Source organism: Zingiber officinale, chromosome 5A, assembly GCF_018446385.1.
Source record: "Zingiber officinale cultivar Zhangliang chromosome 5A, Zo_v1.1, whole genome shotgun sequence".
Lineage (NCBI taxonomy): Eukaryota > Viridiplantae > Streptophyta > Magnoliopsida > Zingiberales > Zingiberaceae > Zingiber > Zingiber officinale.
Window position 1 is genome coordinate 50,995,945 of NC_055994.1, and position 144,179 is coordinate 51,140,123.

The 144,179-nt window shown below is 39.2% G+C and overlaps 2 protein-coding genes and 2 non-coding genes across 4 annotated transcripts; 2 read left to right on the forward strand and 2 right to left on the reverse strand.

Annotated features, from left to right (window-relative positions):
- The first annotated feature begins 8,487 nt into the window (after window positions 1–8,487).
- On the forward strand, window positions 8,488–8,595 carry LOC121983507. Its single transcript, XR_006112556.1, has one exon. It is a non-coding gene; the product is annotated as a small nucleolar RNA R71 (small nucleolar RNA).
- A 46,794-nt stretch (window positions 8,596–55,389) lies between these two features.
- LOC121983519 lies at window positions 55,390–55,496 on the forward strand. Its single transcript, XR_006112565.1, has one exon. It is a non-coding gene; the product is annotated as a small nucleolar RNA R71 (small nucleolar RNA).
- A 27,892-nt stretch (window positions 55,497–83,388) lies between these two features.
- Window positions 83,389–87,377, reverse strand: LOC121980478 (3-hydroxy-3-methylglutaryl-coenzyme A reductase 3-like). Its single transcript, XM_042532544.1, has 4 exons — window positions 86,382–87,377; window positions 85,721–85,902; window positions 84,644–84,990; window positions 83,389–83,901 (listed from the first exon to the last, which is right to left on the reverse strand). Exons 1-4 carry the CDS (start codon window positions 87,296–87,298, stop codon window positions 83,659–83,661), a joined length of 1,689 nt encoding a protein of 562 aa, XP_042388478.1. The 5' UTR covers window positions 87,299–87,377; the 3' UTR covers window positions 83,389–83,658.
- Window positions 87,378–98,918: 11,541 nt separating this feature from the next.
- On the reverse strand, window positions 98,919–105,962 carry LOC121980479. The gene is made up of 2 exons (XM_042532545.1): window positions 104,818–105,962; window positions 98,919–99,012 (listed from the first exon to the last, which is right to left on the reverse strand). The coding sequence occupies exon 1, from the start codon at window positions 105,899–105,901 to the stop codon at window positions 105,344–105,346; it is 558 nt and encodes a 185-aa protein (XP_042388479.1). The 5' UTR covers window positions 105,902–105,962; the 3' UTR covers window positions 98,919–99,012; window positions 104,818–105,343.
- Window positions 105,963–144,179: the final 38,217 nt, after the last annotated feature.

The window sequence follows — 144,179 nt, forward strand, 5'->3', positions numbered from 1 at the left end:
CTATTTAGGACAAAACCCTAAACCAAAAACACATAAACATATCAATATACACATGATCGTCTAACTAAATCCTCCAATTCAGAATAAGATCTACAACAGAACTCAAATACACCTAATCCTTACCCTAATTCACAATCCAAAAGATTACGGTGAAGGTTGCTTGCTGCTAAAACATTGAACAAGCAATTGTTTGTTGATCCACAGCACATAGAAACCCACAGTAATTCTTCCTTCAACTCACAACCCTCATTTCTGTGTACTAAGTCTACTGTTGCTATCAATTAACACCATAGCCCCACTTCCTCTCCAATTTCGTAACCTAAGTTAGTAGCAAAGAGAAAATCACGATCAAAATTGGAGATTCCTGCCAAGATTTAACCTAATTCCAACTAGCTTACCTCCTTTGATCAATTAGGGCACGTGAATTGAACACACGGTGCTGGCTCGATCAAACTGACAGAGAGATCAGTGAAGGAGGTGCTCTGCCGAGGTGCGTCCGTGCAGAGATGGCCGAAGAAGTGAGGAGACACGAGCGGTCAGCAATCGGGCGGCGCCGGCAGTGAAGTCGGCAGTGTACAACAGATGTGAGACTCGGCGGTGTGGCGGAGATGCTAGGGCTCGGCGGCGGGCCGGCGCTAGGGCAGAGAGACACCAAGTCTGTAGAGGAAGAGGACTATGGTGGCACCGGCTAGGGCTCAGGCGACTGGAGTTCCTGTGGCCGGCGGTGTCTCGGCGTCGGAACGACAGTGGCTCGCGTGAGGGAGGAGAGGCTAGGGCATGGGGTGGCGTCGGGAGGAAAGGCTCGGCTTCACCGAGAAGAGGAGAAGATAAAGGGAGGAACCGCTACAGCCGGTGGTTAGGGCAGATTCGCCGCGAGGGGGAGCAGGCGCGGGGGAAGGAGTCGGGAGGAGAAGCACAGGTTCGGCGTGAGGAGAAGAGAGGAAATAAAGAAAAAATATAAAGAAAAAGAAAAGGAAAAAAAAAAGAAAAGAAAATAAAACTTTTCCTTATTAAAACTGGGTAGCCTAAACAGGCTTTTCCGGGCCCCATCTTGATCCCCGTTAACTCGTCCATACGAGCTCCGAAAAATTCCCGAAAAATTTCCAAAAATTCCTAAAAATTCCCTTATTAAGATTCGCCTATTTTTCGATATTTTACAAACTAGGTCAACCTTGACCTGAGGGATGTTGCACCAACAGTATTATCCAAAGCTAACTCAAGGGTTAGTATGATGTGGATCTTGTCCCACAAGAATTATAGAATTCAGTGGGAGCATCATTTAATTAAAGGCCTAATTAGATGATTTAAAAGAATATGATATTTATTTCTGCAAATTTTCTGTTGTAGATACCCATGACGTCGAATACGAACTTTTTCTCTCTGCGTTCTGTCCTTAAGAAGGACAAGCTCAACGGAGCAAATTTCCTGGACTGGTACAGGAACTTGAGAATAGTTCTCACCCAAGAACGTAAACTGTACGTTCTAGAGCAGCCCATTCCAGAGGCTCCTCCTGCCACTGCCACACGAGCAGACCGAGATGCTTACAAGAAGCATCAAGATGACGCATTCGATGTGTCCTGTCTAATGCTCGCAACCATGAACTATGAGCTTCAGAAGCAACATGAGTTGATGGGTGCTTACGATATGGTTGCACATCTTCGTCAACTATATCAAGGACAAGCAGGGCACTGGAAGAGGAACTTCACAGGATACTTGGAAGATCTTAACAAGGAGAGAAATAAGATTTCTACTTCAGGTATAAATGTTATAGAAGTCAACCTCTCTATTTCTTCGTCGTGGGTATTAGATACCGGATGTGCATCGCACATTTGTACTAATGTACAAGCACTAAGAAATAGCAGAGCATTGACAAAGGGCGAGATAGACCTACGAGTAGGCAATGGAGCACGGGTTGTTGCTGTTGCTGTAGGGACTTATTTTCTATCTCTGCCCTCTGGGCTTATACTAGAGTTAGACGATTGTTGTTATGTGCCTGCATTGACTAAGAACATTATATCAGTTTCTTATTTGGACAAGAAAGGATTCTCGTTTATAATAAAGAACAAATGTTGTTCTGTCTATTTAAACGATGTGTTCTATTGTAGTGCACCTCTGATGAACGGACTCTATATTCTAGACCTTGAGAGCTCTATCTATAACGTTAGTACCAAGAGGTTCAAATCGAACGATATGAACCACACCTATCTCTGGCACTGTCGCTTAGGTCATATAAATGACAAGCGCTTATCCCAGCTCCATAAGGATGGTTTGCTGGACTCATTTGATTTTGAATCATATGAGATATGCGAGTCATGCCTACGAGGCAAGATGACCAAGACTCCCTTTAGTGGGCACAGCGAGAGAGCGACTGATTTGTTAGGACTCATACATAGTGATGTATGTGGCCCTTTCAATGTCGCTGCTAGAGGCGGTTATAGGTACTTCATCACATTTACTGATGACTTCAGTAGATACGGTTATGTGTACTTGATGACACATAAGTCCGAATCCTTTGAAAAGTTCAAATAATTCAAGAATGAAGTAAAGAACCAGCTTGGCAAGAGTATTAAGATACTTCGATCCGATCGAGGTGGTGAATACTTAAGCCATGAGTTTCGTGACTACTTAGCTGAGTATGGGATTTTATCTCAACTCACTCCTCCTGGAACACCACAGTGGAATGGTGTATCCGAAAGGAGGAATCGTACTTTATTAGATATGGTACGGTTTATGATGAGTCACACAGATCTTCTGACATACATCTGGGGTTATGCTCTAGACACGGCAGCTTTCATACTCAACCGAGTTTCATCAAAGGCCGTGATAAAGACACCATATAGGATATGGACTGGGAGAGATGCCCAGGTGTCTTTCATGAGAATTTGGGGTTGTGAGGCTTACGTACGACGTCAAGTCTCAGACAAATTAGGAACCAAATCCGATAAGTGCTATTTCATCGGATATCCCAAGGCAACTAAGGGATATTACTTCTACATTCCCAGTCAGTATAAGGTAGTTGTGGCAAAGACTGGGGTCTTTCTAGAAAGGGACTTTGTTTCTAGAAAGACTAGTGGGAGCGCGTTCGATCTTAAAGAAGTTCAAGATGCGAACAATAGCACTGATGCCTCGATGGAAGTTGAACTGGAACCACAAAGTGTTGTGGATGATGTTGTTCTACAAGAAGTTGAGGAACAACAACCAGTTCAAATAGACATACCTCTTCGCAGGTCTGATAGGGTACGTCGTCAGCCTGAGAGATACTCATTTCTCTTGTCTGACCATGATGACGTTATGCTCATAGAGGATGAGCCTACCACCTATCAAGAAGCTGTGATGAGACCAGATTCCGAGAAATGGCTAGAGGCCATGAGATCCGAAATGGAATCCATGTACACCAACCAAGTATGGACTTTGGTTGATCCACCTGAAGGGGTAAAACCCATTGGGTGCAAGTGGGTCTTTAAGAGAAAGACTGACATGGATGGACTTATCTATAAGGGTCGCTTGGTAGCTAAAGGTTTCAAGCAAATTCATGGTATTGACTATGATGAAACCTTTTCTCCAGTAGCGATGTTTAAGTCTATTCGGATCATGCTTGCTATTGCAGCCTACCATGACTATGAGATATGGCAGATGGATGTCAAAACCGCGTTTCTGAATGGAAACCTACTCGAGGATGTGTACATGACACAACCTGATGGTTTTGTAGATCCACAGCATACTAGCAGAGTATGCAAGCTGCATAGGTCCATTTATGGACTAAAGCAAGCTTCTCAGAGCTGGAATCTCCGATTCGATGATGTAATCAAATAGTTTGGTTTCATCAAGAACGAAGATGAACCTTGTGTCTACAAGAAGGTTATAGGAGACATAGTTGTCTTCCTCATATTGTATGTGGATGACATACTACTCATTGGGAAGGACATCCCTATGCTTCATTCTGTCAAGACTTGGCTAGGGAGTTGCTTCTCAATGAAGGACTTAGGTGAGGCATCCCGCATTCTAGGGATACAGATCTATAGAGATAGATCTAAGAGATTGCTTGGCCTAAGTCAAAGTACATACATTGACAAGGTACTCCTTCGGTTTGCCATGCAAAATTCCAAGAAGGGATTTCTGCCGATGTCACATGGAGTGAGTCTTTAGAAGACTCAAGGTCCTTCTTCTAGAGAGGAGAGAGACCGCATGGATCAGATCCCTTATGCCTCAGCCATAGGATCGATCATGTACGCTATGCTATGTACTCGACCTGATGTCTCGTATGCTTTGAGCATGATGAGTCAGATCCAGGTGAAAGTCACTGGATAGCTGTCAAGAATATTCTTAAGTACTTAAGAAGGACTAAAGAATATTTCTTGATATATGGAGGCAATGATGAGCTAGCTGTAAAGGGTTACAGTGATGCTAGCTTCCAGACCGATCAGGATGACTATAGATCGCAGTCGGGGTTCGTATTTTGCATAAATGGTGGTGCTGTCAGCTGGAAGAGTTCGAAGTAGGATACAGTAGCTGATTCTACAACAGAAGCCGAGTACATTGCTGCATCAGAGGCAGCAAAGGAGGCAGTTTGGATCCGCAAGTTCATCACTGAACTTGGGGTGGTTCCTAGCATTGCTGACCCCATTGAGCTCTATTGTGACAACAATGGAGCTATAGCACAGGCGAAGGAACCTCGCTCACACCAACGGACCAAGCATATACTACGGCGCTTCCATCTCATTCGAGAGATTATCGATAGAGGAGATGTGAAGATTTGCAGAGTACCTACAGAGGCTAACATCGCAGATCCCTTGACCAAGGCTTTGGCACAGAGGAAGCATGATGGTCACACTAGGTCTTTAGGCCTTAGAGCCTATACTGATTGGCACTAGTGCTAGTGGGAGATTGTTAGTTAGAGCCCTAGAGCCAATCATTTGATGATTGTATGGACTCATGTATATCATATTCTTATATATATATTAAGGCATTTGGTTTTTGGTTATTATGCTTATTTGTATTAGTGCCAGATAAAATAAGTATAGTAAGGTCCTTGAGTAGAAGGTTCATACCTATATCAATCGATTAATTGAATCGATAGTGAGATGATATAGGGAACACTACTCTAATTTATTCCTAGTCGAGTATTAACATTCAGGGACAATGTTAATACAATAAGACTAGCATGCAGGTCAGCTCGATGACTTGATCTCACAAGTCATGGATATAGAGATATCAAGCTGACACATGGGTATGCATTAGAGAATGTATACTGAATGACCCGCCATGAGAAAGTATCATGGATCATTATATGAGTGTCATATACTTTCTCATGTGGTTATAAGTATGACTATTAGTCCTTAGACCTGAAGTCACCATGGATCCCTACATAAGGAGTTATGTACTTTGGTTTCGTCAAACGTCACCCGTAACAGGGTGGACTATAAAGGCGATTACTGGGTATGTAACAAATTATGCAGAGGGATGTGAGTGATGTAGATGGGATCTATCCCTCCCATATGACGGGAGCGACATCAATATTCTTGATAGAGTTAGACCACGAAGTGCATGGCCATGCCCAAATGAGTCAACATTAGATGTTGAGCTCATTTGATCGAGTGAATCTACTTGGAGTTCAAGATTTAGATTGATTAGAGGATGACATGGTCTATGCCTCATATTGATCAATCTAGATGTCTAGGATAGAAGGACAATGTCACATATTGTGAGGAGTCACAATTAGTAGTCACAAGGTGATGTTGGATCTTGACATTTCTTGTAACTTGGGTAGCAATGATGTATTGCTAGATGCCGCTCATTGCTTATGTTTCTAAAGGAGTTTACAAACATTGCCAACGTTACAAGAACCTATTGGGTCACACACAAAGAACAAGTGGATGAAGATTAGGTTCATATGATGAACCAATTGGATTAGGTTCATATGATGCACCAAAGATTGGATTCAAATTAGACTTATTGAGTTAGACTCAATTAGATTCAATTGTTGAATGAGTCTAATTTAAATTTGATTCATTGAGTCAATTTATATTAATGAATTGAGATTCATTAAATTGAAATTGACTTGAATCAAAGGTTGGATTTAACTCAACAAGGAAGAAATTGGTCAATTTTGACTTGACCAAATGGAATTTGAAACATCAAGTTTGACTTGATGTATTGCCACATCATAAGGATGACTCATCCTTGCCACATCACCTCCACCTCATGAGGTATGCCACCTCATGGGGGTTACACTCTTCCCTTGGGTTTTAATGTGGCTGGCCACATTAATGAAGGGGGTTACATTGTGTGGCCGGCCACACAAATGTTGAGAGGAGTTTTGATTTTGGTATTGATGTGGGCATTCATTCTATTATCTTCTTCCTTGCTTCTTCCCTCTCTTGGCTAGTGGTTGTCGTGACTTCCTTGGTGAGGAGAAGGTGGTTGAGTGAATCCAAGAGCAAAGGTAGAGTGAAGGTCACAAAGGAAGGATACTACTAGTGAGTGTATAAGATTTCTTTTGTACCTTCTTCTTTTTCTTCCTTTCCAATCCCATTCGAAAGCTCTAGAAAGTGCTAGCACACTTGGGGCTTTCTTCTCCATCCTTTGAGTGTGAGAGACACTCCTTGTTCGTGTGGATATCACTAGAGAAGTATCTACCTTGATACTTTGGAGATCCGACAAGTACCTTGGACGAGCGGGATTTTGCAAGGGCACGCATCGAAGGTAAAATGGTTTTTCCTTTGTAGATCTACTGTAGATCGTAGTATAAAACTCATATTTGTGGTTTCGAAATTTTTCCTTGCACGGATCTACGGCTTTGGGTGATTCGGGGTTTCCGCGACGCGAAAAGCGGTTTTTGCGGCCCGAAAAACCCAACACTAACTCTATTGGTGATGCTACAAAAGGTTGTGATTCATGGGGCTTTGCCTTTTCTACAGAAGTCTCTACACTTTGGTCTTCAACAATTTTGATCATTGCAACTTGGGAAAATTAAGGTAAGTGATTCTTGGGGCATTGCTTCCTTAGCACAAGTTCCTACACTTTTCTCCACAATATCTTCACTAGTAGAAAAGAGTACATTGATATCAATATCATCCACAGGAGAGTTATCATCTTTATTTGTGGTCTTAAACTAATTGTCTTCATCACAATCATCATCTGAAATCTCTATCTCACCATTAACAAATACAATCCTTGGAGGGAAATCTAAAAATTTGCAAGATACCACATCTCCATCACCATCATCATCGCAAAATTTACCAAATTCTTCATTATTCTAGGTATCCACAAACTTTTGTTAAAAAGAAATTTGTGGTACATGAATCCTTAGTGGAGGCATTGGGATGAAGTCATTTTTATTAATAGCTTGAGGCTTTGTATCTATTAGTAATTAGCCCTAAGAGCCAATCATGAGATGATTAGGCCTTTTGGATTAATCATTGAGTTAGACTCGAATGAACCCACTCATTGGATTAAGTGTAATCCGAATTAGACTCATTGATTTAGACTCAAATAGATCTAATTGTTGGATTGAGTCGAATTGCATGGGAATCAATGGGTTAGACTCATTGGGTGAACTTGAGTTCACCAAGGAAGTTGAATGGTCAAAATTCAACCATTGGATTGAATGGTTGATTTTGAGCCATTGGATTAGAAGATGAAAGGGTGGAGACTCTTGGTATTCCATGGGATGACTATAAATATCATTTGGATGATATTTTTCATAAGATTTTCATCACTTGAGAAGGTGAAGAGTCTCTTTGCATCTTCTCCTTCCTCCTTCCCTTGCTTGGTCGAAACATACATTTGAGGTTGCTAGCACAACCTTATGTGTTTCCTTCTCCATCTTGTTGAGTTTGTGAGACAACTGAAGGTAAGGCTTGTTCGTGTGGATATCGTAGAGGCGCAAACGCTTGATCGTGCTGTGATCTGAGCTGTCGGGAGATCATGAGCATGCTTCAAAGGTATAACTCTATCATGTCTTTAGATCTAACTTAGTATAAGATTATGTTTCCCTTCGCATGGATCTTCTGGAGGAAATAGATTTTTCCACTGCGCGTTTACGTATTTAGCAACCTATTCCCTTACAGTATCATGTGTCGATGTTGTATACATTTTTATTGGAGTGGTGGGTGGGTCGAGTTTTCTTGAGGGTTGTATTGGAGATCCAATGCATTGTGAACTCACTCTATATGGCTTAGCTTCTAACTAGCTGAACCTCTCATTCTACTCGATGATAACTTCTATATGGTTTTCAAGACTCATGAGGGGTTGCCATAGTTCTTGTTCATCATTCACATTTGCATTCATGGCTTGCACTTCTAAGATTGTTGGGGAAGGTTTAAGCCAATTTTGATTTGACCACTATTGGAGGTTTTGTGTCACTTGATCAATTTACTCATATGCTTCATTTAAACTTTTGTTCATCAATGACCTCCTGAATCCAATAAAGTCATGTTTGAGAAAGAAATCTGCATATAGAATAGATGCATAGTGAGCCATTTCTCTAACCCATAATGAGGGCATTGCTTCAAAAAACTTTTGAATCTCTCCCATACTTTAAATAGTGATTCTTCCTCTATTTGAGAAAAGTTCATCATTTGGTTTCTCATGAATATTGTCCTACTTGGTGGGAAAAAGTAATTCAGAAGCGTTGCTCTAATTGTTCCCAGCTTGTTATATTTTGTGGGCAAAGGGAACTCAACCAAGTCTTTGCTCTACCCTTGAGACTAAATCGAAATGCTAGTAAATGAATAGCATTTTTTGAGAGTCCTTCACACTTCACCATACTACAATATTCTTGAAATACCTTAAGATGTAAGTATATATTTTCATAATTTTCTCCTCCAAATTTGTCAGCTTGAATCATGGAAATTAGTTATGGATTAAGTTAAATGTTGACAGCATCAATATGTAGTCTTAAAATGGGATCCAATCCTTTTGCAGATATTGGTGTGAAAAATTCTCTCAAAGGCCTGCTTGATATGTTAGTGCTCAAGGTATTCTAAAAAATTATAAGAGCAAACAAAAATGCAAAATTAAAGACAAGAAAGAAAATACATAAGGAAAAATAAGAAAGAAAAAAAGAAAAATGTCTAGAGTAACTCGTATGCTAATCAACTAATGTTAATCAAAAATAGTCCTCGACAATGACACTAAAAACTTAATATGTATCCATAAGTACACGAAAACGTCATCAAGTAATAAAAGATATTGAACCATAGGGATTGTTAATTAAGCACTAGTTAACTTTGTACAGTAAATTATCTTGACAATCAAAAGTTTGGAGAAGTCTTTAAGAACTAAGGTTGAGAGAGTAGAGAGAGAGGGAGAAAGAGTTGTTGGGGGAGTTTGATTTCATTATGATAATAGTTAATGTCCCTATACATTATTCATCTCCTTACCTCTATGCCTAAACTCTTGTAGGATTTCTAACTAAAGTCTAGCATGACCCCACAAATAGTGGACTGGAGAGTTTACCCAAGTTCTAATGTCATTAAGTAAAGAAACAACTCTAAAAAGCCTAGTTAAAGGATAACCCTAAGGCCCCCCGGTCATATAATCTCTAGAGTTATCTGATTTACTTCCTAACGGTAGATTAATGCAATTAAGTAGAAGAGATAACATAGAAAGTCAGGTTAAAGGGTTACCCTCTACACAGGCCACCCCCCCCCCAGGTTATACAATCTCTAGATTGTACAAGTCACTTCCTAACATTAATTAGGAAAAACTCCTTAAACTCTAATTAGCTTCCCTTGTAGGGAATTGCTCTCCATTTTAAAAAGTTGCCTTAGAAAATAAGGATACACTCTATCACAGAGTTCCCGGTTACATATTCCAAAGCACCTACTCTACATGGCGAACAAAACTCTACATCTAAATATATTGACTTCACACACATTTTTACAAACACATACAAGGTAGAACACACAAGAATAAGTAATAAAACATGTCATTGAACAAGAAAATGACATATGAATAGTTTATACTTTAATATCACATCGTAACTACTTTCTACATCATAAGAATTGAAGAGTCTACTCCATTACAAGAGAATACAACCAATGAATGAAGAAAGTAGCAAACTATAACACAATATATAGAAATAGAGAGAAGAAATTGCTGATCTTTGAAGTCTAATGTCTTTAAAGGTATTCCCTTGCTTCAGACGTGGACGGATGGTGCAAATTGGGGGAAAAAAAAAGAGGACCTAGGATTTCCCCTAGAAAGATAAGTGAAAAAAGGGAGAAAATCCACTTTTATAGCAGGGGCACGACCCCCTTCCCTCAGCCTGCATGGTTGTGCCATATGGCATGGCCAAGCTGTGTAGACAGTAAAAGGGGATGGCCCGGCAGTGCTTATGAGGCACGGCCTGGCCATGCCCCTTTCTGTGTGTAGGAGGTATGGTCATGCCTCTTGGTACGGCCCTACCATGCCACTCTCTAGAATAAGGGCATGACCATGTCTGATAAGCATGGCCTTGCCATGGTAGTCCTTGTAGGGGAGTACAGTCTGCTCATGCTGGATTTTAGAATAGATTGCACTTGTGTTCTTTGTCCCTCTCTGCTCTATTTCACATCCTGTCAATCAAAACAAAGAAAAAGCAAATCTCCAAACATGAAGAAGTAATTATGCTAATAAAATGAATGAATAGAGTGTGATAACATAAATCATAATCAATAAATAGTAGTAAATGTGCGTCAATCAAAGTCTAAAATCATATATAATATACAAGCATCACCCTTTTCCCCTTTGGGGGAGAACCCTAGAGCTCTTCTTCTTCACAATCTATCCTCCACAGAAATGAGGGAATGCCTCAAAAAATACTGGCTTCAAGGATAAACACTCTCTTCTTTCTATTTCCATATATTGAGTCATAGTTTGCTACTTTCTTCATCTATTGGTGGTATTCTCTTGTAATAGAGTATATCCTCCTCTTTTTAGGATGTAGAGAGTAGTTTGATGTTTTAATTGATGTATGAACTGTGAATATGTCATTTTCTCGTTCAATAAAGTGTTTATGTCATGTTCTATGTGTGTTGTGCCTTATAAGTATTTGATGAAATGTGTGAATGGTGTAAACATGTAGATGTGAGGGATTAGTCACCATGCACAGGAGGTACTTTAGATCATATGACCAAGGGGCTAGTGAGAGAGGATATTCCTTTAACCAGACTTTCCAGAGTATCACCTTGAATTGAGGGATAATCCTCCTCAAGGGATTGGCTAACTAAGAGCTTAATGGGTTTACACTAATTTAATGTTAGGAAGTGACTTATATAATATAACGATTGATGACCAAGGGGCCCTCGGGTATCCCTTTAATTGGACTTTCTATGTTACCTCTTCTACTTAGTAGCATTGAATGAGAATGGTATAAACACTCTCGTGTAGACTTTAATCCTTGTTTAGAAGTAATTAAGATAACTCTAGTGATTGTATAATAAGGGGCCCTTAGTGACAAAGGATATCCCTTTAACTAGATTTTCTAGAGTTACTCCTTTACTAAATGATGTTAGAATTATTGTATCTTATCGATAATTTGGTTAGAATCTTTACATGATGATAAACATAGAGAATAAGGAAGTGGACATGTACTAAGGGCATTAATTAGCATCATAATTAAACTGAAATTCTAGAAATCATCTCCCTAAGCTCATGCCCTCTTAAGATCATCTCTCCCTCTCTCTTGCTTGCTCTTTCTCAACTCTCTCTCTCTTCTCAATCTCCTGCTCACAAGCATTCAACCAACCTTCGATCATCTAAATAACTTACTTTACAAAATCGACTAGTAATCAACAGTCTCTATGGTTCAATATATTTTTATTACTAACAGTGTGGACATGCACTTTACAACTTCATAACAAAAAGCATGGTCATGTCACACAATACATAGTTAAAAAAACTTTCAAATCACACAACTGTGTGAATTGGTACTATCTGGCCATGGGACATACTATGAGTAGCTTTTGAAATGAGACGACTATGCCTCATTGGCACAACCATAGCATGGATATGGCCATGTCAAGGAGACACGATCGTGCCATGTAAGCTATTGCCCCTATTTTTCTTTAGCACAGCCTCTCTTTGTTTGTTCTTCTGAAAAGCCTCCATACTTGTAGAAAAGTCCACAGCCAGCTCGTGTAGGCCAAGAAACCTTAAAACTAAAATAAACTTGCATTAAACTCATGAAAAAGAAACTAACAACAAGAACAAAAATATTAAAATGAACCCTTGTGATGCCTCCCAAGAAGCACTTATTTAGGGTCATGAGCTCGACCCCTAATTTAGATAAACTTGAAGCCTTTACCTTGAAGGAGAGGTGTTCCCCTCCATCATGGTAACTTTTTCTCTGGCCCTTCTCTCATCCAGGCTCTTACTAGAATGATGTATTTTTCATGTTTAGTTCTAGGCCTCTTCTCCTTGCTTGCCAGACTTGGTGCTACATCTGACGGTCTCCCTTTGAGATGATGCTCCTTCTTCTCTAGTTGAAATTCATCCAACCTAAAATAAACATTTGTAAATGCAAAAAATTAATTAGTAGCCTTGGATAAATCAAATTCTAATTTTTTTCCTTGTCGATAACCAATTAAAGTTTATGATTTTTCACATCAATCACAACTCCAATTATGGCAAGGAATGACCTTCCAAAAATAATAGGAATCTTTGGGTCCTCTTCCATCTCTAAGACCACAAAGTCTATAGGGATGATAAAGCTCCCTACCTCCACCGGCACATCCTTAATGATACCCATTGGATATCTACAAGAGTGATTAATTAATTACAGTGCCATGGTGGTTAATTTCAAGTCATTAAGTCTCACCTTCTTACAAATAGAGTATGGAATAAAACTCACACTTGCTCCTAGATTACAGTATGCCTTACTAATTAAAGTAGTGCCAATTTTGCAGGGGATAGAGAAACTCCCCGAATCTTGGAGATTATAAGGTAGCATATTTAGCAACAAAGCGCAACACTCCATTAGTTAATGCCATAGTCTTATATCCATCTTACTTGCATTTGTTAGAAATAATTTCCTTCATGAATTTGGCTAATTTTGGTATTTGTTACAGAGCATCCATAAGAGGAATTTCAATGTATTCTTCAAGAATATGTAGAATTCATCATACTTCTTTACTTTGGAAATTCTTTGAGGGAAGAGAATCAGTAGAATAATTTTTCTTGTTGGAGACTCTTGAACCGGTATGGTGTTCTCCACCTTCTCTTGGGTGCCACTAATATGAGAAGAGGATGAAGAAGGCTCTGTTGGAATGTATACTATAAGCCTAGCTTTTGTATGAACATCTATTTTGAAATATTTTGAAATGAGAATCACTTTGGTCATATGTTTGTATTTTATATTTATATATATGTCGTTACAGTTATCCATTTAATTTATATTATAGATAACATAGTGAGTGGTGCCACACAGAAGATCATGTTATCGATTCCTTATAAATTATAAATAGTAGCTCGCAACCAAGATGGATTGGGACAAATCATTGGAACGGTTGTAGTGTAATTTGGTATTAGTTTATCTTGACTATAAAATTATACTAGTACACTATGTGTGTATTAAGCAGGACCATTTGAGGTTGTTCGATTTATACTGACTACATAAAAGAATAGAATCTTTGTTATTATGGATGTGCGTTCTCTTAATCCCTATATAATAACAAGCACATATACTTAGTATTTATTTCTTTAACTTCTCAATGGGTGAGATTTATTCGTTAAATCAATAGGCCCGATGAGTTGGGAGATAGTATTATTTATATGGTGAATTGTTGATTATAGAAGGAATCTGTGTCCTAATTATTTAGGCTGATAATGTCCCCTTGAAGAGCTCATAAGGATTATCATGTAAACCCTGCAGGTGGACTTAGTCCAGCATGATAATAAAATTGAGTGGTACTCTTGGAATCAGATGTTAATTAATTGAGTTGTCAGTAACTCATTTAATTAACGGGCATACGATATCTTAAACACATGGAGATTAACACACTCATGATAAGTAGGAGCCCATATTATAATATAGGATTGGTGCGATAGTCCAATAATAACCCTTTAGTGGTATGGGTTATTATTGATGGACATGGGTTGGGTGTTCGGGCCAAATACAGGAAGCTGAAGCCCATCAGGAGGCCTAAACCAATTCCTCCTCTAGGTCCCTGTTGTAGACTCTATATAAAGCCTCGCATCCACCCATCTACAACTTGATTTTGGTTTTTTTCTACCTTCCAAGGGTCGGCGGCAAGGCTATAGTAGGTGGTGGCCCCAAAAACCTAATTTTCTTTCCCACAATTCTCTTCTCTCCTCTTAAGGCTGGTGGCACACATCCTCCTCCTTGTGGTCGGCGCCCCTCATCTCCTCCCTTCTTATGGCCGGCGCCCCTCCCCTCCTCCTTGCTTAGGGCCGACATCCCCTTCCTCCTTGCTTAGGGCCAGTTCCCCCTTCTCCCTTGGTGGGCGGCGGCTTAAAGAAGAGGAAGAAGAGGAAGAAAAGGAAGAAGAGGAGAAGCGCCCCATCCTAGAGATTCCTTGGTGGTCGGCGGTTTGGATCCGAAGAGAAGAAGGGTAGTTTTGTCTTGGTAAATCGTCGCTCACACGACGTCCAAGAAGAGGAGAGGAATACGGTAGAAGATCAAGAGGTCTTTAACTATGAAGAAAGGTACAATTAGTTCTTTAATTTCGATGCATAATTAGTTTAGTTTTCTTCGTATCGATTTTCAATACCAACACAAGAGGCCAGTGATCTTGTACTTCAATCAAGGTGTGTTTTGATTTGTCAAGAACTTACTTGATTGATCAAACACATGTTTGATGGAACATGCGGGTTTCTAGGAAAAGTTCTGTACTTGTACAATTTTTGTACAGAGAAATTTAAACAGAACGAAATTCCAGTGCCTTCAAGTGGTATCAGAGCGAGTTTTCTGGTTTTGTGTGATTGGTTTTCAATTAAATTATGCACTGCTCATACATAAGCTTAGGTAGGATAATAGTAGGATGTGCTAGAAAGATTAACTCTGTGGTTGCAGGCATCCTAGATCCAACTATTATGGCTTTGTGTGTTTGTATATGATTTGAACCCTCAGGAATGTCAAGGTTGTTTTGTGTGCATGATTGTTGATCCTGTCCGAACCAGGAGTCAACGGACACTGGGCACGTGGCGCTCCCTGCTGGATCCTCGAGCGCTCCGGCGAACCTGCAGCAAAACTGAGCCGGGAGGGGTGTCCCGGCGACGGCCCTCCGACGCTCAAGTCAGGCGAGGAATAACGAATAGGTGGCCTCAAGATGAAGATTTGCATACCTCCTCAAGAAATGGAGACCTATAGACCACTCGAAGAAGCCTGGGAAGAAGCGTCCGGACGCTTCTGGATTCAACAATTGTAATAATTAAATGTAGTCGGCCGCTTCATTATTATTTTTTTTTACATTCTGTTTGATCTAGATTACATATAAATTCCTTTGTAGAATATAGGATTGATAAATGTAAAAAAAAATTTATTGCGGCTTGTATCCTTGCTATACGTGGTGTTATTTTGAGGACCGGAGGTGCGGCGAATAAGGAAGTAAGATAGACGCGATGGCTTGATCCATCGGCGGCATATTGGAGGACAGTGTTGGATAAGGCCATAATAGTTGGAAATTTTATTTTCATATGTATTGCCTTTATATGTTGTTTTATGTGCTATGATGCTGTGTTTATGTGTTGTGATGTGTGTCCATGTTAAAATTCCTCAATTTAAATAGCTAAGTAGGAGAGGGATTGTTTAAATAAATTCCACGTTCTCCATTATTGGTTTGTAAGTGATGCATTCAAACTTGCGCGTTGGCTTTAAGTGCCTTCCTCCATATCGGATGAGTTTGTTTGTGGATCACTAGATCAAACTTTCTCTATGGATGATTATAGGAAATTATTTAGGTTTGTGTGATCTTCTCCATTTGAAGGGGCACAATCCTAATTAATGGACTAAGTATCAAGTAATGGTATATACTTAGGTGCATTTACTAGTATCTTGCCCATTGAAGTCACTACTATTATTTGTGTGACCGAATATGAACCAACTATTAATTTTATTTGTCATAAAGTTAGGTTGACAAGATAATAAAATTAATGGGTAAAACCTCCTCTTACTAATGTTTAAATTAGTATATGTCCATACTATCGTGGCATACGAAATTCACAGTGTTTTGAGGTGTTGGTGAATTTAAATTATATTGTTTGAGGAATCAATATTATTTTAAATTCTAAAGTTTTGACCAAATATTTTATTTTGTGATTCTCAGGATTTCAAAATGGCTTTCAATTCTCTTGCTGTTATTTTAAAAGAAAATAAACTTACTAGTCCAAATTATATTGTTTGGAAACGAAACTTGAGCATTGTCTTAACTGCTGAAGAATACAAGTTCATACTTCTTGAGGTCTGTTCTAGCGTGCCTGATAAGGATTCTAGTGAAGAGGAGATAGAGAGACTTAGGAAATGGGTTAAGGAAGATGAGATGGCGCGGTGTTATATTTTGGCTTCTATGTCAAATGTGCTGCAACATCAACATCAGGCCATACCCACTGCCTATGACATGATGCTCAATCTTAAGGAACTCTTCGGACACCAGAATCATACTGCCATGCAGGAGACCATGAGAAACTTAATGACGACCACCATGACTGAGGGGACACCCGTGAGGGATCATATCCTCAAGATAATGGCTCATTTGAATGAGATGGAAATCCTTGGAGCTGAAATCGATAGGGAAACCCAGGTTGATATTATTCTCCAAATGCTACCCAAAATGTAAAATACCAGGGAATAGGCGAATATTAATAAGGGAATTTTACGGAATTTTTGGAAATTTTTCGGGAATTTTTCGGAGCTCGTATGGACAAGTTAACGGGGATAAAAACAGGGCCCGGGAAAGCCTGTTTAGGCTACCCCATTTAAGCGAGGAAAAGTTTGCTTTTCTTTTATTTCTTTTCTTTATTTGTTTTTATTTTCTTTTCCTCCAGGTCTATTTGTCGCCATTTCCCTCTTCTCTGCGAGCCCTCTTCCTTTCTTCTTCTGCCTAACACTTCTTCTCCTCCGCAACACTTGCCCGGCCTTCCTTCTGCCGACGCCGCCGTCTTTGACTCGCCGACCGCCCCTTTCACTGGAGAGCCGAGCCCTAGCTTCTCCGCCGTCCGCTGCTGTCGAACAGAGAGCGCCGACCACCCTTCCTCCTCCCTAGTCCGCCGCCCCTATGCCCTAGCGACGATCACAGTCGACGCTAAGCCCTAGTCCCGGCCAACCTCCGATTTTCTCCTTTCTCCTCTTCATTTTTTTTGTCAACGATTTTGGAGGTAAGTGCCATACCAAGTTGTAGTTGGGTTTGATCTCTGTGTTTGATCTTAATCCTCTTCTTGGTTTCTGATCTAGTCACGGTTGGGCGCTGTGAGGGAGAGGAAGGCTCTGTGGTGAAGTATTCCGACATCAACAATTGGTTTTTTTTGGCTTGAATTTCGGCCAGCAACACTGTTTCAGCGGGGAAATCAGAGATATACAAGGCCACTGGATCCAGCAGCAATTTTCTGGGTAAGTAGACTTAGGCGAGTTTTTGTGTTGAATCTATGATGAGATATGCTATAGTAAGGCCTAATTAGAAGGTGGAACGATTAGGGTTAATGAAGTGAACCCTAATTAATCACTGGATTAGGATTTAGTTTAGTTAATGGATGCATGATGTAGAGGATTGTTAGATTTGGTAAATACATTGAATTAGGTTGGAATTGGATTATTATGATGATGAATATGAAATAGGTTTATGGGTTGATACTGGAATTAAGGATGAACTTATTATTTAATTGGATTAGAATTTAATTTGGCTAATTTTGTGGTATGATAGAATTAGCTAAACTAGACCTTATGTTTAATATACAGGACCTTGACGCGAGACGAGTATCTCGGAGTCAGATTGGACCTTTCTATTTTCGGAGGCGGGTACTTTTGACTTTTTGTCTTTGATATGCTTAGTAATGATATTAACATATTGCATCAATTGTGTTTCTTATCTGTTTCGGTTAATCACTACCCAAATCTTGATATATGTTTGATTGATTGATTTGTTTTGCATCCCATGTATACTTTACCTGTCTATACATGCTTATACGAGTAGTGATATACCATGCTTCACCATGTTCAGGACCTAGGTTTTTTATACCTTCTATGTACCTTTGATTCGATATGATTCGTTGACCTAGGGTGCACTTTTCTATATATATGGATTAGGTCAGGATGTTTATATGGTTATTGCCATGCATCATTTGCATGATTGCATGCTGTGCGATAGTCCGCTCCATTATTGTTGAGCACATCGCCAGTTACATGGATCTGCACACACCACCACTCATGGGTTAGTGGTCGATTCAGGCAGAGTGTGTTGCAGCAGGGACTCTGTTAGGCACCGTTGGTCCGCTCATGGGTAGTGTGACACAACGTGTTATCCGGCAGGGATTCCTCCCCGTCATCGTGTACCGGGAGTTGAGAGCATTGCGCTCCCCCATTTATGATTTGGGGTAGGAGGATAGGTGTACTCCGACAGCATCCCGTCCACTCGGTCACTCATCAGGAGTAGTGACGACAGAGTGCACGGTTGTCACAGCCCTACCCACTCGGCCTCACTTTTGTATGAGATGATCGACTGGCGTCAGGGGTGACCAGGACGCATCATTGGCATCATATGCATGATGCATTTATTGCTTGTGTTTGTGGTTGCTGCATTTATATGCTGCATATTGTTTGGATACCTATGTTTGACATGCATACAGGATTCCTATACCACTCGGACTGTTTGACCTTATACCCAGGACCTGGTTAGTACAGCATTCTCCTGTTTACTTCAGATGCATTTTATTTTTCTTATAAGGAGACTGTACGCATGATTAGTGCTAGGTGTTGTTTCTTTACTTTGCATATCAATTGTACCTGCTGAGTGTTGGACTCACCCCGCCTCCATTGTTGTTATTTTCAGGTTGATGCTGTCAGGAGGGAGTTCCAGTCGCTAGTTCCCACAGCACGTAGTGCTACTCCTCTGCTGATTTTTGAGTTGTTGTTTCATTCTAGCTTTTCGCTATCAGACTTTGTTTTAGTTTTGTTTTGGACTTACATATGGATATTGTATGGAATCTTTCCATTGGATGGACTTTTAGTATGTTTTGGATTTACTCTACTACATGCCTGCCTGGACGGCAGAAGAGGTAAGAAAAAAATCGGATTTGGGCTTTACGAGTGTAGTTGAGTAGGGTTGATTTCGAGTCAGAGTATTACTATGTTGTTTATTTTTATTAACTGCGTGGTTGTGACAGCCAGAGGCTGAATACATATATAAACTGCGTGGTGATTGATTTTATTTACTATTATTATTCCAGCCGCCTGTGGCTGAGGTATTGAGGATGTAGAAAAGTTTCAGATTGTCCGCCGTACAGGGGAGATGCTGTCGAAATTTTCTCGGACAGGGACTCTTCTGGGGGCGTGACAATTTAGTGGTATCATAGCACAGTTATACGATCTTTTGTTTTCGTATTTTGGATGTTTGGGATAACCTGATACCAATTTATTTACTTGGTATCAGAGCGCCAAGTTTGGCGATACTTGTTGGATTTTTGTATTATGGATTTTCGAGATTTATCTGATACCAATTTATTGGTATCAGAGCGGGTTATGATACCTGCTTTTGGTGTTCTGGAGATTTATCAGATACCTGTTGTTGGTATTCTGGATATTTGGGTTAGTCAGGTTTGCGAGTCAAACTGGGCATTTTCGGATTTTCGATATGGTTATGTTTCGGATTTCCGTTTCAGATTTATATGGATTTCCAGTGTTTGTTTTTCTCGTACGGAATTCTGAGGTCATGTTGGGGACTGGACAGCGACGGAACATCTCCAGACGGCATATAGGTATGATGTTTATTTTATGATAGTTTGACTTGTATTAGCACTTTATCTTTAGTACTTGTCTGGTTGTTGTAGCCATATTTCATGTGATGAGTTAGCCATTGAGCATGGTTGACCCTAATAGAGATCAAGGATTATACTCTCTGGTAATTTTTCATATCATACCATCAGTAGTTTTAGCTTCTGTTACTACTACTAGGAGATGGAGGCACATATCAGCCTCTGCTATTGTTAGCTGGGTAATGGATGATACCTATATATTCTTGTGGACTTAGCTAGTAGAGTTTTTATACTCGTATCTTTTGGGTAATAGGGTATCCGATACGATGAAAATTGGTCATTGGAGAGTTATCATGTTTGATCATTGTTGAAAATGGTTTGAGGTTGTGGGATATTGTGAGATCAGATATTATGATATGTTGATTTCTAATGATTTATGAGAGTAAATGTTATGTGGTTGTCTGATGATCAATTACTAGATATTTGTTTTGATGATCTATTAGTGGATAACTATTTTGATGATTTATATTTGGGTTGTCATTGATGGTGACATAGTGAGTGTCATTTATGATATTCACAGGTTTGATGATTATGGTTGGTGATCAGATTATAAATTGGGGTGTTGGAGAGTTTTACGGTTGAATGTGCCTATGAGATTTTAATAAACCTGGTTGGTTATGGATAGTTAACAGGATGATATATAAAAAAAAAAAAATGATATATGCTTCCTCTGATATGGGACTATATGGATAAATAATGATTGATGTTTTGAATGTTAACTTGCCCTCATGGGGAGTAGAGATTTATTCATCTGATATAGTTTGGGCTGATGTTTTTGAGGATGAAGATGAGAGTGTCAAGATGTTCTTAAATTCTGACTTTTTCTTTTGGGTCGTACACATTTATACATATGATATTATGTGGTTGGATATACCTTAGTTGCTTGTGGAGGATTAAGGTATTCTTGATTAGTTAGTAGATGAATGATTTAGTTTTGTTGGTTGATCAGTAGAGGATTGCCATACTCTATTTTTAGAGGTTCGAACCTTTAGGTTATTCGTGCTTAGTTATGTATCTAGAGCACATTTGAGTACATGTTTTGTACTGACGTGGAAAGGACTGATTTAGCCATATATCATTGTCGGCTTGGATAGGTTATAAAGGATCGATGTATCCTATTCCATGAAGACTTTGACCGTGGACTGTATATACCTGGTGGGATAACTTAGAGGGTGCATTGGGATATGTGACCCTGCTGGTGTAAGGAAGTGTAGAGCTAATTGCTTAACACTTATGGGATACAATCGTTACTTGTGTAAACTGGAGAGTACATTTGGATTTATGATGATAAAATTTTTCCCATGGGATATAGTCTTGGTAGTGTATGACATTGACTGACAATGTTATACCACGGTGTGTATATTTTTCTTGTCCGATACCAGTTCCTTTGAACCTAGAGCAGGGTTGTTACTGGATGATTAGACTGCTTTATTTTGGGTTGCATTTGATTGATGTATTCATGCTTGATACATATGCATGAATTTTGTTTAGATATACCGGTAACCCATGATTGTTGGTAGCATAAGGTTGGTCTCTTTGATTGAGCTGGTGTGCTGATTTTGCATGTCTATGTTACATGTATATTATGATTGTTATGTGTTGTAGGAGTCATGTGGTAGACTGCCCATTTGCAAGTAGTATATGTATCCATGTTCTGATATGGTTTGAAGTTTCCTTATGGATCATAGCTATGTAGTTCGGTGTATGTATCTGGATGTATTATTGAAGATATTTTGTTGATTAAATCCGAGATGTAGTATAAGTACATCGGTGGTGTTTTGATGGAGGCATTTTGTCGATTTAATCTGAGTTGTGATATGTACATATGTGTTTGGTGTGGTATCTGAGGTATCTTTTTGATTATGTTTGATATGTGAGTGCACCTGGGTTTAGTATGCTTTATTGGAAGTATATGTTGGTTATACTCTTGGCATAGGTGTATATATGCCATGTGAGGTTGTTTGAGGTGTATTGTCGATTATACCTATGTTGATATATGCACACGGGTTCGGTATGCATTGTTGGAGGTAGCACGATGATTTATGCCTATGTGGTGAGTATGTTTGGTGTGTACTAATTGGAGAATTATGTCGATCATACATATGTTGTGTGTGCATGTGTGCCAGGTGTATGGTGGGTAGCATCATGATGATTCTACCTATGTTGAATGTAGAATGCTGAGTGTCTACATTATGTTATTGGTTGTATAACCCCATCAACTAATTTTCCTATCAGTGGATGACCCACTTGGATGCTGATAGAGTTGATGATGGATTTGATTAGTTACTAGGTCGTTATATCCTAGGCTAACCACAGCGAATTGTGGTAGAGAGATCTTGTACAGTCTCTAACTGGATAGTTAGGTGCCTTAGGGTACTTAGGTATTGTTTTGTGGTGGAGCGTTGCTCCCACATATTACGGATTGCTGGTAGCGGAGCATTGCTCATATATTTATGCAGATACATATTTCAGATTATTTATGGTGGAGTGTTGCTCCCACATATTGAGGATTTCTTGTGGTAGAGCGTTGCTCCCACATATGTGGTGTTTCTCTGTGATGGAGCGTTGCTCTCACTCTGGAGGATTTATTCTTTGGTGATTTATGTTATTGATGATCAGATTTTTTTTGATTTATTATTGAAGATCTTATGGATAGGAATGTCTGTGATACGGACATTATGTGTCTTGGTTTTTGCCATATAGGCTTACAGTGTCTTAGATGTTTTCAGGGACTCGATGATCTTGGTATGTCGAGGATGTTTGGATAGGTTTCCATTATCTTTGTGGACGATGTTGTGATCTATTACGGATCCGAGGTGAGTCACGTACACTACCTTTGCATAGATCTAGAGATGATTCGACGAGAACATCTATATGTGATTATCAGTAGTGCTGGTTTGGATTGTCTTTTGTTATGATGTTTGGGACACACGGTCACCAGTAGGAGTGTACCGTGGTTCCACTGGAGATAGAGGTTGTTACCGTTGGGAGCAGCCGAAATCAGTGTAGGAGATCCGCAGTCTTTTGTGACTCGCAGGATATTACAGACATTTCGTCGAGGGTTTCTTCCGCATAGCTATGCTACTTTCATGCGTGACCATGAAAGGCGTGAAGTTTACTTGGACTGAGGATTGCAAGACCAGCTTCTAGGAGCTGAAGCGGAGACTAGTGTCGGCTTTGATTTTTGGTTTTTACCTTCGGAAGAGGACGAATTTGTCCTCTACACCGACGCGTCTCTACAGGGTATGGGTGCTGTTCTGAGGTAGCACGGTAGAGCATTCTTATATGCTTCTCGATAGTTGAGTGAGCCTGAGAAGAAAATACTCAGTTCATGATCTGGAGTTGGGCGCTATTATTTTTGCCCTGAAGATTTAGCGGCAGTACTTGTATGATATTACATTGAGATTCTCACTGACCATCGGAGTCTCAAATATCTGTTCACTCAGAAGGAACTTAATCTTCGACCGAGGAGATAGATGGAGTTCCTGAAGGATTATGATTATACCATTAGCTATCACCTGGGAAAAGCTAATGTGGTTGCCGATGCACTTAGCTAGAGGTCCAGAGGGACTTTAGCTTACCACCGAGTTGTGGTCACAGATTTGATTCAGGATTTCTCTGAGTTAGACATTCAGGAGCAGGGACAGACAGAGAAGGGTATTCTTGTTACGATGGTTGCTCAGTCGTCGATCAGGAAGAGAAGTGTTATGTCAGAGGCATAAGACTGCCAGAAGTGTTATGCTGACCGGGGTCGGAGACCCTTAGAGTTCTCCATTTGCGACCAGGTATTTCTGCGAGTTTCATCCACGAAAGGGGTGAAGAGATTGGCCTCAGAGGTAAGCTAGCTCCGCGATACATTGGACCTTTCCAGATCTCGGAAAGGATTGGAACAGTAGCTTATCGGTTGGCACTATTGCCGTTCTTGGCAGGCGTTCACGCTGTATTCCACGTATCTACGCTGCGGAGATACGTGCCCGACCCGACGCATGTGTTGGCAGATATTCCAGTTTCAGCTCAACCTGACATTACATATGAGGAGATTCCGGTATGGATTTTGGATCGAAAGGAGCGTTAGTTGCGGAACAAGACTATCCGGCTAGTTAAAGTCGGATGACAGCATCATTCAGACGAGGAGGCTACTTGGGAGCTCGAGGATACCATCCGAGCTCGATACCCCCATCTTTTCACTTGAGGATGTGATTTAAATTACCGTTCAGCATTTATACTCTATATCTGTTGTTAGTACTTGCTGATGGTAGATAACTAAATTTGGGGACCAAATTTTTATAAGTGGGGGAGAATGTAAAATACCAGGGAATAGGAGAATATTAATAAGGGAATTTTACGGAATTTTTGGAAATTTTTCGGGAATTTTTCGGAGCTCGTATGGACAAGTTAACGGGGATAAAAACAGGGCCCGGGAAAGCCTGTTTAGGCTACCCCATTTAAGCGAGGAAAAGTTTGCTTTTCTTTTATTTCTTTTCTTTATTTGTTTTTATTTTCTTTTCCTCCAGGTCTATTTGTCGCCATTTCCCTCTTCTCTTGTTCGTGCCGAGCGCACCCGAGCCCTCTTCATTCTTTCTTCCCGACGCCGCTCGTTTTTCCCTCTTTGCCCTAACCGCCGGCCACGGCAGTTTCTTCCGCCGCCACATCTTCTTCTCTTCTCCCAAGCGTCGGCAACACTTGCGCCAGCCGTGCCCTAGAGACACCGCCGGCCTTCCTTCTGCCGACGCCGCCGTCTTTGACTCGCCGACCGCCCCTTTCACTGGAGAGCCGAGCCCTAGCTTCTCCGCCGTCCGCTGCTGTCGAACAGAGAGCGCCGACCACCCTTCCTCCTCCCTAGTCCGCCGCCCCTATGCCCTAGCGACGATCACAGTCGACGCTAAGCCCTAGTCCCGGCCAACCTCCGATTTTCTCCTTTCTCCTCTTCATTTTTTTGTCAACGATTTTGGAGGTAAGTGCCATACCAAGTTGTAGTTGGGTTTGATCTCTGTGTTTGATCTTAATCCTCTTCTTGGTTTCTGATCTAGTCACGGTTGGGCGCTGTGAGGGAGAGGAAGGCTCTGTGGTGAAGTATTCCGACATCAACAATTGGGTTTTTTTGGCTTGAATTTCGGCCAGCAACACTGTTTCAGCGGGGAAATCAGAGATATACAAGGCCACTGGATCCAGCAGCAATTTTCTGGGTAAGTAGACTTAGGCGAGTTTTTGTGTTGAATCTATGATGAGATATGCTATAGTAAGGCCTAATTAGAAGGTGGAACGATTAGGGTTAATGAAGTGAACCCTAATTAATCATGGATTAGGATTTAGTTTAGTTAATGGATGCATGATGTAGAGGATTGTTAGATTTGGTAAATACATTGAATTAGGTTGGAATTGGATTATTATGATGATGAATATGAAATAGGTTTATGGGTTGATACTGGAATTAAGGATGAACTTATTATTTAATTGGATTAGAATTTAATTTGGCTAATTTTGTGGTATGATAGAATTAGCTAAACTAGACCTTATGTTTAATATACAGGACCTTGACGCGAGACGAGTATCTCGGAGTCAGATTGGACCTTTCTATTTTCGGAGGCGGGTACTTTTGACTTTTTGTCTTTGATATGCTTAGTAATGATATTAACATATTGCATCAATTGTGTTTCTTATCTGTTTCGGTTAATCACTACCCAAATCTTGATATATGTTTGATTGATTGATTTGTTTTGCATCCCATGTATACTTTACCTGTCTATACATGCTTATACGGGTAGTGATATACCATGCTTCACCATGTTCAGGACCTAGGTTTTTTATACCTTCTGTGTACCTTTGATTCGATATGATTCGTTGACCTAGGGTGCACTTTTCTATATATATGGATTAGGTCAGGATGTTTATATGGTTATTGCCATGCATCATTTGCATGATTGCATGCTGTGCGATAGTCCGCTCCATTATTGTTGAGCACATCGCCAGTTACATGGATCTGCACACACCACCACTCATGGGTTAGTGGTCGATTCAGGCAGAGTGTGTTGCAGCAGGGACTCTGTTAGGCACCGTTGGTCCGCTCATGGGTAGTGTGACACAACGTGTTATCCGGCAGGGATTCCTCCCCGTCACTGTGTACCGGGAGTTGAGAGCATTGCGCTCCCCCATTTATGATTTGGGGTAGGAGGATAGGTGTACTCCGACAGCATCCCGTCCACTCGGTCACTCATCAGGAGTAGTGACGACAGAGTGCACGGTTGTCACAGCCCTACCCACTCCTCTGGAGGTCGGGTGACCAGGACGCATCATTGGCATCATATGCATGATGCATTTATTGCTTGTGTTTGTGGTTGCTGCATTTATATGCTGCATATTGTTTGGATACCTATGTTTGACATGGATACAGGATTCCTATACCACTCGGACTGTTTGACCTTATACCCAGGACCTGGTTAGTACAGCATTCTCCTGTTTACTTCAGATGCATTTTATTTTTCTTATAAGGAGACTGTACGCATGATTAGTGCTAGGTGTTGTTTCTTTACTTTGCATATCAATTGTACCTGCTGAGTGTTGGACTCACCCCGCCTCCATTGTTGTTATTTTCAGGTTGATGCTGTCAGGAGGGAGTTACAGTCGCTAGTTCCCACAGCACGTAGTGCTACTCCTCTGCTGATTTTTGAGTTGTTGTTTCATTCTAGCTTTTCGCTATCAGACTTTGTTTTAGTTTTGTTTTGGACTTACATATGGATATTGTATGGAATCTTTCCGTTGGATGGACTTTTAGTATGTTTTGGATTTACTCTACTACATGCCTGCCTGGACGGCAGAAGAGGTAAGAAAAAAATCGGATTTGGGCTTTACGAGTGTAGTTGAGTAGGGTTGATTTCGAGTCAGAGTATTACTATGTTGTTTATTTTTATTAACTGCGTGGTTGTGACAGCCAGAGGCTGAATACATATATAAACTGCGTGGTGATTGATTTTATTTACTGTTGTTATTCCAGCCGCCTGTGGCTGAGGTATTTGTGAGATGTAGAAAAGTTTCAGATTGTCCACCGTACAGGGGAGATGCTGCCGAAATTTTCTCGGACAGGGACTCCTCTGGGGCGTGACACAAAAGTTTTGAGCAGTTTCGCCTGAATTACAACATGAACAAAAGGGTTTATTCGTTGGTGGAACTTCTGACAGAACTCCAAGCGGCAGAAGGGCTATTTTGTCAAAGTTCTCAAGTTCACATTGCTGAAAATGTTTCTACCTCTAAGTCGAATGGCGGAAAGAAGAAGAAGAAATAAGTTGGTTCTGCAAAGAAAGTGATTCGACCTCAAGGGACTGGGTCGCAGGCAGGTGTGAAGAAGTCAAAGGGCAAGTGCTTCACATGCAAGCAGTCTGGACATTGGAAGGTGGATTGTCCTCATAGAAAGGAGAACAATAAAGGTATATCTTATTCATTAGTTGTTGAAACATGTTTAGCGGTGTTATCTACCGGTACCTAGTGTGTAGATACGGGAGCCATTGACCATGTCTGTAATTCATTGCAGGGTTCCAGGAAACCCGACAAATACATGAAGGGGAGATCACCGTCTACATGGGCAATGCTACGAGAGTGGCGACTGTTGCAATGGGAGATGTTTATTTATCTTTTGATAGGAATATAACTTTGATTTTGAAAAATTGTCTTTACGTACCATGTTTTAGAAAGAACTTGATTTCAGTTTCTAAATTATTTATAGATGGATATTCTATTTCTTTTAATGACAAAGTGGTTATCAAGAAAAATAGGGTGGTTATCTATTCTGGTGCGTTGGTTGGCAATTTGTCTACTCTTAATCCAATAACTTCCATGATGTAACAAATGAAAATTAATAACACATCTTCTAATTCTAATAAGAGAAAGCAACATTTGAAAATGAACCAAACATATCTTTGGCATCTAAGGTTGGGTCATATTAACTTGAGTAGGATTCAAATGTTAATAGCTGATGGACCTTTAAGTTCATTGGTAGTGGAAAACTTTCCGACCTGCGAGTCTTGCTTGGAAGGAAAAATGACCAAAAGACCTTTTAAGGCAAAGGGGTATAAAGGAATGAAGTGTTAGAATTGGTTCATTCTGATTTGTGTGTGCCTATGACTATCCAAGCAATAAGTGGTTTCAAATATTTTATCTCTTTTATAGACGACTATTAGGGATATGGTACATTTACTTGATGCGCCACAAGTCTGAGTATTTTGATAAGTTCAAAGAGTACAAGGCTGATGTGGAGAAACATCATGGTAAAAGTATCAAGACACTACGGTCTGATCATGGTGGAGAGTACAGGAGAGTTTAGAAGTTACTTATCAAAGGTCGAGATTCAATCCCAATTGTCTGCACCTGGTACACCCCAACAAAAAGGTGTGGCGGAACTGAGGAATAGAACTCTTTGCTGGTTAGTCCTAGGAAAACGTACCGGTTCCACTGTATAAAATTTTTTTGTACAAGTGTCAAACCTTTCCTTAAATAACCTATTGTGTTCTTTAGAAGTTAAATTAGGAATCGCAGAAAGAACATAACATCATTGATTCCAAATTTAACTTATCTGTTCTTAATGGTTTAGATTTGAATCGCAAGCGGAACTTAACACTATTGATTCAAATCCACCTATGTTATTAATTTCATTAAATATTAATTTACAAAATTGGTTTCCAGGACTGCATGGCGAGGCACATGGCCTTCTTGGATATCGGAGCAACCACCACTGCCTAGACAAAGCCTTTTAAGGAAAGCTAATATTTAATTTCCTTAAATAACTCTAGGTTAACCAAAAAGAACAATCGAATCATAAATTCGAAAACAAAGAAAACACAAACTCAAAAAATAAATTCAAAAAACTAAATCTAATGCCTCTTGTGTTTGGAATTCTTACAAAAAGAAATAACTAGCATGATGCGGAAAACAATTGCTAATTATACCTTCTCTTTGTAAACTAATGACCTCGAGATCTTCTGTCGTATTCCTTGCCTCGCCTCGCCTTGGACGTCGTGTGGGCGACGATCTTCCAAGATGAACACTACCCAAGAGCTTTCTTCCTCTTCTTCTAAAATCCGGCCACCACCACCGCCAAGGAGAAGAGAGCAAAGGGAAAGGGAGAAGAGAGAGGGCCGGCCACACCAAGAGAGACTCCTCCAAGAGAATAAGAATTGTGTCTCATGAAGCCTCCTCACCCCTTCTTTTATATTAGTTGCCCAAGGCAAACAAGGGAAAATATTTTACAAAAATTAAAATCTTCCTCTAATTTTCTTTTTCACTTTTAATTTTTCCTTTTCTTTCCTCTTGATTGAATCAATCACCAAAAATTAATTGATGATTTTATTTTTTTCAATTTGGCCGGCCACCTTGCTTAGGCACCAAGCAAGGTTGGTCGGCCCCCATAAGAGGAAGGAAATATATTTTTTTATAAAATTTTACAAGAAGAAAAACTCTTATAAAATTTTACAAGCTCTCTTTCCTAAAGTAAGAGTTAAAAAAGGAAAGTTCTAAAAATTAAAACCATGTTTTAAAATTTAAAACTTCTCTTATAAAATTTCTTTTTTTAACATAGTGATAGAAAATTTAAATTTTAAAACTTATCTTCCTTTTTCCTCAAACCATGAGGATGGTTAAAAAAGGAAAGTTTTAAAATCTTTTAAACTTTCTTTTAAAACATGTGGCCTAATTCAAATAAGGAAAGTTTTTTAAAATTAAAATCTCTCTTTTAAAACTTATAGTTTTCTACAAAGAGAAGATTTTAAAAATTCAAAACAACCCTCCTTGTTTGATTAATGTGGTCGGCCCCTACTAGTTTGTTCATCAAACAATAGGGTCAGCCCCCATGGAAGAGGATGTAGCCGGCCCTTGCTTGGTCACCAAGCATTGGACCGGCCCCCTTCTTGGACACCAAGATGGGCTTATATTTGGATGGACTTGAGACTTTAATGAGGCTATGACAGGGACCTAGAGAAGAAATTGGTTTTGGCCTTCCGATGAGCTTGAGTATCCCGTGTTCGCCCCGAACACACAACTCAAGTTTATCGATAATAACTCATTCCACAGAGAGTTATTATCGCACTACCGCACCAATCCCAAATTACATTATGGGCTCCTTCTTATCATGAGTGTGTTAGTCTCCCTGTGTTTAAGATAACAAATGTCCACTAATTAAGTAAGTTACTGATAACTCACTTAATTAATATCTAGCTTCAAGAGTAGTACCACTCAACTTCATTGTCATGTCGGACTAAGTCCACCTGCAGGGTTTAACATGGCAATCCTTATGAGCTACTTTTGGGGACATTCTCAACCTAGATAACTAGGACACAGATTCCTTTTATAATCAACAACACATACTATAAGTAATATCATTTCCCAACTTATCGGGCATATTGATATATCGAGCTAAACCTCACCCTTTGATAATTCAAAGAAATAAATATTAAATATATGTGCTTGTTATTATATTAGGATTAAGAGCACACACTTCCATAATAACTAAGGTCCAGTTCTTTTACTAAGTCAATACAAAAAGAACTTACCTAAATGGTCCTACTCAATACACTTAGAGTATACCAGTGTAATTTATTAATCAAGACAAACTAATACTTAATTACACAACGACTATTTCGATGGTTTGTTCCTTTCCATCTTAGTCATGAGCAACTATTTATAATTTATAAAGAACCATCAACATGATCTTCTGTGTGTGACACCGCACACCATGTTGTCTACTATATAAATTAATTAAATAATTTCATTTAACAAATTAATGTAGATATTGACCAATGTGATTCTTTTATTTCAAAAATAAATGTTTACAAAAGTTAGGTTTTTAGTATACACTCCAACAATCTCCCACTTATACTAAAAGACTAAGCTACCATATCTGTTGTCATACATCTAATTCCCATCCCCTCCACATGCCAATCAAAAGCTTTCACCGGAAGGGCCTTAGTGAAAGGATCTGCCAGGTTATCTGCTGATGCAATCTTGGCGACAACAACTTCTCCTCGCTTGACGATGTCTTATATCAGGTGGTACTTACGCTCTATATGTTTACTTGCCTTATGGGCTCATGGCTCCTTCGAGTTTGTAACTGCACCGCTATTATCATAATAAATTGTGATGATTTTGGGCAAACCAGGAATCACATCTAAGTCCATTAGAAAGTTCCTGAGCCATACAGCTTCTTTGGTTGCCTCAGAGGCTGCCACATACTCAGCTTCCATGGTTGAGTCTGAGACGCATTTCTGCTTAACACTCCTACATGCAATAGCTCCACCTCCTAGAGTAAACACATAGCCTGACGTAGACTTACTATTGTCCCTATCTGATTAGAAGTCTGAATCCATGTAACCCACAGAGAGTAAATCATCTGCTTGGTAAACTATTATATAATCTCAAGTCCTTCTCAGGTACTTTAATATATGCATTACAGCAGTCCAATGTCCTTGTCCAGGGTTACTCTGATATCTACTAACCATGCCCACGGTAAAACAGATATCAGGTCTCGTACACAGCATTGCATACATAAGGCTTCCTACAGCCGAAGCATAAGGAAGTGTCTTCATATCCTCCATCTCCTTTGATGTCTTCAGAGACATCTCTTTAGATAAGGCTACTCCATGTCTAAAAGGTAAAAACCTTTCTTAGAGTTCTGCATGCTAAAACGAGCAAGGATTGTATCTATATATAAAGCTTGGGATAGGCATAACATTCTTTTCTTGCGATCCCTTATAACTTTGATCCCAAGAATGTGTGCACATTCTCCTAAGTCCTTCATATCATATTGTTTGGACAACCATACCCTTACGTCCGATAATACCTTGACATTGTTGCCAATTAACAAAGTATCATCTACGTATAGTACAAGAAATACCACCACGTTTCCGTTACACTTCTTGTATACACAAGACTCATCCGGACACTAAATAAATCTATATGACTGGATTACTTCGTTAAACCGGATGTTCCAAGATCTTGAAGCTTGCTTCAATCCATAAATGGACTGATTGATCTTACACACTAGATGCTCTTCGCCTTTTTCAATGAATCCCTCTGGTTGCTTCATATGGATGTTTTCTCTAAGACTTTCATTAAGGAATGTTGTCTTGACATCCATTTGCCAAATCTCATAATCCATATGAGCGGCAATGGATAAGAGTATCCGGATAGACTTTAGCATACCTACCGGCGAAAAAGTCTCCTCATAATTGATTCCCTCTTTCTGAGTGTACCCTTTCGCAATAAGCCTTGCTTTGAAGGTTTCTACCTTCCCGTTTGTCCCTCTTTTCCTTTTATAGATCCACTTGCATCCAACGGCTTTTACACCATCAGGTGGTTCTACAAGCTCCTAGACCTTATTAGAATACATAGACTCTATTTCAGAATTCATTGCCTTTTGCCAAGATACTGCATCTATATCTTGGAGTGCTTCGTCATATGTCCGGGGATCAGGTTCATGTTTGTCCGGGATCAAGTCTGAAGACTCTCCCAAAAATATGAATCTCTCAGGTTGCCTCACAACCCTCCCACTACGACGAGGCACTGTCGGTGGTTGTATATCATGTGTGACACGTGTTGCAATCTCTTGTGGTATTTCATCTTGTACTTACTAAAGTAGACGTGTCCTCTCTAAGTTCTTCTAGAACAATTTTGCTACAGATCTTGTGGTCCATTATATAGTCTTCTTCTAAAAACTGGCCATTGGTGCTAACAATGACCTTCTGGTCTTTAGGACTATAAAATAAACCACCTTTCGTTCCTCTAGGATAACCCACAAACACATGTACTTCTGTACGAGATTCTAACTTATCAACATCCGGATTTAGCACATGTGCTGGACTACTCCAAATCTGAATATGTCTTAGACTGGGCTTTCGCCCATACCACAATTCTGTGGGAATAGAGGATACTGATTTAGAAGGTACCATACTCAGAATGTACACTGCTGTTTCCAGAGCATATCCCCAAAACGAATTGGGTAATTCTGAATAACTCATCATCGATCTAACTATTTCCATAAGAGTCCTATTCCTTCGTTCTACCACACCATTCTGTTGGGGTGTACCAGGTGCAGACAATTGGGATTGAATCCCGACTTTTGATAAGTAATTCCTAAATTCTCCAAAGAGGTATTCGCCACCACGGTCACACCGTAGTGTCTTGATACTTTTACCAAGACGTTTCTCCACATCAGCCCTATATTCTTTGAACTTGTTAAAGCATTCAGACTTGCGGCGCATCAGGTAAATATATCCATATCTTGAATAATCGTCTATAAAGGAGACGAAGTATTCATAACCACCTCTTGCCTGGATAGACATAGGACCGCACAAATCAGAATGAACCAGTTCTAACGCATCTTTGGCTCTATACCCCTTGGCCTTAAAAGGTCTCTTGGTCATTTTACCTTCCAAGCAGGATTCACATGTTGGAAAGTTTTCCAACTCTAATGAACCCAAGAGTCCATCGGCTACAAGCCTTTGAATCCTACTTAAATTAATATGACCAAGCCTAAGATGTCAAAGATACGTTTGGTTCATTTCCGAAGGTTCTTTTCTCTTATTAGAGTTAGAAGATGTGTTATTAATTTCCATATTTTGCTTTGTGGAAGAAATTGGATTTAAAGTATATAAATTGCCAACCAATGCACCAGAACAGATAATCACTTTATTTCTCTTTATAACGACATTGTTACTAAAGGAAACAGAATATCCATCCAAATACAGTTTAGAAACTGAAATTAAATTCTTTCTAAAATTAGGTACATAACGATAATTTCTTAAAATCAAACTTCTATTCCTATCAAAAGATAAGTAGACGTCTCCCACTGCAACAGCCGTCACCTTAGTAGCATTGCCTATGTAGACGGTTATCTCTCCATCAAATAGTCGTCGGGTTTCCTGGAACCCCTGCAAAGAAGTGAAGACATGATCAGTGGCTCCCGTATCAACACACCAGGTGTTGGTAGATAACACCGCTAAACATGTTTCAACTACTAGAGCATGAGATATACCTTTATTGTTCTGATTCCAACGAGGACAGCCCCCCTTCCAATGTCCTGACTACTTGCAGATGAAGCACTTGTCCTTCGGCTTCTTCATTCCAGCTTTTTGTCCCTGAGGTTTATTCACTCTCTTTGCTGAAAAGACATGTTTCTTCTTCTTCTTGCCTTTCGGCTTAGAAGTAGAACCATTTTCAGCATAGTGAATCTGAGAACTTTGATGAAATATACCTTCTGCTGTCTGTAGTTCTGTTAGAAGTTCTACCAACGTATACTCTCTTTTGTTCATATTATAGTTCAGGCGGAACTGCTCAAAACTTCTAGGTAGCATTTGGAGAATTATATCGACCTGGGTTTCCCCATTGATTTCTCCTCCAAGAGCTTGTATTTCGTTCAGATAGGCCATCATTTTGAGGATATGATCCCTTACGGGTGTTCCCTCAGACATGGTGGCTGTCATTAACTTTCTCATTGCCTCTTGCCTAGCAGTCCGACTCTGGTGCCCAAAGAGTTCTTTGAGATTGTTCATTATATCATAAGTTGTTGGTAAATCTTGATGCTGATGTTGCAATACATTTGACATAGATGCCAAAATATAACACCGCGTCATCTCATCAGCTTTTACCCATTTCTTATGATACTCAATCTCCTTTGGGGTAGAGTCACCGTCAGGTGCATTAGGGCAAGCCTTAGTCAGTACAAACTTATAGCTTTCAGCAGTAATAACAATGTCCAGGTTCCTTTTCCAATCAATATAGTTGGGACCAGTAAGTTTGTTCTCTTTCAGTATAATGGCCAGTGGGTTAAAGTCATCCTAAGAATCACAAAAATAAACTTTGGTCAAGACTCTAAATTTAGAATAATATTGATTCCTCAAAGAATACTATTTTAAATAAACCAACACCTCAAATCACCGTGAATATTGCATGCCACGTTAGTGTGGACATATACAAATTCAACATTTATAAGAGAAGGGTATGACCTATTAATTTTATTATCTTGTCATCCTAACTTTATGACAAATAAAATTAATAGTTGGTTTCACTTTGGTTACACAAAACAATAGCAGTGGCTCCATTGGGGATGATACTATTGAATGCGCCTAAGTGTATACCATTACTTGATACTAAGTCCATTAAATAGGATTGTGCCCCTTCAGTTAGAGAATATCACACGCTCCTAAATAATTTCCTATAACCATCCATAAAGGAAGTTTGATCTAGTGATCCATAACAAACTCATCCGTTGTGGAGGGAGGCACTCAGAGCCAACACGCAAACTTGTTGCATCACTTACAAACCAATAATGGAGAAAATGAGATTTATTAAAATCCTTCTCCCACTTAGTTATTTAAAATGAGGATTTTAACATATGCTAGCATACATCACATGCACATAAACATCACGTTAAATAAAAGCAATAAATTTGGAAATTATTTTTCCAACTATTATGGTCTTTTCTATCACTGTCTTCAGTATGTTCCAACCCTAGCTGCTGCCATTTTTAGCCACCTCCATCGGGTCGAGTTATCGCATCTATCTTGCTTCTTATTCCGCTGTGCCTTTGGTCCTCCAAAAGTACCACGCCTTGCAAGCATCCGATCCGCGACAAAAATAGAATTTTGCATATATCGATCCTATATTCCATAAAGGAATGTATATGTATTCTAGATCGAAAAAAATAAAATTCTAAAAATAATACAGCTCCTGCTATATTTGATACATACAATCATGCACACAAAATAATGTCCTTGACATGTCCAAAGGTCCAATCTGTCACGCCCCGGAGGAGTCTCTGTCCGAAGAAATTTCGGCAGCATCTCCCCTGTACGGCAGACAATCTGAAACTTTTCTACAAGCACTATATACCTCAGCCACATGCGGCTGGAATAATAACAATAAAAGGAAACAAACACCACGCAGTTAATATCAAATTCAGCCTCTGGCTGACACAACCACGCAGTTAAAAATAAAGCAGCCCACTCGGCTGTACCAAAACCAAAACACAAAACTGCTAGCCGGCTAGACTTACACAACCAATAACATAAATACAAAATACCACATAACAACGTCAACACTCCAAAATTAAAACCAGAGTACAGAGCTAAACAAACTGATACATAAAACAAACAAAACATACGTGAAACCGATAAGTCTTCTGATGTGACGTGGGGACCAACAGACAGGATGCTCCAAGCGACACCATAAATAACCTGGTACCTGAAAAAGATAGTGTCAACGGGGGTGAGTTCAACAACTCAGCGAATACCAATGGACATGAGTAGTAAGATATATCTAACAGCAACAAACATGGAATACAGCTTCCTAATCATATATAGGGAATATGCAAAACTGAAAGGTAACTGAGGAAGCTGTACTCACCAGGAACTCCTATCCAGACAAAAGGGTCGTCAAACCGAAAGTGTCAATAATCCTGTATGCAGGTCAAAGGTATGCATCCAACCAAAATGCAGCAACCAAATGCAGCAAACACAATCACAATAATATAAATACATCAATGCATATGATGCTAATGATGCGTCCTGGTCACCCCTGACGCCAGTCAGTCCTCTCACACACAAATGGCGAGACCGAGTGGGTAGGGCTATGACAACCGTGCACTCTGTCGTCACTGCTCCTGATGAGTGACCGAGTGGATGGGATGCTGTCGGAGTACTCCTGTCCTGTGACCCCAAATCATAAATGGGGGAGCTCAATGCTCTCAACTCCCGGTACACGATGACGGGGAGGTATCTCTGCCGGCTACCACGCTGAGTCACCTGACCAACGGAGCCAAACCCGGCTACTACGCTGCTACACTAAATGCCAGCGGAGCCAAACAGAGCGGAACTGACTGCCGGCTACCACGCTGGGTTATATGACCAACGGGGCCAAACAGCAGAACCGCCACACACCTGCCTGATATACCACTAAACCATGAGTGGGGGTGTGTGCAGTACATGTAACTGGCGATGGGCTCAACCATAGTGGAGCCAACAATCGCACAGCATGCAATCATGATGCATGTCACTATGCATAACAAAAACTGATCAACATAACCATATCCATATATATAAAATGGGTACTGTAAAAGCGATGGTCACATACCAAAATCTATAGTACTCAGGTCCGATAGAATATCAAAAACCTATGTCCTGAACATAGTAAGTATGGAATATCCTGATCAACATAGAAAAATCCATATATACATAATATGGGTACCACAGTATCAGTAGGTCAATCCACGGATCTAGGGCATACAGGTCCTCTATGATATAGCAACCTAGATCCTAAACATATCTTCTTCCATAACATATGTACCAACAATATGCACATATCAAGAATCAAGGTCTAGGTACACGAATCATATATGATATACAAATAGAGGTACACAAGCCAGTTACGGCATAAAACCTAAGTATCAGATAATCTCGATACACATGACTGAAACCAAAAGTCCAGAACCTAGCCCTAACCTCAGTAAAACATGGTATGTCACTTATTCTAGAAACTAAGATACTCATGGTAATACAGTACTAATGGCAATAAATCACATGATATAAGCACGGATACGTCACAGGCAAAAAACCTAACATGCTATGGATATCAAACAGTGACATACCAAAGACAAACATGTTCATTGCTTGTAGTTATAAATTACTATGCATATCCAAAGACAATATCATAAAAGATAAGTCAAGAGGTACCCGCCTCCAATAGAAAGGGTCGTATCCGATCCAAATCCAACGTCGAGTTGCTCATCTCGCGTCACAGTCATGTAGTACATAGTATACAGATTTAGCTAATTAAATACCAATTAATTAGCTAAATCAAATCCTCGAGAAACTAACATAAATCCAAATCCAATTATAAACCCTAATTGGATCATTTAACTCCTCAATCAATTCTAATTAATTCATTCGAATTAGGACTTGCAATAAATATGGTTAATCATAACATTTTATCCGATTTAGTCCTAATTCAACACATATATCAACTAATCAAATAATCCAAATTCATTATGATCTACATCCAAAACCAATTACCTACTCCTTACCTCCATTCACAACCAAGTGACAGATGGTGGAATACGACCCGAGGCTTCACCGTCGAAGCTAGATCATCGGAACTGGGAATCACCCGAAATCAGTGCTGTCCGAAGCTAAAATGATCAAACAAGCATGAAATATGATACGAACCGTACACACCCAAATCTGCCGTATCTACAATGGTGCCAATCATTTTCCCTCAGCCGTTGATCACTGATCCCTAATTAAAATACCCAAAAATCACCACTTGCCGTGTCACTACAGCCTTGGTTTGGATCCGGCAACAAGAGGAAACTCGGGGCACAACAGCAAGCTTGGCTGCTTGCTACGAGAAGTGGCTCTACATTGTGGCTCGCGGCAAATCGGGGAAATCGTCACCAGGGATCTGAGCCACGAACCCAAGAAAAACTCGAGGAGAAGAGACTCAACTTGCTCGGCGCCGGCATGGTCAAGGCCAAGAGGAGGCGATCGGCAATGGCGCGCAGAGGAAGAACTAGGGCACAGTGAGGAGAATCCCCGGTGATAGTTGGCTGCTCAAGCAACGAACAAGGCGGCGGTCGGCGCGCTGCAGATCTAGGGCACCGCGGCGTCGGTTGTGTGGCCGACCCGATGAAGAAGACGAAGAGAAGAGTCGAGTGCAAGCTAGGGTAGAGGGAAATGGTCGGTCGTCGGCGCTCGGGAGAAGAGAGGAAGAGAGAAGAAGAAGCATGGGCGTGCGCGCAAGGGAGATGGGAATTCGACCGGCGGTTTGTGCGCGAGGGGAGAAGAAGATTTGGGGCACGGGGAGGAAGTAAAAGAAAAAGAAGAAAAGCAAATAAAATTAAAAAGAAATATTTAAAGAAAATCAAACATTTCCTCATTAAAATAGGATAACCCAAACAGGCTCTCTCTCTCTCTCTTGGGGTCCAATATTTATCCCCGTAAACTCGTCCATGCGAGCTCTGAAAAATTCTCGAAAAATTTCTAAAAATTTCGAAAAATTCCCTTATCATTATTTGTCATTTTTTCGGTATTTTACACAATCACATATAATATCTAAATGTCATAATAGTTGGAGCCTACAACCGCAAAGTTAGCACATCCTACTATTATCCTACCTAAATTATGTATGATATGTGCATAATTAATTTGAAAACCAAAACACACAGAGGCAAACCCTAGCTCTGATACCAATTGTTAGTTAGTCCTAAGAAAACGTACCGGTTCCACTGTACAAAATTTTTTTGTACAAGTCTCGAACCTTTCCTTAAATAACCTATTGTGTTCTTTAGAAGTTAAATTAGGAATCGCAGATGGAACTTAACATCATTGATTCCAAATTTAACTTATCTGTTCTTAATGGTTTAAATTTGAATAATAAGCGGAACTTAACACTATTGATTCAAATCCACCTATGTTATTAATTCTATTAAATATTAATTTCCAAAATTGGCTTCCAGGACTGCATAGCGAGGCACATGGCCTTCTTGGATATGGGAGCAACCACCACCGCCTAGACAAAGCCTTTTAAGAAAAGCTAATCCTTAAATAACTCTAGGTTAACTAAAAAGAACAATCGAATCACAAATTCGAAAATAAAGAAAACACAAACTCGAAAAATAAATTTGAAAAACTAGATCTAATGCCTCTTGTGTTTTGAATTCTTACAAAAAGAAATAACTAGCATGATGCGGAAAATAATTGCTAATTATACCTTCTCTTTGTAAACTAATGACCTCGAGATCTTCTGCCGTATTCCTCGCCTCGCCTCGCCTTGGACGTCGTGTGGGCGACGATCCTCCAAGATGAACACCACCAAAGAGCTTTCTTCCTCTTCCTCTAAAATCCGGCCACCACCACCACCAAGGAGAAGAGAGCAAAGGGAAAGGGAGAAGAGAGAGGGTCGACCACACCAAGAGAGACTCCTCCAAGAGAATAAGAATTGTGTCTCATGAAGCCTCCTCACCCCTTCTTTTATATTAGTTGCCCAAGGCAAATAAGGGAAGAATTTTTACAAAAATTAAAATCGTCCTCTAATTTTCCTTTTCCCTTTTAATTTTTCCTTTTCTTTCCTCTTGATTGAATCAATCACCAAAAATTAATTGATGATTTTATTTTTTTCAATTTGGCTGGCCACCTTGCTTGGGCACTAAGCAAGGGTGGTCGGCCCCCATAAGAGGAAGGAAATATATTTTTTTATAAAATTTTACAAGAATAAAAACTCTTATAAAATTTTACAAGCTCTCTTTCCTAAAGTATGAGTTAAAAAAGGAAAGTTCTCAAAATTAAAACCATGTTTTAAAATTTAAAACTTCTCTTATAAAATTTCCTTTTTTAACATAGTGATAGAAAATTTAAATTTTAAAACTTATCTTCCTTTTTTTCTTAAACCATGAGGATGGTTAAAAAAGGAAAGTTTTAAAATCTTTTAAACTTTCTTTTAAAACATGTGGCCTAATTCAAATAAGGAAAGTTTTTTAAAATTAAAATCTCTCTTTTAAAACTTATAGTTTTCTACAAAGAGAAGATTTTAAAAATTTAAAACAACCCTCCTTGTTTGATTAATGTGGTCGGCCCCTACTAGTTTGTTCATCAAACAATAGGGTCGGCCCCCATGGAAGAGGATGTGGCCAGCCCTTGCTTGGTCACCAAGCATTGGACCGACCCCCTTCTTGGACACCATGATGGGCTTATATTTGGATGGACTTGAGGCTTTAATGAGGCTACGACAGGGACCTAGAGGAGAAATTGGTTTTGACCTTCCGATGAGCTTGAGTATCCCGTGCTCACCCCGAACACACAACTCAAGTTCATCGATAATAACTCATTCCACTAGAGAGTTATTATCGCACTACCGCACCAATCCCAAATTACATTATGGGCTCCTTCTTATCATGAGTGTGTTAGTCTCCCTGTGTTTAAGGCAACAAATGTCCACTAATTAAGTAAGTTACTGACAACTCACTTAATTAATATCTAGCTTCAAGAGTAGTACCACTCAACTTCATTGTCATGTCGGACTAAGTCCACCTGCAGGGTTTAACATGGCAATCCTTATGAGCTCCTCTTGGGGACATTCTCAACCTAGATAACTAGGACACGGATTCCTTCTATAATCAACAACACACACTATAAGTAATATCATTTCTCAACTTATCAGGCATATTGATTTATCGAGCTAAATCTCACCCTTTGATAATTCAAAGAAATAAATATTAAATATATGTGCTTGTTATTATATTAGGATTTAGAGCACACACTTCCATAATAACTAAGGTCTAGTTCTTTTACTAAGTCAGTACAAAAAGAACTTACCTAAATGGTTCTACTCAATACACTTAGAGTGTACCAGTGTAATTTATTAATCAAGACAAACTAATATTTAATTACACTACGACTATTCCGATGGTTTGTTCATTTCCATCTTAGTCATGAGCAACTATTTATAATTTATGAAGAACCCGTCAACATGATCTTCTGTGTGTGACACCACACACCATGTTGTCTACTATATAAATTAATTGAATAATTACATTTAACAAATAAATGTAGATATTGACCAATGTGATTCTTTTATTTCAAAAATAAATGTTTACAAAAACTAGGCTTTTAGTATACACTCCAACACTCTTATGGAAATGGTTAGATTAATGATGAGTTATTCAGAATTACCAAATTTATTTTGGGGATATGCTCTGGAAATGGTGGCGTACATTCTGAAGTTGGTACCTTCTAATTTAATACCCTCTACTCCCACAGAATTGTGGAAATGGTGTAAGCCTAGTTTGAAACACATTCGGATTTGGGGTAGTCCAGCACATGTGCTGAAGGGAGATGCTAATAAGTTGGAATCACGTACAGAAGTTCACTTGTTCGTGGGATATCCTAGAGGAACGAAAGGTGGTTTGTTTTATAGTCCTAAAGATCATAAGGTCATTGTTAGCACCATTGCCCAATTTTTAGGAGAGGACTATGTAATGAACCACAAGCGCATGAGTAAAATTATTCTTGAGGAAATAAGAGAGGACACTTCTACTTTAGTACCAACCGTACAAGATGAGATACCACAAGTAGCTGCAACACGTGTCACAAATGATACACAATTACAGGTAGTGCCTCGTCGTAGTGGGAGGGTTGTTAGGCAACCTGATAGATTCATGTTTTTGGGAGAGTCTTCGGACTTGATCCCTGGTGAACATGTAGTTAATCCCTGGACATATGATGAAGCACTCCAAGATAAAGATGCAGCATCTTGGCAAAGTGCAATGAACTCTGAAATAGAATCTATGCATTCTAATCAGGTCTGGGAGCTTGTAGAACCACCAAATGGTGTAAAAGTAATTGGATGTAAATGGGTCTATAAAATGAAAAGAGGAATAGATGAGAAGGTGGAAACCATTAAAGCAAGGCTTGTTGCGAAGGGGCATACTCAGAAAGAGAGAATTGATTATGAGGAAACTTTTTCACCGGTAGCCATGCTTAAGTCTATCCTGATTCTTTTATCTATTGCTGCTCATATGGATTATGAGGTTTGGCAAATGGATGTCAAGATAGCTTTCCTTAACGGAGGTCTTGAAGAAAACATCTATATGAAGCAACCAGAAGGATTCATTGCAAAGGGCAAAGAGCATCTTGTATGTAAGTTCAATCTATCCATTTATGGACTGAAGCAAGCTTCGAGATCTTGGAACATCCGGTTTGATTAAGTAATCCAGTCTTATGGATTCATTCAGTGTTCGGATGAGTCTTGTGTATACAAGAAAAGTGACGGAAACGTGGTGGTATTTCTTGTACTATTCGTAGATGACATTTTGCTCATTGGCAATAATGTTAAAGTGTTGTCAGATGTAAGGGTATGGTTGTCCAAGAAGTTTGATATGAAGGACTTGGGAGAATGTGGACATATTCTTGGGATCAAAGTAATAAGGAATCATAAGAAAAGAATGTTATGCTTATCCCAAGCTTCATACAACGATATATCCAAGTTCGTTTTAGCATGCAAAACTCCAAGAAAGGTTTTCTACCTTTTCGGCATGGAGTACCTTTATCTAAAGGGATGTGCCCTAACACATCAAAGGAGATAAAGGAGATGAAGGTAGTTCCTTATGCTTCAGCTATAGGAAGCCTAATGTATGCGATGCTATGTACGAGACCGGATATCTGTTTTACCATGGGCATGGTTAGCAGATATCAAAGTAACCCAGGATCGGGACATTGGAGTACCGTAAAGCATATATTAAAGTACCTGAAAAGGACTAGAGATTATATGTAAGTTTACCATGCAGATGATTTGCTCCCTGTGGGTTATACGGATTTGGATTTCCAATTAGATAGGGACAGTAGTAAATCAACCTCAGGGTATGTGTTTACTTTGGGAGGTAGAGACATAGCATAGAGAAGTGTTAAGCAGAAATGCATTTCAGACGCCACCATGGAAGTTGAGTGTGTGGCAGCCTCTAAGGCAGCTAAAGAGTTGTATGGCTCAGAAATTTCTTGATGGACTTAGATGTGATTCCTGGTTTGCCCAAAGTTATCACAATTTATTGTGATAACAGTGGTGCAGTAGCAAACTTGAAGGAACTACAAGCCCATAAGGCAAGTAAAGATATTGAGCGTAAGTACCACCTGATACGAGACATCATAAAACGAGGAGAGGTTGTTGTCGCCAAGATTATATCAGCAGATAACATGACAGATCCTTTCACTAAGGCCCTTCCGACGAGAGCTTTTGATAGGCATGTTAAGGGGATGAGAATCAAATGTGTGGCAACATTTATGGTAGCATAGTCTTTTAGTATAAGTGAGAGATTGTTGGGATGTATACTATAAGCCTAGCTTTTGTATAAGCATCTATTTTGAAATGAGAATCACTTTGGTCATATGTTTGCATTTTATATTTATATATATGTCAATGCAGTTGTCTATTTAATTTATATTATAGATAACATGGTATGTGGTGCCACACAGAAGATCATGTTATCGGTTCCTTATAAATTATAAATAGTAACTCACAACCAAGATGGATAGGGGCAAACCATTGGAACGGTTGTAGTGTAATTTGGTATTAGTTTGTCTTGACTATAAAATTACACTAGTACACTATGTGTGTATTGAGCAGGACCATTTGAGGTTGTTTAATTTATACTGACTACACAAAAGAACAGAACCTCTGTTATTATGGATGTGCGTCCTCTTAATCCCTATATAATAACAAGCACGTATATTTAATATTTATTTCTTTAATTTATCAATGGGTGAGATTTATTTGTTAAATCAATAGGGGCTGATGAGTTGGGAGATAGTATTATTTATATGGTGAGTTGTTGATTATAGAAGGAATCTGTGTCCTAATTATTTAGGCTAATATGTTCCCTTGATAAACTCATAAGGATTATCATGTAAACCCTACAGGTGGACTTAATCTAACATGATAATAAAGTTGAGTGGTACTATTCTTGAAATCATATGTTAATTAATTGAATTGTTAGTAACTCATTTAATTAACGGGCATACGATATCTTAAACACAGGGAGATTAACACATTCATGATAAGTAGGAGCCCATATTGTAATATGGGATTGGTATGGGTTATTATTGATGGACTTGGGTTGGGTGTTTGGGCCGAACACAGGAAGCCCAAGCCCATCAGGAGGCCTAAACCAATTCCTCCTCTAGGTCCATGTTGGTGCCTCTATATAAAGTCTCGCATCCACCCATCCACAACTTGGTTTTGGTTTTGGTTTTTTCTACCTTCCTTGGGACGATGGCAAGGCTATTAAAGTAGTAGGTGGTGGCCCCAAAAACCTATTTTTCTTTCCCACAATTCTCTTCTCTCCTCCTAAGGCCGACGGCACACATCCTCCTCCTTGTGGCCAGTGCCCCTGTAAAGCCTGAAAAATTCCCGAATTTATTTTAGAATTATTCTATGATTTTTCTGGAATTTTTAGATATTTTTTCGGAATTTTCCGAGTAGCGGAAGTAGCAAAAATAATTAGAACCGCAAAATAGCTTAGGCGGGAATCGAACTCGAGACCTATGGTGTAAGGGATAATGCTAGTAACCAGTTGAACCCAGCAGGGCCGTGCTGAAAGAAGAGGGAATCGATTATATTTATAATTGATTTTGGATGAAATAATTAGTAAATATAAATAAGGATTTAAGTGAGAAGTTTAGATTATTTCTCACCGTAGCTCTTCCTCACCCGAAACCTAAAATCGCCGCACCTTTTCTTCTTCCCCTCTTCCTCACGCACGGCACACCAAGCTAAGGGTCAAGGGAACATCTTCCGGCGACGACTCCAACACGAAAAAGGTTCTTCTCCCCGAGAGGAACGCGAGGACGTAAGCGGTTCGTCGAACGGAGCAGTTTTCCGGAAAACCTAGCGGTTAGAATCGTAAGAAAACCTTGCGATTGAGGTAAGAAACCCCTCACCTGCAGTATAATTGCTCTCGCTTGTTATTTTTGGTGTTAGTTCAGTAGTTCTACAGTTTTCAGTTTTAGGGTGTGCGTTTAGTGCACACCAAGCATTCGGTAGAATGCCTAGTTCAGAAGAATGCACCAGTAGGCGTCCTAACAGTATGTAAAATGTACTAGAAACATTTTATTCAGTTTATTATCAGTTATTACAGCTATATGGATCAGATATCCATTGGGTGGGCTCCCACAGTAGCCTCTAGGTTCAAATAACCTAGAACAGCAAAGTAAAATAAAACAGTATTCAGTATTTTACTTTTATTCAGTTGGCACTGTACTTGGATCAGATATCCATGGGCTGGACTCCCACAGTCGTCCCTAGGTTCAGATAACCTAGTAACCCTGCTGGATTCGGAACTTGCAATCCCGGGTCTCGTAGGGATGCGCGCACAGTAAGTACAGTTGCCAGGGCCCCAGCAACATGTTTAGTATTTTCATCTATTATTATATATAGTTTTCCAAATATGTAATCAGTGATGGAAACACTAACTTAGTTTCAGTTTCAGTTAATTATCTCAGTTAAGTTCATGATTTGAGTTCATGACCAGTTAGATGTATATGCATGACTAGTTCAGTATTCATGTTTAGTTTCAGATACAGTATGCTATGCTCAGCTTGTTTGTATGCCATGAACAGTTCAGTACATGTTTGTATGCCATGCCATGTTGTCACGCTCAGTTCAGTTTTCAAACAGCATGTTTTAAAAACATAATCGCATCGTTGCATGTTTTTGTGAGGTAGATGGTTTCTTACTAAGCTCTTTAGCTTACAGGTACTACTTTTCTTATACTGCAGATACAGGTAAAAGAAAAGTGGACTAACGGAGGCTGGAGGACAATGCTATGGAGGTGTGTGTGTGCAAGGGGTTTGGAATAAAGATCCTAGGGGTCGAAACAGTTTAATTCCAGCATTCACGTTGTTAGTTTATTTATGGTTTAGTCCTTAGCTGGTTAAATGTTTTAATCCAGTAAAACTATGTACTATTCAGTTTATCCAGTTTAGGACGCATGTAGGTTAATGTTAAATTGTTTTACATGTATCTAGAACCTATGTCTATGAGTTGTGGTGCGTTCCAGTGCCTGAAAGTTCTAAAATCAGAAACTCTGATTTCATATCAGAGTTGGATCGGTCTGTCGACCGATCCGTTGCAGTATCAGGGTCCTGGATCGGTCAGCCGACCGAACCAGAGGCATACAGTATGCTACTGTATGCTATCTGATCGGTCGTCCGACCGATCCAGCACCGAACAGAGAGCATCCCCGCGTCTCCAGGTGCCTGGATCGGTCTGGAGACCGATCCAGACACACCTGGATCGGTCTTGCCGACCGATCCAGCCTCTTTTGGATCGGTCCGCAGACCGATCCAGCAGGGCACAGAATCGTAGCAAGCTTGGTCGATCCGTAGATCGATCAGCAGCTAGCTGGGAAGTTAGTTCTGAGTTCCTAGCTCAGATGGGAGGTCAAGTATCCTCCTTAGCACATGTACACCAACCGGAAAGGGGCTTGAATCCTTCCTTATAACAGCATGAGTGTATCAGTTGTCTGATTAACCGAGTTAGTTAGTGAAATTTTATTTTACCCAGTTTTCCGCACAGTACGGCACAGTAGCTACAGTAGTTAATGTAGCGATTCGGCTCACAGCCTAGTACCCAGGAGTCGGGTCGTTACAGAGTGGTATCAGAGCAAGTTCCTTACTTCCTACACACACATCAGCATTGTGCCTACAGCTTCCAAGTAAGAACATCTCTTACCCAGTTTTGTTTCAGCTTTCATATCAGTTATATGTGCTGTCATGTTTGCTTTCATGTTGGTAGTTAATTAATTCATGTTTACAATGATAGTATTTAACATGTTACCAGTAGTTAACTAAAACATGATAGCCTAGTTATATATATGTGTTCTCTGCTATTTAGAAAATGGTACGAGGACGTCCAGCTAAGAAAGCATCAGCGGCTGAGCCCCAGCATGAGGCAGGTAGTTCAGTGCCTCCCCCAGACCTTACAGCACCAGAAGCAGCTAGCTGAACAACAGCAGGAGATAGCCTCCTTAAAGGCTAACCAGACTACTCCCCAGTCCTCGATCGAACCTCACGACTCCGGTAATCACGAGGTAGTACCGGCTCGACTGCGATGCAGACCAGTAGCTGGCGAGGGGGCTAAGAGAGAATCTTACCTTATCCGGTGGCAAAGAATTAAGCGAGAACTTCTCGGGCACCGGTGAACCATGGGATGCTCGGGCATGGTTTAAAACACTGGAAAGCACGATGGAGTTTCTAGGCGGCGAGCACGAAAGGTGAAGTGTGCCTCCTACATTTAACAGGAGACGCACGCATGTGGTGGGAGCGAAGTGGCCAGTAAACCAGATGACATGGGCCAACTTCGAGAAAGAATTCTTCGAGGAATTCTTTCACATGCAAGTCACGAACCGACACTATGACGAGTTTACAGAATTTCGTCAGGGCAACCTATCAGTTCAGGAAGCCGTGAAGAAATTCAACAGGTTGGTCCGTCTGTGTCCAGAACTAGTCAGCACAGAGAAGGAACGAGTACGCTTGATGCTGAAGATGCTCAGACCAGAGATCGCAATGAATGTGGCTGGTGGCGTTCATAGGCCACAAACCACAGAGGAGCTAGTGAGTAGTGCTCTGATCACCGAGCACTATCAGCACAGCATCACCCAGCAGAAGCAGGTTTCCACAGAGCCCAAGGGACAAGCTAGCTCAGGTACTCAGTAGAAACAACAGGGACATTGCTCCAACTGGAAGGGGAAACGCAAGGCAAGCAGTGACCCAAAAGGAGGACCAACTGGAAAACATTCCAGACATCCCAAATGTGCTACTTGTGGGAAACATCATCCAGGAGTTTGCCGCAAGGGTACGCGAGGTTGTTTTGAATGTGGGCGGGAAGGGCACATGCTAGCGATGCCGAACAAGACGATCTTCCTCGCCTCGGCGGATACATGGAGCTCGGCGGTAGCCTACACGATGTATGCGACCTTAGATGGTCCATGATCGGTCGGGCGATTAAAGCCCCACGGCTAACACAAATGCGGGATTTTCTCACGACCAGAGGGCGTAGAAAATGCCTCGGCGGTTGTCACAGTCGAATCGTATTTCTGACATAATGCAACTGTCTTATTTGATACTGGGGCAACCCACTCTTATGTATCCAGGGCATTTGCCGAGAAATTAGCAACACCTCCAGAGGTACTCAATAGTCAGTTTCTGACAACACTACCCTCAGGAGACATTATGGCATCTACACACTGGCTCAGAGCAGTGCCAGTCATTATAGCAGACAGAGAACTTTTTGGTGATCTGATAGTGCTAGAAATGACTGACTACGATGTCATCTTTGGAATGGATTTTCTGATCAGATACGGCGCTTCTATAGAGTGCCGTAAACAGAAGGTCATATTCCAACCTGAAGCAGGAGTACAGTTTGAGTACATGGGAAAATCAAAGAGAAAAGCCAGGAAGTTTCTCACAGCATTGAAAGCACAGCAGCTAATGGATTCAGGATGCATGGGATTTTTAGCAAATGTAGTCAACACCGACCAGGACAAGAACCAACATCTATCAGAGGTTCGAGTCGTTTGTGACTACCCAGCAGTCTTCCCTGAAGAGCTACCAGGCTTAGCACCAGACAGGGAGATTGAATTTGAGATAGAGCTCATTCTCGGCACAAATCAAATCTCCAAGGCACCGTACCGCATGGCTCCAGCAGAACTGAAGGAACTTCAGGAGCAATTACAGGAGCTTCTTGACAAGGGTTTCATACGCCCTAGTCACTCACCATGGGGAGCACCTGTGCTGTTCGTGAAGAAGAAGGATAGAAGCATGCGCCTATGCATAGACTACCGTGCCTTGAACCAGGTCACAATTAAAAACAGGTACCCTCTCCCCAGGATAGATGACCTGTTTGACCAGCTAAAGGGAGCCACAGTGTTCTCTAAAATTGACCTCAGATCAGGATATCACCAGGTTAGAGTCAAGGAAGGTGATATACCTAAAACATCTTTCAGGACGAGATACGGACATTATGAGTTCGTAGTCATGCCTTTCGGCATGACAAATGCACCAGCTACTTTCATGGACCTCATGAACAGAGTATTCAGAGAATACTTAGACAAGTTTGTCATCGTGTTCATCGATGACATTCTTATCTATTCAGGCACTCAGGAGGACCATGCAGAGCATCTGAAGACGGTTTTGCATATCCTTCAGCAGAACCAGCTGTACGCCAAATTCACGAAATGTGAATTTTGGCTAGACCAAGTAGCCTTTCTCGGTCACATCATCTCCAAAGATGGTGTTATGGTAGATCCGAAGATAGGCGGTAAGTCGGAAGAGACCGAGCGCGGTGAAATCGAAGCTTTACGGGATTAGCGAGGCTACTGAAATCGTGAGGACTTCTCGGGATAGCCTCCCCAGCGACTCTCACCGGAAGAACAAGAAATTTCGGTTGACAGAGGACTGCGAGAACAGAACTAAAGCGGAGATTGACGGTGCTCTATTTTAACTATACCAGAAAACACAGACAGCTTCGACATCTACAGTGGCGCCTCTAAATTGGGATTAGGAGCAGTATTGATGCAGCGGGCAAGGTGATCGCCTATGCCTCCGGACAACTCAAGGATTATGAGAGGAACTATCCTACTCACGACCTTGAGCTTGCGGCAGTGTGTTTGCTCTCAAGATTTGGAGACATTATTTATGCGGAGCTCGGTCAGTATAGATCATCAAAGTCTGAAGTATTTCTTTACTCGGAAGGATCTGAATATGCGACAGTATGAGATGGTTAGAGGGTCGAGGATTATGACATAGATATCCTCTACCATCGGAAAGCTAATAAGGTAGCAGACGCACTTAGAAGTCCAGTGCCACCTTATTATCTTTGGCAACTATGTCACCACCCCTAAGGAAAGAGATTACGACTTTTAGTCTCGAGCTTATAGTCGGGCAGCTTTCCACTATGTCCTTAGCATCTACCTTGCTTGATGATATCCAGCCAGCAGGATCACGAAATCGAGAAAATCAAGCAAGGCTAGCGAATCGAAAATGGAGAGTTGAGTGTCGCGGTGGGGTAGTGTCTTGTGGTGAGACTTTGTGTTCCGGACCGGGAGGAACTACAGAGATACTAGGCGAGGCTCACAGGACTCCTATGCGATGCATCTGGTTCCACCAAAATGTATCGGGATCTAAAGCGATTTTGGTGGCACAGGATGAGCGAGATATCGCGAATCGTCAACATCTGTCTAACTGTCGAGAGGTTAAGGCGTAACATCGAACGAGGAGTTCTGCGATCCAGTTCGAGAATGGAAGTGGGAGGATATCTCTATGGACTTCATAGTGGGATTACCCGAACCACGAATGGTTTTGACTGGGTAATAGTCGACAGGTTGACTAAATCGGCCCACTTCTTAGCTATCGAATATCCTATTCCATGGAGCAGCTAGCTCGATTGTATCTCAAGGAGATTGTCGGTGCATGGAGTCCCACGAACCATTATATCGAGAGACGAGATTTACATCACACTTCGGAAGTGTGCGATCGACTATGGGCACCGCTAAAATTTAGCACTTTCCATCCTCGAGACGGATGGTCGAGAGCGAGTAAATCGGTACTCGAAGATATGCTCCGAGCTTGTGCCCTAGATTTCAAAGGAAGTTGGTGCAAATATCCGAGTCTAGCAGAATTTGCATACAACAACAGTTATCGTGCCACTATCGGCATGGCACCTTATGAGGCACTCTATGGGCGGAGGTGCAGATCACCAATCTGTTGGTATGAGAGTGGTGAGCAGAAGGAACTAGAGCTTGAGCGGATCTAGTAGCGATACCACAATACAGTTCGCGGAGGATAGAGGCGACCTGAGGCCGTCGGAAGAGCTATCCGATACACGCGAGACCCTAGAGTTTTCGATTGGGGATCGATTTTCCTCGAGTAGCTCCATGAAGGAGTCATGCGTTTTGGGAAGAAGGGCAAGCTAGCTCCGGATATGTGGGACCATACCTTATCACGAAGAGGGTGGGCAAGGTAGCATATGAGCTAGAGCTACCTCAGGAGATGTCAGCTGTCCACAACGTATTTCATGTCTCCATGCTGAAGAAGCATATTCCAGACGCCACCCAGGTGATTGAGCCCCAGTTGGTACAGGTCCGTGATGATCTCAGCTATGACAGTCGACCTATTCAGATAATAGACCGAGCAGTAAAGAAATTACGGAACAAGGAAGTACCATTAGTCAAAGTCATTGGCAAAATCACACAGCAGAAGAGGCGACTTGGGAGACAGAAGCCAGAATTGTTTTAAGTTCGGGGATGAACTTTTTATAAGGTATGGGGGATTGTAAAGCCCGAAAAATTCCCGAATTTATTTTAGAATTATTCTATGATTTTTCTGGAATTTTTAGATATTTTTTCGGAATTTTCCGAGTAGCGGAAGTAGCAAAAATAATTAGAACCGCAAAATAGCTTAGGCGGGAATCGAACTCGAGACCTATGGTGTAAGGGATAATGCTAGTAACCAGTTGAACCCAGCAGGGCCGTGCTGAAAGAGGGAATCAATTATATTTTTAATTGATTTTGGATGAATTAATTAGTAAATATAAATAAGGATTTAAGTGAAAAGTTTAGATTATTTCTCACCGTAGCTTTTCCTCACCCGAAACCTAAAACCGGCGCACCTTTTCTTCTTCCCCTCTTCCTCACGCACGGCACACCAAGCTAAGGGTCAAGGGAACATCTTCCGGCGACGACTCCAACACGAAAAAGGTTCTTCTCCGCGAGAGGAACGCGAGGACGTAAGCGGTTCGTTGAACGGAGCAGTTTTTCGGAAAACCTAGCGGTTAGAATCGTAAGAAAACCTTGCGATTGAGGTAAGAAACCCCTCACCTGCAGTATAATTTCTCTCGCTTGTTAGTTTTGGCGTTAGTTCAGTAGTTCCACAGTTTTCAGTTTTAGGGTGTACGTTTAGTGCACACCAAGCATTCGGTAGAATGCCTAGTTCAGAAGAATGCACCAGTAGGCGTCCTAACAGTATGTAAAATGTACTAGAAACATTTTATTCAGTTTATTATCAGTTATTACAGCTATATGGATCAGATATCCATTGGGTGGGCTCCCACAGTAGCCTCTAGGTTCAGATAACCTAGAACAGCAAAGTAAAATAAAACAGTATTCAGTATTTTACTTTTATTCAGTTGGCACTGTACTTGGATCAGATATCCATGGGCTGGACTCCCACAGTCGTCCCTAGGTTCAGATAACCCTGCTGGATTCGGAACTTGCAATCCCGGGTCTCGTAGGGATGCGCACACAGTAAGTACAGTTGCCAGGGCCTAGCAACATGTTTAGTATTTTCATCTATTATTATATATAGTTTTCCAAATATGTAATCAGTGATGGAAACACTAACTTAGTTTCAGTTTCAGTTAATTATCTCAGTTAAGTTCATGATTTGAGTTCATGACCAGTTAGATGTATATGCATGACTAGTTCAGTATTCATGTTTAGTTTCAGATACAGTATGCTATGCTCAGCTTGTTTGTATGCCATGAACAGTTCAGTACATGTTTGTATGCCATGCCATGTTGTCACGCTCAGTTCAGTTTTCAAACAGCATGTTTTAAAAACATAATCGCATCGTTGCATGTTTTTGTGAGGTAGATGGTTTCTTACTAAGCTCTTTAGCTTACAGGTACTACTTTTCTTATACTGCAGATAAAGAAAAGTGGAGGCTGGAGGACAATGCTATGGAGGTGTGTGTGTGCAAGGGGTTTGGAATAAAGATCCTAGGGGTCGAAACAGTTTAATTCCAGCATTCACGTTGTTAGTTTATTTATGGTTTAGTCCTTAGCTGGTTAAATGTTTTAATCCAGTAAAACTATGTACTATTCAGTTTATCCAGTTTAGGACGCATGTAGGTTAATGTTAAATTGTTTTACATGTATCTAGAACCTATGTCTATGAGTTGTGGTGCGTTCCAGTGCCTGAAAGTTCTAAAATCAGAAACTCTGATTTCATATCAGAGTTGGATCGGTCTGTCGACCGATCCGTTGCAGTATCAGGGTCCTGGATCGGTCAGCCGACCGAACCAGAGGCATACAGTATGCTACTGTATGCTATCTGATCGGTCGTCCGACCGATCCAGTACCGAACAGAGAGCATCCCCGCGTCTCCAAGTGCCTGGATCGGTCTTGCCGACCGATCCAGCCTCTTTTGGATCGGTCCGCAGACCGATCCAGCAGGGCACAGAATCGTAGCAAGCTTGGTCGATCCGTAGATCGATCTGTAGCTAGCTGGGAAGTTAGTTCTGAGTTCCTAGCTCAGATGGGAGGTCAAGTATCCTCCTTAGCACATGTACACCAACCGGAAAGGGGCTTGAATCCTTCCTTATAACAGCATGAGTGTATCAGTTGTCTGATTAACCGAGTTAGTTAGTGAAATTTTATTTTACCCAGTTGTCCGCACAGTACGGCACAGTAGCTACAGTAGTTAATGTAGCGATTCGGCTCACAGCCTAGTACCCAGGAGTCGGGTCGTTACAGCCCCTCACCTCCTCCGTCCTTGTGGTCGGCGCCCCTCCCCTCCTCCTTGCTTAGGGTCGGCGCCCCCTTCCTCCTTTCTTAGGGTCGATGCCCCCTTCTCCCGTGGTGGGCGGCGGCTTGAAGAAGAGGAAGAAGAGGAAGAAAAGGAAGAAGAGGAGAAGGTGCCCCATCCTAGAGATTTCTTGGTGGCCGGCGGTTTGGATCCAAAGAGAAGAAGGGTAGTTTTGTCTTAGTAGATCATCGCCCACACAACGTCCAAGAAGAGGAAAGGAATATGGCAGAAGATCAAGAGGTCTTTAGCTATGAAAAAAGGTACAACTAGTTCTTTAATTTCGCTGCGTAATTAGTTTAGTTTTCTTCGTATCGATTTTGAATAACAACACAAGAGGCCAGCGATCTTGTACTTCGATCAAGGAGTGCTTTGATCCGTTAAGACCTTGCTTGATTGATCAAACACATGCCTGATCGAACATGCGGGTTGCTAAGAAAAGTTCTGTACTTGTACAATTTTTGTACAGGAAAATTTAAACAGAACGGAATTTCAGCGCCTTCAGGCTCTCCATTGAGTTTAATTCCCTTGTCATTAGCGATCACTTAGGATTCACCCAAGGTTAGTCCATATCTTAGCTCAATTATATTACAATGTTCAATTGGATTAGTCTTAGGGTTCCCTAGAAAAAAAACTTGGAGTTCTTGAAGAAGAACTAGCCACTTCTGTTATTTGATTGCCAAGCACCTTCAAGTGTTTCTGAGTATTTGCCATTCTTACATTGAGTTGTTTGATTTCATTCTTCATCTCCAATTGAGTAGCCTATATTTCTTCAAAGAGCTTCTGTATTATCAAAGGTTGGTGGTTTTGTTGATAGCCAGAAGACTGCCCTCCTTGATCTTGATTGTTGCGATTGGAGAAATTCAAATGATTCCTCCATCAGAGATTGTAAGTGTTTAAACATAGGTTAATGGGACTTGCATTAAATTTGTCAATTGCATCCACTTATTTGATCTAAGTCAATTGTGCAATTATGTCTCCTAGTTGCAAGCTTCTTTTGTGTACTCTGAATCCCCGCATATTTCACAAGTTGTAATAGTTGCATTCCCCAAATTTGCATTCATCAAGTCAAATCTTTTTATTATGGCACCATCTTTGCATAAATTAAATTCAAAACATCTACATCATATTTTCTAGGAATTTTGATTGGGTTGCCGCTACACTATGATGCCCATGAATGATGGTTTAGTGCTACACTTTCAATAATCTCTTCTACTTCATCAAGTCCTTTGTTCATTAGTAATCCACCAATTGTAGAGTCTAAGAACAACTTGGTTTGATAATTAATACCATTGTAGAAAGTGTGTATCACAAGCCATTTTTCCAATCCATGATGGAGGCATAATCTTAGCATTCCTTTGAACTCATCCCAAGCTTTAAATAAGGATTCACCTTCATTTTGCCTAAAGCTTCCAATAAGATTTCTCATATGAGTTATTTTACTTGGAGGATAGAACTTCCCCAAGAATCTTTGTTTGACTGCTCCCATGTAGTTATACTATTGGCAGGCAAAGAATAAAGCTAAACTTTTGCTCTGCCCGTCAAAGAAAAACCAAACAGAAGCAATCTTATAACTTCGACTAAAATGCCCTTCATCTTCATGATGTTACATATTTCATAGAAAGTTTCCAAGTGTTACACCATAAAAATTACAGAAGGTTTGATTTCAAAGTTGTTAGCCTCAATAGGAGGTCTAGTGATGCTAGACTTGAGGCCCCATGCATAAGGTGTTGTGTAGTCTTTTAAAGTATTGTTTGTCATTACTAATTGTGTTTGTTCTTTGCAATACAAAAATACAGAATTTAAAAGAAGAAAATAAATGAAAAATTAAGAAAGAAAATTGAATTGCAAGATATTTTCAAAATGAATAAATATAAATTTTTATTAATAAAAAGAAAAGTATTTTGAGTAACTAAATCACTTATTAACTAATATTAATCATAAATAATCTCTAGTAATAGCGTCAAAAACTTGTTATCTCATTGTAAGTGCATGGTTAATTTGTCATGTAATAAAAAGTCGATCCATGGGAAGTATTGATTAAGCACTAGTCAAGTTCACAAAATAAGTTATCTAAATTATCCAGACTTGTGACAACACTTGAGAACTAAAGATTGAGAGATTGAAAGAGAGAGAGAGAGAGAGAGAGAGTTGAGAGGGACTTGAGAGAGAAAGAAGTGAGTGCAAGTGAGTGAAGAGAGGAGATGGAATTAGGGGAGTGATTCTAGGATTTTAGTTTCACTATGATGCTAGTTAATGTCTCTATGAATTGTTCATTTTCTTACATCTATTCATACATTCTTGTAGGGATTCTAACCAAATTATCAACATGGTCCCGTGATAGTTACACCAAAGTGTTTACACTAATTTCCAATGTCATTAAGTAAAGAAGTAACTCTAAAAAGTTCAGTTAAAGGAATACCCTCTGTCATTAAGGGTCCCATGGTCATATAATCTCTAGAGTTTTCTCAATTACTTTCTAACATTAAATTAATACTATTAAGTAAAGAAGTAAAATAAAAGTCTAGTCAAAGGGATCCCCTCTATTACTAAGGGCCCCCAGTCATATAATCTCTAAATGGTATAAGTCACTTCTTAACATTAAGTTGGGGAAACCCATTAAACTCTAATTAGTTAATCCCTTATAGAAAATAAACCCCCATTTCATGACGATACTCTAAAAAGTCTAGTTAAAGGGATACCCTCTATCACTACTGACTCCTAGTCATACAATCCAAAGCATCTCCTCTATGTGGTGATCAATCCTTTACATGTAAATGCATATACCATGCACATTTTATCAAACATAAACAAATCACAACACAATAGAACAAGTCATAAACATATCATTGAACAAGGGAATAAGCAAATTTGTAGTTTATACATCAACATCACATCATAATTACTCTCTACATCTTATATCTAGAGAATCTACTCTATGAAGAAGGTATAATAAACAAAGACATGAAATAAAATTTTCTTAAAACCTAAAACTGAGAATAGAATAGAAGAAATGCTTAGCAAGGAGATTGTCATTATTTTCGGGATGTTTCTTTACTCCAAATGAGGACAGATAGTCATGATGGCTCTTAGATGAGTTTATAGGGTTTCCCTCAAGGGGAGAACCCTTCCCCAAGGAAAGGAATGAAGCCCTAAACCCCAGATGATGTCAAAAGAGGAGAAAATCCCCTTTTATAACTAGGAGACATGGCCCCGACTCCACACCACATGACTGTGCCTGAGGGGCATAGTCGTGCCTTGTAGAGCACAGGTAAGTTGGTATGATCGGACAGTGGGATCTTTAGAAAAAAGGAGGCGTGGTCTGCCCATGGAGTCTGCTCAAATAAGCACATCCATGCCCCTTAGATGCGACCTCGGTATTGGTCCTACTGGAAAAGACACGACCATGCTTATGGGCACGGCCCCAACGTGGGTTTATCTAGAGAGAGAGAGAGAGATGGTCATGTCATAGGTTCTATTGGGCCTGACTTTGGGAGCTCCTAGGAGACAGTCGTTCCTAGTGAGGCACAACCATGACAACCGATGAAATATAACTGTGGCAAGGGACACGACCAAGTTTTGCTATTTTTCCTCCAAAGTTGCTCCCATGTTCATTTTTAGTCTATTTTCATTCCAAAATGTGTCCTATAAATGAAAATACACAAAAGCATATATTCGAATAAAAAGAGTAATTATGTTGATAAAATGATAAAATAAAGTACGATAATGTAAATCATTCTCATGAAATAAATATAAGTAAATGTGCGTCAAACAATACATAAAAATATATATAATATACGTGCATCACTCTTCTAGTAGCCGAATTCATCTCCGGTTAAGAGCAGTGAATGAGCTATGTTGTAGACCTCTTGGTATGCCATTTAGAATCTTGTACATAATATAAAAAAATACAATGTTCCAAGATTTGGTCTTAGATTAGAAGTGCAGGAAGAGTAAAGTACCCAAAGGGAAAAAGTCCCTCTAGTAGTGTTACACTGATTTCGAGTAATTTCAAAAATTCAAAAAAAATTGTCAAAAAAGGTGATTAAACCAATTCTAACTAACAATGACAAACTAAAAATTAACGAAGAAAATAAACAAGCTTGATTGGTTGTTGCACTAATTTTGAGCACCCCGCTCTTATACCAATTGTTGGATTGAGAAAGAGCTAGAAGGGGTGAATAACACCATTTGCAAATGTTAATAAATCGTTCAAAAAGAAAAGCCATGTAGCAGAAAGATTAAATCCAAATTGAAAATGGACACATTAGTCTTACTTGGTTCGCAACCTTGTGGCTACTACTCCAAGGCATGTTGTCACTTTAACCGCTTTCAATGGCAATCACTATTAACCTTCTTCTTAAAAGAGAAGAAGGTTGGTTTCTTTTACAATGATGGGGTTCGGTAACAAACTTTTCAACCCTTAGAATATTTTAGCACAAAATGAAACAAATCAAAACAGAATATAACTAAATAAGCGTTATCAGATGCTTAGTGTTGGGGTTTCAGTGATGCGCATCTTAAATTTTGTTTTCTATGCAACGAAAGAATAATAATTTTTTAAATAATAAATTTGTAGGAAGTTATACTTGTTGGGTGATGTGAAGTGGAAAGACATCAACGAGCAAGCTTAATGAAGCTTGCCTCTACGTATCCACGCCGAGAAATCCTCAAGACGACTTCGCTAGGTCATGTGTTATGTCTCTACTTCAATACTAGATGAAAGGTGGAGATGAAACAATTTGATAGATGGACCATAACTTGACTCGATACTTAGTGGCACAAGGCAACCTGATAGTACAAAATGAGGCGAATAGCAGTAATAAAGTTGTTGCTCGAGGGTTGAAACGCTACCGCTCGGTGGTAAGGCTGGTGGTAGGAGCTCTAGAGGTCAAGGGAGGACCTCGCTCATAACATTGGCAATGTATCTAAAACAATATTTTAACTACATAAGTAATGTATGTGTTTGGATCGTTGATAAGAGCGAGGTTCCTTAACCTGTGCAATAGCCCCATTATTATCACAATAAAAGTCTATTGGGTTCGATATAATAGGAAGACCACCAAGCTGTAACGCCCCAAATTTCCTCAATTAGAGTCCTAAAAGTAATTTAAAAATATTTAAAAATGCTATAGAAATATTCTAGAGATTTTTTAAAAATTTTAGAGTATTTTTATGTAATTTTTGGAGGTCGTTTGGTATTTTTACATAACGAAGGAAGTTTCGACAAAAATATATTCAAGTCAAGATTCGAACCATGGACCTCAACCTGAACCAAGCCTTAACCGAATCTAGCTAGCCAACTGTTCCAGCGAGCGTTTCTTATTAAAGAAGGAGAAATATTCTATTTAAGCAGTAGTTAATGAATAGGAAATAAATAGGAAGAAAAATGGTTGCAGCCGAGTTTCGAACCAGTGACCTTTGGCTCGGTCAAAACCCAGCTGACCAGGTGTGCTGGCGATCATTGCTAGTAAAATAAGAAGCGAAATTTATTTAAGAAATGATTAACACAGAAAATAAATTGGAAAAATGGTTCGGTTGAGGATTCGAAGCAGCGGCCTTTGACCTAGTCAAAACACAACTAACCAACTGTTCTGCAAGTGTTTTGTGAACAAATATGAAACGATTTATATATGAGTTATAATTGAAACCCTAGTTATAAGAAAAGAGAACTTAAGTTTTCTTTTCCCCCGAACCTTTCTCTCCTTTTCTCCTCTTCCCTTCTGCGACGGCGGCCGACGAGGGCGTTCTCCGAAGGTTCCTTCACTGTCGTGATTCTTGCGTCGAGGAGAAGCCGGGAGCACGAAGAGGAGGCCAAGATCTCAGCCAACCGAAACCCTAGAAGTTCTTCTCCTTCGGTTTGAATTCAGGAATCGTGGTAAGTTGCTACTCACCTGTGGTAAGAGTAGTTCCGATTCGTTTGGTGTTTTCTTGTTTGTTCGAGTTTTACTGTGAAGCATGTTAGGGATTTTGTTTGCTGCCGTGAGGTTCAAGGAAGAACATGAAATGGTTTAATTCGGAGCATGCAGTTTAATGGCATTGGGTAGCATCTTAGTTTAGAAGAAAGAAATGAATTGTTGAGTTAGGCATATGGTTTTGGATTTCTTCATATTTCGGAATATGCTGTAGGAATTGTGAATTGATGAGTTTTGAGCTTCGGTTTCTTCTCCCTTCCTTGCGTTCGGCAGTAATATGTTTAAAGAAATGTTGCTAGAGGTTTAAGAGATTTGCTTTCTCCTTTTTTAATTCGGCAGTAGCATGTTTAATGAATTAGGCTTTGGACAGATTTGTGTGATTTCACTTGATTCCAATGTTGTATCTGTTTCCTCATGATGGTTAATTCTCTAAACAGATTTAGAGGGTTATAGGATGAATGCGGTGTTGGTTTTATTAGTTTCTGTTGAAGAATTTATGGCAATGAACATGGAACGGTTTAGATCTTTCTTTGAGCATGTAGTTTCATGTTGTGGTCATTGCAATGAATAGAAATGCTTATATACATGTAGTATCTCAGTTTTGGTTGTTCTCTTCTTTGCTGCCATGTGTAGGAATAGGCTTCTAAATAAGCATGCAGTAGAGCTGTTTTATGCTGTTAGCATTTCAGTTGTTTAGTTTTCGATATAGATCCTTCCTTATTAGTTTTTATGAAGGCAGATTTCAAATTTATGTAGCTTCAATGAGTAGGAACATCTATATAAGTCCACATTGCAATTTCGATTTTCCTTTGCATTTTAACCAGGCTGAACAGCTTTTGTTCTAGCATGCTTAAAGATTTCAGAATTGTTTTCCTTTGTTTTAAATCTGTTGTAGCATGTTTGAAGAAGTTAGATTTGCTTTCTTTTGATTTGTTTCTGATATAGCATGCTTATAGAAGTCAGATTTTCTTTCCTTTCATTTAATTCTGTTGTAGCATGCCTATATTCCTTTTAAGAGTTTAAGAAAAATATAAGAAAGATAAAGAAAAAAAAGAAAAAGGTCAAGGCCTTAAGTAGATCCTAAAGTCAAGACTTTAGGGATTTTGACACACAAGGTGCTAAAGAAAATGCCGAGGCATTATATAGAAGTATTAAAATATAACAAGTATTTTACTTTTATCAGTGGCACTGTGTTGGACTCTTAGTTGTCCTTGGGTTGGGCTCCCATAGTCGTCCCTAGGTTTAGATAACCTAGTAGTAACGGCACGACCGACGGTCGACGGTCGACGACCCGAGGGTTGCCAAATGGGCCGCCAAATGGGTCGGGTCGTTACAAAAGTAAAAGCAAGTACAGTTGCCGGGCCCAAGGGAAGTTGATTACTATTTTGAAGTATTATAAGTATAAGTTTTTGAACAAGTAAAGCAAGTTTTACATGAGTATAAAGTATTAAAGAATAAGTTTTAAACAAGTGAATTAAAGAATAAGTTTAGAACAGATGAATTAAGTTTCACTTTGTTTTAAAATCAGCAAGTTAAGTTTTCTTTTATGCTAGCATGTTATTTAGATTAGCTTACTGTTCTTTGCTATTTTCTGAGCATGAGTAGCTTTACATGTTTAGCATTTCAGCATGTCTTGTTCTTTTATTAGTAGATGAGCATGAGTAGTCTTCAGTAAGTAATCAGTTAGATCATGTTATAGATATATGTACATGCATATCGAGATTTTGTGAGTTAGATAGCGCTTACTAAGCATTTTGCTTATAGTTTGCATTTCCTCTTACTGCAGATACAGGAAAAGAAAAGTGTTAGCAAAGAAAGGCGACAAGGAGGTGCGGATGCATGTGTGATGACAGGACTATGGAGAGACCTGGGAAGTTTTGAGTTTTCATGTTTAGTGGATAGAAATAGTTGAGTTATACCTTATGGTTTATGTCTTTTTAGATTGTATTTTCATTCCGCATTATTAGTTTGGTTATTTTCCACTGTTGGAGTTTTATTCATTTGTTATTGCTAGAATAGTTTATTTTTTTTTAGTTGTTGTGTCTTAGAAACTGCGTGGTTGTTTGATAAATGTTCCAGCCTCCTGTGGCTGTGTATATTATGTTATGTATTAATGATTATGGCCACCAGTACAGGGGAGACTCTGTCAAAAATTTTTGGTAGAGATTCCTTATGGTTTTTAGTTATACCGGTTAAGTAGAGTTAGTAGTTAAGTAACGGTCATTCTTAGAGAGTAGTAGAGTATTAAGAAGGGTGGTCGTTACAGTTGGTATCAGAGCAGTTCCCATTCTCCAGCATCACACATCAGCACCAGCCTTGTCGTCTTCAAGTAAGAAAGTATTTAAGTTTTCCTTTTAGGCTTTCTTTATTATTTGCAGTATGGAATAATTGCTTATATGCGCTTTAGTAAGATAGAAGTTTTGTTCCTCTTATATTCATATACATAAGTATGTTTAGAAAGGATAAAGAAGATATCAAGTCTTCCAAGGACCACTAATGGGTACAATGCGATATAGGTGATAATGGACAGAGAAATTAAGAGACTAAGAAACAAAGAAGTACCACTAGTAAAAGACAGTATAAGACAGAGATATCCATAATTATTCTAAGTTTGAGGACGAACTTTTTATAAGGTAGGGAGAATTGTACCTCCCCAAATTTCCTCAATTAGAGTCCTAAAAGTAATTTAAAAATATTTAAAAATGCTATAGAAATATTCTAGAGATTTTTAAAAAAATTTAGAGTATTTTTATGTAATTTTTGAAGGTCGTTTGGTATTTTTACTAAACGAAGGAAGTTTCGACAAAAATATATTCAAGTCAAGATTCGAACCATGGACCTCGACCTGAACCAAGCCTTAACCGAATCCAGCTAGCCAACTGTTCCAGCGAGCGTTTCTTATTAAAGAAGGAGAAATATTCTATTTAAGCAGTAGTTAATGAATAGGAAATAAATAGGAAGAAAAATGGTTGCAGCCGAGTTTCGAACCAGTGACCTTTGGCTCGGTCAAAACCCAGCTGACCAGGTGTGCTGGCGATCGTTGCTGGTAAAATAAGAAGCAAAATTTATTTAAGAAATGATTAACACAGAAAATAAATTCCCTTCATAGGAGCAACCTTGAGGAAAACTGAATCTCCTACTTGAAATTCCAATGGCCTACGGCGTGTGTCAGCATAACTCTTCTGTCTGCACTGGGCAGTCTCAATTCTCTGTCTGATTTTCTGGATCACCTGAGTGGTTTCTTCTATCAGCTCTGTCTGAATGCCCAGCTCCACTTCCATTTCTCTTCTTTCTCCTGCTTCTTGCCAGCATATAGGTGATCTGCACTTTCTGCCATACAATGCTTCATATGGTGCCATCCTAATGGTGGCCTGATAGCTATTGTTGTAGGCAAACTCTGCTAAGCACAGATACTTGCACCAACTGCCTTTAAAATCTAGTGCACAAGCCCTGAGCATATCTTCTAGGATCTGGCTTACTCGCTCTGTCTGTCCATCAGTCTGAGGATGGAAGGCTGTGCTGAACTTGAGTTTGGTACCTAATGCATTCTGGACACACTCCCAAAAGTGAGAGGTGAAGCGTCCATCTCTATCAGAAATAATAGATTTGGGAACTCCATGAAGTCTGATCACCTCCTTAACATATAACTGTGCCAACTGCTCTATAGAGTGGGACACCTTGATGGCTAGAAAATAGGTAGACTTGGTCAATCTATCCACTATTACCCATATTGCATCATATCCATTCGTAGTTCTTGGGAGACCTGTTATGAAGTCCATAGAGATGTCTTCCCACTTCCACTCTGGTATAGGAAGAGGCTGTAGAACTCCTCCTGGTCTCTAGTGTTCTGCTTTGACCCTCTGACATGTCAGGCAGGTACTGACATATTTAGCTACATCTCTTTTGAGTCCAGACCACCAGAACCTCTGTTTCACGTCTTGGTACATCTTGGTAGAACCAGGATGCATGGAGTACGGTGTATTATGGGCTTCTTCTAGAATCTTCTTTCTCAGCTCTTCATCATTGGGAACACAAAGGCGACTTCCCTGATAAAGAATCCCACTGTCTGATACTCAAAATTCTGAATTTCCTTCTTCTTGTATCCCTTGCTTGATCTTTTGGATATCTGGATCTTCACTTTGCTTCTTCTGTATATCCTCAAGCAGGGTTGACTCTAGAGTCAATGCAGAGAGTTGCCCATAAATAATTTCAAGTTCGAAACCTGACAACTCCTTCTGCAGTGGCAGGGCTAATGATGACAAAGACATCAAGGATGCACTGGACTTTCTGCTTAGTGCATCTGCCACTTTGTTAGCTTTGCCTTGATGGTAGAGGATTTCACAATCATAATCTTTGACCAACTCTAGCCACCTACGCTGTCTCATGTTTAAGTCCTTCTGAGTGAAGAAGTACTTAAGACTTTGATGGTCTGTGAAGATTCTGCACTGGACTCCATACAGGTAATGTCGCCAGAGTTTCAGTGCAAAGACCACAGCTGCCAGCTCAAGATCATGAGTGGGGTAGTTCTTCTCGTAGTCTTTGAGTTGTCTGGAAGCATAAGCTATAACTTTTCCTTCCTGCATGAGTACAGCTCCTAAGCCCATCTTGGAAGCATCACTGTAGATGTCAAAACTCTTGTCACTCTCTGGAACAGTCAGAATGGGAGCACTGGTCAGTCTCTTCTTGAGTTCTTGAAAACTCTGCTCACATTTATCTGACCATTCAAACTTCTTGTTCTTCCTGGTGAGGGCTGTAAGTGGAGAGGCTATTCTGGAAAAGTCTTCCACGAATTTCCTGTAGTACCCAGCTAAACCAAGGAAACTTCTGATCTCCCTGGCATTCTTGGGTCTCTTCCAGTTGCTGACCGCTTCTACTTTGGCTGGATCCACTTGAATGCCTTCTTTAGAAACGATGTGACCTAGAAACGCCACATGCTCCAACCAAAACTCGCACTTTGAGAATTTAGCATAGAGCTGCTTTTGCTGAAGGGTCTGCAGGACTATTCTCAAGTGCGTGTCATGCTCCTCTGAAGTTCTGGAATAGACCAGAATGTCGTCGATGAACACAATGACAAACTTGTCAAGGTATTCCCTGAACACTCTATTCATCAAGTCCATGAAGACTGCAGGTGCATTAGTCACACCAAAAGGCATGACTACGAATTCGTAGTGTCCGTATCTGGTCCTGAAAGCTGTTCTGGGTATATCACTCTCCTTCACTTTCAACTGATGGTACCCAGAGCGCAGATCTATCTTGGAGAACACTGTTGCACCTTTCAATTGATCAAAAAATCATCGATCCTGGGCAGTGGATACTTGTTCTTGATGGTCACTTGATTCAGAGCTCTATAATCTATGCACATCCGCATAGATCCATCCTTCTTCTTGACAAACAACACAGGAGCTCCCCATGGTGAATGACTAGGGCGGATGAAGCCTTTGTCAAGCAGCTCCTGAAGTTGTTCTTGTAACTCTTTCAACTCTGCTGGAGACATACGGCATGGAGCTTTTGAAATTGGACCGGTACCAGGAACTAGTTCAATCTCAAACTCCACTTCTCTGTTGGGAGGTAGTCCAGGTAGCTCTTCTGGGAATACCTCTGGATATTCATAGACTACCCGAACTTCCTCCTGCTTAGGTCTTTCTTCTTCTTCCGTACTCACAATGAATGCAAGAAACCCAGCACACCCTTTAGCTAGCATCTGGTGTGCTGTGAGGGAAGAGAGGAATTTCTGGGTCTTCCTCTTTGGCACTCCTGTAAATTCAAAGGATGGTTCACCTTCTGGACTAAAGATCACTTTCCTTCTGCGGCAGTCCACTGAAGCACTGTACTTGCTGAGGAAATCCATACCCAAAATGATATCGAAATCCTGCATAGCGAGAACTACCAGATTAACACATAGCTCTCGGTCTAAAATTCTGACTGGTACAGACCGAAGCCACTGACTGGATTCCATGACTTCCCCAGAAGGTAGGGTTGTCATGCTTTCTGTAAGTACCTGTAATTCTTTGGCAAAAGGTATGGATACAAAAGAATGGGTCGCCCCAATATCAAATAGTGCAGTAGCTATATGCTAAAAAATAACTACTTGACCTGTTACGACCGTGGAGGCACTAGCAGCTTCCTCTTTGGTAAGGGTGAATACTCTAGCATTGTCAAAGGTTGGAACTGGTGGAGCTTCCAACCTTCCTTGACTGATCTGAGGTTCATCCAGAGTTGCAGGCATATAATGTAGTTGAGGCTTGGCTCCATATTGTATTGGTTGTGGCTGAGGTGCTTTGAACTTGTTAGGACACTCTTTAGCCATGTGTCCTTCCTGATCACAAGAATAGCATCCAGTCTTACCCAAAAGACAGGCTCCTGAATGTGTTCTCCCACATTTGGGGCAGGGAGGGGACTTAGTCTGCTTGTTTTCTGGTCCTCCCTTCTGGTTACTCCCTGAATTCCACTGCTTTCTTTTAGTGCCCTTGCCTTTCCAGTTCTGATTATTTAACTGGGGTTTCTGACTTCCCCCAGTCTTGGTTTCTATCTTGATTGGCTTGTGTTGCTCTCGTTGTGCCTTCATGTTGTTCAGGTAATGCTCAGCTACTAAGGCTCTACTAACCAACTCTTCTCCTGTCAGGGGCTGATGAGCTCCACTACTCACATTATCACAGGCTTCAGCATTCTGAGCATTAATCTGACTCGCTCCTTCTCTGTACTTACTAGTTCTGGGCAGAGACGAGCTAGCCTGTTGAATCTTTTAACTGCTTCCTCCACTGTCAGATCACCCTGTCTGAACTCCATAAACTCCTCGTAGTGCTTATTGGTGATCCTTTGGCGGAAGAACTCGTCGTAGAACTCTGTCTCAAAATCAATCCATCTCATCTGATTGACCGCCCTCTTGCTTTTGACTCTCTCCCACCACATGCGTGCGTCTCCAGTCAGGCAGAAGGAGGCACACTTGACCTTCTCGACTTCTGGCCAGTCAAGAAGCTCCATGGTGCTCTCCAGTGTTTTGAACCAAGTCTGGGCATCCCAGGGCTCAGTCGTGCCTGAGAAGCTCTCTGGTTTCAGTTTCAGCCACTGTATGAGGTAGGCTTCTTGTCTCTGGGATGCTGTGACGACTCCCTGGGCAGCTGGTGGAACCACAGTTACCACTGGAGTCTCCACAGTTACTGTTGGAGGAGTGGGAGGGACTGGTTGCTGATTCGCCATCAGATTGATGATCACTTGCTGCTGCTCTGCCACCTGTCTCTGAAGTTGAGCAACAACTTCAGAGAGATTCGGTTCAGCTACTCTGGGCTCTTCATTCTCCTGTGTTTGGTCCACAGTACGAGCGGTACGGGGACGTCCTCTTCTTGACATCTAGTTAGACAGAGAAAAAGACTTGATATCTTCTCTATCCTTTCTAAACATAATCCTTTCTAAACATACATATGTATGAATAAAGAGAAACAAAACTTCTATCTTACTTAAGTACTCATAAGCAATTACTCTGTACTGCAGTTAATAATAAGGAAAGCAATAAAGAAAGAACTTAAATACTTTCTTACTTGAAGACGGCAAGGATGATGCTGATGTGTGTGTGATGCTGGAGAATGGGAACTGCTCTGATACCAACTGTAACGATCACCCTCCTTGCTACTACTCTGAGGGTGACCGCTACTGTTTCTACTAACTTTACGTAACTGGTACTACTTACTCTAATACTAGAGATACTTTAAACTATTGGGAACATATCAGAACATACCTCTAAATAGCAGCATATAATTTCTTAATACATTTTTTTTTCAGGGTCAGACATGCAATTAAGTAAGACCACAAATAAGCATAGCATACAGACATATGTAGCTTATATACTTCTACTGTCCAATCAAGTAGAACATGCCTACTGTACCTAAATAAGCATAGCTACTTGACTACTGATTAAGCATAACATTTCTGCTATACAAGATTTTCATGCATTCATTTTAGGGAAACTACTAACTAGTTTAAAGAATCTGAGCATAGACAATTGCAAACTCTTAGGAGAATCAAACTCTCATACAAACTAGCATGCATGACCAACAAATATTAAGTCAATTTTACAGCAACCGAAGTGCCTCAAATCTGCTACATACTTACCAATGGTCATGACATAATTCCTCCCTTAGCAAACCCAAACTCAACAATAAATTAGCTTATTCGCAATGGTTTAAAGAAAATTATAAAACGACAAAGGCATACCACAGTTTAGCTATACAGGCATACTATTTACTGCAATTGAATCTATCACTACAGCAGAAAAAGTTAAGATGATCATGCGGCAGATTTTCATTGAAGCAAAACTCTCTTCACAAAACTTGAAAACTAATCCAGAAATAAGGAAAAAGGACATGTTCCCAGCATTAACAGTTAATCCAACTAAATGACAGGAAGATAACGAAATTAGAAATGCAAGGAAACTACTCTACAGCAACTGTAACGACCCGCCTTCTACTGACTAGGCTGTGAGGCCGATCGCTACATTATGCTGTGCTAAATTACTATTGCGAAAAATCTGGATTGATTAAAATTTTACTAAACTGATTACTGTAAAATTTTAACTTAATATTCTAGGTGTACCTAGGAGTTGTACACATGCTAGGGAAGATAATCTATGCCTCTCGGATGTCCTGCTAACTGTAATCAGGCATTTCAATCGATCCATGAATCGATTGGGCTGTCGGATCGATCCAGTGATCGATCCAACTTGATACTAGCAGGGAGAAAGGCTCTGGATCAGTCGGCTGACCGATCCAGTGGCTATAAGTACACTGATCGGTCGGTAGACAGATCCAGTGTCTCACTGATCGGTCGGCTGACCGATCAGTGAGCTTCTGTTCGCATCTGGATCGGTCGGCTGACCGATCCATAACAGACGCCAACTCTCTGTATCCAGTGGCACAACCCAGTTCTGATCGATCCATAGATCGATCTGGGTTTCTGATTTCGCACTGAAACTCTGATTTCAGCACTAGTTCATGCCAAAACCTCACACAACAATTTACAATGCATGGAAAACATTCTAATGTCCACTAACTAGCATTCTAACATGACATAGTGCAAGGTTTATTAATTCATAGCATTTAAACCACTAGAAATGCATAAAAGTGTCTTAAGAAAAGAAACTAAGTTCTTAATTTGCTAAACTTCCTAAGGATCTTCATTCCAGGTTCCTGCCACACACACCATCTCTGCATTGACCTCCAGCTTCCTCTGCTAGTCCATCTTCCCTTTACCTTTATCTGCAGTATAAGGGAAAATAGTATCTGTAAGCTTTAAGCTTAGTAAAAAACCAACTACCTCACTAAAACATGCAATGATGCAAACATGTTTTTAAAGAAATGCTAGTTAAAAACATGCACTGAATTTGTTAAAGCATGGCATACTGAAGTTACATGGCATAAATACTGAAACATGGCATGCATAATAAAATCTAAGCATGGAGCTATCTCATGGTATCAACTAGGAGAACTAAACTGAAACTAAAACTAAAACTATATTCACATAACTAGATTACGAGTTTGAAAGCTATTATCATAATAAGTGAAAATAGTAATCATGCTGCTGTTTGGGCCCGGCAACTGTACTTCCCTAACTAGACCCGGGGTTGCAAATTCCGAATCTAGTAGGGTTTACTAGGTTAGCTAAACCTAGGGACGACTGTGGGAGCCCAACCCAATAGATATCTAATCCAGTACAGTGCCACTGAAAATAAAATACTGAATATAGCTAGGAATTGCTTATTTTGCTGTTTCTAGGTTATCTGAACCTAGAGCTAGGTTATCTAAACCTAGAGGCGACTGTGGGAGCCCACCCATTGGACCGTAGTCCCATGTAAGCTGAAACTAGACTAATATACTGATTTAAATGCTACTAATGCATTTAACTGAGCTGTTAAAAAAAATATCTGAGGTAGTATTTAGCTACTCTAATCATTTTGTCGAACACTTGGGGTGCTCCAACTCTCCCCTCTAATAGGGAGACCACCTCTAGGCACCCGACAACGTCTAGAGCCTCCAACTGAAGGAGAACAACGTGTCTGGCCCATCTAGAGGTGCTCAAGTAGATCCCTAATCTGCGATGAGGGTTTAAACACACCCTGGGTGCCGAAAAATCTGCATATAGCTAAACTAAAGGCATGCAATCAAACGAAAGCTACTTATACTGCAGGTGAGGGATTTCTTACCTCCTGTTCGTAATTTCTTACGATTATAATCGCTAGGTTTCACGGAGGAGAGATCTCTTCAACGATCTTCTCGCGTCTATGCGTTCCTCTCGCGGAGGGGAGCGTCCTCGTGCCTTTGATGTTGCCGGGAGGTGCTCCTAGGGCCCTTGGCTTGGTGTGCCGAGAGAAGGAGGAGGAGAGGAAAGGGGCGGCGTGAGGCTAGGGTGAGGAGAAGAGAATCACGATTAAAAATAAAACCCTCACTTAATAATTTCTTATTTATATTAAGTGATAATTCCGGCCTAACTCCAACTTAAATAAAATTGTTTCCCTTTCCTTTCAGCACGACCCTGCTGGGTTCACTTGGTTACTAGAGCTATCTATAAGTCGTAGGACCCAATAGGTCTCGGGTTCAATTCCCGCTTAAGCTATTTTCATTTTCTATTTATTTTTGCTACTTCCGCTACTCTAAAAATTCCATAAAAATATTCTAAAATTCCAGAAAAATCATAGAATATTTCTAAAATAGTTTTGAGAATTTTCGGGCGTTACAGCAACCTCCAACTAACTGTTCTAACACTTAAAAAAACAATCTAAATAAATCCTTAGCAATGCAAAATAACTCCACTCTAGCAGCAACAATACACTAGCAGGTACGATTTCTAAATTCTTCTAGCAAGGTCCCAAGCTTCCATATCAGCCACCACACACACACCATCGACATCTCCTTGTCGCCTTCCTCTATAACACTTTAGCTTTTCCTTTACTTTTATCTATATCTGCAGTAGGAGGAAAGTAGTATCTATAAGCTAAAAGCTTAGTAAGTGTTATCTACTCACAAAAACTCGATAAGAAATGCATGTGCATAAAAGAAAGCAGGAAATACATGCTCCACATGAAAATAGCAACTAAAACTAAATCATGCATCTCTAAAAGGAACAATAGATTTAACTTGCCAAAATTACAACTTAGATGAAAGAAACTGTTCCATTTGTTCCCCAACTTATACTCTTATACTTTAAAATAATAATCAACTTCTCTTGGGCCCGGCATTGTACCACTTTGCGCGTATTCTTAATAAGAATCGAGGTAGCTAATCCCGAAACTTACTAAGATACTTCTAGGCCTTGTGCCTAGGGGCATCTTGGAGCTCATCCCTTGGACCTTGTGTCCGGTACATGCCCTTTAAAAGTAAAATACTTTTTTTATCTTTAAATACTTCTTATAATAAAATGCCTTGGCATTTATTTAAGCACTTAGTGTGCTTTGATTCTAAATTCTGGAATTCAGGATCAATTTGTGACCTTGGTCTTGCTTTGCTTGTACTTCTCACATATATACATTATGCAAGAGATTCTAAAACCATATGCCACTGATATATATCTGTATATATTCAAAACAAAACCCAACAGTAATTAAAAGACTACATGATCATAGGAAATAAGTTTGGTCAGGCCCACGGCAGCAACAGATTCCAAATAGCAAGCTTGTAAAACTAATTTATTTTTGAATCTTAACAATCCTTTAATCATGCCGTGACTTGAAGGAAACATAACTACTTAGACATGCTTGAAATGTAAGGTAAATACTTCTAAATAAGCATGTTGTAACAATCAAGGAAGACAATTAAAAATCTGTCCGTGCTCTTAAAAAAAACAACAAAAGAACTTGAAGCAAAGCTCAAACCGAATTGCTAGAGTAAAGGTTGAAATCTAGGCAATATGCTAGGATGAAGGGCTGCTCTTGTTCATTACACAACAACAAAAATGCAAACAAAACCCTGAAAGCTACTCCTACCGCAGGTGAGAAGCACTTACTTTGGGTTCTTGGACTTACAACCGAAGGGGAAGTGCTCTAGGGTTTGGATGAAGTGAAGGTCTCGGCGATCCCTTCCTATCCGCGTGTTCTCCTTGACGAGGAGACCACGAATCCGTGAACAACTCCCGGAAAGAAGTCCTCGCCGGTCGCCAGAAACGGAGCCCTAGGAGGTGCTGCGTTTTCGCCCGAGCAGGAGTCGGCGCCGTCGCGTGAGAAGAGAAGAGAAAATTTTAGGTTTTCCTCTCTTAACTTAACCTCTTTTTATAACCTAGGGTTATTTTATTAAATACTATACCTTAAATATTTGTCCGTTCTTTCCTTAATTAACCATAGCCGCTGGCACAGTTGGTTGGCTGCGTTCTGCTTAAGGCGCGGCTCGCGGGTTCGAGTCTCGGCTGCAACTATTTTTCTTCCTATTTATTCTCCATTCATTAACTACTGCTTAAATATTATTCACTCCATATAAGGTTAACAAAACTGTGTAGCTCAGCTGATTGGGCTGATTTTTCTTGGGTCAGTCCGACCCAAGGTCGTGAGGTCGAACCTCGCTTTCAACAATTTTTTTGTCAAAAGTTCTTTCTTTTTTTTGAAACATACTAAACGACCTCCAAAAATTACGTAAAAATACTCTAAAAATTTCTAAAAATCTCTAGAATATTTTAAAAACATTTCCAAATATTTTTATGGACATTTGGAACTCGAAATACGGAAAATTGGGTCGTTACATGCTAGCGATTGTTGCTGGTAAAATAAGAAGCGAAATTTATTTAAGCAATGATTAACATAGAAAATAAATTGGAAAAAGGATTCGGCTGAGGATTCGCACCAGCGGCCTTTGACCCGGTCAAAACGCAACTAACCAACTGTTCTGCAAGTGTTTTGTGAACAAATATGGAACGATTTATATATAAGTTATAATTGAAACCCTAGTTATAAGAAAAGAGAACTTAAGTTTTCTTTTTCCCCGAACCTTTCTCTCCTTTTCTCCTCTTCCCTTATGCGACGGCGCCGATTCTGCCAAGCGAAGAAAACGAAGCCCTAACTTCGTTTCTGGTGGCCGACGAGGGCGTTCTCCGAAGGTTCCTTCACCGTCGTGATTCTTGCGTCGAGGAGAAGCCGGGAGAACGAAGAGGAGGCCAAGATCTCAGCCAACCGAAACCCTAGAAGTTCTTCTCCTTCGATTTGAATTCAGGAATCGTGGTAAGTTGCTACTCACCTGTGGTAAGAGTAGTTCCGATTCGTTTGGTGTTTTCTTGTTTGTTCGAGTTTTACTGTGAAGAATGTTAGGGATTTTGTTTGCTGTCGTGAGGTTCAAGGAAGAACATGAAATGGTTTAATTCGGAGCATGCAGTTTAATTGCATTGGGTAGCATCTTAGTTTAGAAGAAATGAATTGTTGAGTTAGGCATATGGCTTTGGATTTCTTCATGTTTCGGAATATGCTGTAAGAATTGTGAATTGATGAGTTTCGAGCTTCGGTTTCTTCTCCCTTCCTTGCGTTTGGCAGTAGTATGTTTAATGAAATGTTGCTAGAGGTTTAAGAGATTTGCTTTCTCCTTTTTAATTCGGCAGTAGCATGTTTAATGAATTAGGATTTGGACAGATTTGTGTGCTTTCACTTGATTCCAATGTTGTATCTGTTTCCTCATGATGGCTAATTCTCTAAACAGATTTAGAGGGTTATAGGATGAATGCGGTGTTGGTTTTATTAGTTTCTGTTGAAGAATTTATGGCAATGAACATGAAACAGTTTAGATCTTTCTTTGAGCATGTAGTTTCATGTTGTGGTCATTGCAATGAATAGAAATGCTTATATACATGTAGTATCTCAGTTTTGGTTGTTCTCTTCTTTGCTGCCATGTGTAGGAATAGGCTTCTAAATAAGCATGCAGTAGAGTTGTTTTATGCTGTTAGCATTTCAGTTGTTTAGTTTTCGATATAGATCCTTCCTTATTAGTTTTTATGAAGGCAGATTTCAAATTTATGTAGCTTCAATGAGTAGGAACAGCTATATAAGTCCACATTGCAGTTTCGATTTTCCTTTGCATTTTAACCAGGCTGAACAGCTTTTGTTCTAGCATGCTTAAAGATTTCAGAATTGTTTTCCTTTGTTTTAAATTTGTTGTAGCATGTTTGAAGAAGTTAGATTTGCTTTCTTTTGATTTGTTTCTGATATAGCATGCTTATAGAAGTCAGATTTTCTTTCCTTTCATTTAATTCTGTTGTAGCATGCCTATATTCCTTTTAAGAGTTTAAGAAAAATATAAGAAAGATAAAGAAAAGAAAGAAAAAGGTCAAGGCCTTAAGTAGATCCCAAAGTCAAGACTTTAGGGATTTTGGCACACAAGGTGCTAAAGAAAATGCCGAGGCATTATATAGAAGTATTAAAAGATAACAAGTATTTTACTTTTATCAGTGGCACTGTGTTGGACAATAAATTTTCCTTGGGTTGGGCTCTCATAGTCTTCCCTAGGTTTATCACCTAGTAGAAACGGCACTGCCGACGGTCGACGGTCGACGGTCGACGACCCGAGGGCCGCCAAATGGGTCGGGTCGTTACAAAAGTAAAAGAAAGTACAGTTGCCGGGCCCAAGGGAAGTTGATTACTATTTTGAAGTATTATAAGTATAAGTTTTTGAACAAGTAAAGCAAGTTTTACATGAGTATAAAGTATTAAAGAATAAGTTTTAAACAAGTGAATTAAAGAATAAGTTTAGAACAGATGAATTAAGTTTCATTTTGTTTTAAAATCAGCAAGTTAAGTTTTCTTTTATGCTAGCATGTTATTTAGATTAGCTTACTGTTCTTTGCTATTTTCTGAGCATGAGTAGCTTTACATGTTTAGCATTTCAGCATGTCTTGTTCTTTTATTAGTAGATGAGCATGAGTAGTCTTCAGTAAGTAATCAGTTAGATCATGTTATAGATATATGTACATGCATATCGAGATTTTGTGAGTTAGATAGCGCTTACTAAGTATTTTGCTTATAGTTTGCATTTCCTCTTACTGCAGATACAAGAAAAGAAAAGTGTTAGCAAAGAAAGGCGACATGAATGTGCGGATGCATGTGTGATGTCAGGACTATGGAGAGACATGGGAAGTTTTGAGTTTTCATGTTTAGTGGATAGAAATAGTTGAGTTATACCTTATGGTTTATGTCTTTTTAGATTATATTTTCATTCCGCATTATTAGTTTGGTTATTTTCCACTATTGGAGTTTTATTCATTTGTTATTGCTAGAATAGTTTTTTTTTTTTTTTTGTTGTGTCTTAGAAACTGCGTGGTTGTTTGATAAATGTTCCAGCCGCCTGTGGCTGTGTATATTATATTATGTATTAATGATTATGGCCACCAGTACAGGGGAGACTCTGTCAAAAAATTTCGGTAGGGATTCCTTGTGGTTTTTAGTTATACCGGTTAAGTAGAGTTAGTAGTTAAGTAACGGTAATTCTGAGAGAGTAGTAGAGTATTAAGAAGGGTGGTCGTTACACAAGCTCTAAAAAAAATTTCAGATCCAAACAACCTCTTTTGATGCATCTGAAGCAGCAATATACTCAGCCTCTATAGTAGCATCAGCTACTGTGTCTTGCTTTGAACTCTTCTAGCTCACAGCATTCAAAAGACATACCCTGATTATAATCTGGAATCATCCTTGTCAGTTTGGAAGTTTGCATCGCTGTAACCCTTTACAGATAGCTCCTCATCACCTCCAAATATCAAGAAATAATCTTTCATTCTTCTCAAGTACTTAAGAATATTCTTAACTACCATCCAGTGACTTTCACTTGGATCTGATTGATATCTGCTCGTCATGATTAACGCGAATGAGACATCAGGGCAAGTATAAAGCATGGCATACATGATAGATCATATACTAGATGCATAAAGAATCTTATCCATGCGGTCCCTTTCTTCCTTAGAAGAGAGGCGCTGAGTCTTCAAAAGGCTCACACCATGTGACATCGACAAATATCCCTTAGAATTTTTCATGAAAAATTAATTAAGCACTTTGTTAATATATGTACTCTGACTTAGGCTAAGCAATGTTTTAGATCTATCTCTATAGATCTTGATGCCTACAATATAGGTTGTTTCACCTAAGTCTTTCATTGAGAAGCAATTTCCATACCAAGTCTTCATAGACTATAGGATAGGAATATCATTTCCAATGAGTAGTTTGTCATTTATATACAAGATAAGAAAGATGACTGTGCTCCTACTAACCCTTTTGTAGACACAAGGTTCATATTCATTCTTAATGAAACCAAACAATTTGATTACATCATCGAATCGAGAATTCCAACTTCTAGAAGATTTCTTTTAAATCATAAATGACCCTTTACAATTTACATACCTTTCCTTCATCCTTCGGATCTACAAAACCCTCAGGTTGTGTCATATACATATCCTTGGTAGATTTTCATTCAAAAATATAGTTTTAGTATTCATCTACCAAATCTTATAATCATGGTAAGCTGCAATAGCAAGCATGATCTGAATAGACTAAAGTATCGTAACTGATGAAAAGGTTTTATTATAGTCTATACCATGAACATGCTTGAATCCTTTAGCTACTAATCCTCTTTTATAGGTATTCATATGACCATCTATGTCAGTGTTCCTCTTGAAGACCCACTTATATCCTATGGATTTGATCCCTTCAGGTGGATCAACCAAAGTTCATACTTAGTTAGTGTAAATGGATTCCATTTCGGACCTCATGTCCTCTAGCCATTTCTCAAAATTTGGGCTCACTACAGCTTCTTGATATGATGTAGGTTAGTTGGGATCAACAAACATTATATCACCGTGGTCAGATAAGAGAAAAGAATATCGCTTAGGTTGACGATGTGTCATATCATATCTGTGTAGAGCTTGTTCTATTCAAACAGGTTGTTGCTCTACAACTTCTTGTCGTATAAGATATTCATGATCCATAACACTTTATGGTGCCTGTTCAAATTTCATCAAGGTCTCAATGCTAATTTGTGTATTTTAAATTTATTCAAGATTAACTTTACTCCCACTAGCTCTTCTAGAAATAAATTTATTTTTTAGAAAAATACCATTTTTGACAACAAACACTTTATCTTGTATGGGATTATAAAAATAATATCTCTTTTTTTCCTTGAGATATCCTACAAAATGAACTTATCATATTTGGATTCTAGTTTCTTTGAACTTGATATCAAATGTAAGCCTCATAACCCCAAATCATCATAAAAGATATCTTGGGAATCTTTACAGCCCATATCGTATATGGTGTCTTTAGAACTGCCTTAGATGGAATATGGTTAAGTATGAAAGCAGCTGTCTCTAGAGCATATGGCTAGAAAGAAGTAAGAAGATCTGTTTAACTCATCATTAATTGTATCATATCTAATAAAGTATAATTTCTCCTCTCTAATATACCATTCCACTATGGTGTTCTAGGTAAAGTGAGTTGAAATATGATCCAAAACTCAACGAGATGGTCACAAAACTCTTGGCTAAGGTATTCCCCACCTCAATCTAATCAAAGCATCTTAATACACTTTCCAAGTTAGTTTTGTACTTCATTCTTGAATTATTTGAACTTTTCAAAGGATTCATACTTGTGTTTTATGAAATACACATAGTCATATCTACTGAAATCATCAATAAAGGCAATAAAGTATTGATAGCCTCCTCTAGTTGCTATATTGAAAGGATCACATACATCATTATGTATGAGTATTAACAAATCATTAGCTCCTTCGTTGTGTTCACTATACGAAGTCTTTGTCATCTTTCCTTGTAGACAAGATTTCCATACCTCATATAATTCAAAATCAAATGAGTCCAACAGTCCATCCTTTTAGAGTTGTGATATGTGATTCTCATTTATGTAACCCAAACGACAATGTCAGAGATATATTTGGTTTAAATCATTAGATTTGAATCATTTTGTATTTATATTATAGATTGGGTTTTTAAAGTCTAGAACATAGAGTCCATTCAGAAGATGTACACTATAATAGAACATTTCATTTAAATAAACAATTGTAACTAAAAACCTTTCTTGTCCAAACAAGAGATAGAGATAATGTTCTTAGTTAAGATAGGCACATAAAAGCACTCTAAAAGTTTTAAAATAAGTCCAGTGGGCAAAGATAAGGAATATGTTCCTATAGCTATAATAGCAACGTAACTCTTGTGTCATTTTCTACTCGTAGGTCTACTTCGCCCTTTGTTAATAATCTAATCTTTCTTAGGCACTACACATTCGTACAAATGTGAGATGCACAGTCAGTATATAATACCTATGAAGAAGAAATAGATAGATTGACTTCTATAACATATATACCTGAGGTTGAAGTCTCACTTCTCTTCCTTTTTATTTCCTCTAGGTACAACTTGCAGTTCCTCTTCTAATGTCCAGTCTCACCATAATGGAAGTAGGTTCCTTCCTTAGCCAACCCACCTTTAGGTTTCAATCCATGGGATTTGGTCTTGCCTTTGACTTGAGTCTTACCCTTACCTTTGCACCATCAAAATGGTACTAGATTTTGCCTTCTTAAGGTGGAGTTCGGTAGTTTTCAATATGCTTAACATCTCAAGCAACGGTTTTTCAATTTCATTCATGTTATAGTTTATAAGAAATTGAATATAGTCTTCTGGCAATGATTGCAGAACTAGGTCAGTGGCTAATTCTTGGCCCAATGGAAATCTCGATCTTTCAAGGTTATTTACGTACCCAATCATTTTAAATACATGACTTCTTACGAGACTTCCTTCTTGCATTTTGTATGAAAATAAAGCCTTAGATATGTCAAATCTCTCATGTCTTGTCCTCCCTTGATAGAGTTGTCTACAATGTTCAATCATACCATAAGCATCCATGTTCTCATGTTGCTTCTGAAGCTCAGAGTTTATGGTAGAAAGCATAAGGCATGACACATCTAATGCATCATCTTGATGCTTCTTATAAGCATCCTTATCAGCATGAATAATAGTAGTGGTGGCTGGTTCAGGAATGTGTTGCTCTAGGATGTACAATTTTCTTTCTTGCTTGAGGATAATTCTCAAGTTTCTGTACCAGTCCAGAAAATTAGCTCCATTAAACTTGTCCTTATTAAGGATAGATTGCAAGAGAGAGAGTATTCCACGTATTAGACGATATAGTGATCTACAATAAGAAAATATAAAAATAAGTATCATATTTCAATCATTTAATTAGGCCTTTAATTAAATGATTCTTCCACTGAATTGTAAAACTTGGTAGGAACAAGTCATGGATCTAGGCAACCTGGATCTAGGCAACCATAGTTTACCCACACTACTAGCTCTATACCTAATAGCAATGACATTCAAGTGGGACAAGATCCATATTATACCTGATCTTAAGTTAGTTTTGGCTAATCACCCAAGACTTGTATAATTTAGATATACAACGTTTACCAATTACATCATATGCAACTCTTGTATAATTAGGTGGACAAGACTATTTGTTCATTTACCATTGTATGAAATATGTCTCTAAGTTCTCAATCTAATTGAGATAACTTAGTTAAGTCGCACCCAAAGTTCAATAGTCAGACATCACAATTGTTCTGTCGTACTTTACCAAGATAAATCGAGTCGCTTTACTTTGACAAACATGATAACAATTGATTAAGGTAGTAGTGAGTACCAAACTTTGGTAGGCATGTTAAATTTACCTAACTATGATAACTAGTCAAGCATGCATCATATATAAGCATGGTATACATCACATATATGCATAATAAGAAACATGTCATGGTTATGGCCCGTATACGAAGATCTTCTCAAGCCAATGAGAAGATAGATAGGGTAACCTAAGGAATTGCATCTTCTCTAAGTGCTTCATTGGTTGTCGTGTGTTGTTGGCCTTCTCCTTTTTCCATCGTCATCCAGTAGACTAATATTATTCTTAATTGTATAGTACAATGAAAAGAAACCTCGAGTTACATTTAAGGGTAGTCTAATTTTATAACTGGAAGTATAAAGGTAAAAGGCACGACTCGCATACCGTATTATAAATTGCAACATGCACACACACAATAAGTCAATCATATTAGGGTAAGGAGCCATAACCATGCACCATGGCATACAACATTTGTAATAGATCAATGACACAATTTTATTATGATTCTAAACAATGATTGATGAGCTGCAACCCTACGTCAGTCCCACTAGCCGGTTAGCAAGTGGGGGTTAAGGGGGCAACGACCCTTGTGGGGGTTAGGGGGTAGTGCCCCCGAAGCAAAATTAATTTATCAAATCCTTGAATGAGTTGCTTCCCTTAGTCCATCAAGATGAACTCGAGACCCTTGTAGCCGCTAACCCAAAACCTTATCCATTAGCTTTAAATTTGATTCAAGACTAAACCATCTTGGTTCAAAACCAAAACACCTTAGTTCAAAAATAAAAACCTCTTTGTTTAAAACCAAACTAATTTGGTTCATGATTAACCAAAGAGGGTCTAACTTGTCTACAAGAGAAGTGGCCCTCCTGTGCTTCTGATGGACCAAACTCTTTCTATATTTGTCCATCGTTTGGTCCAACCAGATTCAATCTCTCTCGATCTAAGAATCCAATTCTCAAAGTTATTTTATGTCTTTCGGATAAACTCGTAGTGTGTATGACCTTTGTAGGGATCTTATACATAAAACAATATATAACATAGCAGAAAAGGATCCCTCTAGAGATTCATGCGAATATGATATACTCCTTCTTGCTACTCTATCAAATAGAATAGTTAACTTGTTGCGTGAATGATACTCCTGACAGCAACTTTGATTCTTCAGTAGATCTCAGCGCAATCAAAACGTCCGTGTCTCCACGATATCTACATGAACATGTTCCACATTTGTCGCACAAACTTAGATTTAGAAAAGAACCACCTTTTTTGTGCTAGCATGTTTGGGTGGTTTGACCAAGAGAAGAGGAGGAAGAAGATAAGCAAAAACCCTTACACGAAAATGCAATGCAAAAGGCCTTTTGTACTCATCCAATGAATACAAAAGGTTTTTGTCATTTGTTCTTGCTTTCTTTAATACTCCATTAACCTCTTTAAAGGACATTAATTCTCCTTCCATTAAGCTCTTTAATGGAAAATAATCCTTAGCGGTTGAGTCTAATCCATTGAAACTAATTCAGATTAACTCAATCCAATGATCCAATGGTTGGATTCACTTGAGTCTAACTCCACTCAATCCAATAATCCAATAATTGGATTCAATTGAGTCTAAATCGGATTAGACTTAACCTTGTAATCTTAGGGCCAATCATATTTTAGTCAAATTAAAATAAACTCATTTCCAAATCAACATGTTCTTTGTGTGTAATCTAATAGGTTCTCATAACGTTGGAAATATATCTAAAATAATATTTAAGATACATAAGCAATGAGTGACATTTAATAATACATAATTGCTACTCAAGTGACAAGAATGTCGAGATCCAATTTAACCTTTCTGTGTCTATTATACTCTATGACTTGGTTCTTCTATTCTCGATATGTAGATTGATCAATAAGACATAGATCATGTCATCCTCTTATCAATCGTTGTGTTTCTTAATCTCCAAGTAGACTCACTTAATCAAATAAGATCAATATCTCATATTGACTCATTTGATTATGGTCATGCATTTTAGTAGTCCTACATAATCAAGGGGTCCACAAATATCACTTTCGTAATATGGAAGGCATAGATCTTATCTACATCACTCGAAACCCTCCGCATAACTTATTGCGTACCTTGTAATCGGTTTATAGTCTACCTTATTATAGGTGACGTTTGTCGATACCAAAGTACACAACTCTTTATATAAGGAACCATAGTGACTTTAGGTCTAAGGACTATTCATACTAATAGTCACTATGAGAATATTTATGACATCATATAACAATCTATGAAATATTCTTATGACAGGTTAATTCATCGACTAAGAAATATTTTAATACGTATATAATGACATATGGCAAGATACTCACTAATTATGATCCAATCACAATTTCTCTCGTACTATGCATTATATTGTGGACTTTATTAATTTAATTTAAAATCAAATCATATACATAAAGAATGTACACTCAAATAGCGATTTTATTTTTCTAATAAATAGTACATTATATAAGATGATTACCTCAGGACACCTCTCACATATAACACTAGCCTTGTTTGAGTTTGTAGTGGCGTTGCATCATTGAAACTTAAGCGTAGCAGAGTTTCTAAGTCGAAGATGTGCAGAATAGCTATTTGAATGTTGTCGTTGTTGTCGGAGCTTTGGCATGGAATGAAAGCAAAGAGGTGTCAATGGGATGATTGAAGCTACTGTTTGAAGCCTCTTTTAAAGATAATTCTCGGTGCCTAGACTAACCCCGGGCACCCCAGCTTGGCTTATTCGATCCTCCTCCATCAATGAGTTAGCCAACTCTAGATGCTGGGATCCCTTCCGAGCATCTAAACTGCTAACATGACACCATTTGTACAAAAGCTCTTCCGTTATAACTTTATCCCTTCCGAGAGCTTGGAAGATGACGTGCACTGTCCAATCATGGCATGCCACCTCATCTCGACACAGGCTAGATTTTGAACCATCTGGGCACCTGAACCAATTTGGGGTGCCCGGTCCTCTGGTCGCTTAGATCCACTCTGAGCGTCCAGAATTACCTGTTTTCGGCCCGCTCTCATTTGTAGCTTCCTACATCACAATATTAGTACATACATAATAAAATTATAATGGACAACTTTCTAACTGTTTAGTCTGAATTTTAGGTTTCTCGTGAAACGTTAGGTTAGGCCAATGCCTACTGCTCTCTTTTCAAGAGCACGTCCTCACCACTCCACTTGAGAGAGTTGTACTTGATGCCAAACTTTGGTTCACCTGATCTGTTTGATCTTTAGCTTAGCTTGATCTTGATCCTTGGGACTTTCCACTAGACCTCTAGTCCTTGACCCGTATAGATTTACTACCTAGTGTCCTCGACCCTCAAAACTTTTTATCCGATGTTCTCGATCTACTAAGACTTTCTGCCCAATCTCTCTTTTCATGACTTCTTTACCTTATCTCAACTAGGACTTCCTTGTCTAACCTCAACTAGGACTTCCTTGTAAACTTGATTAACCGAGCAAACCTTAAATAGACTTAATTTTTAATATTTTACCAATATCAAAATTTATATTCGATCGTATGTGATACTTCTTACACCATCATGAATCAACACAAAGAACATATATTTCGTCCTTCGTCCTCAATGAAAGAACCAAATTCCCAGCTCTAAAAGTCTCATGTTGCCAGGTCAAGTTAGTATTCTTGTGTTCACCTCTAAAGGATCCTAAAGCTTGGCATGCTGCTCGTGATTTAACTTGAAGGAACCAAAATTGGATCCTATCTGGCTTCCAAATTAGTAGTCTTCACCACACCACAAAGCTCTGATGAAACTCAAAAACAGCAAACTGTACCGATTTTAGATTGTACTAACTACATATAGATGCTAAAAATGTCAACATGACTCACATCACAATTATGTCACTACATAACGAGGATAAACTTGCAGAAGATAAATTTAGGTAACTTTTGCTGGTCCTCACTTCGCCTCCTCTAGCTTCAATCGGTCACATGTTCTTTGGCCAACTCTGCTTGAAGCTTTTGTCCTTCACTTGGGGAATGGGAAGATTTGTGACAATTGAACATGGGATTATGTTAGAGGGCAACTTTCATGAGCTCTTTGCTGGATCGGTTGTATTTCATGTGGCTCCTTACGAGTTGACCTGCCGCGAGAGCAGAGAGAAGAGACAGTTCTCCAGCTAGAACAGCACCAGCCACAATGGTGGCCAGCAGCCTGGCATTGGCCCCAGGGGTCTCCAGGCTTGCACCCTTCACGCACAGAAGGTCCAAACAAGCAGCTTGAGAAGCCAGCTGAGTCCCACCACCCACAGTGCCCACCTGCAATACGCACAACACAACAGCAACAAGAACTCAGTTGTGACCAATTGCAGCTAAGTTCAATTATTTTTCATTGCTTTCGTTGCCTGGCATAAGATGACACCCGTCTATCACCTGGAAAAGGAAAGAGACCAACTTTTTTGTAGAATAAGATGAGACAAGTGAGAAGGCTGGTTCGGACTAAAAGCTCATGATGTGTAGAATAGATCCAATTGAGGTTATTCAACATGCATTCATGGATAAACTCAGATCTAAAAATAAAACTGTTGGACAAATAATGATTTTGATTCAGATGAAATTTTTTTTTAGTGACCTTGTTAAAAAGACGAACTCCTTGGACCACCGTGATAAGGATGAGAGTAATAAAGGTGTAGCAGAATAGTCTCATGTTACGTATGAATCCTAATTGAAGCCATCAATCTTATAATGAAGTGGAAGCCAAGTGAAATTGAGTCAAGTGGTGAAGCATCAGACCAACTGTTATTGCTAGAAATATTGAGCCAATTTAAGAACCAATTGTAGCACAAGAAAAATAAACCATCACATAACAGAATACTACTGAATCTTGATTCTATGTGATATTTTCACCATCCTCATGAAAAATCTCTATACATCTATGAATTTCAACTTATCACACACAACGTACTGGGAGCATTTACTAAGTTAAGAGTATGTGGATCAATTCAGGAATAAAAAGGTAAAATGAGTTTAACTGATGAACTAATTGAAAGACGAGGATTACCTCAATGGATGGCATAGTCACGGATACATGGAGATCCTTTCCATCATTCACAGCTTCCATCATGGTGATGCAGTGTGAACTCTCAATATTTTGAGCAGGATCTTGGCCAGTGGCAATGAATACAGCAGAGACAATATTGCTGGCATGAGCGTTAAACCCTCCAAGAGCTCCAGCAACTGCAGACCCAGCAAGGTTCTTAATCATGTTAAGTTCAACCAACGCTGGTACATTGGTCTTAAGAACCTTCTTTACCACCTCCTCTTTGATAATTGCCTCACAAACCACAGATTTACCCCGGCCTTCGATCCAATTTACAGCAGCTGGTTTCTTGTCCGAGCAGTAATTACCTAGAGAGAGAGAGAGAACAAAACTCAAACACACCATGCTAATAAAAGGATGGGATTTTATGTGTTGTTTGTGATGGTCAGGAAAAGCAAAGCTGACTTGTCCTAGTCAACTTTGCACCACGTGATTTATGTGTTTACATCCATCCCTCAATTATGGGTGTACTCCAAAAAGGATTGAATTGCAACATTGCATCTAGTCCATGTGATCCAATAAGTTTCTTCTATTATAATATATAGAACTAACACGAATTAATCAAACAACTGACTCTGAATTTTTCAATGGAAAAGTAATAACATCATCCCATGAATACAACAAGCTATAAGTCCCTACCATTTGGAATTGGAGAAATTTTCAATACATTAGGCAAAATTTAACTATGGTGTCAAAAAAATCAGTGCAAAGGTTAAACTCTGATAGGTGAAGATAATTTTCTTATCTAGCATGGAACAGAGAATATGAAAATTACATCATACATAATGAATTCAAAGTGACATAATTATTGAAAGAAACATAAGAAGTCTCATGTACAGCTGAATTATCATTCTAAAAACTGAAACTGATAGGGTCTTTTGAAATGGAAAGTTCTCCTAAATCAAGCTATAAGAAATTGTTTTGATGACCAAATCTATCTGGTGTTTTGGTTAAGGGATCATCGAATAGGAGCGTCCTAATGTCTAGTGTGTGAATACACTGGCAGAGGGATGGATCAAGTAGGACAAAGAAGCTCACCGGAAATTGCAATTACTTCCATTCCTGGGAAGTCTCCAAGAAGATAGTCCAACACATTTTGCATGCCCTTGGAGACCATATTCATACCCATGGCATCTCCTGTGCTGCAACTGAATCTCATATAAAGGTTCCTCCCAGCCAGTGCACATTTGATATCCTGAAGCTTGGCAAATCTGCTTGATCTGTAGATGTTCATGCACGTTGAAAATAAATCAGATTGTTATTCAAAAAAGTGAAAATCACACAATTATTTACATTTCAGGAGTAATTGTGGACTATATTGGAAAATTATAACCTTTAATCTTGTTTTTTCTTGAGTTTAATTTCAATGTTCAGATGAAAGAGACTACAAATCAAAAATGACATTTTATTAACTACAAAGAAGCAACAGATAAATGATGTCAAGAACGTAGATTGATAATCACTAAAGAAGAAACAGACAGGGAATATGGATCTCAGAATACAATTGAGAGTTGTAACAAACATCATAACTTGGGGCAAAATCAGATAAGTTAGAAATCGTTTTCAGCAGAATGATGGGAGTCAATTAATAAAAGAAAGAATTAAGAAACTAACGTTTTAACGAACAGCAAACCATGCCTACGATTCTCATAGATCCCTATTTGCGAATGAAGAGTTGAAGGAGAAAAAGAAGGATTACTTGTTAAACACGAGGGATATCGTTTCGAAATTGTTGGGCGCCTCCAAAAAGGCTTTGAGCTCTGCAGCACGGCTGGCCGACGGTAGCCTCACTATTGGAGCTCGCGTCATACCATCCCTCAGCACGATTCCGGTAGCTCCTCCAGACTCTGCGATGGCCTTACAACCCCTGTTGGTGCTCGCCACTAGGCACCCCTCGGTGGTGGCCATGGGCACATAGTACCTCGTCCCATCCAGCACCAGTGGCCCGGCGATCCCCACCGGAAGCTGCACGTACCCTACAGGGAGCTCGCAGCACTGTCCGAATATGGACCCGTAATCGAATCCGTCAAGAGGAAGCCCCTCAAGGTCCTTCCCGGTAGTCCGCCGAAGCGCCTCTCGCCTGATCCCTGCTGCTCTCCGACAATCGCCCAGCTTGGTCTCAAGAACGTAGGATGGTGTCTTTCCCGTGATGACGGAGGAAATGAGCTCCTCGTCGTCAGGGTTGGGATCCGGCATTTCCTCAAGGGAGGAGGCGGAGCAGAGGAGCGTGCAAGGCACAGGAACTGGGGATGAAGGGGCCTCCGCGGAGTTAGAGAGGAGGAAATCGTCCTCCTCGTCGTTCGAGGATACGATGGACTGGACGAAAGCGATGCCAAAGAAGCTGAAGAGGTAGATGAGGGACGCGACGAGACCGACGATGGCGACGATCTCGGCGAGGCCAACGCCGTGGAGCGGGGAAGAGAGGCGGAGCTCCTCGCGCCACCGGCGCATAAGGAAGACGAGGGAGGCGGCGAAGAGAGCGGCGAAAAGGAGGTTGGTATAGCGGATCGGGAGAGGGAGGGCGTCGGAGGCCTGCACGGGGGCGGCTGGGGCGGGGATGTGAGTCTTGGCGGAGGCGGAGACGGAGCTAAGAGGAAGCCGACGACGGAGGTACATGGTGGTGAAGAAAGAGGCAAGGGTTTCGCGCGCAACGCTTCGCCCCAGCCGGAAATTAGATTGCAGAAAAGGGAGGAAACTGCAGAGAGTAGATGATTCCAGCAAAGCAATTTATAGAATTAAACACAGAGCATTTGTTTTCGTTGCGGAAAAAAAGAAAACTACTTCTATTTTCGAAAATGACGGAAACAGTACGAAGTAACTTGAATGTGTATGTAATCACTTAATAAAATAGTTTGTTTCTTCAATTAGTTCTGTTTATTTATATGAGGACGAAAAAAATTCACGGTAAAAAAATTTTCTCAACTTATTTCACATTAAAAAAATGAATTGCTCTTTTTTATTTCGACAATTTACTAAAAGGCATAATTTATATATTATATTTATCAAAAAAGCGTAAGATAGTAATTTATACTAAAAAATGTAGAGACCAAAAATTAAATTTCTAGTTTACCCCTTCCAACCTCTTATTTTCAATCATCATCTTCTAAAGCATCCAAGCTACAAATTGAATTAAAAATTATTATATGATTCGGATGCACGTCCTTTCAACGCCTCTCTCTCCATCTCTCTACCTAGTTTTATAAATACGAAATAAATATGAACCTCCTTCGCTTGTCATTCCTTGTCGTGCTGATTGGTGGGATTGCAAAAGACCAATTAAGATTTAGTGATCCGTAAGAGTTTCAAAAGGAGTTCAAAGGATAACATTTAAGGGCGTCAATGTTGAAGGATAAACTTCTAGCAAGAGTGAAATTAATAGAAGAATACAGTTAAAGATTTAGTAATTTATGTATAGATTTATTACTGTAAAATAGGGTACTGATGTAAAAAAAAAAGTTATAGTTTTGTTACAAAGGGAGATGACAAAAATCGTGTTTATGGTTTCATTGGATATTTGTGGAATAAATATTCAACAACACCTGTAATATAATCTACTCCAATACATGCAATATGATCTACTCCAATACATAATCAATTTGCAAGGTGCTTCACTATAATGCTAGGTTTCAGCTAGACCTTGCTCCTACATTTTAGTTTAGTATGGTAGGTATCAGGACGTTGGGCCTGATATGAGATCATATCATACCCACTTTCTGCCTTGATCAAAAGTTTGGTTTGATATCATATCTACCTTCTATCTCGCTCAACCCTACATAGTGATTGGGAGTTTGCATAAATCTAATTATCGTTGCTCCATCAATGTGTTTATACCAAAAAGCACTTATCGACCCAAAATTATTTGATTACACTCATTTAACGTGTTGTTAGGTTCTATGGTTGTAAAGAATTAAATTGTGCTAACCATTTTTTATTTAGGCCTCTCATTTTCTCAGTGGTGCTCCTAGTTTACAAGAATTTTCTGATTCAATGTGGGCCTGATATTAGATGATATCAGGTCCACGATGGGCCTAATATCATACCATATCAGGCACACGATGGGCCTAATATCATACCATATCAGACCCACGATGGGTCTGATATCATACCATATCAGGACGATCATGGGCTTGATATGGGATCATATCAGGTCCAACGTTATGTTTGGTTAAAACTTTGCATTTACATCATAAACAGTTTTTCCTTGCTTAACCCTTCCTAGTGGTTGGAATTATGCAAAATTACAAAAATCATAGGCTCATATCAGTCGAATTGTATCACAACCAATGGTAAATTATGAAAATCTAATAGGTACATAATATACTTCATCTTTGATAAATTTGTATGTACAACATCACTTGATTATGTAGTTGCAAATTAACTAAATTAGTTTGTAATTTATTTATCAGGAACGATTATATAACTGAAGAAATTCTCTCTGAAATATAAAATACGCTTGATACAAATTCTAGCATTGGACATGGAGCTCATGTAGGAGGATTATCCATAACAAATATTCCATCGTCTTTGGAGTATAGTGGGGTGTCTAACACAAATAGAAATAGAAACAGTAATTTCACATTTAATCTAAATGAAGAAGCAAGTATTCAAAAGATGAGGTTCTGAATCCTTGTACAACACTTGGTGATTACTTTGAGCCTACTTGGAGTGAGGAGGAAGGGTATTATACCCGAATTGGAGAGGAATTACAATGTAATACAGATGTACAAGAATTCTTAGCTGATGATATGCAGATTGAATAATATGAAATTTCTCCAGAGCAGTATAGTGACTTAGAGGAGGAGTTACTAATAGCTAATGATACATATATTCTAAATTCTCGATTGCTCCAAAGGTTGATTGAAGAGGCAACAAAAGAGCATGAATTTTATGTTGGACAGATTTTTTCATCTCGACAAGAGTTCAAGAATGCACTTGTGAAACATGTCATGGTTAAACATATGAGATATAACCAAGTTGACACTCGAAAAAATAAAGTAAAAGTCATCTGCTTCAATCAACCATGTACATGGAAAGTAGTTGGGGGGAGGGGGGATGTAGAGTTCATTGTTACGAAATATATAAAGGAACACCAATGTGGCACCATTAGGGAAAGTGTTGATCATCAAGCATCATCTTCTGCCTTTGTAGTGTCTTTTGTTGAAAAGCAATTTCTTCCTAATGAATAGTACAAGCCAAGTATGATTATATCAGATATAAAAAGCTAGGTTTGAAGTGACCATATCATACAGAAAAGCATACATAGCTCGAGAGAAAGCGATGAAGAAAGTTGTTGGAGATTATGACCAAGCATATAGAGATCTTCCACTATATCTGCGTGAGTTAAGAGTTAGGGATCCTGAAACCTATGTGGCACTACACAGGAATGGGGATAATCAGTTCCAACGTTGTTTTTGTCTCTGCATTTCAATTCAACAAGTAGGGGTTGTTAATTTCAAAGTTATGTAAATATGTTTTAAACAATAACTAAGTTAAAACTTAGACAAAATGATTGTTGTTATGCTTGAAAGAAAAATAAAATTGGACACCAGTTGTCGTTCATTGAATACAAATAAGGTGCACTGTTCCATGTCAAATGACACGAAGCAAGAACTTCTTATACAAGGTATATAAATAAGTCTTGTCACCATATATATCATCTACCCTTTCAAACTTTCATAGGGAACCTGATTTCAAGTAAATCCAAGTAGCGTAGGATCATCAATGGATTTTAGTCAAAACCCACTGATGGACCTAGACACCTCTGATTGGACTCATTCAAAGTCTGGTTAGATTCTGGTATTGCAAGGACTCCAACGGTGCTATCCATCACTGATGTACAACTCTCTAAGGGTGGTTGCATGGTCTGAAAAAATTTCAACCTCATATTGGAACTGATATGATATCATATCAAGCCCAACATGGGCCTGATATGAGACCATATCAGGCCCAACGTGGGCCTGATAGGTTTCAAAAGATTTGATACTATCTTTCCCTTTTATAACCTAAAAATGTGCTATCATGGGTTTAAAGTCAACAGCGTGGGGAGTAAAATATAACTAATAATATTGGAACATAGCTTTAATCTCTGCCTAAGTTTTTGACTTAAAAATAAAATGACGGGTGTTGGTTCTCGTAACTTAAAAGGTGTGCATTAAAATCCATAGCTCCACCTCTCTCAAAGCTTCCTACAGAACGAGAATTTGAAGAAAATCAATACCCTAAAAAAAAAAGGAGTAATATGTAGAATAAAATAAATCGATACAATGAGCTAAAGAAATTGTAATTTTGAATAACTACAAAAACTTTAGATAAAATAAGAATATTAATATATATATATACATATATATATAAATGTATATATTAACTAATATTAAAGCTTCTCCTCTCTCGGTTGTTGTTCATTGAATACAAATAAGCTTCACATGTTTTGTGTCAAATGGCACGGAGCAAGAACTTCTTATCCAAAGTGTATAACTAAGTTTTGTCACCATATATATCATCTCCCCTCTCAAACCTTTATAGGGAATCTGATTTCAAGTAAATCCAAGTAGTGTAAGACCATCAGTGATTTTTGGTCAAAATCCACTGATGGATCTAGACACCTCTGATTGGACTCATCCAAAGTCTGGTTAGAATATGATATTGCAAGGACTCCAACAGTGCAATCCATTACTGATGTACAACTCTCTAGGGGTGGTTGCATGGTCTAAAAAAATTTCAATGCCATATTGGGCCTGATATGGTATCATATCAGGCCCAATGTGGGACTGATATGAGACCATATCAGGCCCAACCTAGGCCTGATATAAAACGATATCAGGTCCAATGTGGGCCTGATATTAGACCATATTAGGCCCAACGTGGGCCTGATATGAGACCATATCAGGCCCAACATGGGCATGATAGGTTTCAAAAGATTTTTATAATATTAAAGAATGTAATATTAAATATCCAAATTAATTTTTTTATTTCAATGTGCTAACACTAAAATCACAAATTAAATAAAAATATAATTGCATAATAAAAATATGTGATATATCAAGCCCATGTTTCATTCAAAGCAAAAGCTCGCACTGTAACACCCATAGGATCCCTAGAAATTTTACATGAATTTATGCATGATTAAATAGGTTTCATGTGGATTCTTCTTTAAAATAATAAAATAAAAAGAACCAAAAAGAGACATGACCAAGGATTGAACCTTGGATCTCTTAGTAAGTGGTTCCATGTTATAACCAGTAGCCCCAGCAGGGGTGTGCTGATATGAAAAGAGGGAAATTATGGTTAAATGTAAGGAAAGTGAAGGTTCTCTTCACTAAGAAGGAGAAGTCCAAGTTTCCTTCTTCTTCTTACAATGAAAAGAGAGTTTTTACTTTATCCCTTCATTTAGGATGAGTAAAAGAAAAGGGAAGGAAAAATTCATTTTTTCTTCTTCCTTTCATTTGGAATAAAAGGAGAAAAGGAAAGAGAAAATTTCATTTTCTTTTCTTCCTCCTCCCTCCTCCTCTCCACCGAAACCAAGCTCCTTCTTCCTCACCATTGTCGAACCAAGCAAAAAGATTTTCTCTCTAGGAAAAGTTTCACAAGCAAGGTTACTTCTCTTCGAGAATTAAGCGAGAGATGTAAGTATTCCCCCTCACCTGCAGTACAAGTAGTCTCCTACGTTTTCTATGCTTAAAATGTTTTGAAAAGAGACTTAGGGTTCGGCCATGATAAGTTTTTGAAAGGAAAACATGTTTGTTATGCTCCTTCATGATACATGATCTATTACATGTTGATTAGTTAAGTTTTCATGCTACATGTTGTATAAACAAAACCTAGAATCTTACCTTAGGTTTCGGCCAAGGATGAACATAAGGTTTAGAGCAAGGTTTTGAAATCTAAACATGCTTGTTGATGCTCCTTCATGATACATGATCTATTACATGTTGTTAGTTAAGTTTTCATGCTACATGTTGTATAAACAAAACCTAGAATCTTACCTTAGGTTTCGGCCAAGGATGAACATAAGGTTTAGAGCAAGGTTTTGAAATCTAAACATGTTGTTTATGCTCCTTCATGATACATGATCTATTATATGTTGTTAGTTAAGTTTTCATGCTACATGATGTATAAACAAAACCTAGAATCTTACCTTAGGTTTCGGCCAAGGATGAACACAAGGTCTAAGGCAAGGTTTTGAAATTTAACCATACTTGTTTATGCTTCCTCATGATGTATGATTTTCTATACAATGTTAGATTGAATTTCCATGTCTTAAGTTGCATGAAAAACCTAGAAACCTTACCTTTAGGGTTCGGCCAAGGTTGAATTAGAGGCTTAGAGAAAGTTGTAGACCTAAACTATACTTGTTTATGCTTCCTCATGATGTATGATTTTTTATACAATGTTAGATTGAATTTTCATGTCTTAAGTTGCATGAAAAACCTAGAAACCTTACCTTTAGGGTTCGGCCAAGGTTGAATTAGAGGCTTAGAGAAAGTTGTAGACCTAAATTATACTTTTGTTTATACTTTCTCATGATGTATGATTTTCTATACAATGTTAGATTGAATTTCCATGTCTTAAGTTGCATGAAAACCAAGAAACCTTACCTTTAGGTTTCGGCCAAGGTTGAATTAGAGGCTTAGAGAAAGTTGTAGACCTAAACTATACTTGTTTTATGCTTCCTCATGATGTATGATTTCCTATGCAATGTTAGGTTAAATTTCCATGGCTTATGTTGCATGAAAAACCTAGAAATACCACCTTGAGGTTTCGGCCAAGGTTGAATATTAGAGTTAGAACCTCACTTATGGTTACCAAAGGACTCACTTGCTATGCTATGTAGGTTGCAAAAGTTTCATGCTTTAAATTGATTAAAGAAAAATTTAAAACATGCCTTCATGTTTCGGCCAAGATAAGAAGAATGAGGTTAAAGAAGCTACCTAGGGTTCCTAAGGTCTTACATGTTATGATTAATGATTATGAGGACTTAGGTAGTTGATTTCATGTCTCCATGTTGTTTGAAAATCTATGATGTATGTTTATATGTTTCGGCCAAGCATGATTTAGGACTTGTAAGAAGTTTCAAAAACTTTAATCATGCATGATGTTGACTCTTATGATATGATATGAATTTTTATGTCACCATGTTAATTGATATGTGCACTTCATGTTATCATGTTATGTTTTTTTATGAGATGCTATTTAATGTGCACTTCATGTTATCATGTTATGTTTTTTTATGAGATGCTATTTAATGTGCACTTCATGTTATCATGTTATGTTTTTATGATATGCTATATGTTATGTACACTTGGTGCCATCATGCTATGTTTATGCAAGGCTTATGTAAGATGAAAAGCCTAAGAGATGCTTCCCTTAAGTTGGGATCAAGAGCACTATTCATGATATGACAAGAACATGAAATGTTATGATATGACAAGAACATAATATGTTATGATATGACATTCTATTTTACTTTGTATGGCTTGTACCAAGGGTGGGCTCCACAAGCGCCCCTAGATCGATGGTCTATGAAAGGGGCCTAGTAAAAGGGATGGGCTCCTAAGTTGCCCCTAGGTCGATGGTCTATGAAACGGGCCTAGTTCCTAGTAGGTTCAAGATTTGTTACCTTGGATCTATTTAGGATGTGCGCATTTATGTATGTATATGGTACAAGCCGGACCCTCATGTTGAGATTATATTTAAGTATGTATATGATATATGTTTTCAAAAGAACATCTTGCATATACTCATTTCATGATACATGTTTTCAAAAGAACATCTTGCATCTACAAGTTCATGTTATATGGTTTCCTTTATGCTTACTTAAGATGCTCTTGAAAATATGACTATGATGCTTATATGATCATGTTACTACTTTAAGTTTATGCTCTCACATGATATGATATGAATTTATGCTTATGCTCTCACATGTTATGTTATGATTTACCAAATGAACATGTTATCACTTTATGTTCATGCATGATTCATGGTTTTTGTGAGTAGGAAAGGGACTTACTAAGCCTATGGGCTTATAGTTTTTATGTTTCCTTGTACTGCAGAAAATGATGGATCGAAAGCGCTAGAAGGGGGGGAGGGGGGGTGAATAGCGCTCGTGGTTATTTTAACGATTTAAACACAGAGTAGAAACGCAGCGGAAAGTAAATGCAAACACAAAAGACGTAGGTGTTTTACTTCATTCGAAGCCTATCTCGACTCATACTCGAAGGCCCGCGGTCCTTGACCACTTTCGGTGGGCAACAACTATAAATCCGGAATTATTACAAACTAGAAGCAATTACAGTTAAGTGCAAATAAGAAAGTTATACCAACGAACAAGAAAGAAGACGAGCTTTGGAGTTTCAATTCGTTGTAGCAGCAGAGCGTTGTTGAAGCGTATAGAGCACACAAGAGCACAGCACTTTCTGTTCGGAATTCGATGATCTGAGCTGCACCTCGAGGCCTCCTTTTATAGCTCTGTGAAGTCTGATCCAGATCCCCAAGTCTCGGGATCAGATTTGACCCGAAGCGGATCGGTCGACCGATCCCCACGTTCGGTCGACCGATCAGATAACCTCCACCTCATATGATCCGTCCATCCGTCGCTCCGCTTCGATCTGGTCAAACTTTATCCCTGCGTTCCGTCGCTCCTCTGACCTGCACACCTCGGCTTGATCCAGTCGATACCTATCTAGGTTCGGTCGACCGATCCCGAGGTCCGGTCGACCGATCTCTAGTCGAGCTCGGTCCAGCTTCTGGAGATCTGATCTGGTAGCTTGGAGGTTCGGTCGACCGATTCCAAGGTTCGGTCGATCGATCCTGGTCAATTCTAACCCTGCATAAAACTGTTAATTACCTGCAAAACAAAGTTAGAACACAACAGGATAACACGATAAATATAGTTGTCAGTCATCGGACTGACCGGGTCTGACTTCCAGTTTCCGACCGGAAACCCTAGGTCCACCCGACGCCTACTGCTCCCTCTACGGGGAACGCGTCCTCACCTACTCCACTCAGGAGATTTTACCTTTTGCCAGTGCGATCCTCCAGATCGACTGGATTTTTGCTCAGCGTCCGATGCTTCCGGTCTTCATGCTGGATGTCCGGTCCTCGACCCATCTAGACTTCTACCCGGTTCGCGACACCAGGATTTTAACCTAGAGTTACCACCCCCTAGGATTTTTGCCCGAAGCGCCGACCCGCCAAGACTTCTCGCATAGGGTTACCACCCCCTATGACCTAATGTTACCGCCCCCTAGGGTTTTCCTTTTGCCTAACCGCAGCTAGGACTTTTCTTCACCTAGGGTTACCATCCCCTATGACCCAGGGTTACCATCCCCTAGGGTTTTCACCTTGTCTAACCACAGCTAAGACTTTCCTGAAATACTCAGTCATACACATTAGATAACAAATAAACTTAACTTTGAATTCCTTTGCCATTATCAAAACTAAGGTTCGATCGTCGGATGCTTCCCGCACCAACAGAAAAAGGAAAGGAATGGCTAAACTAAGAGAAGCAGTAGGAAGGGCAAGAGTGTGTGTGACAGTGGCACAGTGAAAGAAAACTGTTTTATGCTTTTATGTTCTAAGTTTGCATATGAACCATGTGTTGTCTTTATGCTTTGATAGTACTTGAACTAGTATGAATAGTTATGCACTTATGTTCTCCATGTTTCATGCTAGTATGCTTATGACATCATGAATCATGTTTCAAGTAGTTGATATTAATTAAGTTGTATGCATGAATTAGTATGTCTACATGTTCAATATGATAAGCATGATGATTAGTGTAGAAAAGAAAAACAAATAAATAATTGTTTCCGTTGCTATGATTTTATATGTATGCATGCACGTATGACTGTAAGTAAGTAACTCCGTCCCTCCTTAAGCAGTGGGAGGGCGGGCGTTACACACACTCTCCTTCTTCGACCGTCATCTTCTTCTTGAAGGCATCCTACGTAGCTCCGTTTAAGGCATGACTCTAGCATCACCGACATCCAACCGTCTATTTCATACGTAGCTCCATTGCTAATGTAGTGGTTGTTTCTCTAACGGTTTCACCTAGGGTTTGTGCTAATGTTAAGGGCATGTTAAAATATAGTCGTTATTACGGAATCTAAGAGTTATTTTTCTGTGTGTGATCATATGGTAGCTAAGTTTGGAATGGCTACAAAAGGAGCGTTGACAAGTGGAAGTGTTGCTCGACCAAGTTATCCAAGTTAAGTCAACAGAGGAAGAACTAAAAGAATGAACTGAAAAAGTACCATTTGTCACTTCAGAAAATTTATTTCTTCTGTAAAACCAAGTATAGACCAAGAACAGAAGATTCGTGGCACACCTTTTTTATGGATCCTCGACCTCCCTAATAGTTCTTTTGTAAGAGCTCAGGTCCAGAATATGTTTGATCATTAGGATCAAGCGGAACAAAACTATATCTTCCATGGGAAGAAACTAAAATTTACAAAGGTAGATGTTGCACTAATTCTAGGCTTACCCAACAATGGAGAGATAGTTCGTCTCGATTTAAATGAGGCCTCCAGCACACTTTACATGGAGTTTTTCCAAGATTTTGATTGTTCTGCCAAACATTTGGAGAAATTGATAATGAAGTCGAGATCAAATGATAAGCTATACTATCAGCTTTATATCTTGTATTTTTTTACAACAGTTTTATTTTATGGTAGTAGTAGTGTTCTTAGAGTACCTGTGCTCTCCCTCATTGACTATGTAGATGATTTTGACAACTTAGCTATGTTTAATTGGTGCAATGCAGTATACAATTTCATGACTCCTCAATTAGAAGTCATTGGCTTGGAGCTTACATAAAGCCACTAGTTTTTGATTCAACGCCCAAGGCCCCCTTGCTCAAGGAATTTCCAAATATTTTAGCTATAAGTTCAATTATATATATCTCACGATATTGGTTATAAATATGATTTATTTTTATAATCATATTGTAGGTATGGGTGTGTGAGCACATCAACATCATTGATCTAGACCATCCTGAACAATTTCCTAGAATACTACGGTGGAGTTGGTCTAACTATCATGTTGACACAGTCAAAAAGTTGATAGACAATGTAACTACAGATAAACTTTTTATCGATTTAATGCCGACAGAGTAAGAATTGGATTTACTACCAAACTGAGCTCCGCCAACTGAAGCTCTTGAGTTGGTTGGGCAAGGATCTCCTCATCAAGGCAAAGAAGGTATACTATAGTGTGTAGATACGGTAGATTGTAGTCAGTGCAAGGAAAAGGGAAAAAAATTGAAAGTTTAAATCAACAATTACATAAAACTACTAAAAGTTTAGAGAATGCTAATAACAACCTGGCAACAATTATAAATGAAAAGGATAGTCGCTTAGCAGCACAGGATATTATAATTGTTGTCATGGAGTCTATACTTAAAGAAAAAAGATCTACAAATAAGTGAATTGCGTGAGGAACGGGATAGGAGTGGCAACAAGGCTGACACTAGCAATGTTGTCGTGGATTATAGAATTTTAATTGTAAAAAATAAAATCATAGCCGATGCCGAAAATAAAATTAAAGAGCTCCAAAAAGTAATACAAAGCAAGGTCTCAGTAGAGGAACGAGCATCCACTACCATGGATAAAGAAGACATAGACCCTAATCTGCCTAAATTACGAACCAATTTTGTACTAGGCCCCAAAAGAAAGAGAACTCAGATAAGTATAAAATCATATTATATTAAAAAAAATGGCAAACAGATTGTACAAGCGGTAGAACCAGACGCTCCGGCACCATCAAAGACAAGAGAAGTTCATCATATATAGAAATAAAATGTGATGAACTTAAGAAAGTGAAGACCAAAATATTGAAGGTAGGGTCGACTATAGATAAGTCATTATTTTATAATCCTTAATGACATATTAGTATTTTAATTATTATAGCATGCGAAGATATTTTTTAAGAAGACTAAAGATGGTGTGATAGCCGATGCATTAATAAAACTATGTCAGTTAAAGTAAGTTAGTTGGTAGCATAATTGCATAAAGATGTTAACGAATGATCATTACTGGAGTTTAATTGAAACATCCCTAAACTTAGGCAATTTTTTTTAAGACCAGCGTACAAAAGACATTGAACAAATCCATCTCAGTAAAATACTATACTCATAAAGAAAACATCATTGTCCGAAAATACGAAAACAAGTGAAACACCTGTGTGACCATGTACACCAGTAACAACTTTATTCCAACAGACCAAAAACTACAGAGCACACCTGAGCCTTCTAGATGGTACAGTGTATCCATCAGGTCTCCTCGACTACCCCATCTGCGTTCCCTCCATCCCATCCTGTGATATGTCTCCCTCACCTGTAAGTAGACATCATGAGTCTACAACCCAGCAATTACATAACGTTACAAGGATATGTCATTCATTATCTATAATCATTCAACAGTTTTATAGCAAGATATTAAATCTAATTACATAATAAATTGCAATTTATAAAAAGAAAGGTTTCTATAGTCAACTAAGGTGTATATGTGACACTGTGCTGACCACAGTTTAGAGCCAATATATCAGTCTATACCATGACCTTAGAGGTACCTCCTAGGTGAAAGTGCAGTCATAGGGCCAAAGCCCACGAGTTACAGTATCTGTCATAGCATATAATTCCAATCAATTTTGGAGGTGTCCTCACCGGAGCTCATCCCGGGGCACCCAACCCGTACTGTCACCACATGTGTCCATATACATCTAGTTAACCTCCTAATTAGACATCCTTTTAATTCATTTAGTACCAATAGTTAAGATAACTTAACATGGTAATTGGTACTGAAAGAATTTCTTCTATAAAAGAGCTAAACTCCAACAATAAAACTAGCATACATGGCAATTGGTATAGAAAGAATTATAGAAAAACTAAATCTCCAACATGTTGCATTAAATACTAAAGACAATTTTCTATTGGATCAAAATTAACTTTAGAAGGAAGAACCACATAACTTTATATCTGCTACTAAAAGAGCTACAAGTGAGGTCAGTACTAACATTCTAATTGATGCAAAGGAAAGATAAGTAAAACAACTAACAATTAACTCTCAATAATAGAAAGAACAAACATTCTTCCTCCAAAAGCATACATTCACACTTAACAGAAGTTGGTAAAACTCTTCTATAGGTGTAAATACCAAAGCACTTCTTTTGGTATCTAAAAGGAATAAATATTGAACAAAAAATTCCCAACCATAACATAAGGTTGAAATTGGTTCTAAAGACGAATTTCCAACTGAAGTAGAACCCATCACAATTAATAGAAGCTAACTTAACATTTCAATTAATACCAAAGGAAATAAGGTTTTTAACCGGATGTTTTACACTGTATAAAAGCTAACCACAATAATAGTTGCTAGCATTTCATTCAAATTAATTATCCTCACCCGTGCCTTCTTGCAACCTTAACTAAACATATCATCCTTCATACATTTTACACCGTGGCCATCCCCTGTACCAATCTCTATTAACAATATACCACTAGCTAGCATATAACCAAAGCACAAATATGCAATTTAATTTCTAAAACTTAAGAACATCTCAACCAAATCTCGATCGAACACTAATTCCCTAACAATTCCAAATATAACATCCCATAGAACCAAGAAGTAAGAAAATGCAACGAAAGTATTTCCCCAATCCTACAAAATTTGTAGAGTGTAATTGAGACGAAAGCATCAACTAAAACCACTTTAAAATCTCATTCGATCAAGAAATCCAACACAAAAAGACAGAACTGAAACATAGAGAAAAGATCCCCAATCATTAGCTTGTTCCAACATGACATTCATAGCCACTACAAATTACAAACTCCAATCACCTAGTACCAGCAGCATTCGAGCACCATCAGCGCCATTAAATCTCGGAAAACCACAGCCATAAAAGGAGCAGCGAATTCTTGAGCTAAATCCTGAACCAGATCCTCCGCAAACCAAACAAAAACAATCGCAACAAGGAGTTCACGCAACATAACCTGTTCAGCCTCAAGATCCATGGAAAGATAGCAATTACCTCATGAAAACCCAATAGAACCAAACATTTTCGTGAAATTCCTGAATTCGCAGAGGAAATCCAAGGAAAACAAGGGATGATTCAAAGAAAAGCAATAGCGACAAGAACATCTCTGGAATCTTAAATATAGCTTATCAAGTCCGACCATCCTCATAAGAAACCCTAAAAACTCCTCCCCTCGCCTAATCCCTTCCTATCGAACATCATATCTCCATAACAAAATGTACTTGCCTTTCTCCTTCGTTGCCACTGCCGAGCTGCACCGTGCGACGCTTGGCCGGAGCTTAGACGCGATGGATCGTTGCTCCGGTGCTCTGGCAAAGACGATGAGGTGGAGGTGGCGTTTTCCCCCAAGAGCAGTAGGTGAGGTAGGTAACAACTCGGCACAGTGACCTAAGTTGGGTTTTCATATGCTTGGTTTAATTCAACTCCTTAGATTAATTACAATTAATCCCTTCGTTACTTAATTAAAGTACCTCCCTCATGTTTCCATTAAATTTCATATTTCTATCCTATTTTGTTGTACCTGTTTATTTTAAAACTCCAATAGAAATTTCTTTAATTTTGGTAGAATATTATCCAAATTAAAACTCCTAACTAACGCTAGCGTGTTCTTAGAAAATTTTACCCCAGTAAACCTTTAATTATGCTCGTGGGACGCTAGAATCCCCCCCCCCCCCCTAAAAAAAAATTCCATCCTCGAATTTTGACTTACTAAACAATTCGGGGTAGTGGTTGCGCATATCCAATTCAAATTCCCACGTAGCTTCCTCCATCAGCTGATTTCCCCATAAAACCTTCACCATTTTGATTTCCTTGATCTTCAACTTCCAGACCTGGTGATCAAGTATTTGCTTCGGTACTTCCTCATAGGAATCATAGGACAGGTCGGGTGTCCACTGCACAGACGTATGACTGATCATGTGAGAGGGATTGGATACGTATCTTCGAAGCATGGATATGTGGAACGCATTATGGACTCTAGACAGACTCGGTGGTAGAGCAAGCCAATAAGCTCGAGTTCCAATTTGTTCCAAGACCTCAAAAGGCCCAATATACCTTGGACTGAGTTTTCCCTTCTTGCCAAACTCAGTAACCCTTTCATCGGCGATACTTTGAGGAACACATGATCCCCTATTGCAAACTCCAATTCCCTCCGTTTCAGATCGGCATAACTCTTTTGTCGGCTTTGTGCTAACAACATCCTGTCCCGAATTTTAGTAACCAGATCCACTGTATTGACCATGATGTTTGGCCCCAACATAGCTCTCTCTCCTACCTCATCCCAATGCAATGGTGTCCTGCACTTCCATCCATATAGCGCGTCATACGAGGCGATCCCTATCGTAGCTTGGTAACTGTTGTTATATGTAAACTCTACCAGTGGTAACTTCGATTCCCAGTTTCCTTTGAAATCTACCAGTTTCCTTTGAAATCTATCATACATGCTTGCAGCAGATCCTCTAGAACCGGAATCACCCATTCAGATTGACCATCGGCTTGGGGATGGAAGGCGGTACTAAAAGTGAGCTGTGTACCTAATCCATGGTGCAAGCTTTCCCAGAATCCGGATGTAAATTTTGGATCCCTATCCGACACAATCCGAGCTGGAATCCCATGTAGCCATACTATCTCCCGTAAGTACAACTCTGCATATTGCGTCATAGTGAATGTGGTTTTTACCGGTAGGAAATGTGCCGACTTTGTCAGTCGGTCCACGATGACCTACACTGCATTTGCCCCCCTAGGAGAGGTTGGTAACCCCACCACAAAGTCTATAGCCATATATTCCCACTTCCAAATGGGAATAGAAAGTGGTTCTAGCAGTCCCGTCGGCCTTTGATATTCTACCTTCACCTGTTGACAAATAAGGCACTCTTGGACTACTTTAACTATATCCCTTTTCATGCCCGGCCACCAATATAGCAACTGCATAACCTTGTACATCTTCGTACTCCCTGGGTGAGCTGAGTATGGAGCGATGTGTGCTTCGATCATGAGGTCCTATCTGAGTGAGTCGACCTTGGGAACCCATATTCAGCCCTTGTACCGCACAATTCCACCCACAGTAGAGTAGATAGCCTGCCCTTTTTCTTCATCCCCGCTTCCATTCCGTTATCTGTTGGTCCAGCATCTGTCCGATCCGGATCTGCTCCAGCAAATTTGATTTAACGGTCAGTGTTGCTAGATTTTTTCGCTCATTTGGTGCTATTACTTCTAATCTCATCTGTTGGAATTCTGCTATTAACCATTGCTGAGTGGTTAACTGTGTCAACGTTGCAGACTTGCGACTTAGAGCGTCTGCCACTATGTTGACCTTACCTGGATGATATTTGATGTTGAAATCGTAATCCTTTACCAATTCCAACCATCGTCTCTACCTCATATTCAATTCCTTTTGCGTGAAGAAATACTTCAAACTTTTATGATCCGTAAAAATCTCACAACGTTCTCCATACAGGTAATGCCTCCAAATCTTTAGTGTGAAAACAACTGCTGTCAATTCCAAGTCATGTGTGGGATAATTGTGCTCATGCATTTTCAACTGTCGTGAAGCATAAGCAATTACTTTCCCATCCTGCATCAGCACAGCCCCCAATCCATTCTTGCACGCGTCAATGTATACCACGAACCATCCACTACCTCCTGGAAGTGTGAGTACTAGTGTCGTCGTTAGTCTTTCTTTCAGCTCTTCAAAACTCTTCTCACACTGACCCGTCCATTCATACTTTACCCCCTTTTTGGTCAGCATGGTCAGGGGTAAAGCGATCCGGGAAAAATTCTGAATGAACCTCCGATAATAACCAGCCAACCCTAGGAAACTCCGGATTTCGGTAGCATTCCGCGGTGTAGCCCAATTCCTGACTGCCTCTACTTTAGTTGGATCCACCTCTACACCCTTCTCTGAGATAATGTGCCCCAAAAACGGAATCTGTCCCAACCAAAAGTCACATTTACTGTATTTCACGTACAACCGTCTGTCTTTCAGAATTTGCAACACGGTGGTCAGATGCAACTGATGCTTTTCATGATTCCATGAGTAGATCAATATGTCATCAATAAAGACTATGACAAATTGGTCCAAATACGGCTGAACGATCTGATTCATCAGATCCATGAAAACCGCGGGGGCATTAGTAAGCCCGAACGGCATAACCAGAAACTCGTAATGCCCGTAACGAGTTCTGAATGCCTTTTTATGGACATCCTCCTCTTTTACCTTCACTTGATGGTACCCCGATCTCAAGTCGATCTTTGAAAATACCGTTGCCCCCCTTAGTTGGTCAAAAAGATCATCAATCCTGGGGAGAGGGTAGTTGTTTTTTTTACTGTAACTCTATTTAGCTCTCTATAATCTATATACAGACACATTGTCCCATCCTTTTTCCGTACGAACAACACTGGTGCTCCCCATGGTGATACACTTGGTCGAATAAAACCTTTGTCCAGAAGCTCCTACAGTTGTTCTTTTAACTCTTTCATTTCTGTGGGTGTCAGTCTTTACGGTGCCTTAGACACAGGAGTGGTTCCAGGTATCAATTATATCTCAAATTCCACCTCTCTATCTAGCGGCAATCTTGTGATATCATTCGGAAATACCTCGGGAAAATCTTGTACCACCTCCACCTCCTTCAGCCTCGGTCTACATCTTTCAGACTGGACTATGATATTGACCAGAAAGCCATCACACCCCTTTCTCATCATCTGATGCGCTTTGCACGCTGTAATGACGTGTAGACATCTTCGATCGGGAATTGCGTTAAAGATGAAATATTCATCATTCGGTAGTTTTAACTTAACCGTATGTTGCTTGCAATCAATGATGGCCTCATACCGTGTCAGCCAGTCCATTCCCAATATAACATCAAAATCCGTCATTTCTAACACGATGAGCTCAGCATACACTGTACGTTGTTGCATCATCATCCGAAAATTCCTTTCTATTCTATTGCTTTGCAATTCATCTCCTGAAGGTAAAGCAACACTGTAACCCACTATCATACGATCAGGTGATATGCCCAATTTTGTAATGTACGCCTCGGATATAAAAGAGTGGGTAGCTTCAGAATTAATCAATGCATGAGCAGGTAAATTGGCGACCGAAATCATACCTGTGATGATAGCCGAATCCAGATCCACCTGCTCCTGTGTCATAGCAAACACTCGTCCTTTGGTTGGCTCCTTGAGTAGTGGGCATTCTCTAGCAAAATGTCCCATCTTCTTACACATGAAACAAACATCTGAACCCATCAGACACTATCCTGCATGTACTTTCTCACACTTGGGGCACTGAGCTTTATCTTCAGGCTTGGGAATTGCACCCTCTGCTGGTCGGGGTCCCCAGGGTCGCTGCCATGTCTGGTTCTATTTCTGTGGCTGCTTGCCCTGAGTTTGAACTGTAACAGGTTTCTTACCACTTGGTCCCTGTTGATCTCTTCCCGGATATCCCGCCCTCTTATTTTGTGCTTCTTTGATCATATCGTTCCGATCTCTCTCGGACATCAGGGCCTGATCGACAGCCTCCCTGTAAGTGGTAACTCGGCTTAACCTGACATCATGCCTAATCGCAGCTCTTAACCCCTCTATGAAGTGCTTCAGTTCTTCGGCCGGTTGCCCTGCAAACATGGGCACAAAGTATCATCCCCTTTCAAATTTCTTGACATAGTCCGCCACTGACATGTCTTCTTGTTGGAGCTCCGGAAATTCCCTTGCTAATCGTGACCTGCTATCGGTGGTGAAGTACATCCCATAGAATATTTCCTTGAAGCCATCCCAGGTCATGGTATCCAGATCTACTGAAGAGCGAGTACCTTCCCACCATATACGTGCATCACCACGCAACATGAATATGGCACACCGAACTTTATCAGCATTTGTGAGTTGCATGAAGTCATAGATAGTCTCCAGGGACTGTATCCACTCCTCAGCAACAAGTGGGTCCGTAGCGCTCTTAAACTCCGTTGGCCCAAGCTCCTTAAACTGCCTATACACCGGGTTCGCAGTGACTGCTGAGCGACTAAGTGCATGCCCATCCTCTCTAGCTCTTAACAACTGCTGGATTTGCTCTCCATGAACATGATTCTGCTCCTGTAGAAGCGCTGTCAACCCTATCAAGAACTGACTGTTCTGACCACCCAACTCGCCATTGTTCCTTCGAGCTGCCATGATCTGTATCACCCACCACAAATTCATCATTTCCTTTTATCTACCATTCATATTATAATTAGGTTCTCAGTCAAATTTTCAGAACTGTAGTATAATAAATCTTACAACTTGAGGCAGGAGTAGTCGAGTTCCTGACGAGATGGCTTATGCACGCTGTCCTTCAGAAGTGATCAGGAGTGACTGCTCTAATACCAACTGAAACATCCATAAACTTAGGCAATTTTCTTTTTAGGACCAGCGTACAAAAGACATTGAACAAATCCATCTCAGTAAAATACTATACTCCCCATAAAGAAAACATCACTATCCGAAAATACGAAAACAAGTGAAACACCCGTGTGATCATGTACACCAGTAACAACTTTATTCCAACAGACCAAAAACAACAGAGCACTCCTGAGCCTTCTGGACGGTACCGTGTATCCATCAGGTCTCCTCGACTACCCCGTCTGCGTTCCCTCTATCCCATCCTGGGATATGTCTCCCTCACCTATAAGTAGGCATCAAGAGTCTAAAGCCCAACAATTACATAACGTTACAAGGATATGTCATTCATTATCTATAATCATTCAACAGTTCTATAGAAAGATATTAAATCTAATTACATAATAAATTGCAGTTTATAAAAAGAAAGGTTTCTATAGTCAACTAAGGTGTATATGTGACACTGTGCTGACCACAGTTTAGAGCCAATCTATCAGTCTATACCATGACCCTAGAGGTACCTCCTAGGTGAAAGTGCAGTCATAGGGCCAAAGCCCACATGAGTTACAGTATCTGTCATAGCATATAATTCCAGTCAGTTTTGGAAGGGCCCTCCCCGGAGCTCATCCCGGGGCACCCAACCCGTACTCTCACCACATGTGTCCATATACATCCAGTTAACCTCCTAAAGAAACATACCTTCCTCCTAATTCCTTTTTATTGTACATAGTACCAAGATTTCCATATCATAAGAGAATAAGAAAGATAGAAGATAGTTCAACTGTAAAAGAACTAAACTTCAATAATAAAACTAACATACATGGCAATTGGTACAGAAAGAATTATAGAAAAACTAAATCTCCAGCATGTTGCATTCAATACTAACGGTAGTTTTCTACTGGATTAGAATTAACTTTAGAAGTAAGAACCTCATAACTTTATATCTGCTACTAAAAGAGCTAAAAGTGAGGTTGATGAGTCTATCTGGACTAACATTCTAATTGGTGCAAAGGAAAGATAAGTAAAACAACTAACAATTAACTCTCACAAGTTGAAAGAACAAACATTCTTCCTCCAAAATCATACGTTCACACTTAACAGAAGTTGGTAAAACTCTTCTATAGGTGTAAATACCAAAGCACTTCTTTTGGTATCTAAAAGGAATAAATATTGAACAGAAAATTCCCAACCATAACATAAGGTTGAAATTGGTTCTAAAGACGAATTTCCAACTGAAGTAGAACCCATCACAATTAATAGAAGCTAACTTAACATTTCAATTAATACCAAAGGAAATAAGGTTTTTAACAGGATGTTTTACACTGTATAAAAGCTAACCTCAATAATAGTTGCTAGCATTTCATTCAAATTAATTATCCTCACCCGTGCCATCTTGCAACCTTAACTAAACATATCATCCTTCATACATTTTACACTGTGGCCATCCCTTGTACCAATCTCTATTAACAATATACCACTAGCTAGCATATATAACCAAAGCATAAATATGTAATTTAATTTCTAAAACTTAAGAACATCACAACCAAATCTCGATCGAACACTAATTCCCCAACAATTCCAAATATAACAAACACCCCATAGAACCAAGAAGCAAGATAATGCAACGAAAGTATTTCCCCAATCCTACAAAATCTGTAGAGCGTAATTGAGACGAAAGCATCAACTAAAACCACTTTAAAATCTCATTCGATCAAGAAATCCAACACAAAAAGGACAGAACTAAACATAGAGAAAAGATCCCCAATCAGCAGCTTGTTCCAACATAACATTTAGAGCCACTACAAATTACAAACTCCAATCACCTAGTACCAGCAGCATTCGAGCACCATCAGCACCATTAAATCTCGGAAAACCACAGCCATACAAAGGAACAAGGAAATCTTGAGCTAAATCCCGAACCAGATCCTCCGCAAACCAAACAAAAACAATCGCAACAAGGAGTTCACGCAACATAACCTGTTCAGCCTCAAGATCCATGGAAAGACAGCAATTACCTCATGAAAACCCAATAGAACCAAACATTTTCATGAAATTCCTGAATCCGCCAAGGAAATGCAAGGAAAACAAGAGATGATTTAAAGAAAAGCAATAGCTACAAGAACATCTCTGGAATCTCAAATATAGCTTATCAAGTCCGACCATCCTCATAATAAACCCTAAAAACTCCTCACCTCGCCTAATCCCTTCCTATCGAACATCATATCCCCATAACAGAATGTACTTGCCTTTCTCCTTCGTTGCTGCTGCCGAGCTTCACCGTGCGATGCTTGGCCGGAGCTTAGACGCGATGGATCGTTGCTCCGGTGCTCTGGCAAAGACGAAAAGGCGGAGGCGGCGTTTTCCCCCGAGAGTAGCACGTGACCTAAGTTGGCACAGTGACCTAAGTTGGGTTTTTATATGCTTGGTTTAATTTAACTTCTTAGATTAATTACAATTAATCCCTTTCTTACTTAATTAAAGTACCTCCCTAATGTTTCCATTAAATTTCATATTTCTAACCTATTTTGTTGTACCCGTTTATTTTAAAATTCTAATAGAAATTTCTTTAATTTTGGTAGAATATTATCCAAATTAAAACCCCTAACTAGCGCTAGCGTGTTCTTAGAAAATTTTATTAATAAACCCTTAATTATGCTCGTGGGACGCTACATTAATAATATTTATTAGTGCTAACTTAATAAATACCATTAACTATATCTTTGTAAATAGGGTGACGATTCTTTCAATATGGTCAAACAATACTTTTTTTTTAAATATGTAATCTCTTATGACAATATTTGATTGGACTCAATACACCAATGAGGATTGCATAAATGCTTATTGGACTATTCTTGCTAAGGAAGCCAAAAAATCTAACTCACCATACTACCCATCCATATTTTGTGGGGTTAGATTTCGAGTATGTCTTTTATCTCATGGTAGAGTATTTTTTATATAGATTGGATGCAACCGACTCATTAGATATCTTGTTTACATAGGAACTATTTGGAATGATGCACGTGAGGGCATTAAAATAAAGTGCAAAAATTGATGAAGACAAACTCATTAGATATATTTTCTATCCTCTAAATAATGAAGATAATCATTGGCATCTATTGGTCATAGTCCTAGAGGAAGGTTATCTAATTTATTATAACTCTCTCGGCATCACAAAAAATTACACTATTATTTTTTATCAAAGTGTAAGTATTATATATATATATATATATATATATATATATATATATATATATATCCAATAAGCGTTGGTTATGTATTAATTACTATTATCTTTTATATGTAGGTGTTATTTTTAAGGAGTTAAATTGGTCATACTATCACATATGGCATAAAGGTTTAGCACCTTTCTTCGGGAGAGACTTTAAAATGATTCAAGTTAATTGCCCCACACAAAGCAAATCGTAAGTATTTTTTATGTTCCATCTTCTTTACCTCACAATAGACTCTCACAATTGTATTATTTTTTTCTTATAGGTTAGATTGTGCTTTTTTTATGATGCGATATGCAAAGAGTTTGATGTTTCAAAGATCAACGGACTTTATGCAAGCTGAAATGAGAGCTTATAGATTTAGTCTTGGACATAAAATAATGTCCGACAAAAACTTTAAAATGTAGAAATAGAATATTTGTAATTAAAAATGTTTAATAGACTATTATTGTAATGATATACTATTTGTGTAAATTAAAATTATGGTTAATCAAATTCCAATGCTGCTATGGATTTTAATGCACACTTTTTAATAGACTATTATTTTTAAGTTAAACAATTAGGCACAGATTAAAGTTATGTTCCATTACTATTAGCTATATTTCACTCCCCACACTGTTGACTTAAAGCCCATGATAACACGTTTTTAGGTTATAGAAGGGAGAGATAGAATCAAAATTTTTAAAACCTATCATGCCCACATTGGGCTTGATATGGTTTTATATCAAGCTCACGTTGGACCTAATATGGTACCATATCAGGCCCAATATGGGGCTAAAATTTTTTCAGATCGTACAACCACCCTTAGAGAGCTGTACATCAGTAATGGATAGCATCGTTAGAGTCCTTGCAATACCAGATTCTAACCAGACTTTGAATGGGTCCAATCAGAGGTGTCTAGGTTCATCAGTTGATTTTGACCAAAATCCACTGATGGGCCTACGCTACTTAGATTTATTTGAAATCAAGTTCCCTATGAAGGTTTGAGAGGGGAGATGGTATATATGGTGTCAAGACTTAGTTATACACCTTGGATAAGAAGCTCTTGCTCCATGCCATTTGGCATGGAATGGTGCACTTTATTTGTATTCAATAAACGATAAAGCTATGTTCCATTATTATTAGCTATATTTCACTCGCCACCCTATTGGCTTAAAGCCCATGGTAGCATGTTTTTAGGTTATAGAAGGGAGAGATATTATCAACAATTTTGAAACCTATCATATCAGACCCAATATTGGGCTGAAATTTTTTTAGACCGTGTAAACACCCCTAGAGAGCTATACATCAGTACTAGATAGCACCATTTGAGTCCTTGCAATACCAGAATCTAACCAGACTTTGAATGGGTCCAATCAGAGGTATCTAGGTCCATCAGTGGGTTTTGACCAAAACCCACTAATTGTTGGGTTCTTCGGGCCACGAAAACGGCTTTTTCGCGTTGCGGAAACCCCGAAAGGACCCAAAGCCGTAGATCCGTGCAAAGATTCGTATACAAAATTCGAAAAACTATTTCTTGTACGAGTTCACGAACTGATCTACTACTTAGATCTACGAGGAAAACACTTTATACCTTTGATGCGATGCCCTTCGCGTTCCCGCTCGTCCAAATGATGCCAGATCTCAAGACCGTCAAGCGCCGGTCCTCTAGAAGTATCCACACGGACACACTAGATGGAGATGACCAAAAACCAAGGTGTGCTAGCACCTATGTGGTTCGGCCAAGGGAGGAGAGGGAGAGGGAGAGCTTGAGAGGGAGAAGGAAGAAGATGCACACAAGTGAAATGAAAAATGAATTTTTCACACAAAAACCAAGTGGCCGGCCACTTTCAAAAATCACATTAATTGCATTAATTGCAATTAATATGAAACCATTAAGAGAGTGGCTTTGTAACTTCCATGAGGTGGCACCCATGATGATGTGGAACATCATTATTGGTCCACCTAATGCCAACTCACCAATGAGGTGGCAAAAGGTCAAGTCAAAATTGACCTTTGGTCTTCCTTCTCAAGTCAAGTCAAACTTGACTCAATCTCTACCATGGTGGATCTAATCCAACCATTTGATTCGAGCCAACTTAATATAATGAATCTAATTCATTAAATTAAATTGATTCAATGAGTCAAAATCTAAATTAGACTCATTTAACACATGAATCAACTTGAGTCGAACTCAAGTTAGCCCAATTAGGATTACTCTTAATCCAATTTGATTCATCAAATGACTCTAATCCTCTTGGTTCATCATATGAACCTAATCTCCACCTAATTATCCTAAGTGTGTGACCCTATAGGTTCTTGTAACGTTGGCAATGCCCTAAACCCATTTAGGAGCATAAGTAATGAGCGGTATCTAGCAACACATCATTACTACCCAAGTTACAAGAATGTCGAGATCCGACATCACCTTGTGACTACCAATTGTGACTACTCACAAAATAATGACAAGTGTCCTTCTATCCTAGACATCTAGATTGATCAATATGAGGCATAGACCGTGTCATCCTCTAATCAATCTAAATCTTGAACTCCAAGTAGACTCACTCGATCAAATGAGCTCAACATCTAATGCTGACTCATTTGGGCATGGCCATGCACTTAGTGGTCTCACTCTATCAAGAATATCGATGTCGCTCCCGTCATATGGGAGGGATAGATTCCATCTACATCACTCACATCCCTCTACATAATTCGTTATATACCCAGTAATCGCCTTTATAGTCCACCCAGTTACGGGTGACGTTTGACGAAACTAAAGTACATAACTCCTTATGTAGGGATCCATGGTGACTTCAGGTCTAAGGACTAATAGTCATACTAATAGCCACATGAGAAAGTATATGACACTCATATAACGATCCATGATACTTTCTCATAGCGGGTCATTCAGTATACATTCTCTAATGCATACCCATGTGTTAGCTTGATATCTCTATATCCATGACTTGTGAGATCAAGTCATCGAGCTGACCTACATGCTAGTCTTATTGTATTAACATTGTCCCTGAATGCTAATACTCGACTAGGAATGATTTAGAGTAGTGCTCCCTATATCATCTCACTATCGATTCAACTAATCGATTGATATAGGTATGAACCTTCTACTCAAGGACGCTATTATACTTAGTCTATTTGGCACTAATATAAATAAGTATAATAACCAAACAAATGCCTTTATTAATATACAAGAATATGATATACATGAGTCCATACAATCATCAAATGATTGGCTCTAGGGCTCTAACTAACACTAATGACCCTATGCTACTTAGATTTACTTGAAATCAGGTTGCCTATGAAGGTTTGAGAGGGGAGATGATATATATGGTGTCAAGACTTAGTTATACACCTTGGATAAGAAGTTATTACTTTGTGCCATTTAACACCGAACATGTGAAGTTTATATGTATTCAATAAATAGTAACTGAGAGAGGAGAAGCTTTAATATTAGCATATATATATCTATATTCTTATTTTATCTGAATTTTTTTGTAGTTATTCAAAATTATAATTTCTTTAGCTCATATTGTATCGATTTATTTTATTCTATATATTACTCCTTTTATTAGGGTACTTGATTTTATTCAAATTCTCATTCTGTAGGAAGGTTTGAGAGGGGAGGAGCTATGGATTTTAATGCACACCTTTTAAGTTATGAGAACCACCAACTGCCATTTTATTTTTAAGTAAAAAAATTAGGCAGAGATTAAAGCTATGTTCCAATACTATTATCTATATTTCACTCCCCACACTGTTGACTTAAAGCCCATGGTAGAACGTTTTTATGTTATAGAAAGGAGAGATATTATCAAAATTTTTAAAACCTATCCGGGCCACGTTGGGCCTGATATGATTTTATATTAGGTCCATGTTTGGCTTGATATGGTACCATATCAGGCCCAATATGAAAATAAAATTTTTTCAGACTGTGCAACCACCCCTAGAGAGCTTACATTAGTAATGGATAGCACCGTTAGAGTCCTTGCAACACCAGATTCTAACTAGACTTTAAATGAGTCCAATCAGAGGTGTCTAGGTTCATCAGTGACTTTTGATCAAAATCCACTGATGGCCCTACGCTACTTGGATTTACTTGAAATCAGGTTCCCTATGAAGGTTTGAGAGGGGAGATGGTATATATGGTGTCAAGACTTAGTTATACACCTTGGATAAGAAGTTCTTGCTCCGTGACATTTGGCACAGAACATGTGAAGCTTATATGTATTCAATGAACAACAAACGAGAGAGGAGAATCTATATATATATATATATATATATATATATAATTTATCTGATTTTTTTTTGTTATTCAAAATTATAATTTCTTCAGCTCATATTGTATCGATTTATTTTATTCTATATATTACTCCTTTTTAAAGGTTATTTGATTTTATTCAAATTCTCGTTCTATAGGAAGGTTTGAGAGGGGAGGAGCTATGGATTTTAATGCACACCTTTTAAGTTACGAGAACCATCAACCGCCATTTTATTTTTAACTCAAAAAATTAGGCAGAGATTAAAGCTATGTTCCAATACTATTATCTATATTTCACTCCCTACATTGTTCACTTAAACCCATGGCAGCACATTTTTATGTTATAGAAGAGAGAGATAGTATCAAAATTTTTAAAAACCTATTAGGCCCACGTTAGGCCTGAGATGGTTTCATATCCGGCCCACGTTGGGCCTGATATGGTTTTATATCAGCCTCACGTTGGGCCTGATAGGGTACCATATCTGGCCCAATATGGGGCTGAAATTTTTTTAGACCATGCAACAACCCCTAGAGAGCTTTACTTCAGTAATGGATAGCACCGTTGGAGTCCTTGCAATACTAGATTCTAACCAGACTTTAAATGGGTCCAATCAGAGATATCTATGCCCATCAGTGGGATTTGACCAAAACCTATTGGCGGTCCTATGCTACTTGGATTTACTTGAAATCAGGTTCCCTATGAAGGTTTGAGAGGGGAGATGGTATATGATCCTATCTGAGAAGCTTAACAAAATGAGAAATTGGGGAGAGAACTTACTGTTGATGAAGAAGAACGCCTGAGAACTCCTGATCCGAGAAAACCAAAGCGGCTCCAGAAGAATAAAGTCACCGAACAGCCTCCTTATACGAAGACCCAAGGATGAAAGGAGGGATCCACTGAAAAACACCAAGATCTGGAGCTTCCCCGGCTTCCTGCGCACAAGAGACCAACCAACACTATTGTCAGTAACCTAAGACCGGGGTGGGAATCCCTAGCTAGGCCCTCCGACGCTCAAGTCAGTGATCTCTCTTATTGTGGAAGGAAGAAAAAAGATGAACAGTGATTGAAATTAGGGTTCGTAATGGATAGTTGTGAGTGTGGTGAGCGTAAGAATACCTGGCCAACGGAGGGGATTCCCCTTTTTATACCACTTCATATAACCTCTGTAGTCATGATGTGGACCTTGGTTTGTTAGAGTTTGTTATGAGATGACGTAAGTCATATACTTGCAGAAAATAACTCTTAAGGAATCTTTTTTGTACCCCAGATGTACCTTCTTTGTCGCCTAGTACCTGTAGAAGAGTCTAGAAACATTCTTCCCATCAAATTAGCAAACTTGTTATACAATCACATACTACAGATATCTTCATTAAGCTATTTATGAATATTCTTGAAATATTTGTTCTCGCCTTGTCTTATAAGCTATATGGAGATATATTTATCGTCCCTACCTGCTTACCTTATTTTTATTATGTTATAGACAGTCCGATCTTATACTATGATTTGTATCGGACGTAATTGAACCTAAATTATGTCTGGGCGTGCTACTACTATTGTTCAACATATGTCCTAATCATCCGATAATATACTATAGATCTTGTAAGTCCTTGTATCTTTTCACACGATCATATAAGCCCGCCCAATGCTAATATACATCCAGATGTACTCATTCAAACAATTTTGGTTTATCTATCTTAAATGTGTAAACCCGGCCGATATTTGACCCATCTTTCTTAAGGTCTTATACTGGTCGATATTGACCTATTTTCCTTAAGTATATTATCCAGACCGATATTGGCCTATTTTCCTTAAGCATATTATCCCGGCCGATATTGGCCTATTTTTCTTAAGCATGTTACCCCGAACGATATTCATGTTTGCTTAATTCTGCTATCTCCTTTCCCCTCTTCACCGGGGACCTACTAAACCTAACCCATATCACTAGCCTTCCCTTCAGGTCTAGTCGAAAGAGGTGTCAGCCGACTGACTAGACATTAGTTTATGTTTAGTTGAGTTACATAGCTTGGGCAATATTACGTGCTCGATCAGGCTTTGCCTATTGAGTATATACAAAACTTATTTATTTTTTATTTAACTGATGATATACTTCAAGCTATATAAGGCTAAATGCCTCAAATGCAATCGATATGTTATACTCAATCAAACCCTTTTGACCTTGGCTGATACTAACCTATCTTTTATAAACATATTAACTTAGCCGGTATTGGCCTATCTCTTGTAGACATGTTATCCCGACCGATATTAGCCTGTCTATTATAGACATGTTATCCCGACCAATGTTAGCCTACTCTTTATAGTTATATTAATTCAGACAGTGCTTCACGCATGACTGACTCTTATTATTATTTTTTATTTTTTGTCTCCGACCCGGGATCTATAAAACCCAATCCATCCTTCTTTATTACACACAATAAATTACGCCATTTTCCCATAATTTCCTTGATTATGATTCGCTTTTCAACGATAAGAGAATGCTGGAGGCGCGCGACGAGGCGCCACCAACCCCTACATGATTTGATTCGTCGTGCCCATCATAAATGCCCATTTATGGTCATATGACACATGTCTTTTCTCATCTTCTTTGTAACACCAGCGTCTGCACGCTTCTATAATCAACGATGTCTGTTGAAAAAAGGTATTCTAATCTGACGGTTACTATATAATCTTTCAACCCTAAACCTTTCATCTTCTTGTCGACTTTGTCCCTTTTTCCTTACCTTATCGTTTCTTCTTTGTTGCAATCTTTGATCAATTCTCGTGCTCACCGTCTTCCAGTGATCTTCTCTCTTAACTCTCAGTAAGTAACTTGTTGTTCTGTTAACCCTTACTTCTATCTATGGCTGAAGAAGCGGTTGCCCCCAAGTATGTTCAAATTTCATCCTCTTTCAACAAGGATGCTAGGCTTGCTATGTAACAGCCCGCCCCCTCCTGCTAGTGGAGACGGTGTTACTTTCTACATACATAACGTACGTACATGAATTTCTAAACAGCGGAAGTAAGAGTTCATTTTTTTTTATCACAACTAATCATACTATCATGCTCAGTATAGTTACAAACTTAAAGAGTCATAATATCCATATCTTAACATAAGCATAAGTAAAGTGATCATGCAAGTCATCAACATAATATAAGCATAGTTCATATCAATCCTAAATCAACATAAGTAGGTCTTTCTTTCTTAGCCAAGCCACCACTACACACATCTCCTGCCCCTCCTGCTGCTCCTTTAGTTTATCCATCCTTTACCTTTATCTGTGGTACAAGGAAAGTAATTATAAGCACACAAGGCTTAGTGAGATCCTTTCCCACTCACAAAAACCATATGTCATAACATAATCATTCAATATAATACAGATAGCATGGACATACAGAACATCTAAACCACATATTTTGTAAGAGTAATCATATCACATATCATAGCATACATGAACATCATATCATAACATGGATGTAAATGGAACTCATACCATAGCATAAATGGAAATCATATCATGGCATAAATGAAAATCATATCATAGCATAAAGGAAACATCATAGCATAAAGGAGCATCATAGCATGACATATGAAAGCATCAGGTCATATCATATCATATCATAAAAGGAAATAAGCATCATGACATATCCTATCATAGCATAAAGAACATCATATCATAGCATAAATGTAGGTATCATATCATATCATTTCATAACCATATATGCAAGATGTCCTTTAAAACATGGGTAATGTCATGTGCAAGATGCTTTTCAAAAACGTGCTTCATGTCATGGTGCAAGATGTCTTAAAAACAATATAATATAGTACTTGAAAATAATCTCAACATGAGGGGGCCCGGCTTAGTACCACATACATACATAATGCACGCATCCAAAGTAGACCCAAGGTAGCTAGTCTTGAATCTACTAGGAAACTAGGCCCGTAGCTCGACCTAGGGGCACGTAAGGAGCCCACCCTTTACTAGGCCCGTACTTCGACCTAGGGGTGCATAAGGAGCCCACCCTTTTGGTACAAGCCATACAAAGTAAAATAACATGTCATATAATCATAGCATATCATGTTCATGTCATTCATAGCATATCATGTACATGTCATCCATAGCATATCATGTTCAAGTCATTCATAATTCATCATGTTCATGTCATTCATAACTTAACTTAGCATGAAGAGTGCTCTTAGTCCCACTTGATAGGGAAGCAACTATTAGGCCTCTCACATAGCATATCATAAAGAGTGCTCTTAGTCCCACTTGATAGGGAAGCAACTCTTAGGCCTTTACATTGTCATTTCATAAGCATACATACTTGAGCATATAGCACATCATAGGAGATCTTTTAAATGCACGATTCATAAGCATACATAAATGAGCATATATCATATCATGGGAACATAATCATGCATGACACATAAGTTAACATCTCCTAAATCATATCATGGCATGTGAAGCACATAAAGAGTCATAGTTGGGTCTCAATCATCAATCCCTCAGTGGTGGCCGAAACATGCAAGGGATCACCTAAGTTGCAAGCAATCAAATAAACATATGAACCCTAAACCAATTTCATAACATTTATCATAAGGAACATCATAAGCGTATTTAGTTTAGGTTCTAAACTTCCTAGGTCCACAATTTATGATGTGGCCGAAACATGCAAAGGTCTAAACCTAGGTTACAAGCAATCATATAAACATATGAACCCTAAACCAATTTCATAACATTTATCATAAGGAACATCATAAGCATATTTAATTTAGGTACTAAGTTTCCTAAGTCTAAACTCATGATGTGGCCGAAAGTCATGAAGAGTGGAATTAAATTCTAAACCAACCACAAGCATAAGAAGATCATGGTAACTTCATATCATATCATAGGGAAGAACATGAGCATGTTAGAGTTGAGTTTAAGCTTGCCTAGGCCTTCAAACCTATCTTGGCCGAAAGTTCAAACATGAAAACCTAGTTCTAAACAACATAAAATCATAAGTACATCAAGTTATCTCTTTGTCATATCATAAGAAAGAACATGAGCATGTTAGAGTTGAGTTTAAGCTTGCCTAGGCCTTCAAACCTATCTTGGCTAAAAGTTCAAACATGAAAACCTAGTTCTAAACAACATGAAATCATAAGTACATCAAGTTATCTTCTTATCATATCATAAGGAAGAACATGAGCATGTTAGAGTTGATTTTAAGCTTGCCTAGGCCTTCAAACCTATCTTAGCCGAAAGTTCAAACATGAAAACCTAGTTCTAAACAACATGAAATAATAAGTACATCAAGTTATCTTCTTATCATATCATAAGGAAGAACATGAGCATGTTAGAGTTGAGTTTAAGCTTGCCTAGGCCTTCAAACCTATCTTGGCCGAAACCTTAAGATGGAGTTTATCTAATTCCAAGCAAGAGACAAGCATGAACTCTAAGGAAATATTCATATCATATCATAAGAAAATCATAAGCATGTTAGTTTTGAGTTTAAACTTTCCTATACCTTTAAACTTGTGATGGCCGAAACCCTAAGGTGGGGTTTATCTAATTCCAAGCAACATACAAGTATGAAACACCAAGGAAATATGCATATCGTATCATAAGAAAATTCATAAGCAAGTTAGTTTTGAGTTTAAGCTTTCTTATGCTTTAAAACTTCTCATAGCCGATTCCTACCAGGACATCCCTAAGATTTTTTTTTTCTAACCATTCAAGTTTATAGAAAAAAAATCATAAACCACTTGTACCACAGGTGAGGGGATACTCACCTCCTTTTGCTTGGTCTTTTCTTAAGAGAAGGTACCCTTGTGGAGAAGAAGAAGAGAGCTCCTCCTTCTAGTATTCCTTTTTGCTCTTCTTGCTTGTAAGAAGTAGATCTTGGGGACTTCTTCTTGTGGTTTAGTTTTCTTAGGGAGAAAACTTAGTTGGATTTTGGAATTTGGGAGAGGGGAGGCTCTAGGTTTCGGCAATGGTGAGGAAGGAGGAAGAAGAAAGGAATAAAAATGGTACTCTCCTTTCTTGTTTATTCTTAATGATAAAATAAAGAGAAAATGTCCCTATACATCCCCCTTGATTTCTCAAATCCCTCTCCTCATTAACTCCCATGAAAATAGAAGAAAGAAAGAAAGAAAAGAAAAGAACACAAGGAGAAGACAACTTGTCTTTTGCTTATTCTTTTCTTAATCAAGAGAAGAGGAGGTAAGCTACTTGGTTTTCTCTTGTTCCTTTACTTAACTATCTTCTCACTCTTAACTAACATTTCCATTCTTTTCTATTCACATATTATTCATTACTCTAGTGGTTACCATACACCAACTTAATTCTATCATTTGTGGAAGGTTCAATCCTTGACCTCACCCCTTTCTTTCCATTTCTCTTTTTTTTTTCTTTTATTCTAAAAGAAAAAAATACTTATAGGTTTAGCTTATCATTTCGTGGGTGTTACAGTACCCTTTACCTCATAGAAAGTTCGTCCTCGAACTTAAAATAGCTCTGGATATTTTCGTTTCATATCGTCTTCTCGTTCCCAAGTGGCTTCTTCGAACCGTTGATTTTGCCACAGGACCTTTACTAAGGTCTCATAAGTTAGGTTCTCATAAGTTAGGTCTTCTTGCACTTGTACTGTCCGTGGTTCGATTACTTGATCCGTGCTCGGAATACATTTCTTTAGCATCGAAACGTGGAACACGTTGTGGATGGCTGACATCTCTTGAGGCAGCTCTATTCCGTAAGCCACCTTGCCAACTCTTTTCAGAACCTGATATGGTCCCACATAACGCGGACTTAATTTTCCCTTCTTTCCGAATCTCATCACTCCTTTCATAGGAGCTACTTTGAGGAATACCGAATCTCCGACACTGAATTCTAATGGCCTTCGTCGTTTATCGACATAATTCTTTTGTCAGCTCTGAGCAGTTTCTATTCTTTGGCGGATGTTCTGTATAGCACGGGTGGTGTTATCGATAAATTCTGTTTGGAATCCCATCTCTTTCTTTTCACCGCCTTCGTACCAACATATAGGGGATCTACATTTTCTCCCGTACAGAGCCTCGTAGGGTGTCATTCCAATAGTAGCTTGGTAACTATTGTTGTAGGCGAATTCCGCTAAGCATAGATATCGACACCAGCTTCCTTTGAAGTCTAAGGCGTAAGCCCGTAACATGTCTTCTAGTACTTGGTTCACCCTTTCTGTTTGTCCATCGGTCTGAGGGTGGAAGGTTGTACTGAATAATAGCTTTGTGCCAAGAGCCTTCTGAACACATTCCCAAAAATGTGACACAAAGCGACCATCTCTGTCAGAAATGATGGTTTTAGGAATCCCATGTAATCTAATAATTTTCTTGACATATAATTGAGCCAGTTGCTCAATTGAATAAGTCATCTTGATTGCTAGAAAATGGGCGGATTTGGTAAATCTATCCACAATTACCCATATAGCGTCATAGCCGTTTGTTGTCTTAGGTAATCCTGAAATAAAGTCCATAGAGATATCTTCCCATTTCCATTCTGGAATTTGGACAGGCTACAGTAATCCTCCAGGCCTCTGGTGATCTGTTTTAACCCTCTGACAGGTCAGGCAGGAACTAACGTACTGAGCCACATCTCTTTTCATATCGGACCACCAGAATTTCTTTTTCAAATCTTGGTACATTTTGGTGGATCCCTGATGCATTGCGTAGGGTGTTGCGTGGGCTTCTCCTAGTATCTTTTTCCGCAACTCTGGGTCATCGGGAACACATAAGCGATCCTTGAGATATAATATCCCACTGTCAGCGATACGGAATCCGTCATTCTTTCCCTCTAACATTTCTTTCTTTATCCGCAGGATGCTCAAGTCACGAGTCTGCTTTTCCAATACATCATTGAACAGCGTCGGTGCTATAGTCAGGGTAGAGAGTTGTCCGATCACATCTTCAGCCCCGTAGCACAGATTTTCCCTGGGTTCCCCAATGAACTCGAATATCGGTTCAACTTCAGGTCAGAAAACTACTTTTCTTTGACGGTACTTGATTGAAGCGCCGTACTTGCTCAGAAAATCCATGGCCAGTATAATGTCAAAATCCTGCATATCGAGTACTATCATATCGCAGTAGAGTTCTCTGTCTGCGATTCGGATAGGCACGGCTCGCAGCATCTGATCGGATGACATCATTTCTCCCGAAGGCAGGGTCATCAAAAATTTACCATTTAAGACTTGTGGTGGCATCTCTAACTTCTTCATGAAAGGCGTGGAGACAAACGAGTGTGTCGCCCCAGGATCAAATAACACAGTAGCATACTGACTGAAAATAGGTAGCTGACCTGTGACAACTGTAGAAGCACTCGCCACGTCTTCCTTGGTGAGAGAGAAAACCCTGGCATTCGTCGTCTCTGGTGGGGCTTCTAATCTCCCTTGGCTAATCGGAGTCCCTTCTAGAGCCGCTTGCATCTGATGTAGCTGTGCGGGGGTACTCCTGTTCTGGTCATACTGCTGAGATGGTACCTGGAGCCGGGTAGGGCAGTCTCTGACCATATGTCCTTCCTGTCCACAATTGTAGCACTTTCTCGTACCCTGGCGGCATACTCCGGAATGTTGCTTTTCACAAGTGGTACACTGAGAGTACTTAGGTTGCTTATTTGCTGGATCACTTTTAGTGTTGTTCCATTGCTTTCTCTTTCCAGTGGAATTTCCTTTCCAGTTCGTCTTGGTACTCTGCGATTTCTGTCCTTCTGTTTGTGCCGGATTCTTTCCCTCGTTCATCGCCTTCTGATAATGTTCGGTGATCAAGACACTGCTAACTAGCTCTTTCGTGGTTTGCGGTCTATTAATGTAACGCCCACCCTTCTTACCTAAGGGCGGCGCTACGTTCTTATACTACTTACGTACATGTTTTACTATAACAGCGGAAGAATAAAAATTTTAAAGAATTTAATTTATTAAGCATAATATCACATATTCTGATTTGTTCAAATGTGCATATATTGAACTTATAACTAAAAATATTAATTTGTCCGAATCGTCCTAGCTGAGCCACCACCACACACATCACTATCTGCTCCTCCTGCTGCTCCGTTGTTCATCCAGCTTTCTCTTTTATCTGCGGTACAAGGAAAGTAAGCTATGAGCACTCATGGCTCAGTAAGTTCCTTTCCTACTCACTAAGACCGAATTCATATCAATGCATATCAATATCATGCGAGGTATCATAAGCATACGACATACAAGGGTATCATATTCATATTCATTTCATAATATCACATGACATTATATCTAATCATCAGATAATTCAAGCACATATGTAGGCAATGCATCATGAATTTGAAAACTTATACTTATAAGTACTTGAAATTAATATCATCATCATTTGGGATCCCGGTTTGTACCACATACTTAATGCGTAGGTCCAAGGTAGCAAGTCTTGAGCCCTACCATGCATACATACTAGGCCCGAGTCTTACTCCATCGACCTAGGGCACTCAAAGGCCCATTACTGACGAGGCCCGAGTCTTACTCCATCGACCCCGGGGCGTTTACGGAGCCCACCCTTGGTACAAACCATAAAAATAACTTATCATGCATAACTATCATATCATGTCCTTAACAATCTTTCATGCATTTATTCTTTTTCATTTCTTTTCATTATGTATAGCATTTTCTATGCTATCACATATCATAACATAACTTCATTTCTTTTCATTATGTATAGCATTTTCTATGCTATCACATATCATAACATAACTTCATTTCTTTTCATTATGTATAGCATTTTCTATGCTATCACATATCATAACATAACTTCATTTCTTTTCATTATGTATAGCATTTTCTATGCTATAACACATCATGGCATATTTCATAATATAACTTCATTATGCATATCATTTCAGTAACTAAAGCAATCATGCATTCTAACTTATTATCATATCATTTTCATACAGCATGGCATAGACATATTTAATTTTTGTTCTAGGGTTTTTAGGGCATCTATCCCTTCATGGCCGAACACATAATGATTCATTTAGGTCATACAAACATGTATCACATTCACACATTATCAAGTTTTCATAAGAAGTACTTTTAACCCCTTAGGTTTCATTTCCAAGGCCTCTAGGTCCTTTAAACCTTACTTGGCCGAAATTCATAGAATATAAACTTCCTTTAAGTGGCCTAAAGCATGGGAAACCTAAGTAAATTTCATAGCAAGATTTACTAAGAACATCATACACAAAGTTGGATCATAAACAAGCTAGGACTCTTGTGATCTTACATGTCATAAATCATGTAACTAATTTTCTACATTCCAATTAAACATGAGAGCATTAATCATCTTTCATAACATAATATCACAGAGGTCATTGAGCATATTAGAATTTTGTTTAAGCTTCTCTAAACCATCACCTTACCATGGCCGAAATATTAAGAGTAAGGTTCATGAGTTTCTTTCAACATACAAGCATACAACTCTTAAGAACTTTATATCATATAAGCATAGTTATTTTAAATTCAAGGTCCTCCTAACCCTAAATTCTTTCTTGGCCGAAACATGAGAGTGGGGTTCTTTTGGTTCCAATCAACTTCCAAGCAAGAAAACCATAGGAAGGTCCCTAGCATTTCATAGAGGGAACCTTGCACTAGTTTGGTTAGACTATAATTTTCCTAACCTATTTACAATATTTTTGATTGAAATTCTAGGGTTACATACACCTCTGATCATGCATCATATATGTATAAAAACATAGGGGAAAACTTTCCTTCAAGGCATAGAAAAAGAATCCGAAAATCACATGAAAGCCTTGTACCGCAGGTGAGGGGAAGCTTACCTTCTTTGCTTAAGTTTCCTAGAGTTGAGGACTTGCTTGTGGACCTTTCTTCCTTGCTTGCTTTGCTCGGCACCAATGGAGGAAGAAGTGGCTAGGTCTTTTGGTGGAGAGGAGGAGGAAGAAGAGGAGGCTTCTTCCTCTTGTATTGCTCGGCAACAAAAAGAAAGAAAGAAGGGGGAGAGTTGTTGCTCTCGGCAACAAGAGGAAAGAGGGAGGGAGAGTGCTCGGCACAAATGGAGGAGAGGAGGAGAGTGAGTTGAGGATGAAGCCCCCCCCTCCATGCCTATTTATACTAAAGTGAGGGGAGGAAAACTTGACTTGATTCATCCTCCTCATTTACTTCTCCTCTTTATGAGAAAGAATATGCTAGAGAAATGCTTCTTGAATTTCTCTCTTTTCTTTCTCTTAATTTCTCTCCTTTCTTTCCTTTAATTATAATTCCCATCTCTCCTCTTACAATATTCACTCCTATCACACTTGGTTAATACATGCATGCATCCACAAGAGAACCAAGGATCAAATCCTTCTCCTAACATATTTTTGTACAAAATAATTCATGTATATGCATTATGCATAAATATTTCATACATGCATATATAATATCTCATATTTCTTTTGTTTACATTAATTCCTTGCATTATAAATCATGTATAGAACTTTATATTCTCAACTTTATTTTCTTTCATAAAGTTTTTAATCATCTAAATCCTTCCCATCGTAACATTCAACGTAGACTATCTACACATTCTTTTCATTACATTCGTACTCTCATTGCCCTTACTTTATCTAGGCTTTCTAGGGGTGTTACAATTAACTCCGCCGGCCACATTCAAAGCTATCTCAGGTCGGAGCATCTTCAACATTAGTCTGACTCGTTCTCTTTCCGTGTTGACCAACTCTGGACATAGGCGTGCAAGGCGGTTGAAGCGCTTCACTGCTTCGTTGACAGATAAGTCACCTTGCCGGAACTTGGTGAACTCGTCGTAATGTTGATTCGTCACTCGCATATGGAAATACTCCTCCAAGAACTCTGCTTCAAAGTCTGCCCAATTCATCAGGTTGACTTGTCTTTTGGTCTTAACTCTTTCCCACCACATTCTTGCGTCTCCGGAAAAACAAAATGACACGCACTTGATCTTTTCTGGTACGGGCCAATCCAGCAGTTCTACAATACTTTCCACTGTCTTGAACCAGGCCTGAGCGTCCCATGGCTCGCAAGTACCTGAGAAGTTCTCCGGCTTTAGCCTTAGCCACTGTATTAAATAGGTCTCCTGTCGGACCACTGGGCCAGGGGCTACCGGTGGTACTGGTGCAACTATTGGTATGACGGGCACTACATTCTGATTTACTGGCGGGGTGGTAGGGTTTCCTTGCTGATTCATCAGGGCAGTGATCACTTGTTGTTGTTCCGTGATCTGACGTTGGAGGTCTGTAACCACTTGGGTCAGATCTGGTGGATTCACTGTCTCCTCGGTCCTGTTCCCCCGTCTTCTAGTAGCCATGTTTATCTTCATAAATGACGACAAGGCTAGCATAAGTCATTATTGTTCCTAACCAGGCTAACATAAGGTGATTATCATTCCTAATAAGTCCTAGCATACGTTATCCTATCCTACCATCATGCATCCCTAGACTAAAACTGTGAATCATAAAAAAAAAATATAGACATGCATACTAGATTAAAAACACTACTTATCATTCATAAAAGAAATAAGGCAAGCATAGAAATTCTTACTTGGAGCGGCAGAGTAGAGGCTTGATGTGTGGGTAGCGGGAAGGCTAACCTTGCTCTGATACCAACCTGTAACAGACCGCCCCCTCCTGCTAGTGGAGGCGGTGTTACTTTCTACATACATAACGTACGTACATGAATTTCTAAACAACGGAAGTAAGAGTTCATTTTTTTTTATCACAACTAATCATACTATCATGCTCAGCATAGTTACAAACTTAAAGAGTCATAATATCCATATCTTAACATAAGCATAAGTAAAGTGATCATGCAAGTTATCAACATAATATAAGCATAGTTCATATCAATCCTAAATCAACATAAACAGGTCTTTCTTTCTTAGCCAAGCCACCACTACACACATCTCCTGCCCCTCCTGCTGCTCCTTTAGTTTATCCATCCTTTACCTTTATCTGTGGTACAAGGAAAAGTAACTATAAGCACACAAGGTTTAGTGAGATCCTTTCCTACTCACAAAAACCATATGTCATAACATAATCATTCAATATAATACAGATAGCATGGACATACAGAACATCTAAACCACATATTTTGTAAGAGTAATCATATCACATATCATAGCATACATGAACATCATATCATAACATGGATGTAAATGGAACTCATACCATAGCATAAATGGAAATCATATCATGGCATAAATGAAAATCATATCATAGCATAAAGGAGCATCATAGCATGACATATGAAAGCATCAGGTCATATCATATAATATCATAAAAGGAAATAAGCATAATGACATATCCTATCATAGCATAAATGTAGGCATCATATCATATCATTTCATAACCATACATGCAAGATGTCCTTTAAAACATGGGTAATGTCATTTGCATAATACTTTTCAAAAACGTGCTTTATGTCATGGTGCAAGATGTCTTAAAAATAATATAATATAGTACTTGAAAATAATCTCAACATGAGGGGGCCCGGCTTAGTACCACATACATACATAATGCGCGCATCCTAAGTAGACCCAAGGTAGCTAGTCTTGAACCTACTAGGAAACTAGGCCCGTAGCTCGACCTAGGGGCACGTAAGGAGCCCACCCTTTACTAGGCCCGTACTTCGACCTAGGGGCGCATAAGGAGTCCACCCTTTTGGTACAAGCCATACAAAGTAAAATAACATGTCATATAATCATAGCATATCATGTTCATGTCATTCATAGCATATCATGTACATGTCATCCATAGCATATCATGTTCAAGTCATTCATAATTCATCATGTTCATGTCATTCATAACTTAACTTAGCATGAAGAGTGCTCTTAGTCCCACTTGATAGGGAAGCAACTCTTAGGCCTCTCACTTAGCATATCATAAAGAGTGCTCTTAGTCCCACTTGATAGGGAAGCAACTCTTAGGTCTTTACATTGTCATTTCATAAGCATACATACTTGAGCATATAGCACATCATAGGAGATCTTTTAAATGCATGATTCATAAGCATACATAAATGAGCATATATCATATCATGGGAACATAATCATGCATGACACATAAGTTAACATCTCCTAAATCATATCATGGCATGTGAAGCACATAAAGAGTCATAGTTGGGTCTCAATCATCAATCCCTCATTGGTGGTCGAAACATGCAAGGGATCACCTAAGTTGCAAGCAATCATATAAACATATGAACCCTAAACCAATTTCATAACATTTATCATAAGGAACATCATAAGCGTATTTAGTTTAGGTTCTAAACTTCCTAGGTCCACAATTTATGATGTGGCTGAAACATGCAAAGGTCTAAACCTAGGTTACAAGCAATCATATAAACATATGAACCCTAAACCAATTTCATAACATTTATCATAAGGAACATCATAAGCATATTTAATTTAGGTACTAAGTTTCCTAAGTCTAAACTCATGATGTGGCCGAAAGTCATGAAGAGCGGAATTAAATTCTAAACCAACCACAAGCATAAGAAGATCATGGTAACTTCATATCATATCATAGGGAAGAACATGAGCATGTTAGAGTTGAGTTTAAGCTTGCCTAGGCCTTCAAACCTATCTTGGCCGAAAGTTCAAACATGAAACCTAGTTCTAAACAACATGAAATCATAAGTACATCAAGTTATCTTCTTGTCATATCATAAGGAAGAACATGAGCATGTTAGAGTTGAGTTTAAGCTTGCCTAGGCCTTCAAACCTATCTTGGCTGAAAGTTCAAACATGAAAACCTAGTTCTAAACAACATGAAATCATAAGTACATCAAGTTATCTTCTTATCATATCATAAGGAAGAACATGAGCATGTTAGAGTTGAGTTTAAGCTTGCCTAGGCCTTCAAACCTATCTTGGCTGAAAGTTCAAACATGAAAACCTAGTTCTAAACAACATGAAATCATAAGTACATCAAGTTATCTTCTTATCATATCATAAGGAAGAACATGAGCATGTTAGAGTCGAGTTTAAGCTTGCCTAGGCCTTCAAACCTATCTTGGCCGAAAGTTCAAACATTAAAACCTAATTCTATACAACATGAAATCATAAGTACATCAAGTTATCTTCTTATCATATCATAAGGAAGAACATGAGCATGTTAGAGTTGAGTTTAAGCTTGCCTAGGCCTTTAAACCTATCTTGGCCGAAACCTTAAGATGGTGTTTATCTAATTCCAAGCAACATACAAGCATGAACTCTAAGGAAATATTCATATCATATCATAAGAAAATCATAAGCATGTTAGTTTTGAGTTGAAACTTTCCTATACCTTTAAACTTGTGATGGCCGAAACCCTAAGGTGGGGTTTATCTAATTCCAAGCAACATACAAGTATGAAACACCAAGGAAATATGCATATCGTATCATAAGAAAATTCATAAGCAAGTTAGTTTTGAGTTTAAGCTTTCCTATGCTTTAAAACTTCTCATAGCCGAATCCTACCAGGACATCCCTAAGGTTTTTTTTTCTAACCATTCAAGTTTATAGAAAAAAACCATAAACCACTTGTACCACATGTGAGGGGATACTCACCTCTTTTTGCTTGGTCTTTTCTTAAGAGAAGGTACCCTTGTGGAGAAGAAGAAGAGAGCTCCTCCTTCTAGTATTCCTTTTTGCTCTTCTTGCTTGTAAGAAGTAGATCTTGGGGACTTCTTCTTGTGGTTTAGTTTTCTTAGGGAGAAAACTTAGTTGGATTTTGGAATTTAGGAGAGGGGAGGCTCTAGGTTTCGGCAATGGTGAGGAAGGAGGAAGAAGAAAGGAATAAAAATGGTACTCTCCTTTCTTATTTATCCTTAATGATAAAATAAAGAGAAAATGTCCCTATACATCCCCCTTGATTTCTCAAATCCCTCTCCTCATTAACTCCCATGAAAATAGAAGAAAGAAAGAAAGAAAAGAAAAGAACACAAGGAGAAGGCAACTTGTCTTTTGCTTATTCTTTTCTTAATCAAGAGAAGAGGAGGTAAGGTACTTGGTTTTCTCTTATTCCTTTACTTAACTATCTTCTCACTCTTAACTAACATTTCCATTCTTTTCTATTCACATATTATTCATTTTATGCACCAACTTAATTCTATCATTTGTGGAAGGTTCAAGGTTCAATCCTTGACCTCACCCCTTTCTTTCCATTTCTCTTTTTTTTTTTTTATTTTATTCTAAAAGAAAAAAATACTCATAGGTATAGCTTATCATTTCGTGGGTGTTACATGCTATTCGCAGGCAATACGAAATCCCTAGAGAATATGGCATCATAATCCCTAAACCAGATGAGCATCCCCACCATCCTCCTGCTAACTGCGTAACTTTCTTCAAGGATCAATTAATAGGTGGTCTAAGGTTTCCCATTCCCCCTTTTCTAATCAATATAAGCCGATACTTTGACATTCCTCTTCAATAATTTGTGCCTAATGCCTTTCGTTATTTGTGTGACACTTATATGTTGTTTCGTATATTCGACATGTTGGTTAGTCCTAGGAAAACGTACCGGTTCCACTGTACAAAATTTTTTGTACAAGTGTCGAACCTTTTCTTAAATAACCTATTGTGTTCTTTAGAAGTTAAATTAGGAATCGCAGACGGAACTGTAGGACCGTTGGGCCGGCTAGAAGGGGGGGGGTTGAATAGCCCTGCAAGAATCAAAACGCAAACACCCTTCTCGAACTCTTAAACTAACACTTGCATAAAATAAGAGAAATAAATAAAAGCAGAAAAGTAAAAGGCACACCGAGATGTACTTGGTTACAACCGGGAAGGTTGTTAATCCAAGAAAGCGTAGCACTAGTATCTACTTCAGGCGGAGAAGCCTTTTTACAGCAATGAAGCGCACAACAGAAGCTTAAAATAGAAAAGCGTACAAGTGTAGAAGAAATGCTTGAGTTCTCAAAATTGATTTGAAGCTTCTGGACCAAGGCTATATTTATAGCCTTGGTCGGGGCGCCTGGAAGGGTTCCGGGCGCCCTGGGGGGATAAATTTTATCCCCCAACGTTCAGATCGAGTTTTGACTCGATTTGGTGAAAATACTGGGTCCGGGCGCTCGGAAGGGTTCCGGGCGCCCCGGGCTGCTCCGGGCGCCCCGGACTGTTCCGGGCACCCCGGAGCCCAAAGTCAACCAACATTGACTTTTTCATCCGGGGACCACTGCTCCGGTTTGGTTCGGCTCGGTCTGGGTCTTCTACTCCGGATCCGCTTGCTTGGGTGATTTCTGCTATCCGGAAAAGGGCTCACCCGAACCCAACTTCCGGTCTTCTCGAGCGTGCTTCCCTCCGGCTTCTCGTCCCTCGGAATTGCTGCGTGTTTCCTTCTCATCCGCCAGTGTACTCATCCGCAGTCTTCGTCCCTCGGTCGTCGACCTTCTCGCTAGCTGCGTCTCTTGCTCCCTGAGCAATCTTCCGCACCGGCTTTCGTCCCTCGGAACCACCGCGCGCTTCCTTCTCGTCCGCCGGTGTACTCTTCCGCAGCACCTCGTCCCTCGGACTGCCGTCCTTCTCGCTAGCTGCGTCATCCGCTCGGTTACCTGTGTTCCTAAGCTCCTGCACACTTAGACACAAGGTTAGATACACACAGGACCTAACTTAACTTGTTGTTCACACCAAAACAACCTTGGGGTTCCAACAATCTCCCCCTTTTTGGTGTGATCAACCCAAGTTAAGCTAGGGTCAAAAAATAGATATAAAAATTAAGACTAACTTAATTTTCAATTTAGTGCAAAAGGATAGAAACATAAATTTGCAATTTTCAATTTTCTACAATTTTCTACCTCCCCCTAGACTATACTTTTTCTTCTCCCCCTTTGATCACAAAAAAAATGGGGTTCTAAGAAAAACAATCTAAGGGTTTAGAAAAGAATATTTTAAAAAAAATCTAAGTTTTTAAGGAGTTCAGAAAATTTTTCTAAGTAATTTTGCTAAGATTTCTAGTTTTAGAAAAAAATTTATCTTATTAAAAAAGTGATTTTTGAGAATTTTTCTAAAAAGAATTTAAGTAAGAGTTTCTGGAATAAATTTTTAAACTTTGAGAATTTTCTTAAGTAAGAATTTAACTTAGGCAAAAAGTATTTTTCTAAGTATAAAAATTTTGAATAAAAATGTTTAAAAAAACTTTGAATGCATTAATTAATTCTAATTTTAATGTTTAGACAGAAAGTTAATTAAACATTTATTTCAATATTTTGGCTTCCAGGTCGTGGCGAGGCACTAGGCCTTCTTGGTTATTGGAGCAACAACCACTTCTTTAAACAAAGCCTTATAGAGAAACTTATTGTTTAATTTTCTCACTGAAAAGTGCTAATTTTAATTTTAAAACTTAGACTAAGCAAGATTTAGGAACCCAATAAAGGTTCCAGCCTACTGGATTGATTAAAAATTTCTTAGGGACATATTTTTTAGTGATATTCTTAATTTGTCCCGGGTGATATCTATAATACCAATTTAAAATTTTAAACTTTCGAGAATTAGATGAGCATGCATGGTTTTTCAAATTATCTACTTGAATTTTCAACTCATTATTTTCATGTTTCAATTTTTCATTTTCCAATTTTGATTTATCTAATTCTTCTAGAGGGCAAGACTTATCTAAAATTATTTTTAAATTTTTTATTTCTTTTTCTAATTTACAGCAGTCTTTAGTTAATAACTTAACAAATTTATAAAGTTTATCGGGAGGAAGAGAACGTACCTGACTTACCTTATCGAGTTCGTTTTCCGTGTCTCCCCCTGAACTGCTGCTTTCTTCTGACGAGGCTCCCCCTTCATCGATGCTCTCGATGCTCATTTCGGAAGAGCTTGACTCGGAGTCGTCGTCTTGATGACTTGCCATTAGAGCAAGTCCGGAGAATGCCTCGACTTCCGACTCCGACGACGTATCGTCCCACGTCGCCTTTAGGGCTTTTCGCTTTTGGATAGGTTTCTTACCCTTTTCCTTGTTCTTGTTCTTCAGCTTGGGGCAATTGTCCTTGACGTGCCCTTCTTCGTCGCAATGGTAGCAGCGGATCGTCCTTTTCTTCTTCTCCTGCGGATGGTTAGTAGATCTGGATTTACAAAGTTTCTTGAATCTTCTTACCATCATTACCATTTCCTCGTCGTCGAGAGAAGATTCTGACTCAGGTTCATCTCTCGAAGTTTTGAGGGTGACGTTGTTCTTGGGCTCCTTCATTCCTGCACATCTTGACTCATGCACTTCAAATGTTGAAAAAAATTCTTCTAATGAAATTTTTTCTAAGTCCTTAGAAATGTAAAAAGCATCTACTAGTGATGCCCATTTTGAATTTCTTGGAAATGAATTTAAGGCGTACCTGAGCGAATCTCGGTTACTTACATTTTCTCCGAGATTCATGAGTCCGATGATGATTTCTTTTATTCTGAAGTGCAGATGTGCGACTGTCTCATCTTCCCCAAGTCGCAGGCTGGTGAGCTGATTGCGAAGCAGATCTCGTCTAGCGAGTTTGGCTTCGGACGTACCTTCGTGCAGCTCGAGGAACTTCTCCCAAAGTTCCTTTGCGGAGTTGTATTTACCGATCCTGTTGACTTCTTGAGGCGGAAGAACGCTTAGCAGATGGTACTCTGCTTTGCCGTTAGCCACGAAGTTAGCCTGCTCCTTTTTTGTCCATTTATCTATTTCCTTGTCCTCTGGAGCTTCAAAGCCAAATTTCATTGTTAAAAATAGTTCAATATCTGTTGTAAGAAATACCTGCATCAGTTTTTTCCACGTAGCGAAGTCCCCTTCGTATTTCGGCGGGTGGATGCTTGGTCCGGCCATGACGTTGCTTCGTTCGGCGGTTAGTCCTCCTGAAGCGCCTCGGCTCTGATACCACTTGTAGGACCGTTGGGCCGGCTAGAAGGGGGGGTTGAATAGCCCTGTAAGAATCAAAACGCAAACACCCTTCTCGAACTCTTAAACTAACACTTGCATAAAATAAGAGAAATAAATAAAAGCAGAAAAGTAAAAGGCACACCGAGATTTACTTAGTTACAATCGGGAAGGTTGTTAATCCAAGAAAGCGTAGCACTAGTATCTACTTCAGGCGGAGTAGCCTTTTACAGCAATGAAGCGCACAACAGAAGCTTAAAATAGAAAAGCATACAAGTGTAGAAGAAATGCTTGAGTTCTCAATATTGATTTGAAGCTTCTGGACCAAGGCTATATTTATAGCCTTGGTCGGGGCGCCTGGAAGGGTTCCAGGCGCCTGGGGGGGGGGGATAAATTTTATCCCCCAACGTTCAGATCGAGTTTTGACTCGATCTGGTGAAAATACTGGGTCCGGGCGCCCGGAAGGGTTCCGGGAGCCCCGGGCTGCTCCGGGCGCCCCGGGCTGCTCCGGGCGCCCCGGGCTGCTCCGGGCGCCCTGGAGCCTAAAGTCAACCAACGTTGACTTTTTCATCCGGGGACCACTGCTCCGGTTTGGTTTGGCTCGGTCCGGGTCTTCTACTCCGGATCCGCTTGCTTGGGTGATTTCTGCTATCCGGAAAAGGGCTCACCCGAACCTAACTTCCGGTCTTCTCGAGCGTGCTTCCCTCCGGCTTCTCGTCCCTCGGAATTGCCGCGTGTTTCCTTCTCGTCCGCCAGCGTACTCATCCGCAGTCTTCGTCCCTCGGTCGTCGACCTTCTCGCTAGCTGCATCTCTTGCTCCCCGAGCAATCTTCCGCTCCGGCTTTCGTCCCTCGGAACCACCGCGCGCTTCCTTCTCGTCTGCCGGTGTACTCTTCCACAGCACCTCGTCCCTCGGACTGCCGTCCTTCTCGCTAGCTGTGTCTTCCGCTCGATTACCTGTGTTCCTAAGCTCCTGCACACTTAGACACAAGGTTAGATACACACAGGACCTAACTTAACTTGTTGTTCACACCAAAACAACCTTGGGGTTCCAACAGGAACTTAACATCATTGATTCCAAATTTAACTTATCTGTTCTTAATGGTTAAGATTTGAATTGCAAGCGGAACTTAACACTATTGATTCAAATCCACCTATGTTATTAATTTCATTAAATATTAATTTCCAAAATTGGCTTCCAGGACTGCATGGCAAGGCACATGGCCTTCTTGGATATGGGAGCAACCACCACCGCCTAGACAAAGCCTTTTAAGGAAAGCTAATATTTAATTTCCTTAAATGACTCTAGGTTAACCAAAAAGAACAATCGAATCACAAATTTGAAAAAGAAGAAAACACAAACTCGAAAAATAAATTCGATAAACTACATCTAATTACCTCTTGTATTTAGAATTCTTATAAAGAAAATAACTAGTATGATGCGGAAGAAAACTACTAATTATACCTTCTCTTTTTAAGCTAACGAACTCAAGATCTTCTGCCATATTCTTCGCCTCGGCTTGGATGTCGTGTGGGAGACAATCCTCCAAGATGAACACCACCCAAAAGCTTCTTCCTCTTCTTCTAAAATCTGGCCACCACCACCACCACGGAGAAGAGAGCAAAAGGGAAAAAAAAAGGGAGAGAGAGGGCCGGCCACTTGAGGTTCTCCAAGCAAGAGAATAAGAATTGTTGTCTCTCATGAAGCCTCCCCACTCCTTCTTTTATATTAGTTGCCCAAGGCAAATAAGGGAAGAATTTTTACAAAAATTAAAATCTTCCTTTAACTTTTCCTTTTCCCTTTTATTTTTCCTTTTCTTTCCTCTTGATTGAATCAATCACCAAATTAATTAGATGATGATTTTTTTTTATAATTGGCTGGCCCCTTGCTTGGGCTCCAAGCAAGGTGGCTGACCACCACATCAATTTACAAGAAGAAATCCTCTTATAAAATTTACAAGCTCTCTTTCCTAAAGTAGGAGTTAAAAAAGGAAAGTTCTAAAAATTAAAACCATGTTTTAAAATTTAAAACTTCTCTTATAAAATTTCCTTTTTTTAACATGATGATAGAAAATTTAAATTTAAAACTTATCCTCCTTTTTTCTTAAACCATGAGGATGGTTAAAAAGGAAAAGTTTTAAAACTTTTAAAACTCTCTATTAAAACATGTGGCCTAATTCAAATAAGGAAACTTTTAAAAATTAAAATCTCTCTTTTAAAACTTATAGTTTTCTACAAAGAGAAGATTTTAAAAATTCAAAACAACCCTCCCTTTTTGAATTATTGTGGCCGACCCCTTCATGCTTGGTCACCAAGCAAAGGGCCGACCCCTATAGAAGAGGATGTGGCCGGCCCTTGCTTGGTCACCAAGCATTGGACCGACCCCATTCTTGGACACCAAGAAGAGCCTTACATTTGGATGGACTTGAGGCTATAATGAGGCTACGATAGGGACCTAGAGGAGAAATTGGTTTTGGCCTTCCGATGAGCTTGAGTATCCCGTCTTCGCCCCGAACACACAACTCAAGTTCATCGATAATAACTCATTCCACTAGAGAGTTATTACCGCACTACCGCACAAATCTCAAATTACATTATGGGCTCCTTCTTATCATGAGTGTGTTAGTCTCCCTGTGTTTAAGATAACGAATGCCCACTAATTAAGTTACTGACAACTTTCTTAATTAATATATAGCTCCAAGAGTAGTACCACTCAACTTCATTGTCATGTCGGACTAAGTCCACCTGCAGGGTTTAACATGACAAATCTTATGAGCTCCTCATGGGGGCATTCTCAACCTAGATAACTAGGATTCAGATTTATTCTATAATCAATAACACACACTATAAGTAATATCATTTCCCAACTTATCAGGCATATTGATTTATCGAGTTAAATCTCACCCTTTGATAAGTCAAAGAAATAAATATTAAATATATGTGCTTGTTATTATATTAGAATTAAGAGCACACACTTCCATAATAACTAAGGTCTAGTTCTTTTATTAAGTCAGTACAAAAAGAACTTACCTAAATGATCCTACTCAATACACTTAGAGTGTATCAGTGTAATTTATTAATCAAGGTAAACTAATACTTAATTACACTACGACTATTCTGATGGTTTATAAAGAACTGACAACATGACCTTCTGAGTGTGACACCACACTCCATGTTATCTATTATATAAATTAATTGAATAATTACATTTAACAAATAAATGCAGATATTGACCAATGTGATTCTTTTATTTCAAAAATAAATGTTTACAAAAGCTAGGCTTAGTATACACTCCAACAATCTCCCACTTATACTAAAAGACTAAGCTGCCATATCTGTTGCCATACATCTGATTCCTATCCCCTCCATATGCCGATCAAAAGTTTTTGCCGGAAGGGCCTTAGTGAAAGGATCTGCCAGGTTATCTACTGATGCAATATTGGCGATGACAACTTCTCCTCGCTTGACGATGTCTTGTATCAGGTGGTACTTGCGCTCTATATGTTTACTTGCTTTATGGGCTTGTGGTTCCTTCAAGTTTGTAACTGTACCGCTATTATCACAATATATTGTGATGATCTTGGGCAAACCAGGAATCACATCTAAGTCCATTAGAAAGTTCCTGAGCCATACAACTTCTTTGGTTGCCTCAGAGGCTGCCACATACTCAGCTTCCATGGTTGAGTCCGAGACGTATTTCTGCTTAACACTCCTCCATGCAATGGCTCCACCTCCTAGAGTAAACACATAGCCTGATGTAGACTTACTATTATCCCTATCTGATTGGAAGTCCGAATCCGTGTAACCCACAGGGAGCAAATCGTCTGCTTGGTAGACTAGCATATAATCTCTAGTCCTTCTCAGGTACTTTAATATATGCTTCATAGCAGTCCAATGTCCTTGTCCAGGGTTACTCTGATATCTGCTAACCATGCCCACGGCAAAATAGATATCAGGTCTCGTACACAGCATTGCATACATAAGGCTTCCTACAGCCGAAGCATAAGGAACTGCCTTCATGTCCTCTATCTCCTTTGATGTCTTCGGAGGCTACTCCATGCCTAAAGGGTAATAAACCTTTCTTGGAGTTTTGCATGTTAAAACGAGCAAGGATTATATCTATATATAAAGCTTGGGATAGACACAACATTCTTTTCTTGCGATCCCTTATAACTTTGATCCCAAGAATGTGTTCACATTCTCCTAAGTCCTTCATATCAAATTGTTTGGACAACCATACCCTTACGTCCGATAATACCTTGACATTGTTGCCAATTAACAAAATATCATCTACGTATAGTACAAGAAATACCACCACGTTTTCGTTACACTTCTTGTATACACAAGACTCATTCGGACACTGAATAAATCCATATGGTTGGATTACTTCATTAAACCGGATGTTCCAAGATCTTGAAGCTTGCTTCAGTCCTTAAATGGACCATTTGAGCTTGCACACTAGATGCTCTTTGTCCTTTTCAATGAACCCTTCTGGTTGCTTCATATGGATGTTTTCTTCAAGACTTCCGTTAAGGAATGCTGTCTTGACATCCATTTGCCAAATCTCATAATCCATATGAGCGGTAATGGATAAGAGTATCCGGATAGACTTAAGAATGGATACCGGTGAAAAAGTCTCCTCATAATCGATTCCCTCTTTCTGAGTATACCCTTTCGCAACAAGCCTTGCTTTGAAGGTTTCTACCTTCCCGTCTGTCCCCCTTTTCCTTTTATAGATCCACTTGCATCCAACGGCTTTTACACCATCAGGTGGTTCTACGAGCTCCCAGACCTTATTAGAATACATAGACTCTATTTCAGAATTCATTGCCTTTTGCTAAGATACTGCATCTATATCTTGGAGTGCTTCGTCATATGTCTGGGGATCAGGTTCATGTTTACCTAGGATCAAATCCGAAGACTCTCCCAAAAACATGAATCTCTCAGGTTGCCTTACAACCCTCCCACTACGACGAGGCACTGTCTTTGGTTGTGTATCATGTGTGACACGTGTTGCAGTTTCTTGTGGTACTTCATCTTGTACTGTTGGTATTAAAGTAGACGTGTCCTCTCTTATTTCTTCTAGAACTATTTCACTCATGGGCTTATAGTTCATTATATAATATTCTTCTAAACATCGAGCATTGGTGCTAACAATGATCTTCTGATTTTTAGGATTATAAAATAAACCACCTTTCGTTCCCTTAGGATATCCCACAAACAGACAAACTTCTGTACGTGATTCCAACTTGTCAGTATCTCCCTTCAGCACATGTGCTGGACTACCTCATATCCGGATATGATTCAGACTAGGCTTACGCCCATTCCATAATTCCATGGGAGTAGAAGGAACTGTTTTAGAAGGTACCGTATTCAGAATGTACACTGCTGTTTTCAGGGCATATCCCCAAAATGAATTTGGTAATTCTGAATAACCATCATCGATCTAACCATTTCCATAAGAGTCCTATTCCTTCATTCTGCCACACCATTCTGTTGGGGTATACCAGGTGCAGAGAATTAGGATTGAATCCCGACTTCTGATAAGTAATTCCTAAACTCTCCAAAGAGGTATTCACCACCACGATCAGACCGTAGTGTCTTGAAACTTTTACCTAGACGTTTCTCCACATCAGCCTTGTACTCTTTGAACTTATCAAAGCACTCAGACTTGCGGCGCATTAGGTAATGTATCCATATCTTGAATAATCGTCTATAAAAAAGACAAAATATTCAAAACCACCTCTAGACTGGATAGACATAGGACCACACAAATTAGAATGAACCAATTCTAACGCTTCTTTGGCTCTATACCCCTTGGCCTTAAAAGGTCTCTTGGTCATTTTACCTTCCAAGCAGGATTCACATGTTGGAAAGTTTTCCAACTCTAATGAACCCAAGAGTCTATCAGCTACAAGCCTTTGAATCCTACTTAAGTTAATATGACCAAGCCTTAGATACCAAAGATACGTTTGGTTCATTTCCGAAGGTTCTTTTCTCTTATTAGAGTTAGAAGATGTGTTATTAATTTCCATATTTTACTTTGTGGGAGAAATTGGATTTAAAGTGTATAAATTGTCAATCAATGCACCAGAACAGATAATCACCTTATTTCTCTTTATAACCACATTATTACTAAAGGAAACTGAATATCCATCCAAATACAGTTTAGAAACTGAAATTAAATTCTTTTTAAAACTGGGTACATTAAGACAATTTCTTAAAACCAAATTTCTATTCCTATCAAAAGATAAGTAGACGTCTCCCACTGCAACATCCCCCACCTTAGTAGCATTGCCCATGTAGACGGTTATCTCTCCTTCAAATAGTCGTCGAGTTTCTTGGAACCCCTGCAAAGAATTGCAGACATGATCAGTGGCTCCCGTATCTACACACCAGGTGCTGGTAGATAACACCGCTAAACATGTTTCAACTACTAGAGCATGAGATATATCTTTATTGTTATGATTCCTACGAGGACAGTCCGCCTTCCAATATCCTGATTACTTGCAGATAAAGCACTTACCTTTCGGCTTCTTCATTCTAGCTTTTTGTCCTGTACCTTGAGGTTTATTCACCTTCTTTACTGAAAAGACATATTTCTTCTTCTTCTTACCTTTCGACTTAGAAGTAGAACCATTTTCAGCATAGTGAATTTGAGAATTGTGACGAAATATTCCTTCTGCTGCCTATAGTTCTGTCAGAAGTTCCGCCAACGTATACTCTCTTTTGTTTATGTTATAGTTCAGGCGGAACTACTCAAAACTTCTAGGTAGCGTTTGGAGAATTATATCGACCTGAGTTTCCCCATTAATTTCTCCTCCAAGGACTTGTATTTCATTTAGATAAGCCATCATTTTGAGGATATGATCCCTTACGGGTGTCCCCTCAGACATGGTGGCTGTCATTAGCTTTCTCATTGCCTCTTGTCTAGCAGTCCGACTCTAATGCCCAAAGAGTTCTTTGAAATTGTTCATTGTATCATAAGCTGTTGGTAAATCTTGATGCTGATGTTGCAATACATTTGACATTGAAGCCAAAATGTAACACCGCGCTATCTCATCAGCTTTTACCCATTTTTTATGATACTCAATCTCCTCTGGGGTAGAGTCACCGTCAGGTGTATCAGGGCAAGCCTCAATCAGTACAAACTTATAGCTTTCAACAGTAAGAACAATGTCCAGGTTTCTTTTCCAATCAATATAGTTGGGACCAATAAGTTTGTTTTCTTTCAGTATAATGGCCAGTGGGTTGAAAGTCATCCTAAGAATCACAAAAATAAACTTTGGTCAAGACTCTAAATTTAGAATAATATTGATTCCTCAAACAATACTATTTTAAATTAACCAACACCTCAAATCACCGTGAATATTGCATGCCACGTTAGTGTGGACGTATACAAATTCAACATTTGTAAGAGGAGGGTGTGATCCATTAATTTTATTATCTTGTCATCCTAACTTTATGATAAATAAAATTAATAGTTGGTTTCACTTTGGTCACACAAAACAATAGCAGTGACTCCGTTAGGGAGGATACTATTGAATGCGTCTAAGTGTATACCATTAATTGATACTAAGTCCATTAAATAGGATTATGCCCCTTCAGTTGGAGAAGATCACACGCTCCTAAATAATTTCCTATAACCATCCATAAAAGGAAGTTTGATTTAGTGATCCGCAACAAACCCATCCGTTGTGGAGGGAGGCACTCAGAGCCAACATGCAAGCTTATTGCATCACTTACAAACCAGTAATGGAGACCATGGGATTTATTTAAAATCCCTCTCCCACTTAGTTATTTAAAATGAGGATTTTAACCTATGCTAGCATACATCACATGCACATAAACATCATAGTAAATAAAAGTAATAAATTTGGAAATTAATTTTTCAACTATTATGGCCTTTTCCATCATTATCTTCAGTATGCTCCAACCCTAGCTACTACCATCTTTAGCCACCGCCATCGGGTCGAGTTGTCGCATCCATCTTGTTTATTATTCCGCTGCGCCTCTGGTGCTCCATAAGTACCACGCCTCGCATGAATCCGATCAGCGACAAAAATAGAATTTTATATATATCGATCCTATATTCCACGAGGGAATGTACATGTAATCTAGATCGAAAATAAAATTCTAAAATCCTAGGGCTATACAGCTCCTGCTGTATTAGTTACATACAATCATGCACACACAAAATATTGCCCGAAAACTTAACTAGGAATTACCCGAAAATTTGACGAGCCACTTTAAGTGAACATGATTGTGTATTTGTAAAAGACTTGTAATCAAGTACTTGCAATTTTTGTAAAAATTTGTACTTACCTATTTTTTCGACCTTTATTATCTGGCTGCTGCTTCCTGAGAATAAGTACTATCTGGCTCAAAAGCTTTTCCTTTTGTGGTATCTTAATTGATCATATGGCTATGAACAATAAGGCTTTCCATAAACTCCTTGATCTTTATTCAGGCATGACTGTATATAAAGAATTCCAAAGACCTCAGTGCTTCTGAGGGACGTGTAATCTCGAGCAACTTTATATGAAGAACTCCATAGGATTTATGTGTTCTTGGTCGGGCGTACAATCCCGAGTGATTTTAGATAAAGAACTTCATATGATTGTGACTTCTAATTGGGAATGTAATTTTGAAAGATTATATGTATAAAGAATTCCCTCTGAACTTTGAATCCCGGTCGGGAGTGTAATACTGAGTGATCTTTATAAAGAAATTCAGATGACTTTGAATTTCGATTGGGCATGTGATCCCGAACGATTATAACAGGGAATTCAATCAGCTTGTAATTTTCAGTCAGACCCTCAATCCCAATTGATTTGAGTCACTAGAGTCCTGTGCTCTATCATATTTTGATCAGGTACTCAATCTTGCATGACTTTGCTCATGATAGTTTAAAGTTTCCGGTTCCTCCCAGGAAGGCCCGTCCGGGTTTCTTCAATAGATTTCCCGATCGACTGTGTTTATGTTAGTTTAAAGTCTCCGGTTCCTCTCAAGAAGACCCATCCGGGTTTCTTCAAGAGATTTCCCGATCGACTATGTTTATGCTAGTTTAAAGTCTCCGATTCATCTCAAGAAGACCTGTCTAGGTTTCTTCAAGAGATTTCCCGATCGACTATGTTTATACTAGTTAAAGTCTCTGGTTCCTCTCAAGAAGACTCGTCTAGGTTACTTTAGGAGATTTCCCGATCGACTATGTTTATGCTAGTTTAAAGTCTCCGGTTCCTCCCAAGAAGACTCGTCCGGGTTACTTCAGGAGATTTCCTGATCGACTATGTTTATGTTAGTTTAAAGTCTCCAGTTCCTCTCAAGAAGACTCGTCCGGGTTACTTCAGGAGATTTACCGATCGACTATGTTTATGCTAGTTTAAAGTCTCCGGTTCCTCTTAAGAAGACCCGTCCGGGTTACTTCAGGAGATTTCCCGATCGACTATGTTTATGCTAGTTTAAAGTCTCTGGTTCCTCTCAAGAAGACTCGTACGGGTTACTTCAGGAGATTTCCCGATCGACTATGTTTATGCTAGTTTAAAGTCTCCGGTTCCTCTCAAGAAGACCCGTCTGGGTTACTTCAGGAGATTTCCCGATCGACTATGTTTATGCTAGTTTAAAGTCTCCGGTTCCTCTCAAGAAGACCCGTCCGGGTTACTTCAGGAAATTTCTCAATCGACTATGTTTATGCTAGTTTAAAGTCTCCGGTTCCTCTCAAGAAGACCTGTCCGGGTTACTTCAGGAGATTTCCCGATCGACTATGTTTATGTTAGTTTAAAGTCTCCGGTTCCTCTCAAGATGACCCGTCCGATTTACTTCAGGAAATTTCCCGATCGACTATTATTTGAGTGAAACTAAAAATGCTTTCACTAACCTTATGATGGTTTAAAGTCTTCAAGATTCCTTAAGGAAACCTGATCGGTCACTCCTTAAAGCTCCCAATTGACGACCGCTTGAGCAGAATAAAAATGTTTCCCGGTAATCACCACGCTATTTAAACCGTGTCTATTTTTCGGACGATACTTGGCCTGCATTGTATTTACCAAATTAAATGAAGAACATAAATTATGAGCATACTTGTTATCTGTTCGCAAGGCCGAACGGAGGGAAATTGCTTAAAGTAAACTTGATTTATTCTTTTGGACATGCTAAGTTTCACTTGATTGGGTGATTGGAATATACTGAGGAGACATTAGTCTGCTCGTTCAGGGATATCTATATTTCTCGAGCGATATAAGCTTGTTAAGTTCGGTAGGGCTGTAAATGATTTGCACTCCATGGGCGCTCGAGAATTCTTCCTTCTGTGTCTTGGAGATAATATGAGCCTGATGCCAGTTTTTCTACCACCTTGTAGGGTCCTTCCCATTGTGGTGCTAATTTGTTAACATCCCCAGCGGGCTTGGCACGCATCCATACTAGATCCCCCACTTGAAAGAATCTCGGGATGACTCTCTTGTTATAATTTTGTCTCATTCATTGTCGATATGATATAAGATGAGTTGTAGCTTTGTCTCGAATTTCTTCTATCAGATCTAGCTCCATAAGTCATCTACCTACATTGTCATCGTCATATAGTTGTCTTCTATCGGATTCTACTCCCACCTCGATAGGAATTACAGCTTCTCCACCATAAATCAGTTGGAAGGGAGTAATCCCTGTAGCTTCTCGGGGTGTAGTACGATATGCCCAAAGAACACTGGACAATTCATCTACCCAGCTGCCTCCGACATGATCCAGTTTGGTTTTTAGACCTCTTATAATCTCTCTGTTGGTAACTTCTGCTTGACGGTTACTCTGT

Coding starts and splice junctions, on each gene's coding strand:
- LOC121980478 (XM_042532544.1), bottom strand. CDS start 87,298: ATGTACCTCCGTCGTCGGCTTCCTCTTAGCTCCGTCTCCGCCTCCGCC. Junction 84,991..85,720: donor GGAAGTAATTGCAATTTCCG/GTGAGCTTCTTT, acceptor CTCTCTCTCTAG/GTAATTACTGCTCGGACAAG. Junction 83,902..84,643: donor TGACTATGCCATCCATTGAG/GTAATCCTCGTC, acceptor TGCGTATTGCAG/GTGGGCACTGTGGGTGGTGG.
- LOC121980479 (XM_042532545.1), bottom strand. CDS start 105,901: ATGATGAATTTGTGGTGGGTGATACAGATCATGGCAGCTCGAAGGAAC.